General features: G+C 38.2%; 1 protein-coding gene, 2 long non-coding RNA genes and 1 pseudogene across 5 annotated transcripts; 2 read left to right on the plus strand and 2 right to left on the minus strand.

The window, feature by feature from the left end:
- Positions 1-33,822: 33,822 nt before the first annotated feature.
- LOC311091999 lies at positions 33,823-40,149 on the minus strand. Of its 2 annotated transcripts, XR_014608193.1 has the most exons (6): positions 39,312-40,149; positions 38,956-39,065; positions 38,817-38,860; positions 37,649-37,713; positions 35,958-36,059; positions 33,823-34,169 (listed from the first exon to the last, which is right to left on the minus strand). It is a non-coding gene; the product is annotated as an uncharacterized lncRNA (long non-coding RNA). The 2 variants fall into 2 exon arrangements; XR_014608194.1 differs by lacking the exon at positions 35,958-36,059 and having other exon boundaries at positions 39,312-40,071.
- Positions 40,150-49,996: 9,847 nt separating this feature from the next.
- Positions 49,997-50,478, minus strand: LOC311092553. The gene is made up of 3 exons (XR_014608259.1): positions 50,423-50,478; positions 50,123-50,301; positions 49,997-50,018 (listed from the first exon to the last, which is right to left on the minus strand). It is a non-coding gene; the product is annotated as an uncharacterized lncRNA (long non-coding RNA).
- A 7,094-nt stretch (positions 50,479-57,572) lies between these two features.
- LOC311092778 (putative inhibitor of apoptosis) lies at positions 57,573-59,411 on the plus strand (annotated as a pseudogene). The gene has a single exon. The product of its transcript is annotated as a putative inhibitor of apoptosis (transcript).
- A 12,609-nt stretch (positions 59,412-72,020) lies between these two features.
- On the plus strand, positions 72,021-118,820 carry nol11 (nucleolar protein 11). The gene is made up of 18 exons (XM_084129370.1): positions 72,021-72,221; positions 72,392-72,505; positions 72,589-72,645; positions 81,326-81,474; positions 85,915-85,972; positions 86,073-86,214; positions 86,301-86,504; positions 92,611-92,687; positions 92,803-92,923; positions 93,027-93,124; positions 114,852-114,905; positions 116,829-117,013; positions 117,117-117,242; positions 117,409-117,633; positions 117,731-117,809; positions 118,061-118,153; positions 118,247-118,354; positions 118,454-118,820. The coding sequence occupies exons 1-18, from the start codon at positions 72,075-72,077 to the stop codon at positions 118,565-118,567; spliced, it is 2,151 nt and encodes a 716-aa protein (XP_083985496.1). The 5' UTR covers positions 72,021-72,074; the 3' UTR covers positions 118,568-118,820.
- Positions 118,821-144,179: the final 25,359 nt, after the last annotated feature.

Consider the following 144,179-nt stretch of genomic DNA (forward strand, 5'->3'; position numbering starts at 1 on the left):
AGCAGACTTAATATTCTGGTCATAATTTGGAGACAGCATATGTCTAAAAAAAATATAGCAGTTGTGCTATGCTGCTTAGGCCTATAGCCTATTTATCAGGGAAAATCCCCCTTCCCGCGCCTAAAACCAGTTGTCTGTGGATGAGAGTCTGAAACAAGATTGGTGGGCCGTTGTCCTGGTCCACCTCACAGACGCGGAATGAAAGGAGAATTTTAGGATGATGGGACCGGACACTCAATTATATAACACTTTATTCAGCAGGAAGAACAGCTCGTTCAGCGCGTCATATGTCATTACGCTATTCAATGTCATTGCACATGCACAGTCCTTTCAGTTTCGGTTTTCAATCCGATCAAGTGTTTTGTCCTCTCGCTCGGATTAGTAAAGGAATAAACCACCCCTTGTCACGATCCACACACCGGAAACAGGGGTTAGATCCAAAAGCAGTATTATTTATTGGGGAATCCGTACTCACAAACAGTCCATGCAGGGGTCAAAACCAGAGAAGCAATCCAAAACAAGAACAATACAAGACAGGCAAGAAGGCAGTACTCAGAAGTGGTGTGATATAAGACAAGGACTCCGTGACAAACACTGAAACAACCAGGGTATATATATATACACACACAGAACTAACAATGAAACAGGGAACAGCTGGGAACAATGATGACGTGGAACAGCTGAATGCAATGAACAGTGATTGGTACAGACAAGGATTGTGGGGAATGCAGTTCCTAATGTGAATGACACAGTGGGGGAAGAGGACCTCTAGTGGACACCAGCAAACATAAACCAACACTGTGACATAACCCCCCCTCTACGGAGCGGCTACCAGACGCTCCAAGACATAGAAACAAACAAAACAAGAGTCCAGGCGGGAGGTGGAATGGTGGAGGATCAGGGGGCGGGATGGGGGGCCAGGTCCATGGAGGGGAACAGAAACAGGGGGAAACAGCTTAGCCAGCAGCCAGGGCAAAACAGACAGTCCATCGGGCGGCCAAGGCGTAGACCTCCCCTCGGGCGGCCAGGGCGAAGACGACAATCCATCGGGTGGCCAGGGTGGAGCAGGCTGTGTGGGCGGCCAGGGCGGAGACTCTCCCTCGGGCGGCCACGGCGGAGACTCTCCCTCGGGCGGCCACGGCGGAGACTCTCCCTCGGGCGGCCACGGCGGAGACTCTCCCTCGGGCGGCCACGGCGGAGACTTCCACTCAGGTGGCCAGAGCGGAACAGACACCGGCTTGGGGGTGGCCATCTTGTCCGGAGACACAGGATCGGCAGATGTGACGTGAACAGTCACTGGATCGGCAGACGTGACGTGAACAGTCACTGGATCGGCAGACGTGACGTGAACAGTCACTGGATCGGCAGACGTAGCGAGCAGCTCGGGCGGGGCCGGCAGGGCGAGCAGCTCGGGCGGGGCCGGCAGGGCGAGCAGCTCGGGCGGCGCGGGCAGAGCAGGACGCCTGGGCGGCGCCGGCAGGGCGAGCAGCTCAGGCGGGGCCGGCAGGGCGAGCAGCTCGGGCGGCGCGGGCAGAGCAGGACGCCTGGGCGGCGCGAGCAGAGCAAGTCGCCTGAGCGACGCGTCAGGGATGGCAGTCACCTCCGGGATGGTCTCTGGGTTAGGAGCCACCGGACAAGTCGTTGTGGAGGGGTTTCTCCTCCTCCTCCGTCTCCGGACTACCGGACTCGAGACCACCGGCACTGGGACCACCGGAACTGGGACCACCGGACTCGGGACCACCGGCACTGGGACCACCGGGACTCGGGACCACCGGAACTGGGACCACCGGAGGCGGGACTGGAGTATCCCACTGGCTCCGATGCTGAAGGTAGCTGGTAAATCCCCAAAAATCCAGGATCTGGGCGCAGATCAGGATCTGGGCCCCAAAAATCCAGGATCTGGGCCCCTTTATCTCCCACCCAGGCAATGGGTCATCCAGACAGACATTGAAGAATTCCTTTAATGCCGTGTCGTTGTACCCCAACCCTCTAGAGAAGGTCCAAAACATTTGGGCCAGACATCCCACCGGCTGGCCCTGCTGGCGTAGGTCCATTAAGTTTTGGACCCTTCCCCTCATCTCATTCTCCGACTTGGGGGGAAGGATACGAAACCCCATACTGCTGGATCTATACTTTGACGGAGTCCTTCTGTCACGATCCACACACCGGAAACAGGGGTTAGATCCAAAAGCAGTATTATTTATTGGGGAATCCGTACTCACAAACAGTCCATGCAGGGGTCAAAACCAGAGAAGCAATCCAAAACAAGAACAATACAAGACAGGCAAGAAGGCAGTACTCAGAAGTGGTGTGATATAAGACAAGGACTCCGTGACAAACACTGAAACAACCAGGGTATATATACACACACAGAACTAACAATGAAACAGGGAACAGCTGGGAACAATGATGACGTGGAACAGCTGAGTGCAATGAACAGTGATTGGTACAGACAAGGATTGTGGGGAATGCAGTTCCTAATGTGAATGACACAGTGGGGGAAGAGGACCTCTAGTGGACACCAGGAAACATAAACCAACACTGTGACACCCCTTTCAATCCGATCGAAATTTCATTCGGATCGATTAAGGTGTTTACATGAAGGCTTTTCAGTCTGATTGAGCCGTCAATCCGATTATTAACAAATTATTTGGTTGCATTTAAACGTAGCCTGTTGCAATGAGCCTTTTGTGAAGCTCACTTATTGGCTGTGTCGGTGTAACACCAATAACACAGAGAAAGTCTCGCGATCCCCTATAGAATGATCCGGGACCCAACCCACTGGTTGAGAAACACTGCTCTAATATTAGGAGATTTAACTCTTTTCAATTTACATGTAGGCTACCTTAACATTTTTCAAATGAATCAGTAACTTATCAAATCGAGAGATTTATATAAATACTCAGCCCTTTAGTTTGATTCAATCAAATAAAATCATTAAACCATCATACAAATGGATTTTTACTAAACTTAAATTTGAGGCTGGCTGATTTATGGTAAGAGGCTTGGACCCAGATGTAACACTCTCCAACCATTTTGATGATCACTGTAAGATTTTTCCCTGAGATCACAACCACACCATTGAAGTGAACCATTTCCTGGCTGCTATCACCTGTGAATGCAGACCTTAAGCATTTTTGATTGTGACATGTATTAACTCTTCTGGCCTATTTTTATAAACATATTATCACCAAATACTTTATTGAGCTCACTCAGTTTTTCACCTGAAAAACACTCGACGAAAAAGACTCGAAACACTCACTTTGCTCATGTCAACAGTAACAAGAGATTGTTTTACACATTTGGAACAGAATAAGTACAGTTCGATGGAATCCATCATGACATACTGCAAAAAAAAAAAAAAAAAAAAGTGGGGTGGACAGGACAAGCTTGCTTGCTCTCTGCCTTCCCAGGTTATGCGCTGCGCAGGTGGGGCACTGTTTATTTTCTCCACAACAATAACCCAGGCCTGTATAGTTAGCCAAATTCATCCATGAACATTATTTTATTGGGCATATTCTTCCCTGTTGGCTCACTTAATAAATTTAGATACAGCTGTTTTGATTGGAATTATTTATTTGTCTTTGGTGTCTCACCAAATACCATCTCTCATCTATCACACACACTTTCACACCTCTGGCCAGAGCATCATAAATTTTTCCCTTAGCAGCTTGTGAACTGAATGGGGAACATATATTTTTAGAAGTGGAATACCACCAAGTCTGAACGGGTAACAAAGGACTTTGCTGACAACAGAAGCTACTGAACATGGACACACTGTGGCATTCCCCTTGCGCCAGTGTCTAAACATTAAGATATCAATTATCAATTGTTCGATGTCAGTTGCCATGAGATTGAGTTTAACATAAACCTTCCAAAATCGAATAGATTAAATGCGTTAAAATAATCATATAGACATAAGCCTGCAGTTGAGAGAGCCAATTTCAATTTCTCAAATGCAATTTGTCATTCATTGCACAATTACAATTTTCAAACTTGTTGTTGTTGCTCGAGCTACTTAGAAGAATTTTGAAAATCTCTACAAAACCTTGAATCCATGGCCAAAGAACATCCCATACCCCTGGTGATGAAAGCATTTGTGATTTCAAAAGTTTGGAATTTTAGATTTATTTTTGTTGAATCTAGAAAATTACCTTTAAACAAAGTGGAGTAACCAATATTGTTGTTTTTTAGCCATAGTTTTCCTATTTCCCTTTTCTTTGCCAGAGAACACTGCATAGTCAATAATCTTTTTATGTCTTTACCCCTAGTTGGTTAATGTAATAACCCTCACTATGCCAAATCCAGCCCTGGTTTTAACTGATTGGTGAGTCAAGCTCCCACTTCTGTTAAGGAACTTCCTTTTCCTTCATTTAGATGCAAAGTAGGGCTGGACTGGTACCTACTGAAAGCAATGTTAGTTTAACAGAGAATACAAATAACTGCTGTAAGACCAGTGAATAATCAAAAGGAATCAAGTATTAAAAAAAATAAAAAAAATAAATCACTTATTCAATGCAAAGTTGTGCACCGAGTTTATTATACAAAAGCAAGATTGGCAAAGATGTATAAAGTTGTTTCTCCAGCATGTGATAACCCTAGGGAAAAATAAATATACTAAAATGTATTTGAAATACATTTACTTTATGCTAAGTATACTACCAATACATTTACATATTTATGTACTTAATATAAATACCCTGCAATTGTACTTTTGGTATACTAAATTGATATACTTAAATTCTGCTAAATTGGAACAAGTAATTGTATGCTTAATGCACTTTAGTTATCCGTAAATAGTGTTAGTTAGTTAGTTTATTTGTATAGCATGTTTAAAAACAACATGAGTCGGCCAAAGTGCTTTCAATTTAAAACAATATTCCAACAGCATAAATAGCCAAAATACAAAAAAACATTAAACAAACATTAAACATTAAACCAAACCAAATACAATTAAAATTCAAGACAACAGTAAAACAAGATACACTCAACTACTAGCTCAACCATAAGCCTGGGCAAGCAAATGCACCCTCAACCGTGATTTAAAAACACTAATTTTAGTACAACATCTAATATCCAAAGGCAAGTTATTCCAGAGACGGGGTGCAGCAACTGAAAAGGCACGACCCCCTTTGGACTTCAGACGAGATTTAGGGATCTTTAAAAGTGTTGTTTGAGATGACCTCAATAGCCTTGTCGTCTGATAGACTTGAAGAAGATCTGAAATATATTCAGGAGCTAGGCCATGCAAGGCCTTAAAAACAAACAGTAAGACCTTAAACTGGATCCTGAAATTAACTGGGAGCCACTGCAGTGAAGCTAGTACTGGGGAAACACTAACTTGCTTCTTGGTCCCAGTCAATAGCCTAGTTGCCGCATTTTGTAAGAGTTGAAGACGATTCAACAGAACACAAGGAAGCCCCAGATACAATGAATTACAATAATCCAACCTTGAAAATATGAACGCCTGTATAACCTGCTTCAAATCATTAAAAGACAAAAAGGGTTTAATTTTAGCAATGCGCCTTAAATGAAAGAAACCAGTCTTCACTACCGAATTTACTTGCTTATCAAATTTAAACTCTGAATCAAAAATAACTCCCAGATTCCTTGCTTGTTCATGTACATTAGAGGCAAGAGAGCCTAAACAATCAAATATGTGTGTGCGTGACCTAATTGAGCCAAACACTAGGCATTCTGTTTTCGCTTCATTGAGTTGTAAAAAATTCTGGGCCATCCATAGTTTAATTTCTCTCAAGCAATTCATCAAATGATCTAATGCAGTGCCATCATTTGCCTTCAGTGGGAGATAAAGTTGAGTACCATCTGTAGGGATGGGAATTGATAAGAATTTAACGATTCCGATTCCATTATCGATATTGCTTATCGATCCGATTCCTTATCGATTCTCTTATCGATTCTTATTGGGTGAGGGAATAAGTACAAATTTGTTTGTATTAACTCGCTTTAATATCTGATCAGAAGACACAGCACAGAGTATACACAAATTATGTGTAGCAACCTCAGAACAAACCTAAAAGTAGGTGAGCTACTTCTCAAAGTAAAGTCCAGGGACCTATAGCCTAGGGCAGTGTTTCTCAACCAGTATGCCATGGCACACTAGTGTGTGCCTTGAAAGTTTATCAAGAAGAGTGCCTTAGGATTAGGAAATTGACAATTTTCACATTCATTGGTCCGGACAAAAAAATAAAATAAAACTGCCATTTATGTGCCATAAAAACTAAAAACACAGACTGAAAACAGTTTAGGAAGAGCTTGTGTCTTTTGGAATATTAACAGTGCTCATTTGGATTAGGCTATTGAGTTACTAAAACAATCTTTGTCAAATAATACATGGGTTTTCTTCACATTTTGAACGTTTTTGTTTCCATTTATTTAATTTCAAGATCTGATGTGACTTATCCATTGTTGTTTTTACAGCTACAAAGCTGGGAGCACTAAATGATATTCAGTCACTTTATACACGCTTTTAACATTAAATAAAGCACAAAAATAGTACCTGATATTATCATTGCCACACTTTGAGATTGTTGTTCCAGCGCGACGTCGCAGTAAAATAGGATCTGTTTCAAATAGAATCGTCGCGTGTCGCGGCTGGTTAAACTTTGATTAACATGGAAAATTATACTTTTTATCGCGTGTCGCGCCGTCGCGTCGCATGTAGTTAGGACGCGGTCAGAGCGCTTCTGCCTCGATGCCATGTTTGCTCATAGTGTTTGCTACGTTCTGAACCAAAACAACGCAGCACGTGTGTGACGTCGTGTCACATTTGAACGAGCGGAACCGATAAGCGGAATCGTTAAGCAGGCATACTAACGGTTCCAAGGAATCGATTCACTGGGCACCGGTTCTGAAGAAGAACCGGTTCTCGGTTCCCATCCCTAACCATCTGCATAACAATGATATGCAACATTATACTTTTGACAAATAACGCAAAGTGGTAACGTACAAAGTAAACAATATAGGCCTCAAAATTGAACCCTGTGGAACTCCACACATACTGGTTACAGAATCAGAGAAATAACCACCCAATTGTACTGCACAGCTTCTGTCCTTTAAATAAGATGAAAACCATTTGAGGGCAGTTCCCTGGATCCCTACCCACTGACACAAACGCTCTAGCAGAATTTCATGTTCGATAGTGTCAAATGCAGCTGTGAGATCAAGGACGAGAACAGCACACTTTCAACAGCAGTCAACAGCAAGCAATAAATCTTTGTTCACTTTTAAAAGTGCAGACTCTGTACTGTGTTTAGTCCTAAAACCTGACTGAAATTTATCAAAAATAGAATTTCTATTTAAAAATGAGGACAACTGATGATAGACAGAGCCTTCTCCAAAGTTTTTCATAAAAAAGGCAACTTTGCAATTGGGCGATAATTACTTAAAACTAAAGGATCAAGTTTAGGCTTTTTAAGGAGAGAATGTATAATAGCATGATTTAGACTAGATGGAACTATACCATTGGCTAAGCAACTATTTATGATACCCAAAATTCTTGGGCCCACAACATCCAGAACCTGGAGAAGAAGTCGAGAAGGAATTACATCTAATGAACAAGTAGTAGGTCTCACGTGTTGAACTATATATATAAAAGATTGTAAAGGGAGAGAAGTTTAAAATTTAAAAAATATGTAGAACAAGGAGAAAATTCTAGAGAGTAAAGATCAGAATCGATACCAGCTCTTACTGTCTTAATCTTGCCCACAAAATTTTTTTCTTTAGGTGTGGGGTCTGGATAAATATGTGTCAAAGGATTCAGTACAGAATTTATTGTACTAAATAATATTTTCGGATTATGCAAATGTTTATTAATTAAGTCAGAAAAGTATTGCCCTTTTGCTGCCTTGGCTGTTCGCTGATAACTGATCATACTATCTTTAACAATGTCATAGTGTTGTGAATCATCAGAGTCTGAGAGATCCATTTGCAGCAATTTTATTTAGAAAAGGGAAGTCGACAGGCAAAGGTGAAATCACCGGCAAACAATAGCAGTAGAGAGCAGGAGAATTCATGGTCAGTAAACAGGCAAATGGTCGAGGCAGGCGGCAAACAGTCGAAATCCAGTATCCAGGCAGAGGTAAAGCAGGCAGGCAGCAGGCTGGCGTGAAACAAGGAACAAAATAGGGTCAAACCAGGTAGGCAAACACAGGAAGAAATGCTCGGAATTGTTCACAGTAGTAATACAAAACTTCGCACAGGATGCTGTGCGAGTTGCAGCTATAAAGCCCAGAAGATGAGAAACAGCTGAGCGAGGTGATTAGGATGAGAACGGGGTTATGGGAAGTGTAGTGCGTGTAAAAGTCAATATTCGGGCGAGGGCGCCCTCTGATGGCCTGAGAGGGAGGTTGCAGAGTCTGTGATTGTGACACATAGGATACTTGAAGTTTATCTTTTTTCCATTGCCTCTCTGCTCTCCTCCATTTTTGTCTTAAGGCCCGGGTGCTGTAATTAAGCCATGGCTGACTTTTAACTTTAGGTGTTACTATTTTAAAAGGTGCACATACATCTAAGATTTCATTGCATTTTGTATTAAACCAGGAAATAATTTCTTCAGTACCCATATCAACAAAACCTGACACTGCGGAACCTGACAACTCTACAAGATTATAAGCATCTGCAAACTGACTCGCCGTAAAAGGAGTAATATTCTGTACACGGCCTACGTGCCTACTAATACTCTGTGGCCTATAAATCTGCAAAATTCTTGAAACAGAAATATTAAAAATAACAGGATTATGTCTGCCTGTCTGCCTCGTTGCTTCTGCTGCTGTTGTGTTGGTTTGTGTCTTTAAGCTTTGTATATCTTGCTGTTTTGAATGATTATTTACTATCATTCCTTGTTGTTTATACTGCTAAATATAACTTACTCAACATCACACATTAACCTGACATCGCTAGCTTCAATCTAAATCGTCATTGCTAGCACAACTCTCTAGTAATTCGCTAGCCTGTTAATGTGCCATCCGTGCGCTCTTTATTTATTTATAAATTTTTCTCGCGCACACTCGTGCCTTTTACGAGTCCATCAAACAACTTAGGTGAGTAGGATCAGTCAACAAACACGGTAAATCTTTTCCTCTTATTGTTACTTGCACCTCATACAACATGTTTAGCATATCCTTCTCTGTCAGCACAGGATTTACATATGATAAATGCAGGGAGATAGTAAAGCTGACGGGGAAGATTTCAGAACTAGAGACACGCATCCAAGCTTTAAACGAGGTTAATTGTAAGAGTGCAAAGGCTTTAGATACTGCTTTGGATGCGACTAGCTGAACTCTGTACATTGTTCGGTTCCGGCTGTAGTAGAGCCCGTGCAGCAGGGTAATTGGGTGACGGTGAGGCGCTGTAGTCGTGGTAGAAAACACTACTCTTCCGTTCCGATTACAACTTCAAATAGATTCTCCCCTCTCAGTGAAACACCCACTGTGAATCCTGTTGAATGTGCCCTAGTTATTGGCGATTCTATTACACAGAACGTGAAAATAGAGACACCAGCCACCATAGTCACATGTTTGCCGGGAGCCAGAGCGCCTGACATCAAAGCAAATTTAAAAGTGCTGGCTAATGCTAATCGTAAATTCTCTAAGATTATTATTCACATCGGCACTAATGATGTTCGACTTCGCCAGTCGGAGATCACCAAAATTAATGTTAAAGAGGTGTGTGAACTCACAAGTACGATGTCAGGCACTGTAATTTGCTCTGGCCCCCTTCCTGTTCGCAGGAGTGATGAGATACTTAGTAGATTGTCCTCACTCAGTGGCTGGTTGTCTAAGTGGTGTCCGCAAAATAATATAGAATTCATAGACAATTGGAAAAGTTTTTGGGGCAGACCTGACCTGTTGAAAAGAGATGGTATTCATCCCTCCTGGGATGGTGCTGCTCTTCTCTCTAGTAATATGGCACATAGTCTTAAAACTCAAACATGACAATCTGGGGCTCAGGTCAGGAAGCAGACAGACTGGCTAAACCGACCGTCTGCTAGCTGTCTCACGTCACCAAGGTCAGATAAATCCCATCACATTATAACTGTCCCAGCTAATTTAAACCAGGCCTGCTACAGAAGAATGAGGGGGAATCAATTTTGCACTCTATCCTACTGGATTCTGTGTTCAGGATATACATGTATCAACAAAAGACAAGAAAGGAAAATCTTTTCACAGCATATATTGAATTTTTTACATGAACAGTGCACCATAAACACCAAACAAACAAACTCAAACATTAAATAAATCACATAAAAAGTAATGGTGTGAGTGGATGAGTGTGAAATGTCCCAAAAAGATGTTGACGAATAATGGAGTTGATCAAGTGAGCAGTCTTTAGAATGAACAGTCTTATCTGCAAATGGTAGGTATTGATGAAAGGAAGTATTTGTTCTTCTGGTTGTAGTCCGGGAGTCTTTGAATACAATCCTTGGGCAGTTGCTTTGTCCTAAGCACCCAAGCAAACTCTCAATCCAGCACTCAAGGCAATGTAAGTTCCATGTAATACAAAAATCCTCTACAAAACAAAACAACTCATTAACATTTTTACAAATTCTTAGACAAAGCATACACAAGATGAAATAAGAACTACAAACTCACAGCTGAGCAGCAAACAAAACGTTTCTCAAGCCAGGATTAAAGAAGAGAACAGCCATTAACCATGTGGTTACTCAAACTAAAGCTACCTCTTACTCTTCTGCTTCCTCTTTTATACACAAGGTATAGATGCTACTGGTGCCCCCTAGTGGATGGGATGAACATAGCATTGACCATAAGGACAAGTAAATAATGTGACAGACAGTGACTGTTACAACATAGAGCCTCTTTCACCTAGATATCATCATATAAAGACTGCGTCTGTTCCCCGAATTAGGACATACAAAAAACTTCCAAACATTAAAGGGTAAAATTGTTGTTCAACAAATAAAAAACAGATATAATACAAATGAGCAAATGATAAAGCTTGGGTTGCTGAATATTAGATCCCTTACTTCAAAAGCACTTATTGTTAATGATATGATTACAGACTATAATCTAGATGTGCTGTGTTTGACAGAAACCTGGCTAAAACCAAACGATTACATTACTTTAAATGAGACCACCCAGCAAGATTACTGTTATAAACATGAACCTCGTCTGAAAGGCAAAGGGGGAGGTGTTGCTGTCATTTATAGTAATATTTTTAGAATTACTAAGAAGTCTTTTGGTGCTTAATATAGCAATATATACTTCTGCCACTAAAGATTGCTTTATTAATAATCTTCCTGATCAGTTTCATCATCTCAGCATCCCAGATAGCTTAGAAGAACTCGATATTGCGACAGAAACTTTTAACTCTCTCTTTTCCAGCACTTTAAACACAGTTGCTCCGTTGCGCTTAAAGAAGATTAAAGAAATTGGTCCAAAGGCGTGGTACAACGAGCACACTCGGGCCCTTAAGAGAGCAGCCAGAGAAATGGAGCAAAACTGGAAGAAAACAAAACTAGAGGTATTTCGCATTTCATGGAAAGAGAGCTCTTCTTCACTTATAAGATTGATAATATCAGGAAGAAAATTATAACTATGCAACCATCTACTACAGTCTCACATCAGGCAGTGCATTGTAGTCTCCCTAAGGAAAAATTGTATTCATTCATTGCCAGTGTTGGGGAGGTTACTTTGGAAATGTAATAGATTACAGATTACAAATTACCCTATTTAAAATGTAATAAGTAGTGTACCTTTTCAATTACTTTATAAAAGTAAAGTAACTAATTACATCTGATTACTTTTTGATTACTTTTAAGTTTCTAATGGATATTTTCAACTAAATCATTTTCAAGCATTTATACCAAGCAGGTGTGACCTTACAGTAGCTCTGTTTACTGTGAGAATTTCAAAATCTTTCATCACTTGAATTAAGATTATATTAATTTAATTTTAACGTATAACAACCACAAAACCAGATCTTATAACAAAAAAAATTGTTTGCTGCCGTTACAAAATCTAAATTTTGCATAGCTATGACAGAACACACTGGCAAGTAACAATGCCTTGAAAAAAACTTTAATCTTAAAAAATAAAGATATACATAAAACCAGATAGGCAGTTAAAACAGTTATTAAAACAGTTACATAAAAGAAAAAAAACACTGGTGTCTCATAGCCATCAATGCAATTAGGGAAAGAAATTAATTAAATGTGTGTGTGTGCAAATGCTCTTTACCCTCCAAAAATCAAACTGGGCAATAGAGCGACAGATAGAGTGTCCACACCACACATCAGTCATCAAGGGGTAGGTCACTGGGACAGTGCTGTTTGTTGTAACGGAGCAGTAAGACCTGTTCCATGTGGTCATCACTCATTCTGTTTCGAGATGAGGTCAAAAGATTGCCTCCATGACTAAAAAGACGCTCCACTGGAGCACTGGAAGGCAATGTGGTGTTGTACTTGATAAAAAGCCTCTTAACTGTGGGAAATGCCTTAAGAGACGTCAGGTTGTTATGTGAATCTTCTAAGTACTTTCTGACTTCATCATGAGTTGTGCTGTCAGATGATGATTTGGCATTATGAAAGACAAAAAAGTTTTCCTCTGACTCATCAGATTTCTCAGAGTTGTCATCTCTCACTGTAGCTGGACTGTGCAGTGGTTCCTGAGCAATAGCTTTCTGCAGTAAGGTTCTCCTCATGTCGTCTCTCTTCTCAGGGCTAAGCCAGTTTAAGCGGAACTTTGGCAGGGTTGCGGTCGCCATCTTTGCTTCATGGCTGGCTAACACTGATCCAAAGCGTTCTTCTATGGCCTCACCGATAGTGGTAAAGATGTGTGAATTATAAAGCAAATGAGGCATCTTTTCAAATAGCTTAGTCTTAAGGCTAAGCAAAGTAGGGATTAAAAATCCTAGGTAACATTTGCTTTCACCCTGGAGAATGTCAGTGGCAACAGCTAGAGGCTTCAGAACCTCAATGTACTCTTTCAGGAATACAGACTCTTGTGGATGAAGCCTTGGCACATCAAGCTTATCACAGATCTCCCTCAGCTTTTCTTCTGGGAGCCCTGCAAGTTTTGTGATAGCCCTGAACTCTGAGTTCCATCTTGTGACTGATGGGACAGTCAGATGCATATTGGCAATCTCCTGAACAACTTCTGTGGCCAATGAAGACCTATGTGCTTTATTCCAGATAGATGAGCATTTAGCCATGGCACTTCTGTATAGCTTACGTGATGGCCCATTTGATGCTGCTTTGTGAATCTCATTGGTGGCAATTAGATTTAATGTATGAGCAGCACAGCGCTGATGCTGTGGAAGAAAAAACTGCTCTCCATCTCCATCTTCCTGAAGAAGACCACCGACATCCAAAAATCTCACTTCATCACTGTAATCATCTGACTCATCTTCTCTTACACCAAACTCACGGAATGCCTTTACAAAATTACTTCCATTGTCAGTCACAGTTGATTTGACTTTGGTTTGAATCCTGTATTCTGCATGAATTTCGTTTAGTTTTGCTGCAACTGCATCATAGGTGTGTCGACCTTTGAGACGTGTACATGCCAGTGCTGCAGAATGTCTCTCCAGCGTGTCTTTGTCAATCCAATGACATGTGACTCCAAAGAAACTGCGGTTTTGTGCTGACCAAATGTCTGCTGTCGTGCAGACAGTGTCCACATTACTAAGCTTGGAGATGACCGATTCCTTCATTACAGCAAACTCTCTGTCAATGCGCTGCATCAGAGTTTTTCGGCACATCACTTTCTTCCCGCCACTGATTCCCTCAATCAATTTTCGGAAGGATGGCTGCTCCACCAATGAAAAGCACTGTACATCATCAACCAGAAAGTTGAACACCAGTTTGTTCACACGTTGCTGTGACACACTAAGCCCTGAATCTATCCTTGCTTGCTTCAAAGGGGGTTGTGTAACCACATGGGTAGAGGAGCTAGCTGTTGCATCTTCCATCCCATCAGACTGACTCGTGTCTTGCATCAATAAAGTTCTTGAATGTTTCCTCTAAAAAAAAAAAATAAATAAAAAAACAGAGAGAATTATTTTTAGTTATATTTAAGAGAAAACACAATTCTAGATTATAATAATGTAGTAAAAACACGTTTTTTTTTCTTCTTACTGATATAATAAAAAATAGTAAAAATCTGCATATACTATTATTTTTTACCACTATGTGTGAAGGGAAAACATTATACCATACAGGGCTAATAATTATTTCTCACTAACAGAAGCAAGAATATATTCTAGAATAGATACTGCCAAATCCAAACAGACTGCATCATTGTAGCTGTGTCAAAAAAATCCATGTTATTGTTTATTTATTTATTGTTTTAAAGAGTTACATTTCATCTAAACTGCTTAGATTCAATGACCAATTGGGGTGCTTCACTAGATAATAGCTCGATTTTGAAAGACAAATTGGGACAAACTAATTGAGAGATTTGTCCACTAGGTGGCACGTTAGGTCAACATCGATCATTAGAGAAAAGTTTCAAGCCCTCTAATAGATTTATATTTTTCGAAAATAAACTTAACTGCAGCGGATTTTCATCCTTCAAATCATTAGTCACGTTTCAGCTGAAAATCACGCAGTAGTCTAAACACTGATTTTACAAATGACACTCAAAATTAAGGGGTTAATGTGGGTTAATGTGATAAAATCGCTTTGGCCAGAGGAGTCTGCTGGTGCCCTGAATTTCACAAATCGATAACTTTGTGAGTCATAACGTATGCTACAATGCCAAAAAAAAAAACTAAGTTATATTAGATTTGACATTACCAACCTCATTCAAGGAAAAAAAAAGCAAGCTATGTATTTTTTTTTTGTGAAAGGGTTCATAAAAACAAGTGTGTCTGGTAAAGGCAGCTAGCAGGCTAGCTAATTTGTTATGAATGTTTTTAATATTGGTCTCGAATACACAAAGGGGACGATGAACGCGAGGGTGCGTTTTGGTGATTTTTTTTCACATAGCACCTACAGTAAATCGACTTAAAACTACTCCGTCACTTTTTATCATACAGAAACGAGTAATATATCATTCGAAGTGAAAGGGTCTGTTTTTATTTCTGTACACTCACAATAAAATAAAGAAAGGCTAGGTTACATACCTGCAGATGCTTCCTCAGGTTCGACATTGAAGCTTTTGATGTCGAAAGTATTTTAACAGCTGGCAAACAAATTTTGCACTGAACTGTTATATTTGGGCCCCTCTCGGATTTCAGGGTGAAATTATTTTTAAATTTCCAGCAATGAAATGCATTTTTATCATTCGCCATGGTGGCAGCTTTCAGACTGGTTGTAGTAGCCTAGCGGCAAAGAGGATTAACGTAATTGGCAGACGTGGTGCGCCGCAAATTCAAACCGATGAACCAATCAAAAGCATCAAAATAGCACCGCTTTAATAAATGGCTTTAGCAGAAGGCATCGTGCATATCAAAAACAGGCAAAGCAACAGATTAATATTATTCAACATATCCCAGATTTTTAAAGAACATTTTTAGATGTAACCCCATTTGTAATCTTTAACATTTTCATAAGTAACTGTAATTTAATTACATTTTTTTGTCAGTAACTGTAACGAATTACTGTTACATTTATTTTGTAATTAAATTACGTAACGCCGTTACATGTAACTAGTTACTCCCCAACACTGTTCATTGCTATAGAAGAGGAAGAATTCGTTAAACTCGTTAAAACATCTAAATGACAACATGTATGTTAGACCCTATATCGACTAAGCTACTGAATGAGATGCTTCCAGAGGTCATAGATCCTCTTCTTAATATCATTAATTAATCTTTGTCATTAGGATACGTACCAAAAACTTTTAAGCTGGTGTTGGATTACAAATTTATTAAATGTTTAATTTAGTTTGCAACAGTAAAAGTTGAGTACATTGAAGTTAGCATTTTAAGGTTAGGTTAGGATAATAGTAACAACAGTTTCTGCCAGTCCTGTTTTTCTCTATTGTGTTTTAAATGAGTCAGATCACTGAGATTCTCACCTTTCGGAGCCCAGACGTTGAATCATTAGGTTGATTGACTTTCACCTTTTGTCTTTAATGGCTCTCGGATGGCTTTTGGAATTGGAGTTCCTGGCCAGTATCAGCATGTGAATAGTTATGCTGATTCAATTGGACTCAGAGTAGGGTGTGTTCCCACTTCATCTGCATGCTTTATTCAGAGTTCCCGCCTCTATGTAATCCCTCCCCCTTGGAATGTATATAACTACAATGCATACTGCATTAGAGTTAGATCATGTTGGAAGTACTACAGCAACGTACAGCGGAGTTCTCAATAAAGAATAACTTCCGTTGAACGCGATCCTAACTGTCTCCTGGTCTCTGCTTCGATGAAAGAAAACTTTACAACACTGGCTATGATTAAACCGCTTGTTAAAAAACTGCAACTTGATCGTACAGAATTAGTCAATTACAGGCCGATCTCGAATCTACCTTTTCTGTCAAAGATACTAGAAAAGGCGGTATCCTCACCACTATGTTCCTTTTTAGAAAGAAATGATATCTGCGAGGATTTTCAATCAGGATTTAGACCATACCATAGTACTGAGACTGCTCTCATTAGAGTTACAAATGATTTGCTCTTATCATCCAATCGTAGTTGTACTCTCTATTAGTGTTACTCGATCTTAGTGCTGCATTTGATACTATTGACCACAACATTCTTTTAAATACACTCGAAAATTATGTTGGCATTAGTGGAATTGCATTAGCATGGTTTAAATCATACTTATCTGACTGTTATCAGTTTGTAGCAGTAAATAAAGAGATGTCTCATCGATCACAAATTCAGTATGGCGTACCACAAGGCTCAGTACTAGAACCGTTGCTTTTCACTCTGTACATGCTACCCTTGGGCAATATCATTAGGAAGCATGGAATTAGTTTTCACTGTTATGCTGATGATACTCAGCTCTATATTTCTTCACGCCTTGACAAAACTTACCAATTCACAAAATTAACGGAATGCATAGGTGATATAAAAATTTGGATGACTAGTAATTTCCTACTACTTAAAGGGTTAGTTCACCCAAAAATTAAAATGCTGTCAGTAATTACTCACCCTCATGTTGTTCCAACCCCGTAAGACCTTCGTTCATCTTCGGAACACAAATTAAGATATTTTTGATTAAATCTGAGAGCTGGCTCACTTCTCCATAGGCTTCTAAAGACGTTATAACTTGCTGGCCCAGAAAATGCATTAAATACATCGTTAATATAGTCCAAGTGACTACAGTGGCTCAATCTTAAGTTTATAAAGCGACGAGAATACTTTTTGTGCGCAAAAAACCCCCAAAAAAACGACTTTATTCCACTATTCATTTCCTTCTCTCTGGGCCTTTTTTCACGTAGTGTTTTAGCGCAGCGCGTCTGTGTTGCACGTCACCACGTAGGCTCACTATTGGCCGACGCAATAAATGTTGCGCCTGAAAGGGAAACTCCTGCAAATGCATATGCAATAAGGTCAGCCGCAAAAATAACTGCCTCCACGCCTTTTCAGTGCTAATTTTTCATTGCGTGTCTTTAGTAAATCCTGACAGTAGTTTTTTGACGTCAAAAGAATGTTTGCGCTGGTGCAAAGCTGTTAGTATAAATCTGGCCCTAAATGTATAAGACAATTAACTGTACAAATGAGTTCCTTGTTGAGTATAAAGATAGTATAGATAAAGTTTGCAGGAAATGTGTTTTGAATTTTTATTATTATTATTATGACCTTTACCTTTTCAATTATTTAACCACACTTTGAATATCAGGTATTGTTTATTTAATTCAATTAAAAATTCTATATCACTTTTCACAATTGCGCATGGTTGCAAAGCAGCTTTGCATACTATAGAAAGTAGTTACAAAAGTAAAGATGTAATTATGACAACTAAAGAAAACAACATATAGTCAGTTTTGATTGTCACATATCAACCTAGTCACCATCTTCTGCACTACATTTCCCATCACTCTCCTTGGTTCCCAGCTGCACGTCTTTCCCAATCAATCACACCTGCACCTCATCATCACCTCTCATCACTGCCACTATATAAGCATACACTTCACCACAACTCACGGTCCAATCTCGTTTTCAGAAAGTGGACTATTCCCCATCTTTCAGTGTTTTCATTTTCTCTGTGTCTCCATCAGGATCATCCTTTGGAATCCATTTACCTGCTCACTTCTTCACCACCCCATTGTTGTAAATAAACCTCACTGTTCACCTGCCATCTTCCTCTCCTGTGTCTACTTTCCGTAACAGAAGACCGGACCAATGCCGATAAAAATGCCCACACCGCGGCATTCCTCGAGAAAACTTTGAGGATTTCGTGGAGTGGGACTTAGCCAACTGTGAGTCCCAGTTCACCACCGGCCATCCCAGCGATGGTGAACTCGCTGCCATTCCAGAGCCTCATCCCAAGATGGCCGCCACCGCTCCAGGGCCTCGTCCCAAGATGGCCGCCACTGTCCAGAGCCTCGTCCCAAGATGGCCACCGCCACGCCAGAGCCCTCTGCCAAGACGACTGCCGCCACGCCAGAGCCCTCTGCTAAGATGTCCACTGCCGCGCCTGAGCCCTCGTCCAAGATGGCCACTGCCGTGCCTAAGCCCTCGTCCTAAAATTAAATGTAAAATCTTGCTTGAATCTCCAGTCTCCGTCTTCGTCCCGAGTCCAGAAGTGACTCCAGTCTCCGTCCTCAGCCCTAGTCCTGAGGTGACTCCAGTCTCTGCCCTCATCCCGAGTCCTGAAGTGACTCCAATCTTCGTCCTCTTCCAGAGCCCAGAAGTGACTCCAGTCTCCGCCCTCTTCCAGAGCCCAGAAGTGACTCCAGTCACCGCCATTGTCCAGAGCCCTGTGGGGGTTCCAGTCTCCGTCCTCATCCAGAGTCCAGTGGGAGTGCCAGTCTCTGTCCCCGTCCAGAGCTCCCCAATAACATTTTTAGGGGGGGCCATATATGGTACCTGAACTGCCGGCTCTGAACGGGTCTCCCGAGCTGCTGGTTCCGCCCTGGTCCCCTGAACTGCCGGCTCTGCACGAGTCTCCTGAGCTGCCGGCTCCGCCCTAGTCTCCTTGTAAGGGGTTTTACAGTCAAAAACCCAGAACAAGATATGATGAATGAAGACCCAGAGTCAGAATTATAATAAATTAAAGAAAAGATTTACTGAAGATAGTTTGCAGTTTCATCAGCAGAAGTCAGCTTCAAGACTCACACAGGAGTTCGTAGGCCGCCCCGCTTACAGTTACAAAGATCACAGCAGTTACACCCTTCACCAAGGTCTAAGCTACGTCATTGCTTCAGGTTGCAGTATCTGATTGGCTAAGAAATAGATAAACATAGTAATTTTCCACACATATACAGATAGATTGAAGCATATCTCCATCGATTATGCAGCTGACACTCGGAACCTGAAGTTAGGCATGTTGTGACCTTCCAGGTCGCAGGTTTGGGTTGCTGGGTGCCAGCATGTCTAGAACTCAGTCAATCTCCAATAATACCAGTGGTTCCTTAACCTGTAACCAAGAAGACTAACACACACACCGACACACAGCTTTTCCAAGGTTGGATTTGGCCAGGCTCTAACTATAAACAGGAGAGTCCTTTCAAAACATCAAGATGATGAGTTCTTTCTCTCAAGGAGAGCTAGACTTTAGTCCACTGGAAAGTAAGGCTTTGACAAAGAAATGGTCCCTTAAACTATTGGCTTCAATGACACCTATATGTTTTAACACGTTGAAGACCTTTCTCAAACACAAAACAAGTCTCTATTTCATTTCTGGAAGCCAGGCTAAATAAGCAAGCACTGCATTCAGATATCAAATACAGACATTAAAAAATACATGAAAGAACATTTCAGTAATCACACTGGTAACTTCTAATAACAAAGTAAAATCTCCAGAGAAATCATTCAACTCATCTGATATTTAGAAGGAAAAATATTGATTAATACCTTGATTATAATCACTCATAACATATACATTGAAGCAGCAGTGGATTCCTTCATTCTTAACTGCCGGCTCTGCCCTGGTCTCCTGAGCTGCCGTCTCCGCCCTGGCCGCCTGAAGGGCCTGCTCCGCCCTGACCGGCTGAAGGGCCTGCTCTGCCCTGGCCGCCTGAAGGGCCTGCTCCACCCTAGCCACTTGAAGGGCCTGCTCCGCCCTGGGGTGTGTTTCCCAAAAGCATCGTTAGCCAACTAAGGTGGCAAGTTCCGTCGTTATTAGCATAGTTCAACGAGCCGGTGTTTCCCGAAACCGTCGTTCAGCTCTCGACCTGTGGTTAGTCAACTCAAGTCATCTTCATTTATATAGCGCTTTTAACAATGTAGATTGTTCCAAAGCAGCTTTACATTGATAATAGGAAAATAAAGTAACAGAGATTGTTTTGACTTTATAGCAGCTCTAGAATAAAGTTATTGTCCAGCTAAAGTTAGTTTTGATTGATTCACTTCCGTCACAACGATCATTAGTTATTAACTTAGGGGCCGCTAACACGACACCGTTTTAACAGAAAACTCTTAAGTTCTTTCTGCGCAAACTTCAAAAACGCGAACCAGTGAGAACGCCGATGGCGTGCACATGCGTATTACGAGTTCAGTCTATAGGTATGTGCGTTTGAATATATGTGCGCAGGCGTGTAGTCCTTCCCTACAAATCAACCCTCAACATACTACTTGTCTGGCCTTAAAATTAATAATACAGAATATTTATCGCTTCCACGTAGCCAAGCGAACCGGAATTATCCCGACAACGCTTTATCTGTAGAGAGGTAATGGGAGGGGAGGGAGGCCTTCACAGGGAAGAGCCTAGTTGACATTTCAGGACTGCGCTGTCGTTGCGTCCAGGCGCAGGTCATCTTCAGCTTCATCAGATCTGGATACAGCCTGGATCCGGCGGACTGCGGTAAACCTCGGGATAAACAGAGAGACTAATATTAGCGTAGACGCCATTCTTCTTATGATGTAACGAGTACATCAGGATTTATGGGAAGTGTTCCCGGTTCCGGCTGACCTAATCTATGCAGCCTTAACATTGAATTATAGAAGTCTATAATGTTATGTGTATGCTAGGTCAGAGAGATGTGTTTTTAGTCTAGCTTTGAACTGGCAGAGAGTGTCTGCTTCCCGGACAATGTTAGGAAGACTGTTCCAAAGTTTTGGTGCTAAATAGGAAAAGGATCTACCGCCAGCAGTCGATTTTGATATTCTAGGTATTATCCACTGGCCGGAATTTTGAGATAGCAATAGACGTGAAGGACTATAATGCGTTAAGAGCTCGCTCAAGTACTGTGGAGCTAAACCATTGAGTGCTTTGTAAATAATCAGCAATATTTTAAAATGTATATGATGTTTAATAGGGAGCCAATGCAGTGTTGACAGAACGGGGCTAATATGGTCATACTTCCTGGTTCTGGTAAGAACTCGAGCTGCTGAGTTTTGGACCAGCTGTAATTTGTTTATTAAGCGTGCAGGGCAACCACCCATAAGAGCATTACAATAATCTAGCCTTGATGTCAGCATGAACTAATTGTTCCGCATTTGTCAATGAGAGCATATGAAGTAATTTAGATATATTTTCCAGATGGAAAAATGTGGTTTTAAAGATACTAGACACGTGACTTTCAAATGAAAGATTGGTGTCATGGGATGTGGAGGAGATGAACCCAAAAGCAGACGAGGTGCAGACACTCAAGGTTTATTTAAACACAAAAACAGAAAACAAAACCCACGAGGGGGCAAAACAGAACTGAGGACAGGTAACTCTGACTAAGACAAGATAACAAACAATGACTAAACTCTGACTAGACGATGACGGGAAACGAACTCACAAAACTGATTTAACAGGTCACTGACAAAGTACTCACAGTCTTTAACAAGCAACGTCTCACAAGGAATAACAGGCTAAGTTAGATAATGTACCGACACAGGACAGAAAACATGAGGGGATTAAATAGGGAGCAAACTAATCAGGAACACAGGTGATGATGGGTAAAGCAATCAAGACAAAACGAGGATAACAAGGGGGCGGGGCAGAGAACGAGACAACACAAGCACATGGCCCAAACAAATGGCCATGTGCTTGTACACAAAACATGGGTCTGTCATGATCCTGCCTCAAAACAAGAAAGATCTAGGACATGAAGGCAGAATCATGACAGAACCCTCCCCCCAAGGAGCGGCTTCCAGACGCTCCCTAGAGGGAACATGAAACACGGGACAAGACCGACTGAGACATAGACACAAACCAACAATACATGACAAAAACTAATAAAGGCAGACATGAATACACAATGACAGGATTGGGGTGACATAATAAAAATAAAAAACAAGGAAGAGGAGGCGGAGACAACACAGAGTTCATGGGGGAATGTCCAGGGTGGGTGGGTGGGACTGTGGTCTTGGGTGGACAGGACGATGGCTGAGGGCGAGGGGTCCGGGCAGACTTGGATGGGGACACACGAGGAACAGTCTTGGGGGAAACAGTCCGGGGTGAAGTGGTGACAGAGGGAACAGCTACAGCCGGCAGCGGAGCGAAGACAATGGGTGAGGCAGGTGGTAAGGGAGTGGAGAAAGATGTAGACTGTGATGCTGGGACAGGGCTGGACACAAAATTAGGGACAGGGCTGAACACATTAGCTGGGACAGGACTGGACACATTAGCTGGGACAGGGCTGGACACATTAGCTGGGACAGGACTGGACACACCAGCTGGGACAGGACTGGACACACCAGCTGGGACAGGGCTGGACACAATAGCTGGGACAGGGCTGGACACATCAGCTGGGACAGGGCTGGACACATCAGCTGGGACAGGGCTGGATACATCAGCTGGGACAGGGCTGGACACAATAGCTGGGACAGGGCTGGACACATCAGCTGGGACAGGGCTGGACACATCAGCTGGGACAGGACTGGACACACCAGCTGGGACAGGGCTGGACACAATAGCTGGGACAGGACTGGACACATCAGCTGGGACAGGGCTGGACACAATAGCTGGGACAGGACTGGACACATCAGCTGGGACAGGCATCTCCAGAATCTTGGCTAGACTGGACAGATACTCGGACAAGGCTCTTGCAACGGTGACAATCGGCATCTCGTGGCTCGCCGAAACCGACCGCAAAACAGCCTTAGCAGCTGAATCGGCCGCTGCTCGCTCTGCAGCCCTCATGACTGCAGACTCTGGAACAGCGCTTGCAGAAGCTGGCTACATCAGCTGGGACAGGGCTGGACACATTAGCTGGGACAGGGCTGGATACATCAGCTGGGACAGGGCTGGACACAATAGCTGGGACAGGGCTGGACACATCAGCTGGGACAGGGCTGGACACATCAGCTGGGACAGGGCTGGACACACCAGCTGGGACAGGGCTGGACACAATAGCTGGGACAGGACTGGACACATCAGCTGAGACAGGGCTGGACACAACAGCTGGGACAGGACTGGACACATCAGCTGGGACAGGCATCTCCAGAATCTTGGCTAGACTGGACAGATACTCGGACAAGGCTCTTGCAACGGTGACAATCGGCATCTCGTGGCTCGCCGAAACCGACCGCAAAACAGCCTTAGCAGCTGAATCGGCCGCTGCTCGCTCTGCAGCCCTCATGACTGCAGACTCTGGAACAGCGCTTGCAGAAGCTGGCTCTGGAACAGCGCTTGCAGAAGCTGGCTCTGGAACAGCGCTTGCAGAAGCTGGCTCTGGAACAGCGCTTGCAGAAGCTGGCTCTGGAACAGCGCTTGCAGAAGCTGGCTCTGGAACAGCGCTTGCAGAAGCTGGCTCTGGAACAGCGCTTGCCGAAGCTGGCTCTGGAACAGCGCTTGCCGAAGCTGGCTCTGGAACAGCGCTTGCCGAAGCTGGCTCTGGAACAGCGCTTGCCGAAGCTGGCTCTGGAACAGCGCTTGCCGAAGCTGGCTCTGGAACAGCGCTTGCCGAAGCTGGCTCTGGAACAGCGCTTGCCGAAGCTGGCTCTGGAACAGCGCTTGCCGAAGCTGGCTCTGGAACAGCGCTTGCCGAAGCTGGCTCTGGAACAGCGCTTGCCGAAGCTGGCTCTGGAACAGCGCTTGCCGAAGCTGGCTCTGGAACAGCGCTTGCCGAAGCTGGCTCTGGAACAGCGCTTGCCGAAGCTGGCTCTGGAACAGCGCTTGCCGAAGCTGGCTCTGGAACAGCGCTTGCCGAGGCGGGCTCTGGAACAGCGCTTGCCGCGGCGGGCTCTGGAACAGCCAGCGCTTGCCGCCGCGGGCTCTGGAACAGCGCTTGGGACAGCGCTTGCAGTAGCAGGCTCTGGAACAGCGCTAGCAGTAGCGGGCTCTGAGACTGCGCCTGGGACAGCCTGAGATGAAGAGCGAGAGGCTCCCTTTCTCCTCTTCTTTCTCCTTGGTCGCGAAGCCGAATCCGTAGCTGGACTAGCGACCAGTTGGAGATGTTCTGCGGAGACAGTAACTGGTGCTGGTAGGGAAGTCTCAGGCAGCGTTGACTCGGTGGAGGAAGACTCAGACGGGGAATCCCAAGAAACCCGTCTCCCTCGTTTACCACGGAGCTCAAAAGGTGGAGAAGAGACCTCAGGAGAAGTGGAACCAGCCGGATCACCATGGGCAACAACGGCCAGGACGCGATCCTCCGGGACCACTGGCAGCGAGGCGGGTGGAGAGAAGATGGAGCCCCGCAACTCCCTTCGCGACAAACAGTCCACCATGTCCGTAAACGGCCGGTCTACCAACCTCTCTCGTTCAGCAAGAGGGGGAGGAGCGTTGAGACCCGCTAAGAAGTAGCGGTTGAGAAGGATGTCAGGGAGGAAAAAACGCTTCTCATGAGCGACCCGAGCGTACTGCTTTATGGACCTCTCTCCCTGAGGCGGAATCGGCAGCTTGCCGATCCTGATGTCTGAACTTGTCTTCTGCCACCATTCAACAAAAAGGTCCGCTTGGGACTCGACAGGCGAGGACCTACTGTCTGCTGGGTTCTCTTTTGGTCGGTACATTCTGTCATGGGATGTGGAGGAGATGAACCCAAAAGCAGACGAGGTGCAGACACTCAAGGTTTATTTAAACACAAAAACAGAAAACAAAACCCACGAGGGGGCAAAACAGAACTGAGGACAGGTAACTCTGACTAAGACAAGATAACAAACAATGACTAAACTCTGACTAGACGATGACGGGAAACGAACTCACAAAACTGATTTAACAGGTCACTGACAAAGTACTCACAGTCTTTAACAAGCAACGTCTCACAAGGAATAACAGGCTAAGTTAGATAATGTACCGACACAGGACAGAAAACATGAGGGGATTAAATAGGGAGCAAACTAATCAGGAACACAGGTGATGATGGGTAAAGCAATCAAGACAAAACGAGGATAACAAGGGGGCGGGGCAGAGAACGAGACAACACAAGCACATGGCCCAAACAAATGGCCATGTGCTTGTACACAAAACATGGGTCTGTCATGATCCTGCCTCAAAACAAGAAAGATCTAGGACATGAAGGCAGAATCATGACAGATTGGTATCAAAGAGCACACCCAGGTTCCTAACCGACGACGAAGTCTTAACAGAGCAGCCATCAAGTGTTAGACAGTATTCGAGGTTATTACGTGAGGAAGTTTTTTGTCCAATAATTAGAATCTCTGTTTTTTTCAGAAATAAGTAGTAGGAAATTACTAGTCATCCAATTTTTTATATCAGCAATGCATTCCGTTAATTTTGTGAATTGGTAAGTTTTGTCAGGGCGTGAGGAAATATAGAGCTGGGTATCAACTAATTCCATGCTTCCTAATAATATCTCCCAAGGGTAGCATGTACAGAGTGAAAAGCATCGGTCCTAGCACTGAGCCTTGTGGTACGCCATACTGAACTTTTGATCGATAAGACATTAATTTACTTCATTTACTGCTACAAACTGATAACGGTCAGATAAGTATGATTTAAACCATGCTAATGCAATTCCACTAATGCCAACATAATTTTCGAGTCTATTTAAAAGAATGTTGTGGTCAGTAGTATCAAATGCAGCACTAAGATCGAGTAACACTAATAGAGAGATACAACCACGATCGGATGATAAGAGCAAATCATTTGTAACTCTAATGAGAGCAGTCTCAGTGCTATGGTACGGTCTAAATCCTGACTGAAAATCCTTGCAGATATATTTCTTTCTAAAAAGGAACATAGTTGTGAGGATACTGCCTTTTCTAGTATCTTTGACAGAAAAGGTAGGTTTGAGATCGGCCTGTAATTGACTAATTCTGTACGATCAAGTTGCGTTTTTTTAACAAACGGTTTAATCATAGTCAGCTTAAAAGTGTTTGTTACATATCCTAATGACAAAGATGAATTAATGATATTAAGAAGAGGATCTATGACCTCTGGAAGCATCTCTTTCAGTAGCTTAGTCAGTATAGGGTCTAACATACATGTTGTCGATTTAGATGATTTAACGAGTTTAGCGAATTCTTCCTCTTCTATAGCAATGAATTAATAAATTTTTTCCTTTGGGAGACTACAATGCACTGCCTGATGCGATACTGTAGTAGGCGGTTGCATGGTTATAATTTTCTCCCTGATATTATCAATCTTATAAGTGAAAAAGTTCATAAAGTTATTACTGCTGTGCTGCTTGGAAACTTCTGTGCTTGAAGCTTTATTTTTCATTAGTTTAGCCACTGTTTCAAATAAATACCTTGGGTTTTGTTTATTTTCTCCTAATAGGGTTGAAAAATAAGCAGATCTAGCAGCTTTTAACCCTCTGGGGTCTGGGGTGTTTTTGGGGTCCTTGAGATGTTCTGACATGCCCTGACATTTGTGCTTTTTTCAGTTGCTTATAAACATATCAATGGCAAAAAAAAATTACACTCTATTTAGCACAAACAGGACTACCATAATATGTGAGCCACATGTATGTACATGTTTTCATTTTTGAGAGAATAATGTCTATGCATGGTTATTGAAAAAACTAAAAATGAAAGTTTCTGAAATAAGGCCACAAAACACATACATACTAAATATGTGTCAATAAGACTTTTGACTAATGGATGTCGTCGCCTAGAGTTTTTTCTTCAAAATGGTGTGAAAATCATCCTGCCTAATCATTCACATAAAACGATACATTGATTTAAGTTTTGTGAAACACTTTTAGTTTGGAAAGGCAATATGCGGATGGGGCGTAAACGATCATGCATATTTAGTAGTTCACACCTGATGAGACAATGGCCCTGCATACTTAATGAGCCATTCATTCAGGTGTGTCACCTATAGCTAACTTAAATATACAAGCTTCATAAAAATCATTATAGAAGAAAATTTCAGATGGCATTTAGAGGCTTTTGCATCTGAACTCTTCATATATACACACACACACACACACACACATATATATACTGTATATACACACACACTACCAAATTGGTTCACAGTTGGAAGCATCTTGTAAAATATATTGTAAAATATTTTGTAAAATTACATTTATATTTGCATTTGTCAAAACCTAGACACTTTCAACCATCAAAATGACATGTATTAATATGTATTCGTGTCAAAATGACATATCAACATCTTTTCCTATTCAATTTTGCATGGAAATGCTTCCAAGACGCTTGCGTGTCGCGTGAAAAATAGGCGTCGGTTCTATTTCTAGCATGCACGCGTTTTCCGCGCGGCTCGAGCCGCGCCTGAGACGCGCGTCACGCAGGCAGTGTGCAAGCTCTAACCTGTTAACATGGGAGCCGAAATAAAAACGGACACGCCACGCAGCTGAGACGCTTACGCCACGCATCCAGTGTGTCACCGGCCTTATCCAGCTGATGTGGGCGTTTCACAGGTTTGTATGGATCGCCTCACATTTGCGTTTGTATAGCGCGGTCTCCGTGGGCGGAGTCACATTAAAACTTAATTAGCTGAGAGCTAAGGACAACTGACATCTCTCTCTTTACATACATATTACATAAACTGTGAATATCTGTTTTTTATAAAAATTACTTCATTTAAAAGAAGAGAATTCAAGCTTCATGCCTGTGTGTCTGTATGCCTGTTTGACTGAGTATTCGCTGACGCAGACGCGTTTCAGAATTGACTTCACTGACGGAGAGTAGGCAGAACTCGCTTCGTGTTTATTTTTCTTTATTTGGCAAAAAGCACAACACTTTGTTTTTATTGTGAGTATACACAAAATAATACACATTTAACAGAATCAATTGATGTATGAAACTTGTTTGTAAAATCAAAGTCAAAAGAGTATTTCGGGTCTCAATTCAACTGATAAGGAAAAAACCGAGCAGATCACGCCGGCGTGATTGCCGACCTCAGAGGGTTAAGGCCTATCTGTATGCAATCGAGCTCTCTTTCCATGAAATGCGAAATACCTCTAGTTTTGTTTTCTTCCAGTTTTGCTCCATTTCTCTGGCTGCTCTCTTAAGGGCCTGAGTGTGCTCATTGTACCACGGCGTTGGACTATTTTCTTTAATCTTCTTTAAGCGCAACGGAGCAACTGTGTCTAAAGTGCTGGAAAAGAGAGAGTTAAAAGTTTAATAAACTATCGCAATATCGCAATATTGAGTTCATCTAAGCTATCTGGGATGCTGAGATGATGAAACTGATCAAGAAGATTATTAATAAAGCAATCTTTAGTGGCAGAAGTGATAGGTCTAACATATTTGTAACACGGAGTCGGCTTTGCAGCCTAAATTAAGCTAAATGAAGTTTACACAAGACTAGATAATGATCTGAGATGTCATCGCTCTGCTGCAGAATTTCAGCGGCATCAACATTGATTCCGTGTGATAATATTAGATCTAGAGTATGATTACGACAATGAGTAGGTCCTGACACATATTGTCTAACTCCAATAGAGTTAAGAATGTCTTTAAATGCCAATCCCAATGCATATTTTTGGTTATCTACATGTATATTAAAATCACCAACAAATAGGACTTTATCTGCAGCCAGTACTAACTCTGATAGAAAGTCAGCAAATTCTTTGATAAAGTCTGTATGGTGCCCTGGTGCCCTGTATACAGTAGCCAGCACAAATCTTAAACGTGATTTATTATTTACACTATATTGCTACATTAATCATCAAGACTTCAAAAGATTTATATTTGAAACTAGACTTCTTACTAATTCTGAAAATATTACTATAAATTACAGCAACACCTCCCCCTTTGCCTTTCAGACAAGGTTCATGTTTGTAACAGTAATCTTCCGGGGTGGACTCATTTAAAGTAATGTAATCGTTTGGTTTTAGCCAGGTTTCTGTCAAACACAGCACATATAGATTATAGTCTGTAATCATATCATTAACAGTAAGTGCTTTTGAAGTAAGGGTTTGAATATTCAGCAACCCAAGCTTTATCATTTGCTCATTTGTATTATATCTGTTTTTATTTGTTGAACATCAATTAAATTTTTACCCTTAGATGGGTTTGGAAGTTTTTTGTATGTCCTAATTCAGGGAACAGACACAGTCTCTATATGATGATATATAGGTGAAAGAGGCTCTATGTGATGGGATTTATCTGACCTTGGTGCCGTGAGACGGCTGGCAGACGGTCGGTTTAGCCAGTCTCTCTGCTTCCTGACCTGAGCCCCAATTCATGTTTGAGCTCTAAGACTATGTGCCATATTACTAGAGAGAAGAGCGGCACCATCCCAGGAGGGATGAATACCATCTCTTTTCAACAGGTCAGGTCTGCCCCAAAAACTTTCCCAATTGTCTATGAATTCTATATTATTTTGCGGACACAACTTAGACAGCCAGCCATTGATTGAGGACAATCTACTAAGTATCTCATCACTCCTGCGAACAGGAAGGGGGCCAACTTAGAAGTTGACTAACATTTCCCATCACTCTCTTTGGTTCCCAGCTGCACGTCTTTCCCAATCAATCCTAATACACTCCAATGCACCTGCTGTACTAATACATTTTTACCATTAATGGTACTTTAATGGCCCGTTGAACTTTGAAATGTGGACTCCAGCCCTTTGGGCTGTCAAAATATTATGAATTATTAAACAAATTATTAAAATTAGTCCTCAAACATTAACAAAAACTTAAAATGTCAAATAAATTCAGAAACGTTAACTGCATGAAAAGTAACAACGTAAATATATGAAAATAATTTTAATTCATGCGTCACATTTAAATCTGCAGTGTAATGTGAGACAAACCGCCAAATCATTTCATAGTGTTTTACATCAGGAGCAGTTTTGCAGTACATTGAGTTGAAGCACGCAGAGACAATTTGCAGAGAAATGCTATGGATGGTTTTATAATATCCGCACGCACAAGCAGTTCTGCACGTTCACATTCTTCCACCAAGGAACAGTACTGTCTGTGTTTTATAGCGTGCACAAGAATAAAACTAATGTCATACCGGTAATGCAATTGCTTCCTGCAGCCTTAATGAAAGATCATGTCAGGTAAAAGGGAAAAAACATTCTGCAGATGATATTTAATTTAGTGTCTGCTGGCTTTATTTCTTCAACAGCTTCATGTTTAACGCACTTTCATGTTCTATACAGTTTCGCGTAAATTTTCACGCACCGCTTACGCTTACCTTAAATTTTCACGCACCTATATTGAGACTTTTCTTGCAATTCGCAGTCTTTAATATTCCATATAATTTGTGCTGTCATTGATGGAAAAATCTTGTTTGCTTATAGTAATACTTGTAACCATAGACATAATAAATACATAGACGCCCTATTGGCCTCTGGATTGTAGGTCAACGGCGCCGCCATATTGTGGAGGGCAACTTTCCCATACCTCTCATAACGGGAATTGAGAAAAATGCCTGCTTGTTATGGGCTGAAATATGTGCCACCAGAAACTGAATTTGAATCATTTATATTTGAATTTGATTTGCTAAACTTGAATATTTGCATTGGAAAACTGAATCTGAATTGTATAATTTGAAATTGAATTTATTTGTTTGGAACTGAAGTCCAATACAATTTGATCCTCACTGACAATTCAACTCTCTATATATCCTCACATTCAGTTCTCACAATTCAGATTCAGATCACCAAATTCAATTTCAAGTTACTGTGACAGACATCCGGGTAGTTGGAGGATGAAGGAAGAGCAATCGAGCGCAGATCGATATCGATAGATAGAGTTCAGTGTCGCAGGATCATCACTCAGCACTAAATATGGCAGACTGTTGTGCTGCTTATGGATGTTAGAACGAAAGAAGTGGAAAAAAAAATATAAATAAATAAATAAATAAAAGCAAGGGATAACATTTCACAGGTGAGAATGAAACCTGTGGCCTCTCTCTCTATGTGGCCCGCGGCAGCGAACACAGCGTCACCGCGCTGCTGCACTGGTCCCCGCTGATCCAGATGGGACCGGCCAAAGACATAGTGGTGATCGGGAGTACGTATATTTCGGCGGGAAGTTCCACTGCCTTTGCCGGTGGCCGGCGGACGGAGAGAAACTACAGCGGGGCAGCAGAGTTCATCTGCGGCTGCAGGATCTGTAGACTTACTGCCCGCTTCCTGGGAGCCAAAACTGACAAAACGCTGCTGGAGGAAATAGTTGAGTTTTCTTTTGCTGAAGAAAAAAGTCTGTTCCGCGTCCATAGCAACGCTCTGTTTTTCATGGCAACGGTGTGATATACTTATTACATGGCTTGGTTGAATTCCAATGTAGAATGCGGCCGTTATTTCTTGATAACAGACGCTGCAAAGTATATCACACCGTTGCCATGAAAAACAGAGCGTTGCTATGGACGCGGAACGGACTATTTTCTTTAGCGGAAGCAATACAATCGTTTTTAAATCAATAAACTCCTTTTTAAATCAATAATTTGTGTCAAATTATTTATTTATTTTGTAGGTAGCCATGTAATAAGCAGAATAATGTATAGCGAGGCGGTTGTTATAGTGAATAGCAACCCCTTCAGGCTGATTCAAGACCTGTCGGGGTTGTTATTCGCTATAACAACCGCCTCGCTATACATTATCCCTTATATATATATATATCTGCCTGAATCAGCCTGAAGCATATATATATATATATATATATATATATATATATATATATAGTTATAGGCTTCAGGCTGATTATATAATATATATATAAGGAATAACTCTATCTATCAATCTGCGCTCGATTGCTCTTCCTTCATCCTCCAACTACCCGGATGTCTGTCACAGTAACTTGAAATTGAATTTGGTGATCTGAATCTGAATTGTGAGAACTGAATGTGAGGATATAGAGAGTTGAATTTTCAGTGAGGATCAAATTGTATTGGACTTCAGTTCCAAACAAATAAATTCAATTTCAAATTATACAATTCAAATTCAGTTTTTCAATGCAATTATTCAAATTAAACAATACAATTTCAAATTATGTGATTCAAATTCAGTTTTTCAATGCAATTATTCAAGTTTAGCAATTCAAATTCAAATATAATTGATTCAAATTCAGTTTCTGGTGGCACATATTTCAGCCCAAAGCTTGTGTGCTGCTTGGGGCTGTACAAATCGCCGCACACTTGAAAACAGGGCTCGGGGAATTACCGTTCACAAGCAAGCAAGACAACATTTGTTTCTGGTTGTATTAGGTCATTATTAATGATAACCCAGCTAGAAATTTTTTGTTCTAAAAATGTTCTAAGAACATTAGCATGTATTGTTCTATAAATGTTTTCAGCGGCTAGTTTTAGTTTTGTTCCCAGAATGTTCTTTTAAAAGTTTGGAGAACATTCTTTAAAAACATTATTAAAATGTTTAGTAGTAACATTCTTTTAACATTATTCTCTAACGTTCTTAGAAAGTTTTCAGCGGCTAGTTTTAGTTTTGTTCCCAGAATGTTCTTTTAAAAGTTTGGAGAACATTCTTTAAAAACATTATTAAAATGTTTAGTAGTAACATTCTTTTAACATTATTCTCTAATTTTCTCAGAACGTTTTCAGCGGGTAGTTTTATTTGTGTTCCCAGAATGTTTTTTTAAATGTTTAGAGAACATTTTCTAAAAACATTATTAAAATGTTTAGTAGTAACATTTTTATAACATTATTCTCTGACGTTCTTATAATGTTTTTAGCATGTAGTTTTATTTTTGTTCCCAGAATGTTCTTATAAATGTTCGGATAACATTTTTTTAAAAACATTATTAAAATGTTTAGTAATAACGTTCTTATAACATTATTCTCTAATGTTCATAGAACGTTTTCAGCGGGTAGTTTTATTTTTGTTCCCAGAATGTTTTTTTAAATGTTTAGAGAACATTTTCTAAAAACATTATTAAAATGTTTAGTAATAACATTCTTATAACATTATTCTCTAACGTTCTTATAATGTTGTAAGCGGATAGTTTTATTTTTGTTCCCAGAATGTTCTTTTAAATGTTCGGATAACATTATTTAAAATGTTTAGGTGTACCATTCTTACAACATTATTCTCTAACGTTCTTAGAAAGTTTTCAGGGGGTGTTTTTATTTTTGTTCCCAGAATGTTCTTTTAAAAGTTCAGATAACATTTTTTTTTACAACATTATAAAAATGTTTAATAATAATATTGTTAGAACATTATTTCTCCTAAAAGGTAGGATAACATTCTCTAAGAACACTCTAAAAATGTTTTGTGATGATGACCTTCTATAAATGTTTAATCATAACATTTTTAGAACATTATCCCTTTATTCTTATAAAGTTTTTAGCAGGAAGTTTTATTTTTATTCTTAGAACGTTCTTCTAAAAGTTAGGATAACATTCTCTAAAAATACTCTTAAAAATACTACTTAACATTCTTATAAATTTTTTAGTGGGAAGTTTTATTTTTGTTCCCAAAATGTTCTCTTAAACATAAAAAATGCTTAGCTATAACATTGTTAAAACATACAATTTTATTAATCTCTAAAATAAAACAAAAATCTAACAGGTTTATGAATGGCATTCACATAAATTATTAGAAGTTCTGCGTACAGTAGATGCCCAACATTAAATGAAGAACTCAGTAAAGTCCAATGTGCAATCACACGTCTTGACTGCTGTTTGCTCAGAGCGCTCATCATCAGTCTTTGGTTGTCTTGGTTCTTGCAGAAAAAGAATAAAGTCATCTGCATTAATAGGTGTTCTACTGTTCTTCTCTTCTTCTTTTTCAGCTGCTATCCCAGTTAGCAGAATTGAGCTCCATTCTCTGTGTGCATGGTAGAGTTTTTCCTCATAGCCTATAAAAGAAGATCATGCAACAGTGTAAACAAAAATAATACAAATACATATTACATATTAAGATCACAAGCAATATTGACTTTGAAAACTTTCAAAATTAGCCAGCCTAATTATTAATCAGAAATTAATTAGATTAGTTTATTTAAAAGTATAAATATGATACCTTATGAGTATCTATTTTGTTTCTGTAATTTAAAACATATACTTAATCCATTATATACATGTTAAAGGGATACTCCACTTTTTTTGGAAATAGGCTCATTTTATAACTCCCCCAGAGTTAAACAGTTGAGTTTTACCGTTTTCTAATCCATTCAGCCGAGTTTCTGATATTTAGAAGAATGTCAGTAACCAGACAGTTTCTGGTCTCATTGACTTCCATAGTATATATTTTTTCCTACTATGGAAGTCAATGAGACCAGAAACTGTCTGGTTACTGATATTCTTCCAAATATCAGAAACTCGGCTGAATGGATTCGAAAACGGTAAAACTCAACTGTTTAACTCTGGGGGAGTTGTAAAATGAGCCTATTTCCAAAAAAAGTGGAGTATCCCTTTAATAACACAACTAGAGGCTAAATTATTTTAACAAACTACAAACTTGGCTTGAGAAGTGTGAACCTCGAACTCAGGTAGCCTTGAGCACAGCTGCAGCATGTCACAGCACTGCCCACGATGCTTTTGCTCTGATGTAACAGCTCATTTTCATCAGTTATATTGTCTATGGATTGTTACATTTCTTACAGATTTCTGCTTGTTTTAAATCAGATACAGATAAAGTAGTACTGCATTTGAGATAGAACAATTTCTAGTGTGATTTAATCATACCTGTGAATCGTCTCTTTGCTATTAGCTAAGCTGTAAGTTTTAGTTACTTCAAAAGCAGAAAGAAAAATATGCTATAACTTCTGTTTCTTATTGAGAAATCACAGGACAGTGTTGACACTAACTTTTTGTGCTCCAGTAGGTTTCTGTGTGCGCACAATCTGCATGTTAAATGTGAGCTACTGTCTGTGCATATGAAAGCTTGTTTCCGCCATGGAATACAATTTTTAAAAAAGGTAATTGCGAATCACAATTCAAACTTTTTTTTCTCAGAAGTGCGAGATATAAACTCGCAATTGGCCGTTTGAAAGTCAGAATCACAGGATAAATTAGTAAAACCTGAGAAAAAAAAGCAATTCTGGCTTATTTTTTTTTTGCTGTCGTTTCTATATGAGAACATTAATGCACTTCATCAATACAGCTGCTCTGAGAGTCACTTCAGCAGCATTTTAGCTTCATTTGAGAAAAACTATCATCATATCATAAAACACAGAGAAACTCAAAGGTCTACATGGCAATCCGTCAAATAAAAGTTTGGTTTAACCTTTGAAGAACGTTTTGCTTAAATCATTACATTTTAAATAATTGGTTATAGCAATTTAATTAAACCATTCAAATGGAATCAAGAAAACAAAAAAAAATTTACTTTTGGGAGATGCGAGAGCGAAGTAGTCCAGTGATAATTAACAGGCAGCCATGGTTAATGCAATTTGCAAAGACCCGCCCCCTTTAGTTACTGTTGCTATGTCCAACAAGCCATGGCGCTCTCACGCCACACATCATGTTGTCACGCAATGAAAAATACATTGCGGATCACAGAAAAAACGCTGAAACGTTTAAACGCAGAGACAAGACAGAGCAGGTTACTTTTGATATGAAAGTTGAAACAAAGTCTCAACGTTTAATTTGTGTAATTTTTTTAGAAAAAAATATTTTTGGTAAAATAAAAATGTAAAAAATACCTGTCAATCAAACTCCCTCGAAGGGTGAATTCTGAGGGGAGTAAAAAAGACAGCTCACAATTCTGATATTTTCTTGCAATTGTGTGTTCTTGCCTCACAATTCTGAGAGAAAAAAAAAAACTGTAATTTTACTGATGGAAACAGACAGTAAAAAAGTGGACTTCAAAGATTTCTTATTCTGTAGCTCCCTGTGGGATTTTTTTGACAAGTCCATAAAAATGCATCCATCCATGATAAAAGTACTCCACACGGCTCTGGCAGGTTAATAAAGGCGAAAGGTGAAGCGAAGTGATGCGTTTGTGTAAGAAACATATCCATATTTTATATTTTAGGGCTGGGAATCGATTAAAAAAAGTAACTGATTATTTACACAATTTGCTGTAATTAAATGCAATTAATTGCATTTCCCCCAAGCTTGTAATCATCAATATTTAAACTTAGAATAACCTAATTAAACAACAAAAAGGAAAAAAAGGAACAGAAAATAGCCCTGTATTAAAATAATATTAAACATCAATATATCAATATATTATTATTTTCAATAATCAATCAACATAATAAATTTAACAATTTATTATTATAATTTTTTTTTTCTAATTATCAAAATAAAACATAGTCCTACAAAGCTATTATTACAAGAGCATGTGATCAGAGCAGGTAATTTTACCATTGTTGCCAGCATGACTATACCAGCTCAGTAGGGCTATTTCACAGAAGTCTACTACTGAGAAATTTCACGTTATTTGACTTTGCTTTTCCAGTGCATGATCGGTACATGATTGGAGCGTTTGGGCCGTTAACGACAGAGCAGAACGCGCAGCGCAAACACGGAGCAGAACATTGAGCAAAGAGCTCAATGTTTGCTCAGTGTTGTGTGTGTGTGTCAGTGCGCCGACACACACACACACGGAATGGAGAGCGCGGAGCGGAAAAGACCCGGTCATGAAAGCTGCGCGAGAATAAAACCTGATCGCCGAACACGGAGGGGCGGGACGGCATATTTTGCAGCCTTTTCCGCAACAGGAAGTCATTAAAATGAGGCAAAAAAAGTGCTGCGTTAATTGCATTTTTTTTATAAACTCGTTAAGCATCTCAAATTAATCGCGAAGATTAACGTGTTAATTCCCCCAGCCCTACCATATTTATAATTTTATCGACTTAAATAACTAGCTTCCAGCAGACAGCCATATGCAAGTCAAATTACGCCCAAAGAGTTAGTCAACGCATCGATACGCATATGCGCCTGCAAGGCTACGCATCACTACACTTCGGCCGCCATATGCGTCTATGAGTAGAAAAATGTGTCGTCCCAGTTTTTGATACGCGACGCACCGTTGTATGCAATACTATGCGTTGTTGGTGGGGGCAAAACTGCAAGTTGCTTGCGTCCGACGTGTTGACTATAAAAGGCTCTTGTCGGTGCATGACATAGGAGTAGCATAAGCTTTGACGGCTCTCGCGGTTCAAACAAACAGGGCTAGGCAATAAATTCAAGCTCCTCCCACATTTCTCTTTATATGATTCTCTTTAATGATCATTTTTCTAAAAATCTCTGTGGAAAGAAAGTCAGATATAAATCTGGGACAGATATAAATCTGGCACGAGGGAGAAAAAAATAGATCATTTTTATTTTGGAGTGCATTGTGCGTTTAAAATTGACTACGGTTTTATAAAATGCAGTGGATACTTACTAGTGATGGACTTGTTTCTCTGTTGGTGCCTGTTCTGCTCCGTAAACATTGGTCCAATGCTTGATCTTAAGAAAATGTAAAAAGTGTGTTAATGTGTGTTAACAGACTATTGATCTGGGTGACATAGGACCATTTTTTATGTTTTCCTTAAGTGTTAGGCTATATAAATCTGGAGAACCCTTACTAACATTAACCATGGTTTTGCTACACTAACTAAATGGTAATAAATTATTGTAATCAATCCACCATAAAAATATTGTTTCTACACTTTACTATAATAAAAACCATGGTTAATTTAGCAAAGGACCCTGGGAACATGTCCTAAAAAGAACAGCTCATCCAAAAAATAGACTCTCTATCGTTATTTACCGGTACTCCATGTTGTTCCAAAACTGTATGAATTTATTTTGTATAACCTTAATTAAGATATCTTGAGAAATGACTTCACTGTTTTTTTGTTTTTTTTTCATAAAATGGGTTCCAATGTTGTTTAATTCCCAACATTCTTGTGTTTCAGAGAAGTAAGTCATACAGGTTTGAAAATAATTTCATTTTGAAAGGACATTTATGTTATGTATAAAGACACAATGTTCTCAGTTCACTCATTGCAAAGCTCCTATGCTGAGGTTTATTTTATTTTTTCAAAATGTTGCAAGTAAAATGTTCTAATTGTGTTAACTTGTCACATTAGAAGAACGTTTTATGAAGAACATTCAACATCTCATCTCTCAATGATATCCTCAAAACATTTCCCTAACGTGACAGAGAGAATGTTCTTCTTTTGTTATCATGAAACATTGGGACAATGTTATATTGAGATCATTGTACAACTTTAACTTTAGCAACATTCCCAAAATATGCTCAAAATGTTGCAAGTAGAATGTTCTTCTTTTGTTATCATGAAACATTGGGAACATTTGTTTCCATAAAATGGGTTCCAATGTTGTTTTATTCCCAACATTCTTGTGTTTCACAGAAGTAAGTCATACAGGTTTGAAAATAATTTCATTTTGAAAGGACATTTATGTTTGGGTCAGCTAGGCCCATAAAAACTCATATCAAGAAGACAGGTACAATTTTGACTGGAGGGTTTGGACCAGTGTGCCTTTGAGCAGAGTTTACATGTTCTGCCTCTATTTCACGTGTATTTTACTATGACAATACTCACCGCAACTGAAGATCATGTGGCTGGATAATTTATTCCCAAAATTCCTGGATAATGGGAAACACACACATACAGCAATATTATTAGCTATTTGTATTTACTTACTAAAAGAGACATAAAAAGCTTGCAAATTTTTACTCACCAGCTCAAAAACATATTATGATGATGACTCATCATTTTGACGGTAACGTTAGGCCGATATCCCGCGATCATTCAAAAGCCTAGTTTTCATAGTGTGGGTCGAGTTCCTCTCTGTATAAAGACACAATGTTCTCAGTTCACTCATTGTAAAGCTCAGACTATGCTGAGGTTTATTTTTATTTATTTTTATCAAAAACTAACTTAGCTGACAATATTTAGCCTAACGTTACACATGCAGCCTGAAACATTGACATAATATCGATATTGCTCTAGTCGCATTTAAAATTAGCTTCTCAATTTAACACACTATATTTTGATGTAGCAGAATGTATTTTTATATAAAATAAAGTTATTTACCTTCCGCAGATTGCAATATGTCCGTTACACGTAGGCTACGTTGTTAAAATTCGTTGTCCATTTACATCCCGCAACTCGCTCAAAATAAAAATGTAACAGTACGATGCAAAATAATCCATGTTTTAAACAATGTAAAAGCCACAGAACCGAAGGAGGCTAGTACTGAAGATCCTCCCGAGCAGCAGCAGCGCGCACACACACACACTCTCACTCTAACAGACGAATATTCAAACTTCAAACTTGACCAGTAAAAGGCGCGCATAGCTGCCATTGGCCAGATTCCTGGATGACAGTCTGAATAGCCAATCATGCTCAAAACAACTCGAAGAGACAGCCAATAATGTGGTAACATTGCAATTACAGGAAAAGATTACATGTTTTAAAAGAAAGAATATGAAAAAAATGTGCACGGCTATTTATTTAGTTGTATTTGTAAGCTGGCTGTTATATTTAATCAATTGGTTAAATGGTGTCTTCATTGCAGTGCATGATAAAAAATAAATAAACTTACAATAACATATAAATAATAATAATAAATTACACAAATAATATATACCATGTATAACAACATATATTTACCACTGCTCTGCCAAACAGCAGTTTAAAAGAGCAAACATATTATATATTAAACAGAGCAAACATTGCATATGTATAGGCTATTCATATACAATTCTGTATACCTACCTACATGAAAAACTAATGGATTGGTATCATGGTAACATTAGAGATACATTCATGTGACCCATAATGATCCTTTTGCACTTTAACAAAATATTGACCTTTCCTTTAGAAACACTCTTATGCCTAATAATGTCAACTTGCTTTTCACCCTGTGTGGCACAGTTACACAACCTGTTGGTTTAGGGTTAATCCTCTGTCCAACACAACACTTTGGTAACATTGGCATAATTCTATACAAGTTGCAACATATACCCCGGGTTTCACAGGCAAGGTTTAAGCCTGTAGTCCCAGACTAAAATGCACGTTTGAGCTGTTTTACCTGAAAGCAACTTGCACTGACATATCTTAAAATATGTCGGTGCCATTATTTTGTCTCAAGATGCACACCAGTAATGTTTCTTTTTCTTTTTTCTAAGGCACATTTTTAAAAGCTAATTAAATGCACTAAGGCCTAATCCTGGCTTAATCTAAACTCTGTGAAACCGGGTCTGGGTTAGAAATTAAGGATTAAGGTTAACCCTAACCCTAACCCTTGTCTACAGACTTTTATTTAACAGCATGGATACTCCAAGGTGTTGACTGCAGTGGTTAGGCCTTTAGCGTTGATACAGGACGAATAACTTCTTACTGTGACAGTCTGTAATGTATTTTAGCAAAGAGTGTTTGTATGGATTGTCCCTAATTAAGCTAGAGCTATTGGTGCATTCAAGTCATGTCATAAAGATCGTATTTACAAGTTGAACGCCACCACAATGATGAGAATATGAGTAGGAAGCTCAGGATTTTCTTTAACCCCGATCTTGAAGAGTTAGGGGTGTGTCAGTGGGAAACATTGTGGGATACCACTATACTTAGGTATTCAGCAGTGACAATGAAGTAAGCTAATGCCTGCACAAAATATGATAGCATTAATATGTAACAGTATAATATGTGATGATAAAGTTTACAGTGGCTTCATTAATTTAAAACATTAAACAAAATTGTAAAACCTCATGAATACAAACTTCCCAGGAGGACTTAAACGCACCATATGTTCCATCGTGAACCCTGTTGGCCTGCTGTCAGACCAGCAAGCTCAATTTAACAATAATTGTGTAGTTTGATTGCTAAATGTTACATTTAAAATGTTCTAGTTTTGTTAACACGTCACATTACAAGAATTTTTTTTAAAAACACTCATCATCTCAGGTCTCAGTGATATCCTCAAAACGTTTTACGAACGTTGATTTGATAATGTTCCTCCTCTGTTATTATGGAACATTGTGCCAATGTTTTACTGAGAACATTATATAATCTGTTATCTCAACAACATCCTCAAAACATCCTTAAAATGTTGCAATTAAAATGTTCTAATTGTGTTAACACATAACATTACAAGAACGTTTTATAAAGAACATTCAACATCTCATCTCTCAATGATATCCTCAAAACATTTTCCTAATGTGACAGAGAGAATGTTCTTCTTTTGTTATGACAAAACATTGGGACAATGTTATATTGAGATCATTGTACAAACTTTAACTTTAACAACATTCCCAAAATATGCTCAAAATGTTGCAAGTAGAATGTTCTTCTTTTGTTATCATGAAACATTGGGACAATGTTATATTGAGATCATTGTACAAACTTTAACTTTAGCAACATTCCCAAAATATGCTCAAAATGTTGCAAGTAAAATGTTCTAATTGTGTTAACTCGTCACATTAGAAGAACATTTTATAAAGAACAATAAACATCTCATCTCTCAATGATATCCTCAAAACATTCTACAAATGTGACAGAGAGAACGTTCTTCTTTTGTTATGACAAAACATTAAGACAACGTTATTTTGAGATCATTGTACAAACTTTAACTTAAACAACATTCCCAAAATATGCTCAAAATGTTGCAAATAAAATGTTATAATTTTGTTAACTCGTCACATTAAAATAACGTTTTATAAAGAACAATAAACATCTCATCTCTCAATGGTATCCTCAAAACATTTTCCTAACGTGACAGAGAGAACGTTCTTCTTTTGTTTTTATGAAACATTGGGACAATGTTATATTGAGATCATTGTACAAACTTGAACTTTAATAACATTCCCAAAATATCCTCAAAATGTTGCAAGTAGAATGCTCTTCTTTTGTTATCATGAAACATTGGGACAATGTTATTTTAAGATCATTGTCCAAACTTTAACTTTAACAACATTCCCAAAATATGCTCAAAATGTTGCAAATAAAATGTTCTAATTGTGTTAACTCGTCACATTAGAAGAACGTTTTATGAAGAACATTCAACATCTCATCTCTCAATGATATCCTCAAAACATTTTCCTAACGTGACAGAGAGAACGTTCTTCTTTTGTTTTTATGAAACATTGGGACAATGTTATATTGAGATCATTGTACAAACTTTAACTTTAACAACATTCCCAAAATATGCTCAAAATGTTGCAAGTAGAATGTTCTTCTTTTGTTATCATGAAACATTGGGACAATGTTATTTTGAGATCATTGTACAAACTTTAACTTTAACAACATTCCCAAAATATGCTCAAAATGTTGCAGGTAAAATGTTCTAATAGTGTTAACTCGTCACATTAAAATAACGTTTTATAAAGAACATTCAACCTCTCATCTCTCAATGATATCCTCAAAACATTTTCCTAATGTGACAGAGAGAATGTTCCTCTTTTGTTTTTATGAAACATTGGGACAATGTTATATTGAGATCATTGTACAAACTTTGACTTTAACAACATTCCCAAAATATGCTCAAAATGTTGCAAGTAGAATGTTCTTCTTTTGTTATCATGAAACATTGGGACAATGTTATATTGAGATCATTGTACAAACTTTAACTTTAACAACATTCCCAAAATATGCTCAAAATGTTGCAAGTAGAATGTTCTTCTTTTGTTTTCATGAAACATTGGGACAATGTTATATTGAGATCATTGTACAAACTCTAACTTTAGCAACATTCCCAAAATATGCTCAAAATGTTGCAAGTAGAATGTTCTTCTTTTGTTATCATGAAACATTGGGACAATGTTATATTGAGATCATTGTACAAACTTTAACTTTAACAACATTCCCAAAATATGCTCAAAATGTTGCAGGTAAAATGTTCTAATAGTGTTAACTCGTCACATTAAAATAACGTTTTATAAAGAACATTCAACCTCTCATCTCTCAATGATATCCTCAAAACATTTTCCTAATGTGACAGAGAGAATGTTCCTCTTTTGTTTTTATGAAACATTGGGACAATGTTATTTTGAGATCATTGTACAAACTTTAACTTTAACAACATTCCCAAAATATGCTCAAAATGTTGCAAGTGGAATGTTCTTCTTTTGTTATCATGAAACATTGGGACAATGTTATATTGAGATCATTGTACAAACTTTAACTTTAACAACATTCCCAAAATATGCTCAAAATGTTGCAAGTAAAATGTTCTAATTGTGTTAACTCGTCACATTAGAAGAACGTTTTATAAAGAACAATAAACATCTCATCTCTCAATGATATCCTCAAAACATTCTACAAATGTGACAGAGAGAACGTTCTTCTTTTGTTATGACAAAACATTAAGACAACGTTATTTTGAGATCATTGTACAAACTTTAACTTAAACAACATTCCCAAAATATGCTCAAAATGTTGCAAATAAAATGTTATAATTTTGTTAACTCGTCACATTAAAAGAACGTTTTATAAAGAACAATAAACATCTCATCTCTCAATGATATCCTCAAAACATTTTCCTAATGTGACAGAGAGAATGTTCCTCTTTTGTTTTTATGAAACATTGGGACAATGTTATTTTGAGATCATTGTACAAACTTTAACTTTAACAACATTCCCAAAATATGCTCAAAATGTTGCAGGTAAAATGTTCTAATTGTGTTAACTCGTCACATTAGAAGAACGTTTTATGAAGAACATTCAACATCTCATCTCTCAATGATATCCTCAAAACATTTTCCTAACGTGACAGAGAGAACATTCTTCTTTTGTTATGACAAAACATTAAGACAACGTTATTTTGAGATCATTGTACAAACTTTAACTTTAACAACATTCCCAAAATATGCTCAAAATGTTGCAAGTAAAATGTTCTAATTGTGTTAACTCGTCACATTAGAAGAACGTTTTATAAAGAACATTCAACATATCATCTCTCAATGATATCCTCAAAATATTCTACAAATGTGACAGAGAGAATGTTCTTCTTTTGTTTTTATGAAACATTGGGACAATGTTATATTGAGATCATTGTACAAACTTTAACTTTAACAACATTCCCAAAATATTCTCAAAATGTTGCAAATAAAATGTTATAATTGTGTTAACTCGTCACATTAAAATAACGTTTTATAAAGAACATTCAACATCTCATCTCTCAATGATATCCTCAAAACGTTTTCCTAACGTGACAGAGAGAACGTTCTTCTTTCGTTATAATGAAACATAGGGACAATGATATTTTGAGATCATAGTACAACTTGTTATTTCAGAAACATTCCCAAAACATCTTTTGAATGTTGCAGTTAAAATGTTATATCTTAGTTTTCATATAACGTTATAGGAACATTTTTTAAAATGAGAAAACATCCTTAAAATGTTCAGTAAACATTACATTCAAATGTTTTCTTTAGAACATTAACCAAACTTGTAGGGAATGTTAGCGAAAGTTCTGAGAACGTTCCCTGCTAGCTGGGAAGGTCATTATAGGCGTAATTTGCGGGTGGGACGGATGGGACATGTCACCACCACTTTTTGCCAGGGTCGATATAGTCGATATTGTCCCCACCACTTTTTAAAACATCTCGCGGCACAAATATACCAATTCTACAAATAAATAACATCTCCAGTTAACTGGCAGAGCATTAATTTTGTTCGTTTTTTAAATAAGAGACGATCTAGCGCTGAAATGTGTTTTTTAAGTCAAAGTGATCAAAGTGCTCGTTGCCGCTGCGATCAGTGGCGCGGATACAGTGTTTTCTCGTGTGGCTTGCGCACACTTCACTCGGATGCGCGCATAAGTAGTGTAACTATGGAGTTATTCTTGTGCCAATAATAATGAACGTAGCTTTTCAAGAAACTAATGAAAATATAAATTGAAACTGAATAAAATATCTTTGAAACTGAAAAAGAATAAATTGCAGGCAATTTTTTTTACTTCGTTTTTAATACACTGCATGTTTTGCTAACTATTTCTCATATTTCAATCGCTGATCTGAATTTACAAATGCGCTTCCAGAGTTTTCATTTACGCTTCTGAAGTTTTCGTTTACGCTGCCTGAGTTTTCATTTGCCATTCTGACACATTTCTCTCGTGGGGGCGGGGCTAGTAGCAGTGTGTTCTCATTGGCTACTGAGTTTTTGAGTGACGGCTTCTTGACCTGGAAGTGAAGACGTCAGTAGTGTGTTTATGTGTGGATGTGATGTGAGCGTCTGTAATCGCAGCTTTCTATTTAATTTGAGTGATATTAAGTTTATATCTGTATTTATTTGCTGCTACACTATTGTTGAGATGATTTCTTATAGAAGGTATAACTTAGTACAGACGAATGATATCATTATCATTATTCATCGTCGCTATCAGGATACTGGATAACGTTAGCTTACTGTGGTAAGTCTGTTTTTTTTTTTTTTCATTAATACTATACTAATAGGCTACTATTTATAATACAGTACTGGCTTTTTTCAGGTGGTGAGGCATTTTAGAGCTCAGTGAGAGCCCATAACATTATACAGCTGTGTTGTCTTGATTTAACTGTTAGCCCAATCATTAGGCTAATGTTACATGACTTGTTTATCTACATTCGGTTACAGTCTTCGATTAGATCATATTTGCTTCGATTAGATCACATTTCCCCCAGCCACCCCAAACAACATTGGGCTAGAGTACTGTACAGTATCTGTAATGTAGCCTACAGTACAAAAAGTACTGTATCAGTCAATGACCGATGCCATTTGACCAGAGCGCTGTCAATCACTGCCTGATTCAACTTTGGCAATGTAAAGCCTTTTTTACCATGCCAATACAGCAATTTAAACATGAATTTCTCAATTGCTGATTAATTTGCGATGCAGAGTTTTTGAAAGAGGAGAGACACGACTTGACGACAGACCACGTCTCTGTTCATAATATGTAAACAGTAGTTGCTACCAGGGACCACCTGTCAAAAAATGATTGATTGACAGGTGCCACGCCCCTTCCGGTGACAGGTACCCGCCCCTTTTGGCATAGGATCAGAGGGATCAAAGAAGACCAGATGAGATCAAAGAGATCAAAGGGGTTTTGAAGTCCTTTTGACAGCTAGTTTTGACCTATTGACCCGGTTAGCCCTTGATCATGTAGTTATTGACAGCTAGTTTGGGGTTTTGAAGTCTTTTGATGCCTTTTGATATTGACAGAAAGTGTTTTTAATAATTACGTCATGGCTATGACAGCTAGTTTGATGCCTTTTGATATTGACAGAAAGTGTTTTTAATAATTACGTCATGGCTATGACAGCTAGTTTGATGCCTTTTGATATTGACAGAAGGTTTTGAAGACACTGTGATTAAATAATTATGTCATCTAGTTTTAATTGTTTGAAGCCTTTTGAACATGACAGTTAGTGTGTGTGTTTTTGAAGACACAGTTATAATAATTATGTCATGACAGCTAGTTTTGGGTTTTGATGCCTTTTGAAGCCTTTTGAACATGACAGTTAGTGTGTGTTTTGGAAGTTGGTATCACAGGATCCTCCTCCCTACATATTCCTTAGCTTATCCGGGCTGTACTGTGAAAACTGATAAGGGAAAAACTGTGGAAGTTTATCTCACACAAATGTTGAAAAGCCATTCAGTTCTTTTAAAATAATATAAATAAATAATATAAAATAAAGATCTTACTAAAACCTCACACCAAAAGTTTAAATAAAATGGAGTCACAAAAAAAAAAAAAAAATTGCAATGAGTCTCTCAAAGCGTGTGTGTGTATGTGCGTGGAGATCAGACATTAGAGGAGATGTGACCATCTGTGTGTGTGTGTCACGGGATTCCCCTCTGACATCTGAAACGTGCTGTTCAGACACTGTGATTAAACAATGTCACAAAATTACAATCAGTTAAATGTTTAGGGGTATTAAACAAGTTTATGAATGGGTTCACAAAAATGTGTTAAATTTAAAATCACATATTGGTTCTCTCTCTCAGCTCCGGCTGATCTGAGTCAAGAGCGTGCATCTGTGTGTGTGTGTGTGTGTGTGTGTGTGTGTGTGTGTGTGTGTGAGAGAGAGAGTCACACAAATTCAGTGATCAGGATATCAGGTGCTGAGTTTATTTATAAGAAGTATAATAAAGCTTAAATTATATATTTTAAAAACAAAAGACTGTTTAAATAAAATCTTTAAAGTTTGAATACATACGCATCTTCTATTTACCTTTTAGAAGATTACTGTAATGATTTTGTTTAAATTGAACCTAAGGTATAATTGTTATTAAACAATGTCTGTTCAAAAACTTTAGATGGTTGAAAAACTGTACTTAGTCGTCTTAAATCTCATTTATGTGAAAAGATTCAATCAGCATTGTTTTTGTCCATGCTGGGGTTTCAATTTTGATGGCTTTTCATAGCCATAATGATTTTTGTACCCTAACTGCATATTCTATCCCGTACACCTAAACACGACCATCACAGAAACCTACATTTTCAAAAATGAAATAAATAAATAAATAATTAAATAAAATGTAAACAAAGTTTTAGCTAAATAAATATATATAAATAAAAACACCATACATTTTTAGAGAGTCACAAAAGTCATCTCACACCTGTGAAATGTTCAATAATTCCTTAAGTTGTATCTGTGAGAAAATGACCACATAGGCCTATCTTCAGAGAGAGAGCAACAATGAAAACATTTAGAAACTGTGAACCTGTAACCTGTAACTGTAATGTTAGTCTGCTAACACCTTTCCAGAGCCAAAGTTTTGTTCGTACTAAATTTATTTCAAAGCATAATCGTAAATGTGATCTTTTAAAATGAAAGATTGTTTTAGTCTGAAGTGTAAAGTTCTTAACTTTCTTTCTTTAAAAAATCTTTAAAGTTTGAATACATTCATATCTTCTATTTATCTTCTTAGAAGACTTATGTATGATATAAATGATTTTGTCTAACAGTGACCTAAATTATAATTGCTACTACAGCGTCTGTTCAAAAACTTTAGATGGTTGAAAAACTGTATTTAGTCGTCTTAACCCTCTATGGCATGATGTTGCCCTCAGGCAACAAACCACATTTTTGGACCTCACACCACCCCTTTAATTTTTTTATATATATTTTTTTAATATATAATATCACCTGACATGTCTGTTCAATGAAATGAGGGGCTGAAGTGGGTGTGACCTTTTTTGGGGGGGTGAAAAGATTTATATTGAATATATGAAATTTATATGAAAAGATTCAATCAGCATTTTTTGTCCATGCGGGGTTTCAATTTTTATGGCTTTCCATAGCCATGATGATTTTTGTACCGTAACTGCATATTCGATCATGTACACCTAAACACGACCATCACAGAAAACTATAAAATAAATAAATAAATAAATAAATAATTTAATATCATTTCTAAGCTGTTTTGCGCGCGCACACATTATTTTACACACTCTATTTAAAATGAAATTATTATTAATAAAATATATAACTAATGAATAATAACATATGTTACTAAAATGTAAACAAAGTTTTAGCTAAATAAATATATAAATAAAAACACCTTACATTTCCAGAGAGGTGAAGTAGTTCTTTATGCAACGATAAAAAAACAATCCAAAAAGCAAATAGTTTAGGTTGTCAAACAAAACAGCCCCAGATCCTTCAGAGATACAGTGTGAAATAAATGTTCCAGACCCTCACAGAGACGAGAGGACTTACAGACCAGATGAGTCTCGGGGGGACAATGTCACAGTAAATCTAGTCTGCGTTCCAGAGCATACTTGTGAGGAAATAACAGGAGGATGCAAGATGCAAGTAAAACTCAGTTTATTGTTAGTGGTCAGATGTAAAGACACAGGTCGGGGACAAACACTCAGGTGGCAGTTGAAGCAGGGACGAGATGGCGATCCGGTGGTGGTGCAGTGGTCAGCGTGCACGAGTGAAACCCAGGAACCGTGGAACATCCAGACGACACGAAGAACTGACGAAATCCAGACGAGAAATCTTGTAGACGAGGCACGAGCACAGGACACACACCGGGAAACAACCACAACGATCTGACAACATGAGAGGGAAGTTACTGGGCATATAAAGGAACCTGGGATTGATGACAGCTGGTGACACTAATCAACACAACGAGTAACCACACCCACACAATTACACTCACGCAGACACATCAGAGAGAGACAGCCGATTCATGAACCGTGACAATACTACATCCAGAGTTTATGCTAAATTCATTTAAAAGCATAACCTTAAAAGTTTAAAATTAAAAGACTGTTTAAATCAAATCTTTAAAGTTTGAATACATTCATATCTTCTATTTATCTTTTAGATCTTTTGTCCATACAACATGGTGTCACAATGTTTTTAAGAAATCCGAGGACTCTACGTTGCTCTTATTTAGACTAAGTTGTATCATTTGGAAAATCACCACACAATTATATTTTCATCTGTGGGTGGCTGAAGGATTTCCTTCAGGATTTTATGAGTCTCTGAGATGATGTGTTTAAATTATGTGTCGTCTCGATCTGCCAGGTCTCATGTTCTCTATTGATCGGGTCAGTCTCATCATTGATGATAAACAGTTCAGTGTAGATCTTGTTTAGAGAGACCGTCTGTGGTGCACTTCCCTCCAAAGTCCTCTCAGCGTCACGCAGCATTCTTAATTTCATCTCATTCCTTACATTCGGAAGAATTTCTAAAAATCAGGACAAAGTTGGATAGTCATATTATTAACAGGAGCATCACACTTGAGAATGCACAGTGTTCTACAACAAGAGATCTTACCATGTTCTTTTACCAAGGTAGAGTGAGACACCTGAAAAAACTAAAAAAATAAAATACTCATACATAAATATATATATAACATACATAAATCATTTCTTAACTACGCAACTGTTTCTTAAATTATCAGACACTCACCGCACTGATGCTAACATCACCATATATTGTCTTTTCTACCATGATTGGAGCAAATATTGACCCACCATTCTTCTGGTCAATTGTGAAGTTAAGCTGATTAGGGATCTGAATTAATGGCTGTCCGAACGATGTAGTATTATTATGCTGTTGATTTGTCATGTTTCCAGAATGTGCACCATCTGTTAAAAAAATTAACAATTAAATACACAACCAAAACCATGTAAACATTATAGTAAAGTTTATTGAAGATTGAGAAACATATTGAACTACTAACAAAGTAAATTATAAATCTTTTCCTACGTTTGATATTCTTTTTTCTGATTTTTTTCACTATGGACTTGATCCTTTTTAATGCTTTTTTTCTCTCCATATTTATTCTGTAGTTCCTCTACTGTGTCTTCCAACCTCCCTGTTGTTCTTCTCCAGCTGTGTTAACCAAAGACAAACAGTTAGAAGAATAAAATGTATGTACAATAGCAAAAATAAAGTTGGTCATTAGTTGTTAGGGTTAGATACACCTGCAAACGCATTCATAGACCTGTTCACCTGTTTTCATTTAGCATACGCCAGAGTTCAAAGGCCGAATGATTACGTGGTCAAAATTTCTCTAACATAAGAGTTAAAAAATGTACACAAGTCACGACGCATTGCATTATGCACCTGACCTGCCGGCTGATGAAGTATTTATTACATCAAGAAAACATGAATACAAAACACTGCACTTGGATGAATACATTTATTAGATTTATTTAATAATATTACCAGTTCCATATGATCTTTATTAAAAAATAAGACAATAAATGATTTTATTTTTTAAATTTGACTGCATTCTTGTCCATTTCTAAATGTTTACCTTTTGATTTATGAATTATAACAGACTGATGGGAAAAAAACATTATTTTGCTGTTACTTTTTTAAAATTTGTTTTATTATTATTATTCAACAATTTCTTTCTTTTTTGTTATTTTTTATTAGTTGTGATTTTATATAAACATTTAACTTTTAAAATAAAGGATTTACAACAATCTATCACCATCTTCTGTTATATTTGGGCTCCATGCTCATCTATTTACAGTATATATGATATTGGTGAAGGGATTCTCTATCTCTAGCTACGGCCCTGTTCACAGGAGTCGCTGAGAGCAAGTTCCAGCTGATAACGGTCATAAAGTGTGAGATAAGGTGCAAGTAGCTAAACTAAACATTTCATGTTTGACAGCTGTTTTGAGAAATGTTAAACAACAACAAAAATAATCAGGCAAACTAATCAACTTTTTTCTAATTTCACCATTTTGAACTTAAAATAGGCCTATATAATACATGTGATTTAATGTGAGAGGAGAAGAAACAAATAACAGCCATTTTCATCATATTAGGCATAAGATTAATAATGAATGTGTACATATTGTGAATTAACTTAATAAACATATTTACCTAACATCCATAGCCTTCAGTAAATTAAGGCTAGACAAGAACAACAAAGTTCCTTTTTAACTCTGCCCCTGCTCTAGTTAGAACTTTGGAGCGCTTAAAAGTGTGGGGCTCAAAAATAAGTGTCATTTGGAACTCTTTTATAGTTATTTTTATCAAAAAATATGTTGATAATAATTAAAAACTTCAGTGCCCTTCGAAGGCACCATTTTAGATAGTTTGGCATGCATGGGATTGTGTGTCCATATGCTAGTGAGAGAGCGTCTGGTGCTCAGAAATACATTCTACATGATATAAAATATATCTTCATTAAATGACGATTTTGTCTGTTCTACTAATGTCTATTCTTTAATCCACACATAAATCGTAACGCGCATAATATCACCTGCTCAAGTACTTTTTGATGAGTTTCTTCTGTATTAAACAGCGAATCTTCTCAGTCAGATCGTCACAAGATCTCAGGAATCCTCTCACACTGCTCGTGTTCACGCGCTCCATCGCTGCACTTGTGTGTATGACTCGAACGATTCAAACTTCCATAAAGCCAGGGTTGCCAGGTCCCAGAAATATTTCCAGCCCAATGACAACTCAAAACCCGCCCAAATGGAATGGAAACTAGCCCAATTTTCCCATGTCCAATCAGATTAGACAACGGCTGGATTATTAACTTACGTCTTCAGCATCTGATGATTATAGATATTATAGTTAATTTATTCCTTTATGGTTCAGCATTTAATATCAAATTAGAGGTTATGGTTTTATTGTTTTACACTTCTCAAGCGATTTCTGTTTGCTTTAAACAAGCGACTTTTTATTTTAATTTTTAGACTTGATAGAGTATTTTATATTTTGGAGGCTTTTTTGTTAAAGACCCTATCCTTAAAGGTACGCTTGTGTAGGAATTTCTCCCATCTAGCGGTGAAATTCTATTTTGCATTTAAACGAATAGTGCTCTCTAGCGCCTCGCTTTTTCAAATGCGTGTTGCAACTGCGGTAGCCGTTATGTGTCAAGAATCTATGACAACATGTCTTTCAATAGCACTTCATCGAGTTTAACTGTACATGTTCTACTGTTATGCTGCCTATATAATGATTTACACAACCAAGCAATGAAAAAAAGCTTGCAATTTAGACCGTAACTTTGACTTACCTGTCGAGAAGAAAGCAGGCACCTTCAGCGTCCTTTTCAAAGTCTTTCTCCTTCATTAGCTCTTTCCACCTGGGAAAAGCTATCCCGATATTTATTTACATCCCGATAAATACAATTTGTGCATTTTGGCCACGAGGATTCCTTCTCCTGCATAAGTATGATCCAGCATTATATTGTCTGGTGCAGTGCAGCCTTTTCAATTTTGCCCGGGGCAGTATCAATGCTTCCCATATGGTCTAGCGGTTAGGATTCCTGGTTTTCACCCAGGCTGCCCGGGTTCGACTATATCGACGGTATGGGAAGACAATTTTTTTTTTTATATTGCTAACAAAATTCAAGTTATTCAAGTTCATCAATAATCATTTTTAGTTATTCATAGTCTTAGAGGCCTACACGAACTGCAGAAAATATGTAAAAACTCATGAATGAGTATAAAAATATTTTCACAAATACAATTATATTGAATTCAGAAAATTTCACTATGGAATATTTACTTTATCTATCATAATTTCAATTTAGTATGTCATCATTTACACTTTTCATCTCATAATTATGACGCATAGTCATCATTTTAATTTCAACTTTTTACGACTTTTTGTCATAATTATTACAATTTTTGTCAATTACGCCTTTTTAATGTAATACTTAAAACGTTTTTAAGTCATTATTTGGTAACACTATTTTGATGGTTCTTTTGAACGTGCTGTTGACTATAGTAGTGTCGCACCTGCATGTCCACTAACTCGCTTGTGAGAGTCAGAGTGTGTAAAGTAAACTCTCATTAGTGTTAGTAGAGTATTAGTGGACTGGTAGGGTTAGAATAAGTTGAGATATAGTTGAGTTACTTATAGTCAGTAGAATATCTGTTGGGGAGCATCACAATAAAGAGTCAGCAGATATTACGCACAGTATATTTTTTCAGATGTTTAAATGACAAAATACAATTTTTTCAACCGAGTGAATCTAGACCTTCAGAAGTCATAACTTCAGGGGTCAACGGTTTAGGTCAGTTGGCGAAAACCCTACATGTGTAAGGAAGTTTTCCAGATTTTCACCCAAAATCAAATACTGTATTACACTTTTCAAAGGATAATCTAGCTTTAAAGTTAGAATAAAAAGTTAAAAACCAAACATATCTTCATACCTGTTGTGTTCTGACACAAGGTTATTTTTGTTTTATAAATGTATTTTGCTTATTTCTACAAGTATCAACCTGATAAATATGGACTACCCAATACGTCTGACACAACATTTTTAAGAAAAAACAGTGCTTTAAAATACAACTAAACCATGATAACAGATGATTTTTTGACAGTCCTACAGTTTTTGACAGTCCTAGATAAATGCATGTTGATTACTAAGTTTCAGGCATAGTGCAATGTTCAAGAAATCTAATATTGGTGTAATCTTTGCAAGGTCTCACTCACAATGTACAACTTTGTGTTGGGTGATCCAGGCATACCTTTACTAAAATATTATGGAAGTCGTTCTACTGTAATTATACCATATTTTATTTATTAATATTATGGCTTCATGTTGATTTAAAGTTTTTGTTTGTTTGTTATTAACTAATACCTTTATCTTTTAACTAACATCCAGCACAAAATTAAAGAGATGTTTGAGCTGAGGATGTTCTCTGACCCCAAATAAACAGATAATGGAATGTTCACAATCTACAATATACAGTTAGATATTCTCCTACTTAGTATGTGTGTAAATATTTGTGCTTAAATCTATTTTTACACACCATAGTGATGCAAAGTTCCACATCCTATGGACTAACTTTCAAACATAATCTTATTCTTTATCTTTAAGATTCAAAAAACAAATCACTAAGAATTTGTGATACACAAAAGTTTCCAAATTATGTTTTTATTACTCCACTAGATTAAGTCATCTTGTTCAGACGACACTGGTTCACATTTTGTATGTTGGAGACGTACAGGTGAAGACGTTTCTTTGAGAGCTGTCAACATTCAGTGTTTATTGAAATAAATGACCATTAAGAATTTAAGTGATAGTCTTTCTGTTTGACTAAATTGATCACACAAAGTGCATGCTGTTTTACACTTAAACTATCGAATCACATCTGACTATTGCACCGAGAGAGCCATATTCACCAAAGCTTGAGGCTGTTAAACAAAGTTCCACACTTTGGTAAAACCTGCTGATAAAATTGTACAAAAGTAAATTCTAGAGGTTAGCTGGGTTAAAAGTAAATGCATCATCATGAGCCATTTAAAACAAATACAGAAAAGCCACTATAGTGATCAGTTTTGGCTTTGTCAATTATGCTGTTTACATCTGGTTTTTGTACAGTTTGCAAAAAGTATATAGTCTCCGAGCGTAGTCAAACATGTTCATATAGTATTTTATGAAAAACATGACAAATATTGCATAAAGATAATTAAATGACGGTCCTTCTAGTATGAGAGTGTTTAAGACACTTTTAGAGCATCTTTCTGCTATGTCTATACGAAACATTGATGTGAAAGATGAGTATTACACTTCAAACTCGTCTAACTATTACACTTATTTTGTTATTATTACACAGTTATTTTGTTTGTGTGTGTCGCTAAACATGTGGTATAAAAATATGTGGTATTTTTACATGAAAGGAGGGTTGATTCATTTTTTATTCTGTCCACACCAATACTTTGAGTTTTAGGCGTCTGTCTTTTAGGCTCGATCCAGAAAATAGACGTTGTGTTTTATGTCTTAATAATTGTTCTTCTTTTTATGATCTTCTTTTTATTCGGCATAATGCCGAAATGTTTTAACATATCATCTAACTATTATATCTAACAATCAAAAGTTATATGTGAAACAAGCTCAGTCGCATTAGAGTTGGTTTCTTGTTTATATTGAACATTGTTATTGAACCGCATGTTTAACAGCGCTATTGTTCTCAGCCTCATCAAAGTTTTCACCGGAGCATACCGACTCTGAAACAAGACCAAATATTAGCGCGTAACATTTGTTTGCATTTCTTCTGAAACACCCTGTTTTGAAATTGTTTAACAATTTTTTAACATCACTAGCGTAACACTTATCGTATTGCCGGGTGTGATTGTATGGCGTTTTCTTTACACCTTCCCCCGGATATCTGTTTCCTACAGTTAGCTGTAATGTTAGTGAACTCTAGGTCTTCTCTTTGTTCATCTCTTTGTTCATCTCTTTGACAGTATTCACATGAATTGGCTTGATTTGATAAAATTATGGTTTAAACCATCATCTTCACGTGAGACATTTACATTGTATTATTATACCATCCTAGTTTTTTAAATAGCGCTAAAATGTATATTTAATATTTTAACCCTTTATGCGGATATAGAATACCACACAAGGTTCTCTGTTCTCTGGTTCTATGTTTTTAAAAATACCGCGAAACAAAGACAAGGACCCTCAAAATCTGTGCATACAACAAAACACATGTAGGTGTACGATGATTTATCAGAAAATTACTTTTGTTTGAAGAAAAACTTCAATCTGCTGATAACTATTGAAGTTATTAAACACGGTAATGATGTGTTTAATACGATATTGATTTTAATTTTAACTCAATGCACTAAAGGTCTATGAACTTTAACATCTTAATAGTTAACTTAAAGCATGCGCAAAATGAAATAGATCCTAACTACTTTCTAAATGTTTGTTACAGAACTTATGGCGAACAATTCACCCATGCATATGTTTAATCAGATTTTGTAACTGGATTGAGTAAAAATAATAAACTTCTCTCTGGTGGCATATGCATAACTTCTCCATGATGCTACTTCTGTTGCATCGTGACTATAATTTGCATAGGCTTTCCTGATGACGACACCCTATTCAACCCCTCCAGTGGGGCGAGGTGGCAGACCCCAATTGCTGCTCTGATAAATATTTCAGGACATCGCACGCTCTAGCTCTACTAGCCGCGGACTGCTGTGCTACTGCATCATCTCATTGATCAAAAGGACTGTCAAAGCCCGCTTCAACATTTGCCTGAACCTGATGCAGACTACGCTTCTGACCCAAAAACACAAACTTCCGAGCATTAACGCACAAACCCTGGACGACTGTACCGCAAGGACTCACTCAGGAGATTCCAGGAACATTCCAGGAACGAAAAGCATCTTTCATTATCGAATAGTGGACTATTCGAAAAGTTGAAAAAATGGCGACGCAAAACCTGATGGAGAACAAGTATCATCCAGCATGTGAGTGCGCCACGGGCAAAGAGTGTCCTTTAAGAGCTACGCTAGACTCTATGTTTAAAGATCATTTTAGAGGCCAGATGGTTGGCTTGATGCACAGGATCATCGATGCTGCGTGTGGTATGAAAAACGATTGTGCACAGGATACCAAACGTGTGACAAATCTCAAAAATGAAATGGATGTCGTAAGAGGCCTGACAAAGTCATGGACTGATGTAACGCCCATGTTTTTTAACGGCAAAGAGCCGAACGGCGTAATCCTCAGAAAAGTTCTGGATGTGCTGCGTGCATGTTGTGATGAATTTGAAATCACCGAGATACTCGCTATTTGTACTTTTGTAACGGATCTCTGTGTGTCACTGGTGTCAAAAAATGCAGGTCAACTACATCCTAGAGCAAGACATGATAGCCTGCAGAGATTTTCTATTCTGGTTAGACCATCTGTAAATGTCATTATTGTTTTACTTTATGTACTGCCGATCTATCATTTTCTTCACTACTTCAATGTATGAAAGTATAATGTTAAAATAAAAATTTCTGAATGAAAAATGTCTGAGCTCATAATAATAGTATTATAATAGTATACATAATAATATTTAGAATAATAATATTTAGAATAATTAAAAATACTATATGATTTAAAAGATTAAATATTTCAATATTTCAATATTTGATTTCTGCATTTAAATGACTGTATTCCTGAGGTGGCAACCATTTCCAAGATGTGAATACCTGAAATTGTGTGGTGATTTTTCAATTTTTGAAATTGTGGTGTTGAACAAAATTTGATTTTGTTCTTAGCATCGGTTCCTGCATCATAGAGGGTATTTAATAAGATTAATAAGATTATGTGTTCTGTCATGGACGACTAGACACTAGTCATGGGATGTCCAGCAGAGAGAAGGGCTTGAGTGGACACGCCCTGTGGTCACATTTTTACCCGCCACCGCAAACCTCCTGTCGTCCTCTCACTCTGCCTTTTCCCCCGCTTCGCAACGTAGCCATCCTACAGCTTTTTGCCTGTGCGACAACCATAACATCGACCACCACGGCATCCATTTCAGGCCAAATGGAGCAGCAGGTGGGTTACTTAAACACGGCATTCAGCAACCTGGCCCTCTCCAGTCCCATTTCCACCCGTGGAGTTGAGGATATGTCTCACCAGCAACCTTCGGCTTGTCACAATCCTGGCATGCGTCGGGAACAGGAACGCCTTGACACCTTTCAGAATTGGACTCTTGCTACAGTAACTCCAGCCGAGCTTGCCAAAAGTGGTTTCTACTACCTTGGCCAGGGCGACAGAGTGGCTTGCTTCAGTTGTGGAGGCCAGCTTAGCAACTTGGAACCGGGAGATAGGGCAGTATCAGAGCACCAGAGGCATTACCCCAACTGCCGCTTCGTTCGAGGTGACTGTGCAGATAATGTACCTTTATCTGGTGGCAGCCTTTCCAATGGATCTAACTCGGCAATGCAACAGTGTGAAGAAAGATTGCTCACATTTGTCAACTGGTCCTCAAGAATAACTGTTCGACCAGACCAATTGGCTAAGGCTGGTTTTTACTATGTTGGTCATAATGATCGACGTGAAGTGCTTTTGTTGTGATGGCGGACTCAGATGTTGGGAGTCTGGTGATGATCCATGGGTAGAACATGCTAAGTGGTTTCCAAGATGTGATTACCTGTTGCAAGAAAAGGGCCAAGAGTTTGTTCATCAGATTCAAGCAAGATTTCCAAGACTATTTGAACAGCTATTGACTAATGGAGACAGCGACTCAAGAGAATTTGTTGATCCACCTGTTGTACACCTGGGTCCTGGAGAAGAAGATGCAGTGATGATGAACAATCCTGTGGTGAAGCAAACCGTTCAAAGCAAAATTCTCGCAAGTGGAGAAAATGACAAAACCGTTCAAGAGTTGGTGTCTGATTTACTAAGTCCAGAAGATGAGAAGAGAGAGGAGGAGCGAGAAAGTAAGTTTCTTACTTTTCTTAAGAAACATCATCTTGCCATGTCACAGCACCTAAAAAGTGTGCAGAGCTTAATGGACCATCTTCTAGAGGAGAACGTTATCTCACAGAAAGAGTATGGCATTATTCGTAACTGCACTACAGTCAAGCAGCAGACAGGGCAGCTCATTGAGTTAGTCCTGTCGAAAGGAAATGCAGCAGCAGAGGTCTTCCGCAGCTGGATCAAGAAGAATGATGTCTACCTGCTAAGAAAACTGATGGCCCAGACAAATGAAGCTGCATCACCGAGTCAAGATCTTTCAGACTTGTCTATGGAGGAACAGTTAAGAAAACTTCAAGAGGAGTGCACATGCAAAGTTTGCATGGATAAGGAAGTGAACATTGTCTTCATCCCCTGTGGTCACCTAGTTGTGTGCAAAGAATGTGCGCCTTCTCTGCGCAAGTGCCCCATATGTAGAGGCTTGGTCAAAGGCGCTGTCCGTACTTTCCTATCATAAAGTTTTCCTATCATTTGGATTTGCAAATTTACATTTAACTTGATGAATAAAAACAATGTAACCAAAAAAAAAGAAAAAAAAAAGATACAACTTATTCTAAATAAGAGCAACGTAGAGTCCTCGGATTTCTTAAAAACATTGTGACACCATGTTGTATGGACAAAAGATCTAAGATCTAAGACGCCTAAGTACAGTTTTTCAACCATCTAAAGTTTTTGAACAGACATTATTTAGTAACAATTATAATTTATATCATACATAAGTCTTCTAAAAGATAAATAGAAGATATGAATGTATTCAAACTTTAAAGATTTGATTTAAACAGTCTTTTAATTTTAAACTTTTAAGGTTATGCTTTTAAATGAATTTAGCATAAACTCTGGATGTAGTATGCTCTGGAACGCAGACTAGATTTACTGTGACATTGTCCCCCCTAGACTCGTCTGGTCTGTAAGTCCTCTCATCTCTGTGAGGGTCTGGAACATTTATTTCACACTGTAGTGTATCTCTGAAGGATCTGGAGCTGTTTTGATTATGACAACTTAAACTATTTTCTTTTTGGATTGTTTTTGTTGTTGCATAAAGAACTACTTCACCTCTCTGGAAATGTAAGGTGTTTTTATTTATATATTTATTTAGCTAAAACTTTGTTTACATTTTATTAAATTATTTATTTATTTATTTCATTTTTGAAAATGTACAAATGTAGTTTTCTGTGATGGTCGTGTTTAGGTGTACGGGATAGAATATGCAGTTACGGTACAAAAATCATCATGGCTATGGAAAGCCATAAAAATTGAAACTCCAGCATGGACAAAAAAAAAAAAATGCTGATTTAAGAGGACTAAATACAGTTTTTCAACCATCTAAAGTTTTTGAACAGATGCTGTTTAGTAGCAATTATAATTTAGGTCACTGTTAGACAAAATCATTTATATCATACATAAGTCTTCTAAGAAGATAAATAGAAGATATGAATGTATTCAAACTTTAAAGATTTTTTAAAGAAAGAAAGTTAAGAACTTTACACTTCAGACTAAAACAATCTTTCATTTTAAAAGATCACATTTACGATTATGCTTTGAAATAAATTTAGTACGAACAAAACTTTGGCTCTGGAAAGGTGTTAGCAGACTAGCATTACAGTTACAGGTTACAGGTTCACAGTTTCTAAATGTTTTCATTGTTGCTCTCTCTCTGAAGATAGGCCTATGTGGTCATTTTCTCACAGAGACAACTTAAGGAATTATTGAACATTTCACAGGTGTGAGATGACTTTTGTGACTCTCTAAAAATGTATGGTGTTTTTATTTATATATATTTATTTAGCTAAAACTTTGTTTACATTTTATTTAATTCTTTATTTATTTATTTCATTTTTGAAAATGTAGGTTTCTGTGATGGTCGTGTTTAGGTGTACGGGATAGAATATGCAGTTAGGGTACAAAAATCATTATGGCTATGAAAAGCCATCAAAATTGAAACCCCAGCATGGACAAAAACAATGCTGATTGAATCTTTTCACATAAATGAGATTTAAGACGACTAAGTACAGTTTTTCAACCATCTAAAGTTTTTGAACAGACATTGTTTAATAACAATTATACCTTAGGTTCAATTTAAACAAAATCATTACAGTAATCTTCTAAAAGGTAAATAGAAGATGCATATGTATTCAAACTTTAAAGATTTTATTTAAACAGTCTTTTGTTTTTAAAATATATCATTTAAGCTTTATTATACTTCTTATAAATAAACTCAGCACCTGATATCCTGATCACTGAATTTGTGTGACTCTCTGACACACACACACACACACACACACACACACACACGCTTTGGCTGGTGCTTTTTGAAAGCTCCGCAGGTCAAACGCTGATGTAAAGAGAGGCCAGAGGGCCCTGATTTCTAAACATGTAAGATGATTTTTTATTTTCGTGAACCCGTTTCATACATTGCGTTGTTTCATGAGCTGTATGTTTTTTTCTTCAACTCTCTAAACATTTAACTGATTGTTTCATAACATGTAGGCCTATGTTTTTTCTTCAACTCTATAAACATTTAACTCATTGCATTTTTTTGTGTGAATCCATTTTATTTAAACTGGATAGTTCTACATTTATTTCAACTTTTTGTGTGAGGTTTTAGTAAGATCTTTATTTTATATTATTTATTTATAATCATTTATATTCTTTTAAAGAACAGAATGTTTATGTAAGATGATTTTTATTATTTTGTTTATCTTAAACTGAAGGAATTGATTTCAGTAAGATGTTATTTTATATTATTGTATATTATATTATTTGTGTGAAATATACATTATTTTATAAAATCTCTGTTTCTCACTATCACTGTGCTCTGGAATGTGGAGGAGCAGATGGAGGGGGATGGAGAACCAATATGTGATTTTATATTTAACGCATTTTTGTGAACCCATTCATAAACTTGTTTAATACCCCTAAACATTTAACTGATTGTAATTTTGTGACATTGTTTAATCACAGTGTCTGAACAGCACGTTTCAGATGTCAGAGGGGAATCCCGTGACACACACACACAGATGGTCACATCTCCTCTAATGTCTGATCTCCACGCACATACACACACACGCTTTGAGAGACTCATTGCAATTTTTTGTGACTCCATTTTATTTAAACTTTTGGTGTGAGGTTTTAGTAAGATCTTTATTTTATATTATTTATTTATATTATTTTAAAAGAACTGAATGGCTTTTCAACATTTGTGTGAGATAAACTTCCACAGTTTTTCCCTTATCAGTTTTCACAGTACAGCCCGGATAAGCTAAGGAATATGTAGGGAGGAGGATCCTGTGATACCAACTTCCAAAACACACACTAACTGTCATGTTCAAAAGACTTCAAAAGGCATCAAAACCCAAAACTAGCTGTCATGACATAATTATTATAACTGTGTCTTCAAAAACACACACACTAACTGTCATGTTCAAAAGGCTTCAAACAATTAAAACTAGATGACATAATTATTTAATCACAGTGTCTTCAAAACCTTCTGTCAATATCAAAAGGCATCAATCTAGCTGTCATAGCCATGACGTAATTATTAAAAACACTTTCTGTCAATATCAAAAGGCATCAAAAGACTTCAAAACCCCAAACTAGCTGTCAATAACTACATGATCAAGGGCTAACCGGGTCAATAGGTCAAAACTAGCTGTCAAAAGGACTTCAAAACCCCTTTGATCTCTTTGATCTCATCTGGTCTTCTTTGATCCCTTTGATCCTATGCCAAAAGGGGCGGGTACCTGTCACCGGAAGGGGCGTGGCATCTGTCAATCAATCATTTTTGACAGGCGGTCCCTGGTAGCAACTACTGTAAACACTCAATTATTTTGAAGTATCTCCCTGGTCGCAATATTTATTCTGATTACTTTGTGATAAAGATGACTGATAAAGCTGTTATATGTAGCTAGTATGAGTAACAAAATGCTTTTTCTGTGTCAATATTTGACTAATAATAATGAAAAAAAGTGCACTTCAAATGAAAATTTCTGAGAAAAATGTTTAATCTTTAATAGTCTTTAATAATAAATATATGTCCAAATTAAAAACTTAATACATGCAAGTAATTATGACTGAAAACATCCAGCAACTAGGGAATACACAGCCATGGATATATGTTTATATATAGGGCTATACAGCCATCTACTGGTTACACAACCGTATTACAGATGATAAATGCTGCATGACTCCGAGGCAAATATTTAGTACTGTAAAATCCCTTAAATATATATATATATATATATATATAAAATAAATATTTTAAGTCTGCAACTTGTTACTGTATGTGGGAGTTCAAAGCAGTTTGTATTGTTAGATTATAATACATTTCCTCTCTCATTTTCCAGGAAGTGGAGCAGCTTTTCCATAAACAAAATTCTGATGCTGACACAGGATGGAGTGATACTACCAGAGATCCACTGTCCCTATCAGACAATAATCTTACTTTGTTCAGACACATCACCTTTGAATGACTGGGATCTTGATCTTCAGACACCTGATTTATTTTATTTTAATATAAACTAGCAAATATTTCAATTTCCTCTAGATTAAAACAAACATAGTTCACAAGTACACAAGAGGTTTCACTTTATTCTTATTAATCTATGCTGATCTTGGATTAGCATACCAACAGCATATGAATGTTGAGGGGATAGTTCACCCAAAAATACAATTCTCTCTTATTTTACTCACCCTCATGCTGTCCCAGATGCATTTTACTTTCTTTCTACAGATAAACACGAATTAAGATTGTAAGGAAAGTAATCCATCTCTGCGAGTCCTAAAGACGCTTTAAAAACCACACACAGTGAGCGTGACGGTAATCCTTGCGACCTCAGTGGATGAATCAATGCCTTCTGAAGTCAAACAATAGGCTAGATAAGAAAAATACTAATAATATGACTGTTTTAACTATTAAAAATCACTTCCGACCAACTGTCTTACGTACATGGGTTACAATCCACTTGTATTATATGGACTCACAGAGATGGATTATTTCCTTAAAAATCTTTGTCTATGTTTATGTCAAAAAGAAAGTCATATACATCTGGGATGGCATGAAGGAGAGTAAATGATGAGAGAATGCTCATGTTTTGGGTGGACTATCCTTGTACTGCTTGTGTCCAGTCACTGCTTTGTTACTTGAACTGCAACAGGAACTGCTCAAAGAATCATTGCAACATTTAAAATGTATATGAATTTTTAAAATGTATTCTGTATTTGTAATTGTGCATTTTGTATAGTAATGTATATCATGAGAATACTGTGCATTACATGTATATTATGCAGTTAATGTTTTGTGGATTCTGGTCTTTCCGGTCACAACATAATTGCATCCAAGACCTTCACTCTGATACTTGTGTATATGCTTTAGTGACAATAAAGAATGTACATTTATTTGAATTCATATTTTCAATTACATTCATTTAACTGGTTGTATAATTCACAATTGAAACGGTTGATGATTGTTAAAATATATTTAAAATGTTAAATGTTAGAAGATAGTGTTAATTAAATGAAATAACTAAATACAATTATCAATTTTAAAAAAATGGCAACAAGAACATTCTTTGTGTGACATATGTAATGAAATGCCCTTTGAGGTCTGTATCTGACAGCAGGCCACGATTGTAATTTTCATATTGTTTAAATTCCTATTATTTAAGTGATCATTAATTTTGATGGTGTAAATGTATAACATGCTAACAATGAGTAGTGTGATGGCCATGGTGCCAACCTTGATTACCTGGTTGAAGTGAAACTTTCTTGACGGCTGAATATATCACACACGTTTGCTAGTATTCTCTTTAAACTGTAACAGCTCAACCTAATCAGAGCCTAACATGCAAAGGAATCATCATGAATAAACAAATATTCTCCGAAAACATTGGACACTACAATATTTTAAGTATTATATACAGTACTTTAATGTAGGCCTACAACTACACCTGAATAGACTGAATAGATCTCTTGTGCTCCTAAAAGCTTCTGTCGACTAAGTAGTAGCAGCAAGTAAATAAAGATCAAAAAAAAAAAAAAAACATAACTTAATATCACTAAAAAGAACTGGAAACCTGCGCTTACAGACGCTCAAATCCACACATAAACACACCACTGACGTCTTCACTTTCAGGTCAAGAAGCTGTCACTCAAAAACTCAGTAGCCAATGAGAACACACTGCTACTAGCCCCGACCCCACGAGAGAAATGTGTCAGAACGGCGAACGAAAACTCAGCCAGCGTAAACGAAAACTCCAGAAGCGTAAATGAAAACTCTGGAAGCGCATTTGTAAGTTCAGATCAGCGATTGAAATATGAGAAATAGTTAGCAAAACATGCAGTGTATTAAAAACGAAGTCAAAAAATTTGCCTGCGATGTATTCTTTTTCAGTTTCAAAGATATTTTATTTAGTTTCAATTTATATTTTCATTAGTTTCTTGAAAGCATACGTTCATTATTATTGGCACAAGAATAATTCCATATGTAACGACTAATTATTATTTTTTACGAAGTGTTAACAACTTAGGGTTAACTAATAATTGTTGCAAACTTGTACTACCAACAAAATATTAGTGCATTCCTGGAACTGGGCGTCGTTACACTACATCCTTATGCATCGCTCTCTGCCAGGATTTTTACGTGCTTTTCCCAAACCACTGAAGTGACGTCGACGTCTGGGTTAGCAGTAGCATGAGCCGTCAGGCAAGTGTTATTTAAATAAAATCCTGATGTACTTACAAACTTTCCAATGCCTCGTTTTATGAGTACAGAACCTATTTGTACTACTGTAGAAGTTTGGTACCATTCTGGGCATTATTAGTGGGGTAATTTACGAGATACATCCATGGATCTTTTAGCGCCCATAAGCCATCTGGCTGATTTCTCTAAATAGAGAGCCTAAGTCCCTCCCCTTCCGGTTGACCACCATGGGACCTTACTTCGGAAAAATATTGTATGGTAGTCAATGGCGCGAGACAACAAATATTTTGATCTCGTTTGAATTGTGCCCTGAATTACACATATGATGTTTGTCAATTTAAAAGATACATTTTAAAGTCAAGAAAGTCGCAGTTTGATGTAAAACTGTTGAGGTATAAGACTGAAAATACGTAATTACAGAGACTACAAACCCAAAAGGCGCACGTGTGACGTCATACCTTTTCTCTCAATGAATGAAGCTAACTTTACTGAAGCTAACGTCTGTCATTTTTCCTATAGTCTTACGTTATAATCGTAACGTTACGCCGTCATGCCTGAGTGTTTTGTACCAGACTGCACACATACGAGCAACGGATCTTGTGACGTGCATAGTGCGAGACGAGAGATGTAGTTCATTGAGCGATTTTCACATAAAACTAAATGTTACTCTTCTGTTTTATGACAAACTGCGACTTTCTTGACTTTCATAATTATCTTTTAAATTGACAAACATCATATGTGTAATTCAGGGCACAGTTCAGATGGAATAAAAAGATAAGTTGTCTCTCGCCATTGACTACCATACATATTTTTCCGAAGTAAGGTCCCATGAGCCGGAAGCGGAGGGGAGGGACTTAGGCTCTCTATGGCGCGAGACAACAAATATTTTGATCTCGTTTGAATTGTGCCCTTAATTACACATGATGTTTGTCAATTTAAAATATACATTTTAAAGTCAAGAAAGTCGCAGTTTGATGTAAAACTGTTGAGGTTAGACTGTGAAAAAAATACGTAATTACAGAGACTATAGTTTGTATACAAACCCAAAAGGCGCACGTGTGACGTCATACCTTTTCTCTCAATGAATGAAGCTAACTTTACTGAAGCTAACGTCTGTCTGTTTCTATAGTCTTACGTTATAATCGTAACGTTACGCCGTCATGCCTGAGTGTTTTGTACCAGACTGCACACATACGAGCAACGGATCTTATGACGTACATAGTGCGAGACGAGAGATGTAGTTCATTGAGCGATTTTCACATAAAACTAAATGTTACTCTTCTGTTTTATGACAAACTGCGACTCTCTTGACTTTCATAATTATCTTTTAAATTGACAAACATCATATGTGTAATTCAGGGCACAGTTCAGACGGAATAAAAAGATAAGTTGTCTCTCGCCATTGACTACCATACATATTTTTTCCGAAGTAAGGTCCCATGAGCCGGAAGCGGAGGGGAGGGACTTAGGCTCTCTATAAGCTCTAACTTTAATAATGTTCAACCAAGGGAAAAAAGGCTTCTAGGGTGGTGTTTGGCTCGAGGTCATGGTGCAAAGGGTTGATTTTACTCCGAACCATCCCTTTAAATAAAGCCATGCCTTTTCATCATATGACTGAGGTCTGAGGATGCCCTAAAATGTACACAGTAAAAGTGACAAGAAATGTGGGACAGGAAAACAAAGGGCAGACGCCTTTACAATATCCAAAAACAATTTGCAAAAAGAGAATGATGTTCTGACTTAAATCATTCATTGTTCAAAATAGGGAAACATAAAACAGGATTATGTTTATCCTGTGATGAAGCAGAGACTGTTGAGCATACATTATGTGAAATTTACTAGGGAAAGAGATAAAGAGTTATTAGATAAATTAAGATTGATTTAATACATTTCACCAAATCTATTGAATTGTGCTTTAGATATAATAATTAATTGAGATAATAATTATCTCAGAATAACAGGATTGGAAAATAGAATTTAAATAAAACATTAAATAAGTATTATTATGCTATTATTATATTTTCTCACCTTCATATTACAGTTTTTCTCAGTTGCTTTGGTACAATCATTGAATCATCCTTATGATTTGCAAACCAGTAAGTGCATTTCTCAAAACAATATGTACAAACAGCACCACACAATGGAATACCTGCAAAAGCCTGTAACTTGCTCAAAATTATGCAAGCTTGTTTCTGCCAAAGAATAACATGGAAGCCCATTTCCAACACATAATTAAAAAAGAAAATCATGCATAGAAACTCAAAATTATGCCTTTAAAAGCTCATTGATCTGAGGCGACATGACACAGGATGAATTGTATGGGCTTACGGGTTTCCATATATATCTCACAATTCAGACTTTATATCACGCAATTTTGACTTTTCTTGCAGTTGCGAGATTATATGTCTCAATTCTGAGATAAAAAGTCAGAATTCTGAGATTTAAAGTCTCAATTGCTAGAAAAAAAGTCAGAAGTGTGAGATAAAAAGTCGCAATTACCTTTTTACTTTTTTTTATTCTGTGGCGGAAACAAGCTTCCATACAAAATCCTTAGTTCATCTCTCAAAAATAAGTATTTATGTCAATGAAGATATCAGTGCCATCAGAATGACAAGTCCTTGTGTCATTGTTCACAAACAAAGATAGTCAAAATGCATAGTTGTTTTGCCAATATAACAGTGTACTCTTTCAGTATTTTTAGATGTTAATTATGGCTACGATTTTGAAGACAATGATTGGAAATTCCCAAGACTGCACTTTATCAGCAGTACACATTTTTTATTTTTTTATTTACACATTACTCTGTGGGATACCGATTGCAAGAGACTGGACAGGATTCACGGTTACTGTTAGTCTGTCAACAAATTACAGGACATATAAAGATATAAAGAAAAATACAAGACTATATATGTGTATATACAGTCAAGTCAAGTCAAGTCATCTTCATTTATATAGCGCTTTTAACAATGTAGATTGTTTCAAAGCAGCTTTACAGAGATAAACGTATAATTTAAGGTAACAGAGATTGTTTTGGCTTTATAGCGGTTCTTTAATAAAGTTATTTTCCAGCTAAAGTTAGTTTTGATTGATTCGCTTCCGATCATTTGTTATTAAATTAGGGGCCGCTAAGACGACACCATTCTCTCTACACAGACTTTAAACGCGAATATAGTTATGTGCGTTTGAATGTGCGCAGGTTTGTAATTCCCTACAAACCAAGCCTAAACAAAGTACTGGTCTTTCCTTTTAAATTTTGATACAGAATTTTATTTTATTTTGTCACTTCGGGGTAGGTACGCGAATCGAATTTTGCGAAACGAGTGGTAAAGGGATCCTCCATAGGGAGAGACTAGTTGGCACTTCAGCACTGCGTTGTCATCGGGTCCAGGCGAAGGTCCTTCGGCAGATCTGGATACGGCCTGGATCCGGCAGGCTGCGGGAAAACCTTGGGATAAACAAAGACACTAAAATTAGCGTAGATGCCATTCTTCTTATGATGTAACGAGTACATCAGGATTTATGGGAAGTGTTCCCGGTTCCGGCTGACCTAATCTATGCAGCCTAACATTGAATTATATAATGTATTATGTGAATACTAGGTCAAAGAGATGTGTTTTTAATCTAGCTTTGAACTGAAGACTGAACTGAACTGAGAGTGTGTCTGCTTCCCGGACAATGTTAGGAAGACTGTTCAAAAGTTTTGGTGCTAAATAGGAAAAGGATCTACCGCCAGCAGTCGATTTTGATATTCTAGGTATTATTAACTGGCCGGAATTTTGAGATCGCAATAGACGTGAAGGACTATAATGCGTTAAGAGAGCTTATTAAGCTCGCTCAAGTACTGCGGCGCTAAACCATTTAGTGCTTTGTAAGTAATCAGCAATATTTTAAAATGTATGCGACGTTTAATAGGCAGCCAATGCAGTGTTGACAGAACCGGGCTAATATAGTCATACTTCCTGGTTCTGGTAAGAAATCAAGCTGCTGCGTTTTGAACTAGCTGTAGTTTGTTTATTAAGCGTGCAGGGCAACCACCCAGTAAAGCATTACAATAATCTAGCCTTGAGGTCATAAACGCATGAACTAATTGTTCCGCATTTGTCAATGAGAGCATATGGCGTAATTTAGATATATTTTTAAGATGGAAAAATGCAGTTTTACAGATACTAGACACGTGACTTTCAAATGAAAGATTGGTATCAAAGAGCATATATATATATATATATATATACACAAGCACTCGTGCACGCACACACATACTGTACATATGTACATGTATGTGTTACATTATGTATTTACTGTATTTACAGTATTTACTATAATGTAAAATGCAACTGTAATATAGCATTACAGTACATAGTGAACATTGTCTGATTACATAGCCTACCTGTTCTGTCTACAAATGATTAAGGACACAGTTGTTTTTCCAACATTCAACAATACTTGTCGACCTGCCTCGGCCGTCATGATTCACAATAGTAGCCCTTATTTAATCAGAAACATGTCTACAGTCTTAGCCTCTTCTTCCACTGTTTTGCCTATGTACCCTTCCACCACATCCTTACTCCTCTTTTTCCCTTACTCTTATTTTGTTACCTTGCTTGTTGTTCATTGTCATAATTTGTAACACTGCGTTGTGCTCTGTCGATATGCTTGCCAAATAAAGTTTGATGAGATGCACGTCTAAGCTATTTTAGGGAACTGGTTGGTCTAATGCTTTACATTCCCCTTCATTAGTGAAATTCAAAATTCACCTCCACAATTCATAAATTCAAGACACATTTACAAAAAAAAAAAAAGTATAGGCCTAATAGAAATATAGCCTATAGCAGGGACGTCACTAGGATTGGAAGACAGGGGGGGGCTTAGCCCCCAGGGTATTTGTAACTTGCGTTTATAGAAAATCTTACAGTGAGTTTGAAAAAACAACTATGTATATGTTTAGCTGTATTTGTCTCTTCAACCCCGTTACCATCTTCAACCCTGTTACCCTAGTATCAACCCCGTCACACCTACATTTTTATTAATTATTTTTTTAAGTTTATAAATAAGTCATTTAATGTTTGTTGAACTTAGTCAGAAATGTTCAGAACAATCATAAGAATACTAATATTAGTTCAAATTCTGAAGTTAAGCCACATCTTTGATCAAAAATGATAGGGTTTCTGTCACAAAAAGTGCCCATTTCAGGCTTTAGTATAGCATAAGTGTAAAATTATATGTAAATTTTATGGTGCATGTACAACTAGTAAGCTACGCTTTTTTATTATTTCAATTCAATTCAATTATTGTGATTTGACTTAATATTGACTCATTTGGATAAATATTAGGTACTCAAAATAGGCATTCATTTTTCTCAAGAAAAAAACAACTCACCTAATGCTGTAAACATACAGACAGATAGTATTATTTAAGGTTAAAAATAACTCAAATTAAATATAATGCGTTTTGTTTTATTATTATAATAACAACTTTATTTAATGATTTAAGTAAAAATATAATAAATATGTAATATAGAACACATATTTAGCAAAATACTCTCTATAGCTCTTGTTTTCTCGCCAACTAACGTATGGCTTTCCTGAGGTAAATGTGACATGTTCTCCAGCTGTGTTATTGACCTCTTCACGCTGATGAAAAACACTGATTGATCGATATTATGTATGAGTAATATACATTTAGGTAAGTTGTAGCCTACTAACGTTACTGTATCTTTCAACAGTGTTCGTGTTTTTTTACTATTAGCTAGTAGATGATTGGTTCACGTGCGCTATGGGATCGCTATGGGGTCACGTAAAATTTACAAACGCCAAAAAGGTATTTATTGTTTGAATTTCGTAATAAAATTGACAGAATCTGAGAGTTGAGATTCTTTTATATCATAAAGTAACCTGCTCTGTCTAGTCTGTCGGTCTCCGTGTCCTCTTTGCTTTGCGATTTTTCTGTGCGTGAGAAAATCGATGGGTGGCGTGAGAGCGTGTGAAAAGTGTGAATTGCGTGAGAGTTGGCAGCTCTCTGTCCAACTTCCGACTTTTAAGCTATTTTTTGTAGCTGGATATATATCATTTGTTGCGTCTAAATATGAATGAGGATACGGTTATTGATAAATCGAACTGTTATTGTTGTTCTTATTATCATTTAGGGGGGCTTAGGAACATTTTGGGGTAGCTTCAGCCCCCCTAAAATAGGCCTAACGACGTCCCTGGCCTATAGTATGAAGCAATTTGCTTCAAAAGAATAAGCAAATTGCTTTTACAATGTGCACAAGTGACTAGTGCTTTATAAGGAGGCTGAACAAGTAGTTTTGAGAATTGTTGTGAGAATTGTTGTGACCAAAGCGACTGAGAAAAACTGTAACGCTTTCACACTCCAGTCCAGATGGTGGCGATAATACAACACAAGTTGGTTTTATCAACGCCTTTAAGCAGTACTAAGAAAAGAAGAATCACTTGGCCCTCGTGGAAAGAAACATGGCTACGTTGTTTGAAGGATACACGCTGTGTGGAATTGGACCAGCGCAAAATTCTTCGAATTCAGGAATTTTGGGGATTGAACTGGGCAGAGATATCGACCATGTCCTCGTGACTGACGCTTCGAGATCTGTTACTGTTTATAAGGTGAAATGAGTTGGATGTAAATACTGTTTGTCTCATAAAAACGGATTGCATGCAGTGTTGTGTTAAATTCTAGCATGTAAACATGATATTTTATTTATTTTGTAAATGTTATTCAGAAAGTGATTTGGTAGCTGTTTGTGTTGCTGTTTAACCGATATCTTGATTAATAGGTGTCTGATCAGAAGCCTACGGGCAGTTGGACAGTGAAACATGGGCAGATAATCACCTGCCCCGCAGTGTTTAATACGCAGTCCCAGGAATATGTGGTCGTAACTGATGACAGGGTAAGGATCGAGACATTATGTTTCCCATAAGAATAATTCAGTTTCACATGCTGAGTATTTACGAATGTTTTTTTGTGTTTTAGGTTGTCAGAGTTTGGAAAGAAGATGATGTCTACATGGAAAAGGCTTTCAAAGCTACAGTAAGTGAAGTTAAAATCCTTAAGGATTTAATTGAGTGAGTGGTACCTGCCAGGAGCAGATAAACGTATCGGGCAGGCTAACCTGGACTGTATCCTAGAGGCCCACGTGATCACCCAGCAAAAACTCGTCGAAAAGACGACTTTGCCAGATGGCTGAACAACGTTGAGATTTGGGTGTTAGGTGAAAAGCTGTCGTCTTCAACTTGATTTTAACCTAATTTCAACCATGAATTCTTGATTGTTTTATGTTCATTATATTATCATATTCATACTTACTTCATTTTGTCAACTGTTTTTTGACAGTAATAGAAATAAAACATCAACAGGTCAAATACATCTTTGGGGTGGAGCTAGGGGTGGCCACCATTGACTGAAGCTTGGCCACCCTGCACACAATTGTTGTTTCTGTCTTTTAAAAAAAAGAAATCTTGACCTGAATTGAGTTTTAGACGTAGAATTGTCTCGACCACAACACACAGGAGAGTTTTCAGGTGCACACGCAAACTTTGCCTTAAGCCGGGGACACAAAAGGGTCATGAAACCCCAAAATACATATTTAGAGATGTGAACAGACATGTACAGGTTGCACGTCACTGAAAACACTAAAAGCACTCATAAATGTTATTAATACGTGTTTTTTCCGAGCAATTTCGTTCTTCCGGGTTGAAAAGCAGTGTCGAAGCAACGTCACGGAATGTGAGGTAGAAGCGCCCCCTTGGTTGGTGTGACTGGCTGGAGACACGATTCTTCGCCAGCTGGCCCTGAGCGACTCTTTGCATTTATTCATGAGAAAGAGCTCGTTCAATCTAATCACTGCGCTGGATTACGCATGAGTTCACATTACAGTGGAGAATTCAAAAAACATACACGGAAGCGCCGCGATGAGTTCAACAACGCTCGCAGCATGGATCATATCGTTCACATATGGACCAGAGCAAGCGCGTTTCAAGTTTTTTTGGACATTTCGTATACCTTTAATGCTCTAAACATTAACCAGCACTGTGTGCGCACATATTTAATCACGTCGTCTTCAAATGAAATATGTGCAAATGACACTGATGCAGCCGTACGTCTAGGATAAATTATTCTGATACACAGAAGACAATGATGTAGACCGACAATTCAAAGAACAATGGATAAAAAGTAACTATGCCTTTATTCTTTCTGTTAAACTGACACGTCATTTGTTCAGAGATTGTAGTGCTCGTAAATGTAATAAATATATTATTATTATTAGACCTTTTAAATGTTCTTCCACGTTTCTCCCTTGTTTTGGCAGTTTATCTAGGGTTATTTTTTTAACCCTCAACTATTTTTTTTTTGTCTCCAAGGTCATATTTTAATATTCATTAAAATGAATAATGAATTCATATAATGAATAATGAATCCCCCCCCCACACTCCCACTTTTCCACAGCTTCACATGCCCATTTTTTGAGGCCTTGTCCACATAGAGACGTGTTTAGCTGTATACGTGTACATTTTGTATCACATTGCCGTTTCGTCTAGACCAGTGGTTCTCAACTTTCTTTGGGCCAATGCCCCCTATCCATTATCCAGGTACCTTACCCCCCCCCCCCCCCCCCCCCCCCTTTAAAATGTCTTTATTGAATGTATGCTTATTATCATTGTTTTAATATAACGCATTTGCACGCTCATAAAACGCGATATGTGAACGGCCCCTGACTGGTTCAGTTTTGTTTTTATGATAGTGTATTTGCCCGCGCAAAAGTGGACATACTTTTTTTTTTAAATGCACTGTTTGTGGACTGTGATTTTAAACTGATAAGTGACTAAATGTCACAGAGGCTATTATGTATGGAAGACTAGAAATGCAGCATTTTTTGCAATACCTTATAAACCGAAATAAGGAATAGAATAAATCAGTTTAAAAAATAAAAATGTAAATGAATAAATCATTTTAAAATGGACAAATGAGTAGATTTTAAAATTGTGCAATTCTTGTTTTGTTAATTGTTTATTCATGTTAAATGTAAAAATGTTAAATAAAATAGAACAATAAATCAATAAATAGTAGGCCTAGATTAAAAATAAATAGACATGAGACTGTTTATTCACATGTTTAAGCCAGTTTAATAAAGCCAACATTTAAAAACATTTTGGCAGTTTTTTTTTTCTTTATCCATTTGAAAATCTTGTTAAAATATGCTATTATAAACTCTTAGGGGCAACAAATGAACTTCCGACTCTCTCCCATGCCACTCAATGTACATATAAGATGGGCTGTCATTGGACAGTAAAAACGACGTAGGCTATACGGTCATTGAAGCGGTGATGTTTGCTTAGGTTTTATTACGCATTTAGGAGAGTATTGCAAGAAGCTGCTTACATTAACCTTACTTTCGAAAACAAAAACAAATAAACAATTAGAGATGCACCGATTACAATTTTTCATTGAGTTTGACCTGCCGATACCGATATTAGCCGATTCCGATTTCATTTTTTCTAACCACTTTACAGCACAATTTTTTTTCTATCTGTTCTTTAATAGAACATTTGACATTTTTGCATAGAACATTTTTTTAACAGATAATTGTTATAAAATAGAACTATATAAATTACTCCTGGTGTGGGAAATTCACACACATCTAAAGTGCAGTGTTATAGAAGAACCATTTCCTTCTTTTCACATCCAATATCCAACAATTTTTTTTATATATTTAGCAAACTAAACTTCTGTATGAAAACAGGGAAAACGGGTAACGGCAATAAAATGTTAACAAATAAAAATAAAATAAATGTTGCCTTGCAGTATAAAGATATTTCTCAAAACGCACACACAGGCCTATTGCAATCACTTACAATACAGTACATCAATGGCAAGTTTTTCTGATTTCTGAAACCCAGATTTTCAACCTCAGAAAACGTCTGGTCATCCAGCGCAATGAATTCCATTATCTTTCCGGTTAAGCCTTTGCTCCTTTCCTTGCTTAAAAAAAGACTTGTGGATGGCTCAGTGCTAGTTTGAGCTTGGTGTTTACCTTTAGCCCCTGAGTGTTGGCCTTTGCTAGCTTCGTCAAACTTCACAAATTGGGTGATGTTGTCTCAAGTGTCTGATTAGATTCATTGTGCCAAAGGCTTTTGGTGTCGTCCCTCCACGCTCTACTTTTTCCTTGCAGGTGTTGCATATTGCAAACTTGTTATCTTACACACACTGAAGAATTTCCAAACAGCTGACATGTTGCAGGTTAATTCACAAGGTTTCCTACTTGTGCGTTCCGTGTGCACGTGTGATGCTGATGTTGCGCAATGTTGATCATGCGGTGCCCGAGTGCATTTGACCGCCATAAAATTGGCATATGTCAGACTGACTGACCGGTCATGGCCGATCACGTGAAAATCGGCCAATTCTGGTCACCAGCCGATCAATCACGCATCTCTAAATACAATCATGATTTTTCATGAAAAATTATGTTAGAATTGTAGGCCTAAAATACCTTGGTATCAGCTTGTTTTCATTAATGGTATAATTAATACAATTACAATTAATTTGGTTTGTCATGATTCATTTGTGTTCTTAATCAGTAAAAAATGAAATCATCTAACAAGAATAAGCACATATGAACAGTTAAATTATTATTGTATTAATTATTTTTAACTACAGTGGGGAGAACAAGTATTTGATACACTGCCGATTTTGCAGGTTTTCACACTTACAAAGCATGTAGAAGTCTGTAACTTTTATCATAGGTACTCTGTGAGTGACGGAATCTAAAACAAAAATCCAGAAAATCACATTGTATGATTTAAGTAATTAATTTGGCTTTTATTGCATGACATAAGTATTTGATACATCAGAAAAGCAGAACTTTATATTTGGTACAGAAACCTTTGTTTGCAATTACAGAGATCATACGTTTCCTGTAGTTCTTGACCAGGTTTGCACACACTGCAGCAGGGATTTTGGCCCATTCCTCCATACAGACCTTCTCCAGATCCTTTAGGTTTCGGGGCTGTCGCTGGGAAATACGGACTTTCAGCTCCCTCCATAGATTTTCTATTGGGTTCAGGTCTGGAGACTGGCTAGGCCACTCCAGGACCTTGAGATGCTTCTTACGGAGCCACTCCTTAGTTGCCCTGGCTGTGTGTTTCGGGTCATTGTCATGCTGGAAGACCCAGCCACGACCCATCTTCAATGCTCTTACTGAGGGAAGGAGGTTGTTGGCCAAGATCTCGCGATACATGGCCCCATCCATCCTCCCCTCAATACGGTGCAGTCGTCCTGTTCCCTTTGCAGAAAAGCATCCCCAAAGAATGATGTTTCCACCTCCATTCTTCACGGTTGGGATGGTGTTCTTGGGGTTGTACTCATCCTTCTTCCTCCAAACACGGCGAGTGGAGTTTAAACCAAAAAGCTCTATTTTTGTCTCATCAGACCACATGACCTTCTCCCATTCCTCCTCTGGATCATCCAGATGGTCATTGGCAAACTTCAGACGGGCCTGGACATGCGCTGGCTTGAGCAGGGGGACCTTGCGTGCGCTGCAGGATTTTAATCCATGACGACGTAGTGTGTTACTAATGGTTTTCTTTGAGACTGTGGTCCCAGCTCTCTTCAGGTCATTGACCAGGTCCTGCCGTGTAGTTCTGGGCTGATCCCTCACCTTCCTCATGATCATTGATGCCCCACGAGGTGAGATCTTGCGTGGTGCCCCAGACCGAGGGAGATTGACCGTCATCTTGAACTACTTCCATTTTCTAATAATTGCGCCAACAGTTGTTGCCTTCTCACCAAGCTGCTTGCCTATTGTCCTGTAGCCCATCCCAGCCTTGTGCAGGTCTACAATTTTATCCCTGATGTCCTTACACAGCTCTCTGGTCTTGGCCATTGTGGAGAGGTTGGAGTCTGTTTGATTGAGTGTGTGGACCGGTGTCTTTTATACAGGTAACGAGTTCAAACAGGTGCAGTTAATACAGGTAATGAGTGGAGGGCTTCTTAAAGAAAAACTAACAGGTCTGTGAGAGCCGGAATTCTTACTGGTTGGTCAAATACTTATGTCATGCAATAAAATGCAAATTAATTATTTAAAAATCATACAATGTGATTTTTCTGGATTTTTGTTTTAGATTCCGTCTCTCACAGTTGAAGTGTACCTATGATAACAATTACAGACCTCTACATGCTTTGTAAGTAGGAAAACCTGCAAAATCGGCAGTGTATCAAATACTTGTTCTCCCCACTGTATCTTGAACTATCCAAGCAGCGTTTCCTGCTCAGATGTGACGGCGGAATTAATACATTACCAAAATGTGATTACAGAATATATTTAAGTTATCCATCAAATTGTCATTTTCCCCTTACGTTCTTGCAAGTTAACAATAATGCCTGACCAGTAAATTACTTGGTAAACAAAGAAAACATTTTGGCATTGGCATTTAGTTGATGCCTAAAAATGGAGTGAATGAGAACATGATTTATTGAAAATATTTGAAAATATATAAGTGGTTCTTAAGTCAATACTTTTAATGGCTTGTCAACTTTCCATTCCTCCACTGCGTGTAGATTAAAAAGTTTGTTCGTGCTGCGGAAGCTACTGAGACTCTTTATTTCTTTATTTTACTTATTTATTAATTCATATTTTCTTTCTTATGCTATGATGCTTTACTGTTGTCTAAGACATTTCATATTTTGTACCAGGCCATTTATGGTTGTTTATATTGTTCAAAGTTCTTGGTAAAAAAAAAATAAAAAGCTACTGAGCCTGTTATTATTGTATACAGCGTGCAAGGTTTATGCGCATGCTCCAAGTCTAATCTTTAGTGCATTTTTAGTGCATCTTTGTGGCAGAATTACAGCGCCACATACTGGTCTGGCATGTATACTACATCGTTTTGAGTCGGTTTCATGTGTATGCAGATATTTCTTGAGACGACGCAGTGTTTACAGAATTTTTTTTTTTTTTAAAGGAAAAGCTCTGGTTTCGTGTGGATGTGGCCTAAAACTTTTTCCAACTCTGAGGTGTGAACGACCAGGCTAAAACGGGGCAGGGCTGGACTGGGACAAAAAATCGGCCCTGGCATTTTGGCCCAGACCAGCCCACTACATATGATCATAAACACAACTGATCTTTGCACGCCCTTGAATTCCTTGTTTACCAACTCCTATTCCTTAAAACCACTAATGCCATGTAATGAGTAAGAGTTAACAGATGAAATTACTACTAATTGTAAAATAGTTCAACTATACTCCACGGTGATAAATCCTAAAACAAGCTATAAGCTGCAGTGGCATAGCAATACCAGTGTTTCCCACAGGATTTTGTGGAGGCGCATTTCAGACAGCTCTCGAACACTGAATTGATTCCTCTTTCGCGTTTACTTGCGCTTAACGGACACATACACAAAATTGGTAAAATACCCGTCTTTGCAAGTATTCTCTTGCTTAAAGGAATAGTTCACTTTAAAATGAAAATTCTGTCATCATATACTCACCCTCATGTTGTTTCAAACCTGTATAAATTTCTTTCTTCTGCTGAACAGAAAGGAAGATATTTAGAAGAATGTCAGTAACCAGGCAGTTTCTGGGTCCCATTGACTTCCATAGTAGGAAAAAAATATACTATGGAAGTCAATGGGACCCAGAAACTGTCTGGTTACTGACATTCTTCTAAATATCTTCCTTTGTGTTCAGCAGAAGAAAGAAATTCATACAGGTTTGAAACAACATGAGGGTGAGTATATGATGACAGAATTTTCATTTTAAAGTGGAGTATTCCTTTAAGTGAACAGTTGAGAAACCGGATTTGTGTCAGTATATTTGGTCCGTGCAAGTAAGTGACAACAGCCTAATATTCCTGCTGTTGTCTGTCTCATTAATGTTAATAAAATAAAATAAAAAATACAGCTTTTACAGAGATGAACCTATGTTTAGTTTCTATAGTGAACAGTGTGTTATTTTACATTTAGGCAGCTTGTAGGATAAGTGTGCCACGCAAAGTGTGAGTACCAAGCAGCATCTCTAGTTATCTCTAGTGTATGTTAGCATACACACATACTGCTGGATCTGTAATCTTGTGGGCCTGGACTTATTGTTCAGACACATGGCATCATAGAAAAAATCTAAACCTGACTACATCTGCTACAAATCTTATAATGAGACTTGTGTGACTCTTCCATCAGGACAATGATCCAAAACAAACATAATCAACAAAAAAAAGGGTAACTGAGCACAGAATTAAGGTTCTGCCATGGCCATCCCAGTCCCCTGACCTGAACCCTATTGACAACTGAAGAGGAAAGTGTATCGACATGGACCTGGGAAGCTGAAGGATCTGGAGACATGGAAGAATGATCTCTGATCTCCAAACATTATAGGCATTATTAAAAAAGACTCAGTTATCTTGGCGAAAGGAGGTTGCAAAAAGTATTGAACAAAAGGGTGGAATTACACCAATTGTACACCAATACACCAATGTGTATTAAAGGAAAACATTTCATAGTGAGACTTCTCCCACATTTTCAGTTGTTTTACTTCAATGAAAGGATAGGGTTTTGTAAATTTTGTTATTTGCCAAGGGTGCCAATAATTTTGACGATGACTGTAGCCTATCCAAGTAATACATGTCTTTTTTGAGAAACAGGTTTAATTTAAGACTCAATTTAGTCCAGGAGTAGCTCTAGTATTCCTCCTAATCTGGTTTAAATGGCCTTTTAGTCTAGGACTAGGCTTAATCTCTGTCTGGGAAACTGCCCCCTTACGTTTTCATGGCTAAAGTCTAATACACTGTATTCAGCACAAACTCTGCTTCAGTAATATAAGCAGCATGTATGTAAAAGTTTGTAGTTTTGATCCTATCCACTCATTCACATGAAACACTGATTTAAAATTTGTAAGACATGTTTTGTTTCAGAAAGGTTGTATGCGAGGAGGCGTGAATGATCATGAATATTGATGTTTTTCACACCTGGGTAGACAAAAGCACTCCCCTAAAGTAGTGACCTGCACTTCCCAACGCAACAGTGCGGCGCGAGACTAGATTTGATGGCCGCGGTAAGGTACTCATGTGTGCAGGTTGCGGGAGATTAAAATGATTTGCGGTGCTCCCTCAAAATAGAAATATCTAAATATAAGACATCTAAAAACAAATAATTATTCATCTGTTGCACAAAAGCAAGAAGAACAACTAAAACTAAATAAAAACAATTTACAGGCAGAGTTTCTATTTATAATATGTTTTTGCAGCATTGTGCAAGCCAATCACAGACATGTTGATTTCTTGAACGTAATGGCCAATCAGATGCATTATAAAAATATTCATTGTGTGATTCAAGGCACCTAACCCCCAATCGCTCCCCGGGCTCCGCAGCAAAAAATGGCTGCCAGCTGCTCCGGGTGTGTGTTCACTGTGTGTGTGCGCATTGGATGGGTGAAATGCAGAGCACAAATTCCGAGTATGGGACATCAACAAAATATAACTGCTTCTATTCGCTAATCTCATTGCTGTTTCTCTGACAAGTTTAATAAAGACAGTATTATTTGACTATCAATGTGCCTTGAAAACTATTGTTGGATTTCTCTAGCGGAGATCTTTCGATCAGACAGATAATTGACACATGCACTAAAAATTCAGTGTGGTTTCAAATGGATTGTCTGATTCTGATGTTAATACCATGTGTAGCTTTTGAATGTTACTGAGATATAATTTTTCTGCCTTTTTCAGGTTTCTGCTGATGTTCTTAGAGTGCTGTCAGCTGCTAACTCTGAGGCTGTGGTGCTGTTTTGTTGTGGTGCTGTCAGGTTCCTGGACTCATTGCTCGCTTCCCCACAACAGCCTATAGAAGATGTTTTGGCAGAGGATGAAATTATCAGGTCTGAGATTGCAAACTCTTCACTATATCCTTTTTTAGTATGGCTTTATATTAAATGTAGTACTGAGAATTTACTGGCTGGGGTGAATTAGCCTATAGGTTTGTTCTGATGGGGCTTATCAACTTTTAAAAAGGAAGAAGAAAACACTTCCTATATATTGTGGTTGACAAAGGCAGTGCATCCTAACAAACCCAATGATATTGCACCTTATCCAAAAACAATGCAAGGTAAATGGAAATAGGATCCAGACTTCATTATACAAATCCGATATTGTGCGTATACTATTCTGTTATTGTTAAGCCCCACAAAAGGCACAAAAACATTATAAAGCACCATAAAGTTTTACTGCACAGATGTTATGGGAAGTGTTCCCGGTTCCGGCTGACCTAGTTTATGCAGCCTGACATTGAATTATAGAAGTTGATAGTGTGTATGTGTGTGTGTGTGTGCTAGGTTAAAGAGATGCGTTTTTAGTCTAGATTTAAACTGACAGTGTGTCTGCTTCCCGGACAATGTTATAAAGACCGTTCCAAAGTTTAGGTGCTAAATATGATCTACCGCCAGCAGTCGATTTTAATATTCTATTTCTAGGTATTATCAACTGGCCAGAATTTTGAGATCACATTAGCCGCAAAGGACTATAATGTGTTGGGAGCTCGCTCAAGTACTGGGGAGCTAAACCATTTAGTGCTTTGTAAGTAATCAGCAATATTTTCAAATTTATATATATATATATCCAAAATATATTTTAGGGGTGTGAACCTACACTGGTCTCACGGTTCGGTTCGATTACGATTATGTCATCGATTCAGTTCAATTCGATATCACGATGCGTCGCGATGCACCGCATCCTCAATTTTAAATTTTACTTCAAAAGTGATATGTGCACGCGTGCTCGCCTGTTCGGGAAGTCGCAGTGACAGAAACAGTGACATTCCAGTTCAAGTTTCAAGGGAGTAAAGCTTGTTTATGCCATTAAGAAAAGGAAAATCTGTCAAATACATTTTGTTTTAAAGAAATGTTCATTTAAAAGCAGCGCTCATTAATCAGTGTATTATGTTACCATTAAAGATGCGCGCATCAACCGTCGCCGAATCCGCTGTTGAAGGTGACGATCATCCATTTATAATCACGCGTAACAACACAGAATAATTGTAATTTGACCATCGGGTGCGGATACTTAAATCAGAGAAAATTATTGGGGTGGGTGGATTTATTTTTGGCTGCGGATTCGGGTGACGTTGGAGCTCATTGTGTATTCACCATGGTAACTGTCGTTTCCATATTAACCCCAAAATGCCACTTTATTTTTCTGTGTTATTTTTTATATTTTTAAATGACTGTAGTGGCTCATACCAACATTGTATTAACAAAAACTAGTTTGGGACTGCTATTTAATAGCTTTAGCATAGGCCTAATGTTTATTTATTAGTGCTAGTCTTTACTATTAGTCATATTCTTACAATTTAAGTTAAGTAAAGGGAAAAAGTACTTGTGTGTGTAACAAATTTTGTGTAAACATGTTATAATTTATATAACATACATATACATACACACATATATATAAGAAGTTAACTTCAGGCCCTGTGTGTGTGTGTGTGTATATATATATATATATATATATATATATATATATATATATATATATATGGCAAATTATAACACGTTTACACAAAATTTGTTACACACACAAGTACTTTTTCCCTTTACTTAACTTAAATTGTAAGAATATGACTAATAGTAGACTAATAGACTAATTAAATAGCAGTCCCAAACTAGTTTTTGTTAATACAATGTTGGTATGAGCCACTACAGTCATTTAAAAATATAAAAAATAACACACAGAAAAATAAAGTGGCATTTTGGGGTTAATATGGAAACGACAGTTACCATGGTGAATACACAATACTAACAAGAACTGAAACATGGAAACTGCTCCTGGTGAATAGAATGACAATCATCCCTGCATTACTTTTATTTGGTGTAATTTACAACGTAACGGCGTTGCATGCTCGTAGTTTCTTTTGCACTTTATATACAGTGAGGCGATACATCGCGCGCTGCTGCATTTGCGCGTGCAATTGAGTGTGTCGCGCTACGAGCACAGTATAACGGCTGACAGGACAAGAAAGTCCGTTTTTCTGAGGTGAAAGACTTTATTTCAGGGTACACTTATGTCACTGCCTGGTAGTTCCTATTGTGCGGGGTTTTCTGAATTAGTCATGATTCGCCTCTAACATAACATGCTCTAAACACGCACGCAGAGTGGAAAAGGAGGAGCGGGGGCGCGGGGAGGAAGGATCACAAGGAAAATTTGAACTATATCGATATATGCGATATGGTCTAATTCCATATCGCATTTCAAAAATATATCGATATATTTTTTTATATCGCCCAGCCCTAAGTTGGAGCATTTTTTAATTTCCCCGCACTCGCGTCTCACCTCCCTCTGCCATTGTATACTACCGTGACAAAGCACATATGCGACAAATGACGTCAGAAAAGCGTCAGTACATTATAATCGGTTATGGTCTATTACTGAACCGATACCGAATCGTCCTCGTCTGCATCGCGATGCATCGTAGAAACGATAAATTGACACCCCTAATATATACAGTGGTGGTCAGAATTAATGGCACCCCTGGTAAATATGATAAAAAATGGCTGTAAAAAATAAATCTGCATTGTTTATCCTTTTGATCTTTCATTAAAAAAAATTGCAAAAATTGAAAGTGGGGGTAAATCACATTATGAAATAATTTTTTTTTCTCAAAAACACGCTGGCCATAATTATTGGCTCCCTGTTATTAAATACTTTTTGCAATCTCCTTTTGCCAAGATAACTGATCTGAGTTTTCTTCTATAATGCCTGATGAGAATAACTGACAAGAGATCAGAGACCATTCCTTCATACAGAATCTCTCCAGATCCTTCAGATTCACAATTTCATGTTGGTGCTTCTCTTCAGTTCACCCCACTCATTTTCTATAGGGTTCAGTTTAGGGGACTGGATGGTCATGGCAGAAGCTTCATTTTGTGCTCAGTTACCCATTTTTGTGTTGATTTTGATGTTTGTTTTGGACTGTTGTCCTGATGGAACATCCAACCACGGCCCAGTATAAGATTTCTAGCAGAGACAGTCAGGTTTTGATTTTTTTTTTATCTTTTGGTATTTGCTAGAATCCATAATACCATGTATCTGAACAAGATGTCCAGGACCTCCAGCAAAAAAATAGGCCCACAACATATAAGATCCAGCAGTATATTTAACCGTAGGCATGGGGTACTTTTTATCCCTGTTTGCACCAAACACATCTGGTGGGTTTGCTGCCAAAAAGTCTTTTTTTGTTTCACCTGGCCACAGAATCCGGTCCCTTTTGAAGTTCCAGTCGTGTCTGACAACTGAATATGCTGGAGTTTCTTTTTGGAGGAGCATTTTTCTTGAAACCCTCCCAAACAACATGTGGGGATGTAGCGGTTTGATCATATTTTTTTTAGGCTTTCTGACCCCCAAGACTCAAGTAATCTCTGCAATTCTCCATCTGTGATCCTTGGAGAGTCTTTGGCCACTGAAACTGTCCTCCTCACCGTGCATTAAGACAATATAGACATTGATATAGATATTGATTCGTAACATCTTTAGTTGATTGGAACTTCTTAATTATGGCCCTGATGGTCAAAATGGGGATTTTCAATTCTTTAGCTATTTTCTTACAGCCACTTTCTATTTTGTGATGCTCAACAATCTTTTGATGCACATCAGAACTATATTCTTTGGTTTTACTCATTGTGAAGGATGATTAAAGAAATTTGGCCTTTGTGTATCCTCATATTTAAACTCCAGTGAAACAAGAAGTCATAGCTAGACAATTTAATGTTCCTAGTCACCCTGGTGTGCTAAATAAAGGTAAATATTAATGGGAATGTACTTCAGAGATATTTTACTCGTAAAAAATTCTAGGGGTGCCAATAATTGTGACAGACGTGTTTTGTAACGCCCTTTCAGGGCTTGGGCCCTAATAATAATAATCCTTACGAAAACAATAGGGCCTTCGCCCTTTCAGGGCTTGGGCCCTAATAAATAATCCTTCCGGAAACAATAGGGCCTTCGCCCTTTCAGGGCTTGGGCCCTAATAATCCTTACGAAAACAATAGGGCCTTTGCCCTTTCAGGGCTTGGGCCCTAATAATCCTTAGAAGAACAATAGGACTTTCGTCCTTTCAGGACTTGGGCCATAAATATGGGTTCACTTGCAACAGCGGCATGGTTTTTGCAATTACTTTGCAATTATTTTGAAGCTAAGAGATTACTGCATTAGCTCACTACTTGATGTCCAATGCTATTTTCTTATATATTTCTTATATTTCTATATATATTCTTTATAAAGACTTATATAAATTAAGTATAAGTTTCCTTGTTAAATTTCTTTCTCTTTCACAGATGGAGTACTGTTGTTAAGGCAGAGCACCAGCTTGTTGTTTTGTTCAACACAGAACAGGTTCTCTCTGAAGTCTTTTTGAATCATTGTTGATCTTTTGTTCTATCAGTGCATAATGAGGGGAACCTGGAAATCAACTCAAAGGTTTTGTTCGTTTCAGAGAGGAGAGCACTGGCTGTATGCTCAAAGATTTAACCCCAACAGCCTTGTGAAACACAGAATTGAGACTGAACCTGGTCTCTCTGCACCTATCAGTTTCTCTGCCACATGCAGGGGTCGTAACATACACCTGTTGTACTTGTGTAAGTCTCTTTTAATTTATTCTATCATCTTTCCAGAGAGACATATTTTGTACTACTAGCAACCCAATTACTCTGCATTATTTCAGATTTGAATGGCAGCTTGTATGAGAGCGTGTTGCCACTCAGAAGTTCAGCAACAAGAGCTGAAGGTGTCCAGGCTCTACCTCGCTCCCTGCGTCTCAATTTGCCTCTGGGGGAGGAAGAACTGATATCTGGTGCTGCTGTTGTGCTTGATGAGGCTCATGTAGCTGTGGTTGGATTCCCCCACCCCTCTGCTGGAACTTGCAAAGGTGACGCTCCATCCTTAATCCTGATATTCCATCTTTTTCACTAGGGGTGGTGTAATATTATTGTTGATATATATCTTGATTGTGCAAGCTGATTATTGACCATGCACTTTGAAAAAAAATCATACCTTGAGAGTCTGCATCACTGCGTGATGTGGCCCAGTATGTTAAACTAGGGTGCATGTGGATTGAGTTTATGAAACTTACTCACCAGTTGGATAGTAACTTTATTTATTTATATTATTTCTAACAATGTTTTGAGAGAATGTGATATGTCTTAATGCGATGCAAAAGCGTGGCACTGTTTTTGTTTTGTGAGCAATATTGATAATTATCAAGATAAATGTCAAATCTTATTTCTTTCAAGTTTGAAGGTGAAAGTTGTAGAAACCAGATTGTGGTTTTGAACTATTCTTTATTGTTGGAACATGACAAACACTTACCAAACGTGAACATTTCACAAATCTGAGATCAGAATATTTACAAAATATTTTTTTACAACCAAATAATCATGAGTAAACTTCATTTAACTTCAGTAAAATGCTTTTCAGTCTTTTTTTTCTTAATATTAATAGAATATCTTAATAGAAAAATAAATATTTTGAAAAAAGGAAAATATACATTACACATAGTTACAAAAGTTATTCAATCAAGAACAGTGAGTACATTTTCTGTCTTTTGTTGTTTAAGGTTATTATAGAGACTGCACATTAGGAATATTCCTGCTGTAACTTTAAGAGCTGCACGGATCCAATATAATGACACGTCCGATTCGCGAACTAATGACTCATTTGAACCGATTCACTTTAATGAATGGTTAAAACAACTGATCTGTCCAACACTGAACTCACGAGACGTCTGAATCGGTGTATAACAAATCGGTAACACTTTACAATAATGTTCCATTTATTAAATTCTAGTTAACTACATGAGTTAACATGTACTATTAATAAACTGCACTTTCATTTAACCATTGTTAATTTCAACATTTAGGCTACTAATAGCCTACATTATTGAATAGGGGTGTGACGAGACGCTTACTCCACGAGACGAGACACGAGATTGGGTTCACGAGAACGAGACAAGACGAGATTTTTACACAATTTTTAAGAAATCCTCAATGATGAAATATATGAATGGAAAATAGTCTTTTATTCAACTGAAAATCACAAAATGCAAAACAATTTAGGTGCATTTTGAAATCAACTTGTAATGAATGTTATTTTACTTCTATTTTAATGAATTCTATGCAGTAAAGGACATGCAAACACTGCAAAATGTTTTGCTATAAACTCTACCGTCTGGCTTCTCCCCTGTACGATTTCACATGAGAAATCTAACTCCTTTCCACAAAGCGAACATAAAAAAAAATAAAACAGTATAAATAAAATAAATATAAATAACTGAAATAACACTTTAAATGCAAACAGTGTGTATCCATAATCAAAGTACTGCTCTCTCAAAACTACAAGTTCAAACAGAAACAAATTTTTTCTTCAAGCATGAAAAAGAGATAAATTAACTACACAGAACAGACTAAGATTATGGTCATGTTCTTTTTCAAGAATATAAGCATGTCGACAATTTCTGGCAGCAGTTGAGACCTTTGGGCAGTAACTAGGGCTGCACGATATGAGGAAAAGCTGCGATGTGCGATAACATTGTTTAATATTGCGATGTCGTTATGACTTGTGATATGTGAATGTTAGCTATACTGTTCCCATGTCTTAGTGCTTTAATAGGTTCTTTGCGCGATAGGTCAAATGTTTATTACCTGCCTGTTTCAGATTTAAAATGTTTATTACACTACACTATTTTAGCGCGATTTTGGCACGATCCGTTTCGTGGAGATTCGTAAAGGACAACGGGCGTCGGGACGCAAGATTCGATCGTTTCATTTCGTATAGTGTGTCATAGTGGGCGACAACCTACGCGTCTGCGATGCTTCAGGACATCACGACAGAAAGACTAGCATGTTTAATTTTAACGGTCCTCCACGACGGGTTGAGTGTGAGCGAGAGTGAGTGTGCGCGAGTGAGAGTGCGAGCAACAGTGAGTGTGCGTGTGTGCGCGCGCGAGTGAGCGTGTGTGTGCGTGTGTGTGTGTGTGTGCGTGTGTGTGCGTGTGCGTGCGTGTGCGTGTGTGTGTGCGAGCGAGGGACAGTTGAGTGTGTGTGTGTGCGAGCGAGGGACAGTTGAGTGTGTGTGTGTGCGCGGAGTGTGTGTGTGATTGGCCCGGCACACAAATGATTTAAAAGTGGCAGGGGCATCTTCAATACTAATTTCACCCTCACGCTCCATCACGCTGACATCACAACAACTCACGAGACAAAGTTTCACCTCGACGAGAAATCTCGTCGCGTTTTAATCTCGCGAGATCTCGTAACACGAGATCTCGTCACACCCCTATTATTGAATTTTTATTTTTTTTGTTAACATAGTTAATGCACTGTGAAGTAACATGAACAAACAATGAACAGCTGTATTTTTATTAACTAAGATTAACAAAGATTAATACAGCATATTAATAGCAATAGAGTGCAAAGTGCCAAGCAAAAAATGCAGGGACAGGTGTGTGGCAAACAAATCAGGTTTATCAGGTTCGGTTATTAAGGCTTTTAATCGGCAGGATGCTGCTGATGCAGCTAATTATACGTCAAATATAACACTGCATACACCATCACCAAATTTCAAATCTTGGCCACAGGATGTGTAAAGCCCCAGTGAAATGAAATCTGTTAATTTGTAATTTGTAGTTGTGGTGCTCCTTAATTTTTGGTGGGTGCTCCTAAATTTTTGCTAGTGCTCCTAACTTTTTGAAGTTGGGAGCACCAGTGCTACCAAGTAAAAAAGTTAATTTCGAGCCCTGCAACTGTTTACGTTCATTTTAAGACATAACTGACTGTGTTTAAGAATATTTTGACATTTGTGTGTGCCCCCGTTCAAGTGCAAAAAGATGCTTGTTTAGTGGTCACGTGATCAAAACGCTCAGCGAGTAAACTCTTTTGCTATCGTAAGATCGCACTGTGCTGCCGTTTGAGCCAGGCTGATAAATGGTATGTGTAACGCGGATCAAACAAGTAAAGCCGTTTCATTCCATGTTTGGCATGCAAACATAATATTGAACATTTATTAAACTTGTTATAATTTTGAGGAAAATTAATTTCAATAAATTGTTTATCGCCTAGCCCAGGGGTCGGCAACCCAAAATGTTGAAAGAGCCATACTGGACCAAAAAAAAAAAAAAAAACATCTGTCTGGAGCCGCAAAAAATTAAAAGCCTTATATAAGCCTTATAATTAAGGAAACACGTGCTGCAAGTGTCTATATTAGCTTCAATAGCCCCCTAGTATCAAAATGATAAGTAGGCAACAAATACATAATGAGCATTCATGATTAAATGTTTATTTTCCCTACAGCGCATCCTGGAGAGAATGACGCACCACGTGACTACTCTGCTGTACGATCATGCTTTAAGTTTAACTTCCATTTATAATTTTAATGTATTATGTTTAGTTTTATTTATTCGTGTATTATTTTTACAACGTTGAAAAACTTTAACCCTTTCACACGTAAGTTTAAAATATTCTGACTGACCCCAATGTGTCACTTTATGGCAGGGGTCGGCAAGTAACTTTGGCCGCGGGCCAATATTTTTTTTAGCCAGTAGATGGCGGGCCAGCTACACAGAGTAGGCCTATGGATACAAATTAAATACTCTTATATAGGCCTATAATCGCAGAATATGATGGGTCCGTCACCGTCCGTGGATCATTCGTTCAATCGTTTTTTTTTTAATTAAAACCAAAAATAAAAAGATGAAAAACGACTTGTTTTTCCATTATTTATTTCCTGAACTAAAATGAAAAAAACGAATAACGACGGGTTTTCTGATGTTCTGATTGTGCTCAGATCAAAAATAGAAAAAATGAATTACTGGATTAGACAGATTTTTATTTTTATTTTGAATTTAACACCTTAGGCATATATCAAGGAAATCATTTTAAACAGATCAAGTACTATTGTGGTAACAGAACAGATTACAGCCATTTTAATAAAGGTGAGAATCATGCCTCATTCGCTTACAGTCCGACTTTTGAACTTTATTCCTTTTTTTATTATTATTATTATTATTATTATTTATTCGGGGGGCACACATGCACACCTAAGGTTTAAGGAGGTCTGTCAATATAAATATTAGGCTATTTTAACATTGTAGGCCTACTGTCAGCAGAGAAAAAAATGCCACAGAAAAAAAATTGGAAATATAAATAACATAAATTAAATAGGACAAAGCCTATCACTCAAATTTCTAAGCAACATAAACGAAAATCATATTGCCCTACTGACAAATGAAGTAGGCTATTTTAACTATTTCAAACATCCTTGCAAAAAAAAGAATCTTGTTGCTCCTCAGAGCTAGGTGTAGCCTACAGGTGGTCAGAATTAAGTGTGGATGCGCTGTCCAAAGGTGTATGGATGGGCTATTGTCAGTCAGACCGCCCGCTCCGTCCAAAGTACACCAGAGTTGTGACCGCTACCATCTTTTGACGCGCGAATGGACACAAAGTGGTCAAGCGTATAACTAGACGCGGCAGGCGCGAATTTGACGTGCTATTCGCGTCCGGTGTGAACGCACAGTTATACTTTAAAATGTAATCCCGCGCCGCATGATTCCCTATATGTGCGTTGCACACGGCGGTGAAATCGCCGCACGACTACGGCTTTTCTCAAGTATTGGAAGAGTTTTGTGCAGCATTTAGGACTTCCAAAATAATCCGGCGGGCCAGAAAATATTGCTGGCGGGCCAGTTTTGGCCCGCGGGCCGCCAGTTGCCGTTCCCTGCTTTATGGTTTCCATGGTCATGGTCAAGGTCATTGCTTGTCACGTGACACACCGCAGCAACAACAGAGCTGAATGAATGATGATCTGCTTTTATGTCATTTTTCCTTTTGTATTCAAAATATTCACAAATTTGTTAGATATGGCATGAAATATCTGATATTCCGATTGTCAAATATATGCAAGTGGAAGTGTTTTGTTGTTTAAACACCTTTATAACGATTGCGTTAGTTGAGCTGTATGCGCGATGGGCGCCGCCATCTTAGTTTGTGCCGCAGACGCAGTTCAGAGAATCGGATCTGTTGGATTTACAACACGTGAATTCATCCACTTCTCCCGAAATACATAAAAGCAAGTGGCTGGTGAACTGGGAGAAGAATAGAGTAAACTTTAAAGTTACTTACACAATGTTTATCTGATATGAATAAAACGTGTCTAATTATAATGGAAAGGATTATTATTGCCTCTTCCTTTAACATCAGTGTGTATTTTACAAACTCTAAACGTATTGTTTTTTTAGTACTTGTATGTCTGAAACCTAAAATAAACATTATGTGGTTGAAAATACTGAAAAGTTGTGCTATATGACAGCTCTGAGCGCGCCTGTCTCTGGCTCAGCGCCAGCCAACGTGCGAGAGCACATTTGAATTTAGCAGTTGATCACGTCATGCACTGACCGTTCTAATCACACCAATGTGATCGTACGTGCGAAAGGGTTAGAATGTTTGTCATGTTTTTCCTCCTACAGAAATTATATTAAAACATTTTTTCCATTTTCATATTTTTGAAAAAGCTCCAGGGAGCCACTAGGGGCGGCGCTTAAGAGCCGCATGCAGCTCTAGAGCCGCGGGTTGCCGACCCCCGGCCTAGCCCTATACTCCTTGCAGTTTTCCTCCAAAAAAGCAGTTCTGATTTCAGAGTTTTTGTATTGTATTTACTTGTAGTTTTTCCATTTAATTGAGTTAGTACAATATAAGACTTTTATAAACACAATATCTTCTACTTAACGTTATCAATAAAATCCCAGAAATTGTCAGTCAAATTCTAGAGCTGCTATAAAGCGAAAAACACTTTACTTTAATTTCCTATTATCAATGTAAAGCTTCTTTGGAACAATCTACATTGTTAAAAGCGCTATATAAAATGAAGATGACACCCATACTCTTCACATTCTTATCAATGACATTTAGTGCTAGATATTTTTTTTTATTCCTCTATCACTTGATATCTGATTGGTGCAATGATCACTGGAATGTTGTCATTCGTAGATTACCTTTGCATCTGGAACACGCATTTCCAAACTCTTCAGGCTAGTAAAGAAATGTCAGGAAGGATCTGTAGTCAGGTGTGATTTTTATTATTATTATTATTATTATTATTATTATTATTATTATTGTTATTATTCACAAAGTTAATACATGCGTTTAATACTGTAGTGAAACACTTTCTCCTGAATACAGTTGTGGTGTTATTCTGGGAAGCTGTACGTCCCTCATGGGAAGATGCTGTCAGTAATTCCTTTTGAGTGCCAGAAGTCATCTCTCGCGGCTACCATGGGAAAACTGAAGCAGAGTCGGAGTGGTAAAGACTTTTGTTGAAATATGAAACGTCTGCCATATTCTTTTCTAGAGTAACGAATATGAAATGTGGCAAAACATGTCAAGACATTTTTTCTCTTCGTCAGAATCCAAGTCATGCAGCCTTTTGTCTTCCTGGACTGCCCAGCCTCATGGTGACATCACACAGACACCAGGAATCAAGAGCAGGATGTCAACAAGACATGTAAGAGACACTCAACTAAACCAGTTTTTCCTACAGATTTCTGTTTTTGCAGTGGGGCAGTATATGCAGAGTATTATGAGGAAGGGCTCTTCTCTTGCTTTAATACCTATTCACAATACAAGTTTAGTTTTTCATGCTGCCAAGTATACTGCAAATTACAGGTTATGTGCAAAAAAAGTCCATATTCTGAATGACAGGTCACATCACTTCCGGTTCAAGTCTTTTGTACGTTCTATGTTAAATATTGAGCTCTTTTACTCAAGATGCCTTCAAAGGAGCTACCAAGGATGAGCATAACCCATGTCCACTGCATATGCAGGTTCATATAAGTTTATTTGGTCGCACTTTAGATTGGGGTCCAATTCTCACTATTAACTACGACTTTTACCTCAAACTCCTAATTACTGCTTATTAATAGTTAGTAAGGTAGATGTTAAGTTAAGGTATTTGGTGTGAATTTGGTAGGATTAAGGGATGTTTAATACGGTCATGCAGAATAAGGCATTAATATGTGGTTTATAAGTATTAATAAACAGCCAATATCCTAGTAATTAATAGTGAGAATTGACCATTTATTTTTCTTGTCGCTAACATTCGGATAGCTCCTGGACCATTTTTGGGGATTTCCGCCTGGATTTGCCTACCCAAATTGAAAAGCCTCCCATTTCCACATATTTTTTTCAAAATAGACAATTTTGGTGTCATTTTACAGGAAATCCTTTGCAGTTTCATAAAACAGTGCTAAAAGTGATAAACGTTTAAATATATGTTGTCTGAGCTGTAATAAACCCCCCAAAAAAGAGGCGCTTTTTGATTTTTATTTTATTATTTTAAATTCATTTTTGAAAGTGTATAACTCAGGCCCTGTGGGCTCTAGCACCATGCAGACAATTATGGCTGTTTCCTCTAGATGCCAGCAAACACTGGAATTTTTTTTTTTCTCTATAATAAAAAATGAAAAAGATGTTCATATTAATCTGAAGGGAGGAATATTAGCTTTTTTTAATGTAATTTCCACCTACCCAAATCTAAACTCTGCTCATACCCATATCCAGTGGTATATATGCAATATTCCAGTGGAATTTTACAGAAAACACTTTGAAATTATATAAAACACTGCTGAATGAGATATATATTATAGTATGTTGTCTGTGCTATAATAAACAAAAACAAAAAAATAGGCGCTTTATGATTTTGATCATTTTATTCTTTCAGAAGATACAAGACTTATCATTTTACAAATTATATGCCTAAAATCTGTGGTCTATTACAATCTAGAACAGGATCCTCATCCTCCAGATTTATATAATTCATTATATGTGAATCAGTTTTGTCACCTGTGTTGTGCATCACCTCAACATCACCGGCCAGCCTCCTGGAGATCTGATGCCAGCTGTGCCAACAGTGCCCACAGTGCCAACCTGAAACAAAGAAATAACTGTTTATACATAGTTTCTGCACTGTAATAATATCCATTTCACAATATCAAAATGTAGATTTACTGAAATGACCATTTTATTCAACTTATGCAAAGTTGGAAACTATTGCGCAATCATACTTTCCATATCCAAAACTTTTGACATTTATTTTCAAATAATAGTTTATCAGATTGGTTGCTGTGCTTTCACATTTCAAACTAACAATAACTTTATCAAAAAATGTGTATAAACATTGTAAATGCTGAAAAACCATAAGGTTATACATACCAAAATGCTAGGGCTGCCCCCAAATAGTCGACTAAACGTTAGTCGATATGAAGAGGGCTTGGTCGAATACATTTTCATTAGTCGGTTGGTCGCAAAAACAATCACGTGAAAAAATTACGCAATCAGGGGCTGCGCACTGCGCAGTCAGTGTATGACATGACATCAAAGCAACGAGAGATCAACGAGATCTGATGAAGGATGAACTAAAAATGTACTTGGCAGATTAAACAAAGGTTGATTCGGGACCATTGGCATGGTGGCAAAAAAATGAACATCGATATCCAAAGCTCGCTTAGGGGCCGATCACACCTGACGCGTTTTTCAGGTTCGAAAACGCGAGGTGCAGAGGGCGGTAAAACGCGAGGCGCAGCAGGCGCATAAACAGCGCGCAGAACGCTCACGGCCATAGGAAACCAATTGAAAATAGGCGCCTCTCACTGCAAAAAACGCGTCAGGTGTGATCGGCCCCTAAGCGAGCTTTGGATATCGATGTTCATTTATAAGCAGCTAAACGCCTCCACTGTATCCCTTCCACATCCACTCCATTAGAGCGCATCTTTTCAAAGGCCGGCTTCATTGTGAACAAGTCGAGAAGCTCCCTTCTTCAACAATGTGGACAAGCTGGTGTTCCTCTCACATAATATGAAAAAAATAAAATCGAATTGAAAGCTTAGGTAAGAATGCTTAATTTTCCTTTTTGTAGTGTTTCTGTTTGCTATCCGTTAGGCTATATAAAAAAACGGGTATTTTTATAACGGGTAGGCTATACAAATAAATAAATACATATTATTTTTATTTATTTGTTTTTATATAATGCAGAAGTTGTTTTTTTATTCTGTAAGAAAAATTAGTCTGATGTTTGCAATTTGTTGTTTTAGGTCAAGACTCATCCGTCGTCTTAATGGCAGTTTGCGGCTTTGCTCTGATATTTTTGATTTGTATTAGTGTTCTTTAAATTATTCGTTCCACATTTTGTCTTAAATATAGTTGTTCTAAACAATTTAATTAAATACTTAGGCTGTTGATTTGTTTGCCGCCTTCTTTTTTATTCTAAGTTTTGGCGTTGTGCGATGTGCCATGCGCATTTATTAAATTGTTCGTTTTTGTTAATTTTCCTTTTGAACAATATAAAAATTATATTAAATTTCCACTGTATTTTTATACCAAACAGCGTTTTTGCTACAGTATTTATTTGGGGTTTTTTGCCTTGTTTTGTACTAGGCCTAAGTTACTAATAGTTTATTTAATTTATTTTAAAGGGGCTATATGCAACTGTTTCCCCAAAATAAACGTAACAATAGCCTTTTTATTTGACCATGTATGACTCAAACATCTCCTGATGAGCATACTGACACCTTGTCAGCTCACAGTGGGTGCACCTATAAGCCTGTATCCTATTTTTCCTATTTTCTGTCGGGTCGGATTTTTCGCGCGCTGTCTGCGGATGTGACGTCAAGCGCGTTCATGTTAAACGTTTCAGATCACTCTGCCACCACCGCTAGTCAGCAAACAAACTTAGTTTCTCAAACAATATATGTATTTGACTGTTCTTACCTCTGTAAACATAATGTTGACTTCTTTGCAGCGGATGACTTGTGAAGTGTGCACGTACGAGAGCGAGCAGAAAGGAAGAGCAGTTCCGTTTTTTGGCCACAGGTGTCAGTCGCGAGTTTAAATTTCAGAAAAAAGCATATAGCCCCTTTAAAGAACGAATCTTATTTTATTTTATTCAAAACTGTTTTTTTTTTTTTTTTTTTGACATGTTACTGTTACAGTTTTATTCTTGATAATAAATTATTAAAATGCACAGGCAGTCGGATTGCTGTTTTTATGTTAGGCTATAATTAGCCTATAACGTTCCGGCCACTGATTTTTGTGTCTGTAAGCGCTGTAGCCTATACTTTAAACGCTTTACTATTCTGTTTTAAGCGCTTAATTTTCATTTTGAACGCGCTAATATCATGCTTTAGCATTTTCTGTCATATGGAAGTGTTAAACTTCAACTTGGACTATACCTTTCCTTGTATATACGCAAGTTTTTATATTAATATCATAAATGAACGATTATTCGACTAATCGCTAAAATGCAGGTGTGTTAGTCGACTAGGAATATCTTTAGTCGGGGGCAGCCCTACAAAATGCACAGTGCGTCTCCAAAAGGCGCACCCATAATGCCTTTATCTTTGATGCATTTATCTTTCTAGATGCAATTATAGAAATCAAATCAGTTGCTAAACTATAATAACACGCAAACTCGCGGAGATTTCAGTCAACAGAGAGCTTGCGCTCTCACCCGGAAGTGATCAGGGAGAGCGTCCATCTCTTGAACTCGCCTCGGTCAGAATCTCCTCTTGTGAAAGGTCCGCCTGATGTGTGACGCAAGCTTCTATCCGGTTAGATATGTATACTAAATACTTGTCTTAGCAGTAGCACAAGTAAGGCTAGCACCCTGTTTAAAGATGGCTTGGAGATTTGGTGTCCTGCGCTCAGAGCGCATCTCCTCTCAGTTCATTCGAAAAGGTTTTTCTTACCAACGAAAGCTCACAGAAACGTGAAAATAGTCTCATTTGAAAGATAACATCGTAAGCTAAAAGGACTGATATAGATTATGTGGCTGTTTGCGGCTGACTGAAGCCGTCATCGGAGCTGGAATGTGATAGTTTTCTCTGTCATCTCTGTTTGATTCTATTTCACTGTGCGATTCTTTTGAAGATAATTCGATCTATGATTTTCTCACAATGAAATAAACTACATTGCCAAATTCCAGCTTTCTTGTGATATATGACTTGACTGTTTTGTGAAATAATATATAAAAAATAAATATTTGTAGAAATATTTCTTCGCAATCATAAAGCGGAAATCTTTGTCTGGGACCAATGCATATTTAAGCTAATATTTAATTTGATATGTATCATAAAAACAAAAGTGATGGTATTCTTTGTAAAGTTTAGATTCTAAGCTTTCAAATGATACCATGAATTGGGTGATACCTTATAGGGAAGCCTATAAAAAGAACGTACGAACATTATAACGAAGATTTTCGGACCCGGTACCGGGTCCGTGGAGTTAAAGGGGCTAAAAACAAATAAAACGCTAACAATAAAAACTATTTAGTTTAGCTGATTACTTGGAAAAAAAATCAATAGCTATTGCTGTCAGTTCATACTGCTGTTAAAGGGATAGTTCACCCCAAAATGAAAATTAGCCCATGATTTACTCACTCTCAAGCCATCCTAAGTGTATATGACTTTCTTTCAGACGAATACAATCGGAGATATATTTAAAAAAAAATAGGGGTGGGAATCTCTAGGCACCTCACGATTCGGAGGGCTGCGATGCTAAAACAATTATTTATGCATCTTTTTTTTTGTCTGACTACTTGGTACTTTTAAAGCAAAGTATTTATAATGACCCATAAAGAATTTACTTCCAATACTTCCTATATTCATTTTATTAATAAAACAAATGGAAGTTATTTGGCAAGTCATCTGTAGGTTACATTTGCCAGCATATGCCCCAACATTGCAAAGAATCAACAGGAAGATAAATGTGTGCCTGTACTAGCAGCATACTTGTAGTAAATGAATAAAAACTTCAACATATTCTGAATCTCTAACATTTAATAGACTTCTAACCAACATCCTCCTGTTATGTGCAATGACCAATATGATCCTTCAGACAAAAACAAACAAATAAACATTTTGCCGTAGCAAAATCACAAACAGCTTTCATTCAAAAATATAGAATTATGTACCAGCAGCTTTCGTTTTTTGTACTACAAAGCCTCTCTTATACACAACTAAATAATAGAGTTATGAATTGAATTTTTTGCTGTATACCACAATCAAAAACAGCTTATACAAAAAAGTAAATGAACATCTGCAGGGAGCACAGTAAAAATTTTACTTTTTAAAAAATAGGTCACAATGAAATTGGCAATTTTCCATACGTTAACTTTTAATGAAGAGGGTGCCGTTTGAATTTCGCGCTCAGCCATCATGCGTCTCTGTTATGCGCACACCACAGACTGTCCGGGCACTGCATGTCCGTGCTTCAGAGTTATGCCTTTGCTCACTTCAGAAGGCCTTTATTAACCCCCCAGAGCCGTGTGGATTACTTTTATCATGGATGTATGCACTTTAATGGATTTCAAATAATATACGGCCATTCACTGCCATTTATAAAGCTTGGAAGAGCCAGGACATTTTTTAATGCAATTTCAATTGTATTCGTCTGAAATAAGAATGTCATATACACCTAGGATGACTTGAGGGTGAGTAAATCATGGGCTTATTTTCATTTTTGGGTGAACTATCCCTTTAACACTTGCCCTGACACCCGGATTTGATAAAACTAGTTTTTCTGTCTCTTCTTGTGACGTTTGGCATAATACTGGCTGTTTTCAAGTAATCCTGAACTTAAAGGCCATGTTGCAGGTTTTTTTTTTTTTTTTTTTTATATATAACCTTGTATGAAAATACCATATGAAAAGTAAATGCAGGATTAAAAATTGTTTTGCAAGACATAAGGGCACAAATTTAATAGAAAACGTGACCGTTTCCTTGACCGTGTTGAAAAAACGCTTTTTTTCCACCAACGCGTCATTTGACGTCACATGAGGTAGTCGTTTGGCTCTGCGTTCGCGCTCAGTGCAGAGATAGGTTGGTATTCAGTTGGAGCGCAGGAGCGGTCATGATTCAGTGTGTTTTCTGTGCTTATTGTATTTCAATAAATCATCGTCGTGGTAAATGATTGTTGAATTATGGCCTGTCAGGACATCGAGTCCACAGGTTTCCGAATAAGAAAAAGGACGGTGCGATCTTCCGTGCCAGTGTGCGTTTTGTGCCGGGTAAGAGACGGGACTTCACTTCTGCTTCTGCTTTGGAAAACGCGGTAGTGTGTAGCGTTCACTATAGATCGAATGATTATAATCCCGGCGATATGTGCACACTGTCCCGGCTCCTTCATCGGGTCGCCCGGTCCGCCATCAGCATGTGGTTCGGCCGCCAGCGGGAAACATGACGCTCACGGATCCGTCAGAGATCACTTATTGTACATATTTTTTACAAAATGTGCCATGTCTTAATTTAATTCATTAACATATCCTACATAAACTTGTAATGTAATGCATTTATGTGTTTGTTATTAGTCTGCAGCTGACACTATTATTATTATTATTATTATTATTATTATTATTATTATTATTATTATTATAATATAATATATTATGTTCTATAATTCATTTTCAATCTGTACAAACCGACTTTAATGTTTGTGTTGGCTGTTTCTACATATAAAGTTTTTGTACAGTAAGACAGTTGTGATTGTGATCATTTTTTTTATTTATCGTCACCAAATGGGTCAATTCAAAGCCTTTATAAAGTCCCTCTTCCTCTGGAAACTGTCTTCTAATGGCTGACACACACAACACATGCAGGTATGGGTCTAAGTACTAGCTTTGCTATTGCCTGATACATGATGATAATAATCTGTACAGTACTGTGATCTGAGCATAGTGTTGTACACAGGGCAGGACTTAGGGTGGTGGGGGCCCCTGGGCTTGAGTCACTTTCGGGCCCTACCTTTTATACATTACTTTAAATCAGGGTTTCTCAAACTCGGTCCTGGAGGGCCACTGTCTTGCACAGTTTAGCTCCAACCCTGATCAAACACACCTGAGCAAGCTGATCAATGTCTTCAGGATCACTAGAAACTCACAGCTAGGTGTGTTTGATCAGGGTTGGAGCTAAACCGTGCAGGACAGTGGCCCTCCAGGACCGAGTTTGAGAAACCCTGCTTTAAATAGAACAAAATGATACATACACAAGCTATGTATTAGAGCTACACAATTCTGGATAAACTGAGAATAAAAATAGAGATCACGATTCTGAACAAACAACTAAACAAAATAACATAATTTATGTTAATTACTGAAGTCTATTAAAAATGTTTAATTAATCTGAATTATAAAAAAATAAAAAAAACTTGGGTTTGAATGAATGATTCAATTCCTCAATCAAATGCACTTGTTTCAATAGATGAATCAGCATTTTTGAACGAATCTCCTGAATGAACGATTCAATGACAAATGTTTTTTAAAAGTCATTTGTCGTCATCTGGTGGCATAACAATATAATCGATCCAATCGTTATTTGAAGTGCAAAGCTACTTTCAAAAGGTGACTGGTACCATAGACAGTGTTACATGTTAAAAAAACGTAATAATTTATTTATATGACCACCGATTGAAGCTTGAAAAAGTTTTTTTCCAATAAATAAATAATGATTAAAAAAGTTCAAAGTGATCATAAGTTTATTGCAATGCACAAATGTCTTGGTCAGAATGAGAATAAAACACTTATTTACCTGGAAAACATATGTTTTGATCGTGGCATTTCTTTGAGATTTAGAATCCAGTATTCCTATAGGCTAATTATTGTTTCTTTTATGAATTTAATAAAGAACTCTGTCTCGTATTCTGTCCAAACGATAGGCTACTTTTGTGTCCATTCGTTTTTCCTTTTTTAACCCGTAATTGAAAAACGAAAAATGAACGGTTGTTGTCTTTTTAAAACGCAAAGTTGAACACCAACATTTTAATTTGAACTGGCTACACCAACTGCTGCGCAAAAAAGTAAATATCGACGAATTTTCAGATTTTTGTTTGACTTTTTGCCCCTTTATTAAACATTTAAAATATTCACAAATTAATATGGAAAACATGTCGATTTTACTGGTTTTCAAAGGCCAAATTAGAACCTGGAATTGATGTTTTTCCCGCAGTGCTGAATGAGAAGAGCCATTAATATTATTAATAAACTATTGCTTTGGCTAAAATCGCAACTCCATCTCCGCTAAGCAGATGCGCTTTTAGAGAGAAATGCACATTTCATACGGATTAATCAGAAGGTATTAGCTTTCGATTCGAATTTGTTCGTTTTAAAGTGGACATTTCAAGCTTTAGCCTACATAGGCTATATTTTGTTTCAGTTCTCGCGCTCCAGTTTACGGAGATCATGAAAGTGCGTCTGATTGTTTTATTTTATTTTACAAAAGCACAACGTTTTCTTGTTATTGTGAGTTTACACAAATAAAAGTAGTTGGGAATAATGTATTATTATTTTCTGTATGACCAGAAATGATAGAGTATTTTAAGTTGTTTCCACTGTTGATAGGAAAATGCAAGTGTTCGCGGCCGCGCCTCCGTGCCATGCAGTGCGCGCTCCACACTCAGTTCCTTTCTTGCATAAAAGCGTCTTCTAAATATAGCCTATTAAATGTTATAATTAAATAATATAAAATTATTATTTGCGTAGCTATACATGGACCTCAAACACACCGCGTCTTCTAACTCTGGTGACTGTAAATGCGCAAAAACTGTTTCCATTGCAGTTTTGCGAAATATTCCTTTTTCGAATTGCCTGAAAAACCACCTCATGTGAGCGTAAAACCTCAAGATGACTGACATTTAATTTAGCTAATTAAATTACATTTTTCATTGCAGGGCAGGGCCAGGTAACAATGCTAGACCAATCAACAAACTTTAAATGAAAAATTAAATGACTGACATATTATTGAAAAAATCAAACGTAAACGGGCGGGGCCCCCTATTGGGCGGGGCCCATGGGCTTGAGCCCAGTCAAGCCCAATGGTAAGTCCGGCCTTGGTTGTACATATCGTCGGCTAACGTGAATACATCTATAAGCTAACACTGTTCTCTCGCCCTGTTCTCCTCACACCACAACTCACCGTTGTTCTGTCTAACCCTGGCCTGTCCTGCTCACTTGGCTTCATATCAGGCTCATAATTATATGATATCATCATATATCAATTATATATGAATTATATATATATCATACGAGTAAACATTTAGGCTACAATTCCCCCAGCTTTCCGATCTGTCATTGCGATCCATTGCTTTCCTATTGTTTACTTTGACCGCTCTACCTCATGTTACGTCACTTCAGGTTCGGCGGTTTAAGCGATTTTCAAATGCGGAAGTAAAAATTTCTCACAAAAACGACTCCAGAAGCCTAATTAGCGTTTTATAAGTATATGTTTATATTTAAATCTAGTTCCTACATTATTTTTCTATACATTGGCTTACTGTGTACTCTAACCTGCAACATGGGCTTTAAACTAGTTGAAAACATTTAACCTTAATTAGGTGGTTATGTCTGATTATTGTTGGAGTTAAGCTCTGCAGGATGGTAGCCCTCCAGGAGCAGTGTTCAGTACTGATCTAGATCAATGCAGCAGAAGCATGCTGGAATAAGACCTCAGTCTTACTAAGACTGGTGAGGCCAAACAGATGGGCATCTTCCACATATCTGTCCACTTTGACTTGGAGAGCCAACTATGAATGTGCCATAAGGGCACAGTCATCAATCAGCAAACAGTGCATCAGCCGTTCGATTGTCTTAGATTTGGTATTCAGTCTCCGGAGATCAAAGGAGGAACCATCAATTCTGTATCACAGGTACACTCCTCTCTCGAGTCATTGTAGAGCATGTGCCAGGACACAGTTGAAGAACAGGTTGAAAAGGATTAGGAGCAAGCACACATCCTTGCTTAACCCCATTTAAAATAGCAAATGGGAATGAAGAAGCTCCATTGGAGAGGACAAGGCCCGTCATCTGGTCATGAAAGAGGCAGATCAGATTTGTGCACATTCTTGGGCATTCAAACTCTGCTAGAATGGTCCACAGTGCTTCTGGTTGTGGCGTCAAAAGATTTAAGGTAAATGAAAACCGCTTAGAAATCTATTTTTCTTGGATCTGTCTGACTGTGAAGACCATATTGACGATATGCAGATACACAGAAGTCGTACAGAAGTTGAACTGTTAATTGTGCTGTTACTTGCCGGGGATATAGAACTCAATCCTGGACCACAGCTACCAGCTTCGAGTACCACATTATCGGCTTCTTCTCCAAACAGCCCCCAGCGTCCCGGTTTCGACAGTCCCATTAGTCAAACTCACTCACCATCATTGGGGCTTCTGTTTCCGCTGGCTGTCAACGGCCTGCGCTCACCTTGGGCCGGCGGTTGGTGGTGCGCTGTCTCCTGGTTTGGTGCCCCTGCTGTCTGGGCTTCCCCTGTCCAATCCTGGGCGGGTCTGCAGTGGCGGCGAGGGTGGTTGCCGGCGGCCTTGGGCCGGCTCTCTGCCCTGGCTGTGCACGCGGCGAGGGGTTGGGAATTGTTGGCGTCTCCGTGGCTAGCGGTGGCTGCTTGTCGGCTTGTTGCACGGCCGTGGGAGCGACGCGTGCTCCTGGCTCGATTTCTGATGGGCGGTTTTCATCGATGGCGGCCCTGGTGGTTGCTGGGTGTGGCACGGAGGATCGCACGGATGTGTTCAAGCCAGGAATTCCAACTGCCGATTTGACTATTGGAAATGGCGTCGCGCTGCCTTCACATGATTCAACAACTTTCATTGAGGTGAGAGGAGGTGCTCTTACATCTACAAACACAGATACGCCTCAACAAACTGTGAAAGCGAAAGACAAAAACGCTTCGGTTAACCCTTTAATACTGTATAACAAAATCATCCCAAACATTGATTGATCTTATATTCACAAATAGAGAAGAACGAATTGCAAAATCCTATAACCTGATAACTGGTCTATCTGACCACAACCTTACTTTGATAGTCAGGAGGTTATCAAAAGCGAGATATAAAACTTCTAATAGAATTGATATCAATACAGGGACTTCATATATCTCAAAAAGAGACTTGGAATTTTTTTATAATGAAATGGAACAAATTCAATGGAATCAGATAACTTGTGGCAAAAATTGCCAATCAGCAAGTAATGACTTTATGATAACCTTTAGTGATCTCCTATCGAAATATTCCAAAAGAATCATCTCGGAAGATCAAAAGTAAAACACCTCTTCCCTGGATGAATGAGACTGTGTGGAATTTAATGAAACTAAGAGATGCAGCACTGTTACGAAGAACTAAAGCAAATTTGTTTATGAATTTAATTGAACAATCAAAAGGAAACACTAAAAGACTTTGGCAAACCATTGATAAAGTAACTGGTCGGAAGAGTTGTAAAGGTCATAAAATAGAAATTAATATTAATGGAAATCTGGAAACTGATGCTCAAATAGTGGCGAATCATTTTAATTACTTCATAGAATCAGTCAAAGAACTGGGAATTCAAAACAGAGACTCAAATAATTATGTACGAGCATCTGATTGTATTGATTTGTACGAAGTCTGATTGTATTTCACATGAACAAAACATGCTAAATTTTAAATTGGCAAACGAATTTGAAATAAAAAAATGTTGCAATCATTGACATTCTAAAAGTAAAGATATTTGGGGAATGGACAATGCTCTTCTTAAACAAAGAAATTTTTGTAACTCCCATCACATACCTGATAAACAAATCAATAGAAGAGAGCTTTTTTCCCACTGCTTTTAAAACCGCAGTAATCACGCCAGTATTCAAATCGGGGGACAAACATGAGGTCTGCAATTACAGGCCGATTAGCATACTTCCTGTTGTCTCAAAGATTGCAGAGAAAGTAATTGCAGAGCAATTAAAAGAACATTTAAACAAAAATAATATGCTACATCCCATGCAATTTGGATATAGAAAACACCATTCCACCGAAACTGCATGTTGTTACTTTATTGAGGTGGTGAAGGCAAAGCTGGAAAGAGGGGGGGGGGGGGTCGTGGGCGCCGTGTTTTTGGATCTAAGCAAGGCGTTTGACACGGTCAACCACTCTGTGCTACTGAGGAAGCTGAGCAACTATAATTTGTCTCTAAGTGCACTACAGTGGGTAGAATCATATCTCAGTGACCGTGTCCAGTGCGTAAGAGTCAAAAGTAAGAAACCAATGTTATGGGAAACATCTTAAATTGGCTTTCCTCTGCCTCGCTCACACTGAATGTAAATAAAACAGTAGCAATGTATTTTACCAAAACTCAACGACTGAAGTCCTCCTTTCCATGCATTTATGCAAACCAGAGTCAAATAAAAGTAGTGAAGGAATTTAAATATCTAGGCCTTGTTTTGGATTCAACCTTTACTTTCAAAAAACATGTTAAGAAAATTTGCAGCATGCTAAAATACAGTTTGTCTGTTTTTAGAAAATTTACTTGGAGGCAATGATAATTCCTCATATTAATTACTGTATTTCTTGTTGGTCACGGATGAGTGAAACGGCAATAAAACCTTTAAAATCTTTATATAATCAAGCTGTTAAAGTATTAGACAAAAAGCCACTGAGATATCATCACTGTCTGATTCTTGGAAAATATAGCATGTTAAACTTTGATAATATAATTGTGTATGCCAATGTGTGATTAGTTTTTAAAAATTTTAATAATATTGCGCCTCCTCCCCTGAAAACATTTGTCCAGCTCTGTTCTGAACAGATGACTAGGAGCTCCAGGTCCACGAGTTGCAATGATTGTAGACTGCCTAAACATGGCTCGGCCTTTGCACAGACAGCCTTCTCATTTAAAGGCATCAAAGAATGGAACAAACTCCCACAATGTCTGAAACTTTCCTTAGACCTGAAGGATTTTTCTCGCAATACAAGGAAAGTGCTATTGGAAAACCAGTCGTGTCAGCATAGATAACTGTGTATGTAAATATGACTTTTAGTGATGTTTTATTGTAGTAATTTTGGTATGATTTACTTGGACTGATGGTTGTAATGGGGAATGGTTGAATGAATGGATTAATAGTTGTATTTGAGTGACTAATTATATTTTATATTGTATATTTTGTATTGAAATTCACCTGCTCGGGGACTGCAGATGGAAACTAGCTCAAGCTAAATCTGGTGCAAAGCATCTTTAATTAATGTTTTTTGCACATTGTCCCTGTTGAAATAAATAAACGAAACGAAACAATCACACGAAACGTGGCACAGTTCGAGTGCTGCCAATCTCATACCACCTCCTTCAGGTTGTCTCTGGTTTTTGGTACCCCTGTGCGCGCCCTGGTCTGCATGACCGCTTTCACATTACCATGCGAACCGTGCCCCGTTCTGAACAAACTGCCAGTGTGAAAACGCCCTTAAAGATAGTTTACCACCTCCAGGGTTGGGGGCAGGTTAAGGTCATTCAGAGTAGGCTTCTGTGTGGGATGGAATCCAATGCTGAGTGAGGAGTCGCACATCCCTCATAATGCAACAAGGACATTAAGATGGCACTGTTTGGATCTAACGTTTGATTATTCTATTTAACTCTTTATTGAAATTACACTCGTTCATCTGGATTCCTATAACACTTTGAGTCTCGCACCGGCCGGGTATACGATCTCATAATCATAAGCTCGCCAGTCTTGGTCATTAACCCTCTGGAGTCTGGGGTGTTTTTGGGGTGCTTGAGATGTTCTGACATGCCCTGACATTTATGCTTTTTTCAGTTGCTTAAAAACATATCAATGGCAAAAAAAAATTACACTCTATAGCACAAACAGGACTACCATAATATGTGAGCCACATGTATGTACATGTTTTCATTTTTGAGAGAATAATGTTTATGCATGGTTATTGAAAAAACTAAAAATGAAAGTTTCTGAAATAAGGCCACAAAACACATACTAAATATGTGTCAATAAGACTTTTGGATGTCTAATGGATGTCCTCGCCTAGAGTTTTTTCTTCAAAATGATGTGAAAATCATCCTGCCTAATCATTCACATAAAACGATACATTGATTTAAGTTTTGCAAAACACTTTTAGTTTGGAAAGCCAATATGCGGATGGGGCGTAAACGATCATGCATATTTAGTAGTTCACACCTGATTAGACAATGCCCCTGCATACTTAATGAGCCATTCATTCAGGTGTGTCACCTATAGCTAACTTAAATATACAAGCTATATTAAAAATGATCATTCTAGAAGAAAATTTCAGATGGCATTTAGAGGCTTTTGCATCTGAACTCATATATATACATACACACACACACACACACACACACACACACACACACACACACATATATATATATATATATATACACTACCAAATTGGTTCACAGTTGGAGGCATTGCATTTTTTTTTTTTTTTTTCACAAATTGTGCTTGCAAATTGTATAATATCCAAGGTAAACATGTCTAGTAATTGTGCAGTTAATTCTCATACTGTATTTTCAGTTTTGGAATATTTATCCTCTCCACAAATTTGTCACTAATAAAACAATACAAATTATTTAAAGAAAAAAATTATATTTACTTGTTTACATCTACCTTATAAATATATATTTTTTATTAAAAAGGTTACAATTACAACAATTCAAGTTTAATCTTTCTTTTTAAAAACTAAAGTATACAAAACGTATTATTTGATGACTTTATTTTTGATTATTTTTGATATTTTTCCTCATCTCAGTATAGCAATAGAGTTTGCTAAAAGCTGTTCATTCAATACAGCAGTATTTGAAAATCGATAATATTTTGTAAAATTACATTTATATTTGCATTTGTCAAAACCTAGACACTTTATTTCAACATATTTCAGTCGATTTTACTCATCTCAGTATAGCAATACAGTTTGCTAAAACATCATCTTTCATTCACACACGCGATTTAATTTTTTTCTTTTTTTCTTACAGATTACATGAACTGAGAATATTTGTTTTTTATATAAATTACTTCATTTAAAAGAAGATAATTCAAGCTTCATGCCTGTGTGTCTGTATGTCTGTTTGACTGAGTATTCGCTGAGTTACAGTTCATTTTCGGACGCGTTTCAGAATGGACTACACGGACAGAGAGAAGGCAGAACTCGCTTCGTGTTTATTTTTCTTTATTTGGCAAAAAGCACAACACTTTGTTTTTATTGTGAGTATACACACAAATAATACACATTTAACAGAATCGATTGATGTATGAAACTCCTATGGAAAATCAAAGTCAACAGAGTATTTATGAGTTTCTTTTACACTGATTAAAAAAAAGCGAGCTGGTATCGCCGGCGATACCGTCGACCTCAGGGGGTTAACAGAGGCGATTGACTACTACTTTTTAGGTAACTGCACCATGCTTGTTAATTTCTGAAAGTATATTATGTAGTCCCCATAGATCTGTACTCACTTAAAAGTATATTATGTAGTCCCCATTGTTAGGGGATTTACAGTTAAAGACCCAAGGACCAGATATGATTAATTAAGACCCGGAGTCAGAAGTGCAGTCAATTTAAGACGAGTCAGAATTATAATAAATTAAAGAGAATTTTACTGAAGATGGTTTCCAGTTTCATCAGGCAAAAGTCAACTTCAAGACTCACAAGGAGTTCGTAGGACGCCCCTCTTACAGTTACAAAGATCACAGCAATTATATCCTACTCTAAGGTCTAAGCTACGTCATTACTTCAGGTTGAATGATTCTGATTGGCTAAGAAATAAACACACATTTTCCTCACATAAACAGACAGACTAAAGCATATCTCCATTGATTATGCGGCTGACACACGGACCCTGAATTTTGGCACGTCGTTACCTTCCAGGTCACAGATCTGGGTTGCTGGGCGCCAGAATGTCAATCAATCTCCAATAATGCCACTTGTTCCTTAACCTGTAATCAAGAATACTAACACACACACAGCAGCTTCAAGGTTGGATTTGGCTAGGCTCTAACTATAAACAGGAGAGTCTTCTCACAACATCAAGATAACATGTTCTTTCTCTCAAGGAGAGGACACTTTAATATAAATCAGTAAAGTAAATGCCAAGAAATGGTCACTTAAACTATTGGTTCCAATGACCCTTATATGTTTTAACACGTTGAAGACCTTTCTCAAACAAAACAAGTCCATTTTTCATTTCTGGAATCCGGGCTAAATGAGCAAATACTGTTTACTGCATTCAGATATCAAATACAGACATTAGAAAATACATGAATAGAACGTTTTCGATAATCATGCTTGTGACTTCAATAACAAAGTAAAATCTCATAAGCCTAGAGAAGTCTCAACTCATGTGATTTTTAGAAGGAAAAATATTGATTAATACCTTGATTATAATCACTCATTAGATGCACTGAAGCCGCAGTGGATTCCAGAACCCCCCCCTTCACCATAGATCTGTACTCACTTGGTAGAACTATGGTAACTATAGTAAAACTATATCTAACCAGAGGTCACGACCATAACATTAGAAATGAGCTGACCAACTTAAAGGACAAATCAAGTGAAAAATGAACCTGGGCTTAATTAACACATGGTTACCGAGTCGATCGTTCCCTGCGATGCGTTTTCATGAAAATCGAATGTATAGAGTTTTATCTTTAAAAACATTTTAGCTCATAACACTAGTATATGGGGCACAGAGTAAGTAAAAATAAATCGCTAGTTAATACCACTAACAAGGCTCAAAATAGCCTCACACTAACACGGTAACATAATGAGGGTCCTTACATACAAACCGAAGCATTGAGAACTTTGTAAGTGTACAGACAGTTTAATAAGAAGATACTTTATAAAGACAGTACATTACGCGTTGACATGCAGGATCCATCTTGGAAAACAGTCTCGACTAATCGAGCCACGAACGCCGTCGATAGGATAGCTGGTCGATAGGAATTACGTTTGTGAAATGTAACGTAGCACGGCGTTCGTGGCTCGATTAGTCGAGACTGTTTTCCAAGATGGATCCTGCATGTCAACGCGTAATGTACTGTCTTTATCTTTAAGTATCTTCTTATTAAACTGTCTGTACACTTACAAAGTTCTCAATGCTTCGGTTTGTATGTAAGGACCCTCATTATGTTACCGTGTTAGTGTGAGGCTATTTTGAGCCTTGTTAGTGGTATTAACTAGCGATTTATTTTTACTTACTCTGTGCCCCATATACTAGTGTTATGAGCTAAAATGTTTTTAAAGATAAAACTCTATACATTCGATTTTCATGAAAACGCATCGCAGGGAACGATCGACTCGGTAACCATGTGTTAATTAAGCCCAGGTTCATTTTTCACTTGATTTGTCCTTTAACTTCTAATGGTAACTTTCGTATAATCATGCCAAGGTTTCCTACACTTAGAATATTACAATAATCAGAGGTTGAGGCTCACCCTATTTAGATTGGTCTAATAACAACACTGTTGTTCTGAACAGAAAACCCATTATTAGCCTCTACAGTCTAAGTATACATTGATGAATTCCAATATGTTAGGCGGAACTAACATATTGGATAGTAGTCGAATATGTAGTCGTTCCTCAACCAGATGGCCCGGCATTTTCTATTTTCTACAGTCTTGCATCTGTGATGTGATTCTTTGTTCTCGTTTATTACTTTATTATTGATTGCATGTTTTGAAGCTACATTTAGTGAATTTCAGGGGGGGGGGGGGATTTCTGTTAATCAAATAATCATGTGGTGACCCATGCTCTCCCAGCATAACATGGGCAGTGAGGATTCAACTACAATTTAACTTAAGTTAAACTTAAGAACTTTATTTTACAGAAGTTAACTACAATGTATTTTTGTATATATGAGCACTACAGTATATTGTATTTGGGCTAGCTCAGTTTTTAACCCCCTGGGGTCGACAATCGCGCCGGCGTGATTTGCTCACTTTGTTTCTTATCAGTTCAAACGGGACTCAAAATACTGTTGACTTTGATATTACAAACAAGTTTCATACATCAATCGATCCTGTTAAGTGTGTATTATTTTTGTGTATACTCACAATAAAAACAAAGTGTTGTGCTTTTTGCCAAATAAAGAAAAATAAACATGATGCGAGTTCTGCCTACTCTCTGTCAGTGAAGTCAATTCTGAAACGCGTCCAAAAATGAAAAAACTCAGCGAATACTCAGTCAAACAGGCACACAGGCATGAAGCTTGAATTCTCTTCTTTTGAATGAAGTAATTTATATAAAAAAAACAAATATTCTCAGTTATGTAATATGTATGAAAAGAGAGAGATGTCAGTCGTTCTCATCTCAGCTCATTATTTTTAATGTGATCCCGCCCACGGAGAGCGCGCGCTATTCAAACGCAAATGACTGAGGCAATCCATGCAAACTGTGAACGCCCCCATATCAGCTTGAGAAAACACATCGTTTAATCAGATCATTTTACTTGTTTACACCGTCTCGCAGCGCTGTGAGGAATAATACTATCGTAATAATAATAATGGAAAATGTACCTCAGAATTGCGGGTATTTCGAGGAGCAAGGGATCGCTATGGAATACTGTAGTAAGTTTTTTTTTCATTCTCAAGTGAATCGCGTTTCTGTGTGTGAATGAATGAACGGCAGAGATGCGCGCTGTTTACCACAACTCCAAAAAGACGGTTTAAATTTGAATCGCATTTCTGTGTGTGAATGATCCGCTTTTAGCAAACTGTATTGCTATACTGAGATGAGTAAAAATCGACTGAAATGTTGAAATAAAATGTATTTGTATAAGCAACGTATTAAGCTGCACATTAACATTTATATTCCTTATAATAAAAATGAAAGACCTATGTTACAGACATATGAAAGACAACATTTCGTTGACTAGTTTTGGATAGATTATACATTTTTACTGTAAAATATCTGCCACCTCTAAGCTTTTGTTTGCCAATTTTTGCTCATATGTTAAAGGGGACCTATTATGCAAAATTCACTTTTGTATGGTGTTTGGACATAAATGTGTGTTGGCAGTGTGTGTACACAACCACCCTACAGTGATAAAAATCCACTCACTCCTTTTTTTTTAAATCTCCGTAAATCAAAAGCAGTCTCTCCAAACGACCCGTTTTCAGAATGTGGCTTTAGTGACATCACTAAAGCCACAGGCCCCGCCCACGAGTGTTGACTGACACCGCCGTTATAACTTAGACCCGCCCTGATCGAGTTCACTGCGAGTTTACACATCAGCCATTGCTGCAGCAATCACTCACGAAAAGCGTCGAAGCATCTCCCAAGCGTTGAAGGTGTTGTAGCTGGATGTATTCATTCACATAGCTCTCTTTATTTACTCTTGAAATCTGCCAGCCACTGAAGACGAGGTGGATTCATTTTGTTTTAAAAAAAAATGCTCCCTCAACTCTACAGAAATTTATGTAAGTTACTTATGCACTTCTTATACTGTTTACTCAGCTCTAACAGTGATTTTCTGAAGAAAAACTGATGCTTCATCTTTTGTGTGACATACAGTAAACTTTATTAAACTCATCAGTATATTTTGTGTCATCATTCAGACAATTAGATCGTCAGACGGAGTCCTACAGCAGGCTTGCATTAATAGTGTATACAAGCAATGCCAAATAGGTTATAATCGTAATTAAACTAAACTATACCTTTTCCAACTCCATACAGCATATATTCTCTGACTCTGCAGGCATTTTTATGGTCGAAATGAACACCATTACTGTGACTGTCTGTTTTATTATTATCATCTTCCCTGTTCTAACTCTGATCGCGGCTGCTTAGGCTCCACCCCCTGTGACGTGAACCAGCAGCTCATTAGCATTTAAAGGAGAAGGACTAAAACAGTGCGTTTTTCACAGACCCAAAAAATGATGATTTAAACGTGCTGTAAATAAAATTCTGTTGGGTATTTTGAGCTAAAACTTCACATACACACTCTGGGGACATCAGAGAATTATTTTACATCTTGTGAAAAGGGGCATAATAGGTCCCCTTTAAATATAGTATGTTTTGTCAAAAATAAAGTCATCAAATAATGTTATAGTGTTTGTACCAATGTAGCCTAGGCTATATTCAAAGTAATGAATCCTTAACTTTGAAATATGTAAGGTAAAATGTATACTTTAGTTTTTACAAAGAAAGATTACACACGAATTGCTGTTGTAATTGTAACCTTTTTAATAAAAAAAATATTTACAATGTAGATGTAAACTAACTATTAAAAGGTAAATATAAGCCTTTTCTTTAAATAATTTTTATTTTTATATATATTATTCATTCTACCAAATATATATATAGCTCTTGCATTCTTTCTTGTGGCTCAGTGACACACCTGAATGAATGGCTCATTATGTATGCGGGCCCCATTGTCGTCTCAGGTGCAAACCACTCAATATGCATGATGGTGTTGGATCGTTGACGCCCGTTGATGATTTTCAGATCATTTTGAAGCAAAAACTCTAGGCGACAACATCCATTAGTCAAAAGTCTTGTGGACACATTTAGTATGTGTTTTGTGGCCTTATTTCAGAAACTTTAGTTTTTAATTTTTTCAATAACCATGCATAAACATTATTCTCTCAAAATTACGAACATGTACATACATGTTGCTCACATATTATGGTAGCCCTGTTTGTGCTAAATAGTGTAATTACACCTTTGCCATTAATGTTTATAAGCAACTGAAAAAAGCACAAATGTCAGGGCATGTCAGAACATCTCAAGGACCCCAAAAACACCTTAGACCCCAGAGGGTTAAATGTAAAATAAATGGAAATGTTGATCGTTATTTGTGCAGACTTCCCACAAGTAGGGTATAAGTTAACCTTGTGGAATCTTTTAAATGTGAAAGTAAGAAATTGATCGATGGAAAGAACATAACAATTATAGTGACATGTTTGCTTACGAAATAAACCAATTAAAAGCCATTTGTGTGGTGTGGCTTTTGTGTTCATGGTTAAGTGCTAGTCTAATTTGCATTCCCACTGAAAAACAAGCGTTCTAGCGAAAATGTTGCCTATAAATAGTGTTGCACGCCTTACCTCTCCTTTTTGCTTGGGAACTAATGTGGTCGGAACCAAAGTTTACAGGACTGCGTTCTCTGGAATCCTCTCAAGTGGAGGACTTCTACATTCCGATTGGTTGCTGCCGAACCTATAACTTACAACCTATAACCAAACCTATAACCTATAACTTAGGTTGCTGTAGAATTTTACCAAAAATTGGTCTTAAATATCTTTAATTTTGTAATTTTGTATTTTAATGATTTGATTGATTTTCACCATTAAAATAGCCTAATAATTGTTTGTACATATAAATATGCACTCAAATATAATTTAATGTTTCAAATGTATTGATTCTGACTATTTTTGTCACTTAATATATTCTGCTTTACTTTTTCTTGCAGACTTCTGTTGTCAAGTCTGGACTAACAGTGGATCAACTTATAGAACACATCAAGGTATAAGGCTGTCGGTCATATACAAAAAAGACGTTTCTGCCATTTTTAGTAGTCACTTGATATATTCAAGATAAGTTAGATCTTTTAATCACACAAATTCCTACATGGCTAATTCGATAATTAAAATACATGTCCACAGTTGTGTAGTTGTTTAACTGTTAGCTTATTTGCCATTATGTATTTGTACTAAAATATATACACACAGATCCATGGGCGTCGGAAGAAAAAAAAAAGTGGGTGGGTCCTCCCCCAGAAAAATGTTACTGGAGTAAATACCATTTCATGTAGGCTATTCTGGTGCCTTTTAATTAAAACAAGTAAACTACACTCCACTTCACATCGGGCGGTTCTTTGCCTCCAAGTCGTGCATTAAATGCACAGCTATCCGTGGATTATCCCACTAATACCATGGTCATCTGCCAGCAATGACAATTTAAAGCGGTTATTGATGTTTGCAACGCAATATTTGACTGGAAAGGTACAACGGGCGGTTACTTTCGTCAGTTGCGGCTCGTTGAGAAATATAATGTAGCGATTCAGCGGAGTTTAATTTATTAGGGAATTCCCTAATAATTGGATTTGACTGACAGCGCTATGAAAAGACAAATGCGCTGAATCAGAGACGGTAAAAGTAAGTGGGTCCAATATCATTGGTCTTAAAAAGTGGGTGGGTCTTGTCCCACCCATATACAATGGTTCCGACGCCCATGCACAGATCTACTCAAGTTTGCATACCCCTTAAAGAGTCTGCAAGATGTTTATCAAAAAAAAAATCATGATATTTTATTTATTTATTTATTAGTACAGCACTACACATAAACATATTCACATACTACATATACATACAATTTCTCAACAAAATAACTGAATTAACACTCATTAGCTGGTTCAATGTCTTGGTTCTTATGGTTTGTGTAGATTTCTTAATATTTTTTGCTAACACTTTACAATAAGGTTTCATTTGTTAACATTACTTAACTACATTAGTTAACATTAACTAACAGTGAACAATACTTCTAAATCATTTATTAGTCTTAATGTTTTAGGAAAGGTTGAAATGAACATTTACTAAGATTAAAAGTTGTATCTGTTAACATTAGTTAATGCACTGTGAACTAATTTGAACATTTTTATTAACTAACATTAACAAAGGGTAAGAAATGCTGTAAGAATATATTGTTCTTGTTAGTTCATGTTAGTTATTGCATTAACTAATGTTAACAAATGATAATTGTGCATTACACCAGACGTGACAAAAGCAAATAGAACCCGTTATAATCAGTGATGCTGTCTACACTGGATGTGTGACGTGACAACAAATTCTTGACAGTAAACTGCTGCCCCGTTCTAGTTTTGATGTACTTCAAGCACTCACGCTGGTACTGTCACGGAAGAAAAAATTGATTTGCAATGGTCGCTTTGTTGCGTCCAGTGTAGACCAGCCTCAAGCTGTGGCGACACGACAAAAGACAACAAATCTGTCTGGTGTAGACACTGTGTCTGGTGTAGACACTGTGAGTTCCTGCTTTGTCATGAAACTGCCCACTATTTAAGAAACTCCTCCTGGTACTTTTTTCCTTGGCATACTCTTTGGTTTTCCAGCATCTTCCTCACTTTTGAGCTCTTCACAGCAGTTACAATATGATCCAGGTTTTAACTCTGAGGACAATTGAGGGATGCAAACACAACTATTACCAAATGTGCTAAAACCCATAGATGCTCCAGAAGGCAACAGTACATTAAGATCCAAGGGGTTATTTACACAGACATGTTTATTTGGGTGTTATGTAGTTAAAAAAAAAAAAAATTAGGGTCAAATATATTCTCACGTGTATGTATGTATATACAACAGCCTTTGCAATTTGGATAGTTCAATGGTTTGTAATGTTTGTAATTTGTAATGCACTGTGTGGTTTTTGCTAGACTGGTGCAGTAGAGGATGTACAAGCAGAGGTGGGGGAGTTTATTCGTCTGACGACTCAGACTGACCTCCAGCTGGCAACGGGCAGGATGGCATTAGAGCTTGTGTCAAGATCCCAGACAGATGCCAACTTCTACCCTCAGGCTGTATTTCTACAGCTGTTGGAAACTCGGTACCTCTGCTACAGGTTAAGACCGCACGTGATCAGCTCTGTGGAAACAGTTGTCTTCCAGCTACTAGTGTTTTTTGTGCATCTATGTTCATTGTCTTGTTTTTGTGGGGAAATGCAGTGTGTGCCCTGATCTGCTGTCCCTGGCCATGGTGAAGAAAGATTTCCATCTCTGTCAGATTGCTTTCCAAATGTTTCCTGACATTCCTGAAGCGGTCACCTGTGCTTGTCTTAAAACAATTCTCAGGTGAGTCCTGCGCTTACCTGCTGCTGAATGACATTCAGACCATTACACTCTTAATAACTGAGCCACTGTAACCCAATAACACTAAGCTTTTGATAATTTGCACAAATGTCTTATTAAAGAGAACTGATGTGAAACTAACTTTTATAAAATTCTTGTGTGACTGTAGTACTCCAGACTCTGAGATTGAGACTGTGAATCTTGACACAGAGAGTGTCATCTTCATGAAAGTGCTGACTCAAAATGGATTGGAGGAGGAGGGTGGGCAGCAGAATGGCTTCTGCCCCCCAGCAATAGAGACTGATGTATCTGATGCCCCCAGCAGTATGCTTCAAAGAGATCCTTTAGCCCTGGTTATGAGCTGTCCTGTGGGGTTACACAAGGGTGCTCTTCTGTATCCTTTATCAAAACGGTGTTTTACTAAAAAACATGCTTTTTGTTTTTTTCCTTTTTTTGTTCTGGTTGCATGTTTTCTTTAACCTATCGGATAGAAATGAGGTTCTGCAGACAGCGTACAGTAACAAGCCCCTGCTGCCACATCTAAAAGATCTCACGGTTCCGCAGGTCATTGTGAGTATCTGACACAAACACATCTAGCCTAGGTTGGTATAGAGTTTACCATTATTTAGTATCCCAATTTGTGGAACTGAGGTAAATGTTCAGGACCTTTATCTCCAGTGTGAAAAAATTAGGCAGGATGTGGAATGTTTTATTTTAAAGCATATTGCTTATTTGTTGATTAATTATCAGTAGTTTGTTACAGGCTTAATGGGAAGAATAAAATCTTTAATGACCTTTGCCTTCACAATTTTTTTTTTTAGGTCTTTTTACAGTATCTACTTTTCCTTTATCTCAAATATTCTCATGATGCTCACAAACAAATCCCAGCTCTACGGACACCAAGTTTTTCTCAGGTCTGTCATCAAACAGTTTTGAACAATTATATTTAGTTTGCATCGGTCTAACCTTTTTTAACCTTTAACCTTTTTTTCTTTTTAAAAAAAAAGATAATAGACTGGATTTGCTTATTACTAGATGCTCATTTCACAATCTTGGCTGTGGCACCAGAAGCCAAAAGATTGGTGTCTGATCTTCACAAGTTTGTGAGATCACAGGTACAGCACAGGTCCTTTACTGCTGATAGGAAATTACATTTCTTGTATTGTGTGAAGCAGAAATAACAATGAAATGTGTCCCTTTTCAACCCTTTTCAGGTGAAACTGTATGCTGAACTGGGAAAAATTGAGGGAAGTCTTCAAGTGCTCAAAAAGTCCAAACAATCTGAAGACACTGGCATGTACTCCATAGAAGTTATTGAGCTCTTTTAGATGACTTGCACAGATCATTTTTAATAAAATGCTGACAATGGCTTACGTTTTCTGCCAGTTTTTGGCAGTTTTCTTGGTTTGTTTTTAGAAAAAAATGGATTGAAATTCTTTTTAAAAAATCGTCCAAAATAATTATGAAATAAAGACTGAAGTAATGCTTTCCAGATTGTTCTCTGATATCTCTTGCAAAATGTTGTCAATGTTTTCAATACATTTGCAGAATTTTTTCAATTAATAAAATATGGTACAGACATGTTTAACACTCTTCATGTTCTATAAATTAACTGAACATTAATTTTGAGGGGGTGGTGATGGCGCAGTGGATAAGACACATGCCTTTGGTGTGAGAGACCCGGGTTCGAATCCACTGTGAGACACCAATGTGTCCCTGAGCAAGACACTTAACCCCTAGTTGCTCCAGAGGCGTGCGACCTCTGACATATATAGCAATTGTAAGTCGCTTTGGATAAAAGCGTCAGCTAAATGAATAAATGTAATGTAAATGTAACATTAGAAATGGCCTCTACTGCACTACTTGTATAATTTGTGAAATCTATATATTAAGTCAACTGAAGCCTAATGTTTAAACATAATTCAACTAAACAAATAATATAATTTGAAAAAAGGTCTTTAATCAAAGGAGATGTGGTAGATTTTTCCCCTATTTCGCACCTCTGCCTGGGCCTCGTCTACAATCGATGTTCCCGAACGTCTACAGTCGACGTTAGTTTTCTGGGTCTCATCTACAGTCGACATCCCCGTTCAATAATATTTATACTCTAGCGTGTCTACAGTCGATGTTGGCCAAGTTAGTAATCCCTAACTTGTTTCCTTAACTAACTTGCTGCGCAGCAATAATAAACAGACAGACTTCAGCAAATGTCCTTTAAATGCTTTAATCACGGCCGGGAGAGTTCTCCAGCGAATCTCACCCAAAAAGATTTAATCATGGCCGGAGGATCTCTGACAAATTTCATAGAGAATCCCACCAGCAAACAGGAATACAACAGTTTTTATAGAATAGGAGCATGGCGAAAATGACATGATACATTACATAATTTCCCTACAATTTGATTGGTTCTTCATAGACAAACTCTTCTGTTACTAGGTAGAAGCAAACTGTTTTAATGATTACTTCATAATCAAAAGGTTTCAAACCTAAACATCTATCTAGTTTCATTTCCCATATGTTATTTTCAACACTATCTCACGACCAATTCGTACGAATGATAAAAAGTTGGCGAATTCGTACGACCTCACTCGTACGAATTTGTACGATTTGTCTAAACCCACGTGATGGGTAGGTTTAGGGGCGGGGTCAGGGGTAGGTCATTCGTATGAATTCCTACGAATTGGGCAATTCGTAAAATATGTACGATTTTGCAAAAATACTAATTCGTACGAGTGAGGTCGTATGAATTCGTACGAATTAGCCACCTCGTAGAATTTGTACGTTTTCCCGTGAGATCGGGTTGGTTATTTTTACACTCGGTCACGAGTTTTCGCCAAAGAATTTTGAAACATTTAAGATTCAAAAGCATACAGAAGAAAAATATATCAAGAAAAATAAATGTTAGTTATGATTAATTAAAAAATCCATCACAGAGAACAGGCTCTGTTGGTCACAGTAGTTTCAAACTGCTTTAGCACCACCTTCAAAGTTTAGCTTCAACCCTAAATTAAACTCAGAGCTGCAGAGCAGGTTTAGAGTCGACAAAACCACACAAATTCAACAGCGTTTAAATCAGGAAGACATTAAGTTTTATAAATGTATGCTATAAACACTTGCTTTAAGTTTTCTGTCATTATATGAAGTTTTTGATAAAAACTGACACCTGCAGTCAGTGAACAGTCAAATGAAATATGAAGACAGTTGGTGTGATTCCCCTCTTACAAGAATCAGTTCAGTTCATGTGTCTGCTGAAGGTTAAGGTTAAATTTCATAATTTATTTTTTCACTTTCACAAGTGTCACCCCCGCCCCGCCCTGCCCCGCCCCTTTTTGCATAGACATGCACATTCCGAACTTAAATGGTTTTAATTCAAGAATGCTTTGGAATATAGATGCAAGATTGGTCTCGTTTTAAAGAATACGTTTGGCAGATTTTTGTTTATGAAAATGTACTTGTAAAACAAGTTTTAACAAAGAGCTTTCAGTAAGATTTTGTTTGGGCGCGGTACCAAACTTTTTCACTAGATGACAGCCAAGCTCCATTGCTAACCATATAAGGGCGCCTCCTTTCCATATGAGCTGTGTCCCAATGTGAAGACTGCATCCTTCGAAGGCTGCGGACTTCAAACGATGCAGCCTATGCGTCCTCCGAACGGCACACCATGTAGCCTTCGTAGGATTTCCTAATTGTGCAGCCAGGTGTTCCCGATTACCGCTCCAGGCGCCAAGCAACGGTGCGAGTGTATGCTGCCATGCTGATAATTCATTTGATATAATTGAGTAAACAGCTATGGAGCCAGAATTGGCTATTGTCATTTTTATGTTTTATATTTTACTGGAGGACATGGTATTAAGGATGTTTCAGGTCATGTACTTTCAGCTTAGCTGAAGATTCAAATGTTCATTTATAGGCCTATCTTACCTTGATGCGATTTTGTAGGCTAGTGTATTCTTTTTTATTATGCACATAAATGGACCTTGGTAAATATATTTACACAGGTTTTCAACCCTATTTGAATATAAAACTCAGTTGAATATAAAAAGTCCAGTGCGAATGTTACTCCCTCTCGTCATCGGCAGCTGTCAGTCACTGTTGCTAGGCGACAAGAACAATCGTCCGTAGGCTAGACCGGTCCGAGCGCTTCTGATGCGCCCTTTGAAATGGGACGCAGCTGTAGTTAGCAACAATTTGTTAATATTGTGACAATAGGCCTACATTTACTTTAATTATCAAAATAACCAGTGGTGGTATGTAAGGAACTACATCGTTAATACTCGAAGTGATTTTCCCACACAGGACAGCAACACTACAAAATTATGTTATTTTACAATATGATGCATTGTTTTACAATAAACTACACAAAAGTATATAGTTTAAATGTATCAACCTTGAAAATATTCAGAAGTAAAATGCAACATATGCAGTAATATAAAAGCAGAACCATCATAAAAACCCTGACAAGGTTTTTTTCCTCCAGAATTCCTTTACTTTTACTCTTGATACCTTAAGTACATTAGAGTATGCAAGATAATTTTGCTTAACTAAGGTTTGAAATATATGACTAGTAGTTTTTCCCCAATGCGGTATTAGTGGTTATTAAAAGTACTTTAGTGTAATAAAGTATCTCAATATTTATTCCATGAGTCAGCCCTGCAAACCTGTTGGTAGACAACTTAGTGGATAGTGAAAATATGCAGTCAAACACTCTGAAGAACGTCCTAGATGATGTCCCACCAGCAGGAGGCCTTACCAGGGTCTCTATTGTGGAGCCCATCCCGGTCCAGCAGCACACTGGGGTCTCTCACTCAGCTGAATAAAAGTCTACATCATTTTTTCTTATTTTATGTACTGTAAATTTAAATGTTTATGTTGATTTTGAGATGTTTAACGTATGTTGTAAATAGTTGGGGGAAAAACGTTATAGAAGAATTTGTTTCATGTAGAAATTATGACTGTCATTACAAAAATAAACAATGTCCAGAGCAATGAATTCTCTTTTATTTACACATTTAAAGTTGCATAATTTTTTTTTCCTTTTAAAAAATATAAGTGAAAAAAGTTAAAGAATATATATATATATATATACATACATACATATTTCTTAATCATTCTTTCAAGAAGAGAAAACAGCCTGTCCATTCTTTCCTGTGCTCTCCTCGCCTCTGCAGTCCCATGTCTTCTCTAATCAAGTCCAAAAACTCGACCTCTCTGTCTCGCCTTCATCGTGCTGCTGGTGCTGCTGCTGCTGCCCCTGGCTCCTCCTCTTCTTGGTCACACACTGATGAACTCGGCCCTGGTGTGTCCTCAGGGATTGAGGCAATGAGGGTGCAATGCCTCTGTCCCAACATCTCATCCATGAGGACAAACCAGGGCCAAGTTTCAGCAGTGGGTTTCCCACTCACACCCTCACCTGTCCCAGGACACGTGCAATCCTAAGGCAGAGCAAATTAACCATGGCTTGTTAACAACAACAGCACATACATTTCAGCAAAGATGTGATCTCAACTTTCTTACTTTGTATTTTTAAAATCATATTCATGTTCAGAAATCATATTCATGAATACTCAAATTTGGTTAAAACCTTTGTAGACATAGCTTGCATGACAGCACTACAAAAACACATACAAGTGAAACCCCATTGCCTTATCTACTGCTTTTCCTATTGTTGTGGGCTTTATAGGGTGAGTGATATTTCTTATTTACACAAGTTAGACAGACTAGTGCAAATATTACAATAAAATTTAATTTATTTAGTTTATTTATTTATTTTAAATTGCAGTTTAATAAATTGAGCTGTCTGCTCCTTGCTCCCTGAAACAATTATTAAACTATTAGCTCAAGTTTTGCCTCAGACCACCTGACAAATGAAGCCACGCAATGGTGAAGAAGGAGTTATGGTGAAGTTTATAAGAAAGAAAAACTTGTGGCTTTTAACTCAGGTTTCACTAGCTATTTGAGTAAATGAAAACATAATACTTACATTTAAATGTGAATTTGCCGTCCACCAGCAAACTCTCGGCCGTCATTTATTTATTTATTTATTAATAAAAATGCTGTCGTCACCGCCGCGCGATGAATTATGGGGTAGGATAGTCCGCAAAGTGTCCATTTATGTATCCTTCCTTTCACGGGGAAACGAAGGGTGCATTTGGCGTCGCTTTAGCCTTCGTCGCGCCTCGATGACGCAACCGGCCTTCGAATACGGCCTTCGGAGGATGCAGAATTGAATTGGGACAGCCTTCATAGCGCCGCGGTGACGCAATCGGCCTTCAAATGCGACCTCCGAAGTGTGCAGCCTTTGAATTGGGACATCCTTCGTCGCTCCGCTGTGACGTTTCGTCGCGATGCTGTGACGCAATCGGCCTTCAAATACGGCCTTCGGAGGATGCAGACTTCACATTGGGACACAGCTAACGTTTGAGTGATCTGAACCATATATTTACATAATTTCATACAATTTATGAAGTAGACATCCTATTCAAGTAGTGTGGGAAGTTTGCCAAAATAAAAATAAAAAATTTCAAAATAAAGGTCTGAACGCCTTAGGAGTATGAAAATATTTTTGTTGCAAATTGATAAATTACTGCTGCTCTAATTTATTTTGAGAAACATGAGATATGAATCATATGAAAACTAGAGATTGTAAGCTTTCAAATGATATATATATAGTTTGTCAAGACTAGTTTAGGTTTAGTATAGGATATTATTGTTTTTAATATGTAATGGCTGTGAGCCCACCAGTGGGCCGTTGACACTTAAGGGGTTAAAATGGATCTAAAATATGTAATAATTCTAATTTTGTATTTGGTTACCATTAACTTCTATTATAATAAACAAACGGAACCATAGTAACAACATAAAATTAAAAATTGAAATTTGGTTCCACACAGTGCTTCATATAAGAGTTCCTCAGGAAACCTGTGTGGTTCCTCAGAGAACCACCCCTTTTTAAAGGGTACCTAGAGGATCTACAGACGTTTCCGCCAGTGTGGCAAAGTGAAGAACCCCAAAAGGTTCCTCCAGGCACCTTTTATTTTTACAGTGTATTTTACAGTAATATGTACCATATTACTAGAGAGAAGAGCAGCACCATCCCAGGAGGGATGAATACCATCTCTTTTCAACAGGTCAGGTCTGCCCCAAAAACCTTTCCAATTGTCTATGAATTCTATATTATTTTGCGGACACCATTTAGACAGCCAGCCATTGAGTGAGGACAATCTACTAAGTATATCATCACTCCTGCGAACAGGAAGGGGGCCAGAGCAAATTACAGTGCCTGACATCGTACTTGCGAGTTCACACACCTCTTTAACATTAATTTTAGTGATCTCCGACTGGCGGAGTCGAACATCATTAGTGTCGATGTGAATAATAATCTTGTGCAATTGGTAAAAAGTGCAATTGGTTAATAATCATTCAAGCAGCTCTCCTTTTGTTGTTTGGGGATGGGCTCAATTGTTGTAGTGAAGACACTTAGGAACAACAGCACAGGCCAAGGAAAGGTTAAAGATGCTTGTAAACACCTCTGATTGCTGTTCTGCGCATTCCTGAAGTACACGCCTAGGAATACCATCAGGATCAGCCGCTTTCCTCACATTTGGCAAAACTTCTCTGACATTGTCTGTATCACGTATTTAAGATTGATGTTGGTCAAGTGACAGTGCAGCCAATACTGTTCCATTACTGTTGTTCTCTGTCAAAACGGGTAAAGAACATAAGTTCCTCTGCCAAACAGAGGTTGCCATAATATGGATGTATTGTCATTCCTTTGTCGGGAATTACCATTATTGAAGCTGTTCTCAGTACCTCCATTTACAGTATCACTTGTGTAAAATGCTGTATTAAGTGCCATTTGTATTCCTTCTGATGCATCTCTGATCAATTTTATGTTTATGTTTTATCAATTTTACTCTGTTCACAAATTACAAATCTCTCTGGCTCACACACATGTACACTTTGAGCATATTTGGTTATCATTTAAGATAAATTGATTATGTAAAACGAATTGATTACATTTGGTTATCTGTATCAGTAATTTCAAACAAGTTATATAGAAACCATCTATATAATCTTTTTATAGAAATCTGTAGGCTACATGTACCAAATGATTAATTGATTAAGATCAAGTTGGATTAAATAATAGACAGCTTTATGGATGGCAGTTACTGTGAATTAAACATTTATATAGATGAAAAACATTTTGTGCAGTGAAAAGGACACTTTGATTTTGTGTTGTGATGATAGTGCTGAAGAGTATTGAAAACCACTTGCTTGTGAAAATTGTCCCAAAGCAATACACAAAAATAAAAAAATAATAATAAAAAATAAAAAAAACGAATTCACTGCAGTTTGTTACATGGTCCATGTTTACATTACAGTACATAATTCCAATGTCCCTTTTCTATAGATGGTAATGAAATTGAAAGACTTTCACCTGCAGATGGGGCATGTGCCCCCTCATATTTTTGAACTAAATGGATTTTAATGCAGCTTCCAAAGGACAAAAAAAATAAAAAATACATTTGATAATTAACCATTTGAAGTGTATATGTATATGAGCACACTGGTGTGATTAGAACATTCAGTACGTCACATCATCAACTGCTAAATTCAAATCTTGCTTTGTTCACGCCATGGCGTAGATGACAATGTTCAAAGCTGTTCACGTCCTTGGATTGGGAATTATGCATTTCTATGGCAACACTATCAACGCCAGCTGAGGTCACGTGGTACAAGTAGGAGCTCTCAGAAAATTCCCACCTTACAAGCTGTAATTACGAGCTTTACAAAAACGTGACTGCTTTTTTAACGGTAATTACAACATGGCACAAACTGCATTCACGCTTTGGCTGAGCCAGAGACGGACACGCTGAGCACTGTTCAGTGTTTTCCACCATATAATATTTATTTTGTTTCTAACATTTAAATACAGTTTAGAAGGCTACTATCAAAAAACATTCATAGTTTCTAAAATATACAGTGATATCTATGGCTATTTTCACACTGTCAGTCCAAATCCAATTATTGACTGTCCACATTGGACTCCAGAGATATACAGTTAAGACCAAAATAATTCCCAGGACAAATTTTTAATTATGGTGCATTTAATTTGACAAATAGGCATCATCTGGCTGGAAATGACACAAAAAGGTGACAAAAGAAAGTAAGACATTGAACGGAGGTCTATCCCTCCCAAATTTTATGATGTATTATTGGGCGTGCGCTTTTAAGTATAAAGTATAAACTCCTTCAACATCACTTCTAACACACTTCCCACTTGGTTAGCTATTGAAATGGAAGACTGATCCATATTTACCTGCAGCCCTAGTACTTTCACCAACCCTGCTTGACAAATCAAAGGACGTTCAAAACCCAATCATACATAATTTATCTTGTATATGGAAGCAAATCAAATCGCACTTTACCCACAAAACATTACCCCTTTCTTTACCAATTGCAAAAAATCCATCCTTTGCCCCTTCTAATTTAGATCTGACGTTTTCTGACTGGAGGAAATTAGGATTATGTTGTATCCGTGACCTGTATACTGAGGGTAAATTTGCTTCCTTTGCACAACTACAGACAAAGTTCAAACTACATAGCAATAATTTCTTTAGATACCTACAGGTCAGAGACTACATCCGAAAATTCATGCCAGGTTTCGAGAAACAACCACAATCTATGCTAGATGAATGTTTCACTATACCCCCATATAAAGATAAATGTATCTCTAATATATATAACAAACTACAAACAATGTCTTCCCCCTCGTCCAATAAATATAAAGATAGTTGGGAGAAGGACATGGTTATCCATATTCCTGATGACATCTGGGAAGAATCTCTGGAATACATACACTCCTGCTCCAATAATACGAGACATTGTCTTATACAGTTCAAAATTATACATAGGCTTCATTTTTTCAAAAGTAAAGATCCACAGCATTTTCCCGAACGCTTTATCAAGCTGTGATAAATGTCAGTCCCTCAATGCAACACTTTTTCATGCTTTTTTTTCTTGCCCTAAAGTTGCCACTTATAATGTATTTAATGTATTGATGTATTTAATGTACTGCCAAGAATTTTTAAGACTACATTGTCACCGGAACCATTGTTGATTATCCTAGGCACATCACAGTTATTTAGAAAATTGACTTCAGCCCAGCAGCGGTTCATTTCCTACTCTCTCATTACTGCAAAAAAGTTACTTCTGATGTCATGGAAAGGGCCAGCGATACCCACTGACAAAATGTGGCTTCGGGATCTGTCCAATACTTTACATTTGGAAAAAATTTGATATTTGTTGAAGGATAATCTCTCAGGTTTTTATAATATTTGGCAACCCTTCATAGACTTCTTACAATCAGTATCTGTATAAACACTTATTTTCTTTCATTTTATTTGTATAAACTCTTATTTTACTTCTTGCTACAAAATTGTATTCTACTTCCGCTCTGTTTGTTTTTGTTTTTGTTTTTGTTTTGCTTTTTTTTTCTGTTTTGTTTTGGTTTATATGTACACTTATACAAAAATATTTGAGCCTTTCTTATATTGTTGATTGAAAACTGTATAATATACATATGCTCAATAAAAAAATTTACAAAAAAAAAGAAAAGAAAGTAAGACATTGTGTTAGAGATATTAACAAAGAATATTATGGAATGCCAAAGCTGACATAATAAATACATAAATAAAAATAAGAAATGTAAAATAAACCAAAATTACATAAATAAATATACAAAGACATGTTAAAAAAAAAAAAAAGTATTTATACTTTTTCCCCTTTATTTATGTAAAGTTCATTTATTTATTTATTTTCACATTTATTTATGTATATATTTATTTATATATTTATTTAATTCTACATTTCTTCCTCTGTTTGCTAATGAGGGGGGCGTGTTTTACCTCAGACATAGCAATTGAGCAAGTGACAGTGCTGAAGCTTTGAGGCCACAACAACACCTTGTGGTGTGACCAAATGAAACGCAACAGGTGTATGGACATGCCTTTGCAATAAGTCGCACAGGGAATGAATGACTTAGAGATGGACAATATATCCAAAATCTTATATCACGGTTTAAGTCACCTTGGGTACCAAAATATGGGAGACTTGTGTGTGTGTGTGTGTGTGTGTCTGTGTGTATGGGGGGTGCTGGATGGCAGAGGCAGGCTAAATACACATTAATTGCGCAGATATTAACATAAATAAATCCATAATATTCAATAAAAATAAACATGAATAAGACTTATTCATGTTTCTTTTTTATTTATTTTTGATCGATTGCAAAAATTAACTAGATTAATCACAATTTTTTTTCTGACTAATCACAATTAATCGCCATTAAAACAACTTGCGTTTTTAATATATTTTATAATGTAACAATTTCACAGTTAATCTCCAAATGAATGTAGAAACAACATAAATACAGTATATTTTAAATATTTGTCTAACAGGTAGGAAATATACAGAAATTTAATAAAGTTATCAAACAGTTTGTATATGTTTTATATTTTACTGGAGGACATGGTAAGGATGTTTCAGGTCATGTACTTTCGGCTTAGCCGAAGATTCAAATGTTCATTTATACCTTACCTTGATGCGATTTTGTAGGCTAGTGTATTCTTTTTATTATGCACATAAATGGAGCATGGTAAATATATTTACACAGGTTTTCAACCCTATTTGAATATAAAACCCAGTTGAATATAAAAAGTCCAGTGCGCATGTTACTCCCGTCCTCATCGGCAGCTGTCAGTCACTGTTGCTAGGCGACAAGAACAATCGTCCGTAGGCTAGACCGGTCCGAGCGCTTCAGATGCACCCTTTGAAATGGGACGGAGCTGTAGTTAGCAACAATTTGTTAATATTGTGACAATAGGCCTACATTTTGTTACTTTAATTTTCAAAATAACCAGTGGTGGTATGTAAGGAACTACATACTTCGTTAATACTCAAAGTAATTTTCCCACAGGACAGCAACACTACAAAATTATGTTATTTTACAATATGATGCATTGTTTTACATTAAACTACACAAAAGTATATAGTTTAAATGTATCAACCTTGAAAATATTCAGAAGTAAAATGCAACATATGCAGTAATATAAATGCAAAACTATCATAAAAACCCTGACAAGGTTTTTTTCCTGCAGAATTCCTTTACTCTTGATACCTTAAGTACATTAGAGTATGCAAGATAATTTTGCTTAACTAAGGTTTGAAATATATGACTAGTAGTTTTTCCCTAATGCGGTATTAGTGGTTATTAAAAGTACAGTACTTTAGTGTAATAAAGTATCTCAATATTTATTTCATGAGTCAGCCCTGCAAACCTGTTGGTAGACAACTTAGTGGATAATGAAAATATGCAGTCAAACATTCTGAAGACCATCCCAGATGATGTCCCACCAGCAGAGAGGCCTTACCAGGGTCTCTATTGTGGAGCCCATCCCGGTCCAGCAGCACACCAGGGTCTCCCACTCAGCTGAATAAAAGTCTACATCATTTTTTCTTATTTTATGTACTGTAAATTTAAATGTTTATGTTGATTTTGAGATGTTTAACGTATGTTGTAAATAGTTGGGGGAAAAAAGGTATAGAAGAATTTGTTTCATGTAGAAATTATGACTGTCATTACAAAATTAAACAATGTCCAGAGCAATGAATTCTCTTTTATTTACACATTTAAAGTTGCATAAAAATAAATAAATGTACAGAATTTTTTTTTCCTTTTAAAAAATATAAGTGAAAAAAGTTAAACAAGAATATATATATATATATATACAGTACAAGTCAAAAGTTTGGAAATATTACTATTTTTAATGTTTTTGAAAGAAGTTTCTTCTGCTTATCAAGCCTGCATTTATTTGATCAAAAATACAGAAAAAAATGTAATATTATGATATATTATTACAATTTAAAATAATTGGTTCTCTTACGAGAGTACTCTCGTGTTGCGTAAGTTTAGCTTACACTACGGGAAAACTGGAATTATACGGGAATTATCCTTAATTTTCCAAAATGTAAAACGCATTTTTTGCAGCAGGCAGACATAGGCGAGACAGCTCGTGCGCCTATTGGCTGCTCTGCAGCAACTGCTGCAACCTATCAGTGCGTCTTGGCACGACTCCAGCGCCAATGGGAAGCCTTCCCGCACTACGTCATGACCCGCCAAAATGGGTGTGGCCTTGAGCCTATAAATATCCCACGCGCGGGTTGCACAATGATTTCGTCTCCTTCAGCGAGTGACTTCACTTCGCTGGATTTCTGGGAAGAAGCCGCGCCGTAGAAAAGCCTTCAGTGGGACGAGCTCGAGATTCGAGAACACCGGCCGGATTGCCGCCTTCGCTCGCCGTACCTGCTGCGCTATCCGGTGCCCATATCCTTTTTCTACTGCTCCGCGTTTCCTAAAAGAGCAAAGGCATTTTTAAATGCCAACCATGTCCTGCGGCTCATGCAGAGCCGTTCTCAGCGATGGAGACCGCCATGGGGACCGTCATCGCTGATGGCGGCTGCCAGGAATGCGAATCCCTGCCTCTCTTGACCCTGCAGGCTCGACAGGCCTTGTTTCGCGTTAAGTCCGCTTCCCCCATGCCTTCTGTTGGGCTGCGCCGTAAAAAGCACCGCTCTCAAAGGCCACCAGAACCTTCGTTGAAGGAGAACTCGCCGGCGGCGTCCCCTCGAGCCTCCTTCTCGGAGTCCTCGTCTCTTTCCTCGACGGCCAGCGCCCCGCTGCGGTCGAGACAACAGAACGGGATGTTATGGAGGAGGACAGCTACTCTATCCTGGCGTCCGGGAGCGAGGAATGGTCGGGCTCTATCCCTGACCCCACCCCGTCGACACAGGAGTCCAGCGTGAGGGCCTCGGTTGACGCTGAGCTTCTCCGCCTTCTCTCGAAGGCCGTCGAAGACCTCGGCCTTGACTGGACCACGCCCCAGGAGCCTGCGCCCAACAGGTTGGACGGTTGCTTCCTGACAGGACGCCGCTCTGCACCTGTTTCTAGGCCCGCTCCCTTCCTCCCCGAGCTTCACGACCAGCTTTCCAAATCGTGGGGAGCCCTGTACTCGGCCAGGCTGAGATCCTCTGTCTCTTCCACGCTCTCTGCGGTCGACAGCGCGAGAGACAAGAGATATCTCTCTGTTCCTCCGGTTGAGGAAGCAGTAGCAGCGCATTTGTGTCCGCCCACCGCTGGATGGCGTGCCAAGTCAACTCTGCCCACCAAAGCCTGCAGGACCACGTCAGCCTTGATCGGTCGCGCCTACGCTGCCGCCGGTCAGGCCGCATCTGCACTGCACGCCATGGCGGTTTTGCAGATCCACCAGGCCAACCTCCTCCGCTCTCTGGACGAGGCTGGACCAACTAAGGAGTGTGTGACGGATTTGAGGAGTGCGACGGACTTGGTACTCAGAGCTACTAAAGCCGCCGCCCAGGCCATCGGCCGCAACATGGCTTCCTTAACCGTCACTTGTGGCTTACCCTGTCCGACATGTCAGAGTCCGACCGTGCCACCTTCCTCGGCGCTCCTATCTCTCCGACTGGTCTCTTCGGTCCCTCAGTTAAAGGCTTCGCAGAGCGTTATTCGGAGGTGCAGAAAACATCTCAGGCCATGAGACATTTTCTGCTGCGGCCTGAATTATCTGGACGACTGGCTAATTTTAGCCCAGTCAAAGGAGGAACTGGTGTTACACAAGACATTACTGCTGGCCCATCTGGATCAGCTGGGTCTCAGAGTCAACTGGGCCAAGAACTTTCTATCCCCCAGACAGGAAATATCCTTTCTGGGGATAGAGTTGGACTCCAGGTCTATGACGGAGCGCCTGACGCGGGAACGCGCGGTGGCAATTCAGCGTTTTGCAGCAACATTCGCCGTAGGGAAAAATCTTCCCCTCAGAATGTTTCAGAGGATGATGGGTCTCATGGCCTCAGCCTCGACGGTGCTGCGGCTGGGTCTGCTACACATGCGCCCTTTTCAGCTGTGGCTGAGACGGCGCGTACCAGCAAAAGTGTGGAAGACAGGTTCGCTTTGTCTCACGACAAATCAGACATGCGTTGCAGCTCTGAAACCGTGGATGAAAGCCGACTGGTACCAGACCGGTGTGAACTTAGGCGCCGCCTCAAAAATCAAAGTCATCTCGACAGACGCCTCCAACACGGGTTGGGGCGCCCTGTACGAAGGGAGACCTTCCATGGGCCATGGGCCATTCTAATATGATGATTCATTATCAAAGTTGGAAACAGTTCTGCTGCTTAATATTTTTTCATAACCTGTGATACTTTTTTTAGGATACTTTGATGAATAAAATAAAAAGAAGCAAACTTTTTAAAAATAGAAATCTTTTGTAACAACAATATACACTACTGGTCAGTAATTTGGAGTCAGTCATTTTTTTCTTTCTTTTTTTCAAATAAATCAATACTTTTATTCAGCAAGGATGTGTTAAATTGATAAAAAGTGATAGTAAAGAAGATTTATATTATTAGAAATTTTTATTTTGAATAAATGCAGTTCTTTTTAACCTTTTATTCATCAAATATATTAGGCAGCAGAACTGTTTCCAACACTCATAATAAATCAGAATATTAGAATGATTTCTAAAGGATCATGTGATAAACTGGATGTCACATGTGACACTGAAGACTGGAGTAATGATGCTGAAAATTCAGCTTTGCATCACAGGAATAAATTATTTTTAAAAGTATATTCAAATAGAAAACTATTATTTTAAGTTGTAATAATATTTCACAATATTACTGTTTTTTCTGTATTTTTTATCAAATAAATGCAGGCTTGATGAGCAGAAGAAACTTCTTTCAAAAACATTAAAAATAGTAATGTTTCCAAACTTTTGACCTGTACTGTATATATACATATTGTGGTGGCCAGAAGGAAACAGTCCGTCACAATGCAGCACAGTCACCTGCAGCACCATGGAGAGCACCATCAAGAGGGCACAAGGTCTGGGTGAAACAGTGGTGTTCAGGACCAAGGACAGCTCTAACACAGGTGTGCAGCATTCCCCTCTGACAGGCAGCCTCAGCTGCAGGCTGTTGGGCCCAATTAGTAATCACATAAAAGTGAACAAAGAAGCCACAGTAGGGAGAGAAGCAGGGGAAGAGGACAGACACAGTGTTGGATGAAATATATATATTTCTCAATCATTCTTTCAAGAAGAGAAAACAGCCTGTCCATCCTCTCCCTACTCTCCTGTGCTCTCCTCGCCTCTGCAGTCCCATGTCTTCTCTAATCAAGTCCAAAATCTCGTCCTCTCTGTCTCGCCTTCTTCGTGGTGCTGGTGCTGGTGCGGGTGCGGGTGCTGCCCCTGGCTCCTCCTCTTCTTGGTCACACACTGCTGAACTCGGCCCTGGTCTGTCCTCAGGGATTGAGGCAATGACGACATGGGGGTTGGTGCGATGCCTCTGTCCCAACACCTCATCCATGAGGACAAACCAGGGCCAAGTTTCAGCAGTGGGTTCCCACTCACACCCTCACATGTCCCAGGACACATGCAATCCTAAGGCAGAGCAAATTAACCATGGCTTGTTAACAACAATAGCACAATACATTTCAGCAAAGATGTGATCTCAACTTTCTTACTTTGTATTTTTAAAATCATATTCATATTCAGAAATCATATTTATGAATACTCAAATTTGGTTAAAACCTTTGTAGACATAGCTTGTATGACAGCACTACAAAAACACATAAAAGTGAAACCCCATTGCCTCTAGCCTACTGCTTTTCTTATTGTTGTGGGCTTTATAGGGTGAGTGATATTTCTTATTTACACAAGTTAGACAGACTAGTGCAAATATTACAATAAAATTTAATTTAATTTATTTAGTTTATTTATTTTTTTAATTGCAATTTAATAAATTGAGCTGTCTGCTCCTTGCTCCCTGAAACAATTATTAAACTAATATTAGCACAAGTTTTGCCTCAGACCACCTGACAAATGAAGCCACGCAATGGTGACGAAGGAGTTAAAATGAAATTTATAAGAAAGAAAAACTTGTGGCTTTTAACTCAGGTTCCCTTTCGAGGCGGTAACTTCGACATTACGTCGTGTGACGTATATGGGAACCCCTCCCCTTCTCCACTTTTGCTGAAATCTTATAGGCTAACGCCAGCTGGAGACAGCTGGCCAATTGACGCGAATATGCAAATACTGGCAGGACCGCGGGAAGTATAAATTGCATGGGCGCGATACGTGTGCATGCCCCCCGTTGAGGAGACCACCGCCGCGCACCTGTGCCCATCGTCGTCTGCGCTGGGTTCGGACCGCAGCTTGCCGTCCAAGCCATGCAGATTTATGGCCCACCAGGCCGTAAGGCCTACGGAGCGGCAGGGGAGGCAGCCTCAGCTCTCCATGCCATGGCTATACTCCAGGTATTCCAGGCAAAGCTGCTCCAGTCCCTAGATGGCGTCGCCTCTGTGGACGCTGACGTCATCCGGGATCTCCGCTCAGCAACTGACCTCGCGCTGATGGGCACTGGCCGCTCGATGGGGTTCCTGGTCATCCTCAATAGGCACCTATGGCTCACATTAACTGACCTGAAGGACGCGGACCGGAAGACGCTCTTGAACGCTCCGATTACTCCCTCTGGCCTCTTTGGTGATGCCGTGGAGTCGGTCACGGAGCGTTATTCGGAGACGCACAAGCGCGCCAAGGCCTGGGACTGCGTGTAAACATGCAGAAAAGCGTGTTCACACCGAGTCAGACCATAACATATCTAGGTGTATGTTTGAACTCGGTGACGATGCGAGCCTGTCTCTCCCGAGAGCGCATGGAGTCAATATCATCGTCCCTGTGCCGTTTCAGACCGGGCAGGTCTGTGTCACTGAGGGAATTTCAGAGGCTACTGGACTGATGGCAGCAGCTTCTTCAGTGTGCCATCTGGGTCTACTGCATATGCGGCCGCTGCAGTTTTGGCTGAAAACCCGAGTCCCTCCGAAGGCGTGGTCTTCTGGCCACAAGCGCATTACGGTTACTCACAGTTGCGTCCGCACTCTGAGACCATGGAGCAACCCAGAGATGTTCAGCTCAGGAGTCCCTCTGGGTATCGTGACACAACGCACCGTGGTCTTGACGGACGCGTCAACCTCAGGCTGGGGAGCAGTGTGCTTGGGCATGCCGGCCTCAGGTCTGTGGTCAGAGTCGCAGAAAAAGTGGCACATAAACCGTCTGGAGTTGAAGGCGGTATCTTTGGCCCTCGAAGCCTTTCGGTCGCAGTTGGAGCAGCAACATGTACTGATTCGAACCGACAACACGTCTGTGGTTTCGTACATAAATCGCCAGGGCGGCGTGCACTCCAGAGCTCTGTTCAAACAGGCAGCGAGTCTCCTGCTATGGGCAGACCGACACTTTCTCTCCATAAGAGCGGCGCACATCCCCGGTCTCCTGAACCGCGGAGCGGACATGCTTTCGAGGAATGGGATCCCTCAAGGAGAGTGGAGACTTCACCCCGGATCGGTTCAAATGATTTGGGATCGGTTCGGGAGGGCAGAAGTCGATCTGTTCGCCACGAGCGAGAACACGCACTGTCAGACGTTCTTCTCGCTATCTCGCTCCCCTCTGGCGGGGGATGCCCTGACATCGCACCTGGCTGGAAACCAGGCTTTACGCGTTCCCTCCGGTGAAGATTCTGCCTACGGTATTATGCAAAATCAGAGAGGAGAAAGCATCTGTGATCCTCGTGGCCCCGAACTGGGCGAATCAGCCCTGGTTCGCGGACATGAGGGAGTTATTGGTGGCCCCCCCATGGGAGATCCCCCTCAGGAGAGACTTGCCATCTCAAGCGAACGGCACGATATAGCACCCCAGCCCCGAGCTGTGGAACCTTCATGTGTGGCCGCTGCGGGGACTTTTAACGAGCGAGACACCCTGCATTCACGAGTGCTGAGTACTCTCTCTGAGGCGCGCGCCTTCTACCAGGCGTCTCTATGCTTTGAAATGGGGAGTTTTCTCAAAATGGTGCCAGGACATCGGTGTCGATCCGGGTAACTGTTCCGTGTCGGATGTTCTGCGCTTCCTTCAGCACAGAATGGATAAGGGGAGTTTGCCGTCCACGCTGAAGGTTTATGTGGCCTATATTGCTGCCTTTCATTCCCCGGTTGACGGGCAGTCGATCGGTAAGCACTCACTGGTGATCAGTTTTCTCAGGCGAGCTAGGAGATTATGCCCTTCACGGCTGCCTTCAGTACTGCCGTGGGACTTAGCCCTGGTTTTGAGGGCCCTGTCTCTACCACCGTTCGAGCCGCTAGGCTCTATCGCGATTAAGTATGTCTATACAGGACTTATGTCTTGCTGCTGGCTGGTCTTCTCAGAACACATTCACCAGGTTTTATAAGTTGGATGTACCCTCTGTGCCGTCTCAAGTGCTTTCGGTGAGTTGAGGCTTTCTCATGTGTTAAAGGAGAACTCCGGTCAATTTTAACATTGAGCTCATTTTTTTGTACATTTGGAGTGCTGTCAGTACAGAGAACGACAAAAATTGGTGTTGCCTACACCGTGTTATCCTCTTTTTAAAATTTAGTCGATTGTCGAGTTCACGCGCATAGGTTTAGTTACCTATGATCACGCGCGTGAACTCGACAATCGACTACTGTGGACTTCGACCGAAAACAGAATGTAAATACAGGTATGTGCGCTGGCTGAATTAACATCACTTTTATTCATATCTTTCACATCTACTGCAGTCAGATTCTCCCGTGTTCACTCTGAAGGAATCACTCACATGGCTGGGCACTTGTAATGACACATAAAGGATGTTAAGAGGCTAAAAGCAGGTTTAAAACTTGCCCCATTGAAGTCAACAGGGTGCAAATTTTAAAAAGAGGATAACACGGTGTAGGCAACACCGATTTTTGTCGTTGTTCTCTGTACTGACAGCACTCCAAATTTACAAAAAAATGAAAATTGACCGGAGTTCTCCTTTAAGCTTGCAGTAGTTAACTTATTGCTAACTCTGTGATTATGACTTATGAGCATATGTCTCTATGGCAGTAGTGTCATTGTTGCTAACTCTGTGTTATAATTATGCAGCTGTCACCACAATGCTGTCTACACTGTGTTAACTCATGCTATTGTGTTGTGTCTGCCCTGAACATTCAGCGCAGCCTTCCTATTTCATTGCGTTGGGATATGCAAATTTTGACAAGGTGTAAGCATGCGCGCTATTGGCCTATGGCTGTAGGAACTGTCTGTCTCGAGTGGTGTAGCTTGACTATGTTGGGTTACCTCACTGCTCTCGCGGCGGGATTTTATACAGTTCCCATATACGTCACACAACGTAATGTCAAAGTTACCGCCTCGATAGGGAACATCTCCGGTTACTATCGTAACCTCGGTTCCCTGAGAGGCGGGAACGAGACATTACGTTAGCCGCCGTACTCGCTTGTTCGGCTGTATTGGGTTAGCTATGCGCACTGTGATTGGCTCATTGTGTTTGGGGGCATGGCTTAGCCATAGGTCAATTGAATTGGGACAGCCTTCATCGCGCCGCGGTGACGCAATCGGCCTTCAAATACGGCCTTCGGAGGATGCAGCCTTCACATTGGGACACAGCTTTTATTTCACTAATTTAAGACTGCACAGTCTGCTCTTATGAGGATACTCGACAAAATGGACATTTTGGCATAATTGCTTGTGTTAGTGTTCGTTCAACTTCAAGCCAAAAGAGAACTCGATCAATTTGTCTTGGCTTGAATGGTTTAAAATCATTTGTATGAATAAAAGCGCATCATATAATGTAACGCCAGCCAAAGGATGACAGAAAAAACGGATTCTGCGTTAATTGCCTTAAATATTTACCACTTAGTCTTCTCCTCCCATTTCTACCAGTGATGCTTGTTCATCTTCCCGCGGCCGCGTGTACTTCCTGGGCAGATGTCAACAGCGCAACTGGGTTGTAGGTTGCCAGGTTGAGCTCACAAATGGGTTGAAATTTGTAAGATGTGTTGATTGTGTGAGTAGGGTGCGTTTCATACAAGATCTGGAAACTGACAACCTTGGAATAATATATTGATGATGTGATTATTCATATAACGAGGTTTGGGCCATACAAACTGTACTGGGACATACTGACTGTCATCGCCAGTGGCCCATGCATATCGACTGTCACTAAAAATCAGTGGTAAAACGTGAGGAAATGCTAGATTTTTTTTTTATAGCTGACAAATTTAAAGTCTAATGAAATACACTGACACCTTATTTTTGTCCTTTCAAAAGTAACTGAATGCACTGCTACGTATATTAGCCTACAGTAATCATAACTGTATTTAAAACATATAAATGTACATGCATATGTATAATTATGTCATTATAAAATATATATTTGTTTATATACACACTATAAATGCATATATGTGACCCTGGACGACAAAACCAGTCACATGGGTCAATTTTTTTTTTAATTGAGATTTATACATCATCTGAAAGCTGAATAAATAAGCTTTCCATTGATGTATGGTTTGTTAGGATAGGACAATATTTGGCAGAGATACAACTATTTGAAAATCTGGAATCTGAGGGTGCAAAAAAATCTAAACATTGAGAAAATCGCCTTTAAAGTTCTACATTTATGTTCGCGATTGTGCTGCATTCATTCACTAAAATAAATGTTTTACATATTTACAGTTGGAAATTTACAAAATATCTTAGTGGAACATGATCTTTAGCCTACTTAATATCCTAATGATTGGCATTGGATTTTTTGCATAAAAGATACAATACAATACAATACAATGTATTGTTGGCTATTGTCACAAATATACCCGTGCGACTTGTGACTGGTTTTGAGATCCAGGGTTTTATTTGAAAATAATTAATTTTTAATTTTTAAAAAACAAAAAAACGTTCCGTACATATCCTTGATCTACACGCCCCCTAAAACCACATAATAAAGATGGACAGTGACATATAAATTTGCACAAATTAAGCATACAGTACGTTCCATACAATTTGAGGTATTATCGAAATATCTAAATTTTAATAACGAGTGATTATTTAACAAAAGGCAAGTAAAACGGTCAGGGTTACATTTTAGACACACACACACACACCTCTGAAGCGATAGTCCACCATTCTCCAGTTGAATGGTTGCTACACACACATAGTTTAGATGTGTCCGTGGTTGATGGCCAACCGCCCACAGCCAGAGTCCAGCCCGGGCAGCATCGCGGGGAAAGATGCACTGGAACTTTTGCACAACAAACGCGCGTCCCATCATTGCCTCTCTCATCTACTACACATCATAGTTTGACATGTCTGTCATTGGAAAGTTCCACGTGGTGTCATGAATAATTAAGAGCAAGTGTCTTCTCATTGTATAAGAAAACTCAGTCTCATGAATAATTATGAGACACCGATGAGTCATCAAAGTACTATAGTGCTCTGTGGACACGGTGAAGATTTTAAACCCGGAAGATGAAAATAGCGGGAAAAAACTACTATTAAATCTAACAGATGCTAACATTGTCTTCAATGGTGTTCAACACACATACCTCTGTTAAAATCTCAGAAAATTTGGTTTAGGGTTTCATGACCCTTTAAGTCATTTAATATCACCTGAACTGTATAGGGTTACCATCTTTATTCCAGACATGGAACAAACTGTTCCAAATCCGGTCGGGATTTCTAAAATGTCTTGGCACACAATAAAAGTGGGATCAGTAGTTTTTGAAAAACACTTTTGGCCAATGTTTATTTGAAATCACCAAAACAAACATGCCCCTGCCCTACCCCAAAATGATCTCGCCCCTAATTTCTTACGTACGCGACCGTAACCCAGGCAACGACTATGGCGGAATCTGCTGTACCTGCAGGCCAAGGGTAAGTGAAAGCAATGTGTTACTATAGTAATCCATTAGTCCAATCATTTTAAGCCAAAATGGGGGTCAACCTAGGGGGGGTTACAAATGGGGGTCAATTGCAACAGAAGCAAACTCAACTGATTTTGTATCCTCAATATGTCCTGAGTAAGGAAAAAAAAAGCCCCAAAGAATCCCATTAGGGGAAAGTTTCGAAAAAGACTTAAATAGCCTATTCATGCGCCTATTCTTTTCTCATGTGAATAGGCTAAAATGTTTAACCTTTAGATTTCACTATTAAAATTACTGAGTTGATTACTTACATTAAGACAAACAAAAAATGTATTACAAGTTTTTTTTAAATTGTTTGGTAACATGAGCAAACCGTGTATAATAATGTATGTGCTAATTTGCATAAATAACACAATATATCTAAATATTGGATATAACTAGGTGAAAATGTCTTGTAGAAACTTGTTGACATCTTACTATAAAAGACTATAAGAGGCAAACAAATGTCACCATAAGGGGCAGAGATTCAATCATTCATTCAAGGTCCACTCAACTGTCAATCAACTGTCATTAAGCTGTCACTCAGACAAAGAAGACTGCCCTCGCTGATGCCATCTGGAAACTTGTTGGGCCAGATGTTCCAGCAGAAAATGTGGTCGATGGCAGCCAGTACGTCTTGGATGGTGGAGCACTTCTTAAACGCATCCCATGGTCCCAGGAATCTACTTACAAAGACATATGCCACCAATACACAGAGTATGTAGGGAAGAAGTATGGCAAGGCTGTAGTGGTGTTTGATGGTTATCAAAGTAACAACACGAAGGATATGACACACCAGTGATATGATACAGTGACATTTACAGCCGACATGACGCTCAAAATGAAGAAGGAAGAGTTCTTGGCAAACAGGCAGAACAAACAGCAATTCCTTTCCATGCTAAGTGGAGAGACAGAAGACAAACTGAGACCTACCATGCCTCAGGAGATGCTGATCTGTCGATGTTGTGGCAAATTCATAGTTCTTTTCGGTTCAGGTCTCAAAGAAGTTTCTCAGAGTCGAGGTTCCAGGTCAGAAGAATTAACTTTATTGACAAGCAACAAAGTGAGAAGCCGGCTGGCCATCCGGACATCTAAAGTTATAATGGCCAGTGTTCATGTCTTATACTTTTTCTTATCGCTAGGTGCCCAATGGGCACCCTCAAATCTATCTCTTCCCCTCTGTCACGCCTGGTGACCTTGGCACAGTTAGACATGTCTCCTCTATTGGTCAAACCTCACATAATGGTGCTGTGTTTCATACAGTATTTCGACACTCTGCATGTCTGGGTATTTTTCCATTCTCTCATCTTTTTCAGACCTATTTTTTCATGCTTGTCATTTTCATTGCATCATACTTAGACATGAATCAAGGAAAATTCTCCAACATCGATTGTGCAGAAAGCTGTGCAGTGTGCTACTATCAAGAAAACTGTGCTAATAGGGGATGACACAGATCTCTTAGTCCTTCTCTGCTACCATGCAAGCATGGATTCCCATGATCTGTTCCTGAGTCAAGGAAGAACACAAAGAAGCCTCACATGTGGAACATCAAGGCTACAAAAGAATGGCTCGGCCCAGACATATGTAAGCATATCTTGTTCTTACACGCAGTTCTGGGATGTGACACTACATCTCGCCTTCATGGGATCGGGAAGGGAGCATCGCTCAAGAAATTCAAAGAAAGTGACATGTTTCGAGAGTAACCCAAGGTGTTCTATGTAGCAACACTGGGTTGTACATTAATATTAATATTAGCTCAAATGATCTATAGGGAATTTTAATCATTAATCATGAATATGATTAATATTTTGCATTTTACAGTTACATTAATTTATTCGAAGTTGAAAATAGATCGATTTGTATATATGAATAATCAATCACAACGAATTATAATTCATCATTCATATATCAAAAATCCTATTTCAGATCGATTATGAGATAACCCTTAATGGAAAATTAATGTAATTATCGAACAGTTGTCTGTCCCGCAAACGACCATAAGATTAACTTACTAACCTTCTCAATAAAGTTATCACTTCTTATAATTTCAGAAAGGAATAGCTTCTGGCCATGAAACCATTCCTTTTGTCCTTATAAAATTTAGGTTACTAAACCATAATCAAATTGTAAAGCCTGTAGCTAGATCAAACATTTCAGGGACTCGTAATGTGAGAATTATAGACAGGATCAATCAAGTATATATGGAATTTTAATAATTGGACTAATACATTGAACTAAGGAATACAAAATACTACAATTTACACAAGTAAATATGTATGTACAGGACACGTAAACAAAATACAAGACTAAACGAATAACGAAAATGAAGGAGAGAGAGAGGATGGGAGAGTGAGCGAGAGAAAGTGAAAGCAAAAGACCATCTGAAATGATCACAGTAAACTAAATCACAGACAGTAACCTTTTGAAAGACAACAAGGAATCAAATCACATTAAAGTTCAATAAACTTATCTTGCAAGATGGTTCTCTTTGTTGCTGAAGACGCAAAGTCGTGCGTGCGTCGTTAGGAGCAATGTGCGTGTGTTTCCTTAAGAAAACAGGGCTCGCGCTCTCGTGTCTTCCGGTGAGCGCGGTCGCGGGATTTTCAAAAGAGTCTTTCTCTTTGAGTTGAAGTTGCCTGCTGCGTTTGCTTCGTTGAGTCCGAAGACGAAAATAAAGAAAAGACGTAAAGAAAAAGAAAAACGGAGAACGCTCCCAAAAGGGAGCCATATGGATCTTCTCGCTGACGAAGAGCGTTCGTGAAAGTGCTCCGAGTTTCCGAAGGGGAGAGAGAGAGAAACAGGCAAGTTCCGTCTTTTGAGGGAATCCCGTCCCCGCCCCATTTTACGGGAAGGGCAAACCATCTGTCGAGATTTTTCGAGCGGGAAGATTCCTGTGTTTGTTGGGAACAGCCTCTTGGCTTGAATTACAGTGAAGTTTGACTTGAGCCTTTCGGCTCCAGAAATACGAAATGTGTCAAACAATGTACATTACTGCATTCTGCTATCGAAATTCGACTCTGTTAGATTGCGAGGATTACAGAGATATGAAACTTGTCATAGGAAGATTGTAGGAACACCAAGTTACATAAGATATGCATAATTACACACATTTAAGGTTTGTTCACACGACTATCAAGCCCTGATATCGGCTACTATGACACGGGAAAATCAAATCCATGTTTATACATTTCTTAAGTGGTTATAGAAATAGAAAATGTAGGATTTAAGTAGGAGTAAAGATTAACACTTTAATTCTGCTCCACTGCCAGAATCTCAGTGAGATTCCTGGCTTGCTGACATTCCATTAAGGTCATAAAACAGCAAAGTGGGGGGGGAAGGCAATTGCCAGAGAGTTCTTAAACTAAACACTTTTGATTCAAGATTACACATTAGAAAACTACACCTCTATTATAAAGCAAAACTAATCACACATGCATAGTGTAATTGTACATATATCAAAAAGAATATCTCTAAGTTCTAAGTTAAACACAAAGGATGTTTGTGTGTGTGTGGGGGTGTGATGTCACGTAGCAGAAGAAAGTTTTGTTATCTCTTTGGTGCAGAGAGGAATGTTAGTTTCAGGTTCTGGAGTGTCTCTGAGGTGCAATTGGTGTCGTAAAAGTCCATTTGCTCCAGTCTCTCTGGAGCCTGGCGTATGATTTGCAATTTTGAAGTCAGGAGGTTACAAGCTCTGGTAAGCTTAGCAAAGAACGTTTTGGACAGGAATGTGCTTAGAAAACACAGAGTCCGAATTGGTTAATTCAGAATCAAACGAACGAATGATTCAAATAGCCCAGTCGCTACAGTCCCCCTTTCCGTAGGATGAAGTCCCTGCGTGGACATCATCGGACGGCAATCATCACGATGGGCAGATGACAGGTGAATCATGATGGTCGTGTAGCAGGTGGATCATGATGGGGGAAGGCAGGTGGTTCTTGGAGCTGAGGCTTCAGCTCGATGAGGTTTGGCGTGGTCTCTGACTTGACACCCCCTTTCCGGGGATTCCGTCTGAAACCTTTGGACACTGCTTTCGTGAGCTTGGCTGTATCGCATCTCGTTGAGTCTTCTGGACAGGATGG

This window comes from Abramis brama, assembly GCF_963993115.1.
Source record: "Abramis brama genome assembly, chromosome: 11".
Taxonomy (NCBI): Eukaryota; Metazoa; Chordata; class Actinopteri; order Cypriniformes; family Leuciscidae; genus Abramis; species Abramis brama.

Excerpts from the sequence above, each read along its gene's own strand:
- nol11 (XM_084129370.1), top strand. The coding sequence starts at position 72,075 with ATGGCTACGTTGTTTGAAGGATACACGCTGTGTGGAATTGGACCAGCG. Across the intron at positions 72,506-72,588 it reads TGGTCGTAACTGATGACAGG|GTTGTCAGAGTTTGGAAAGA; the intron begins GTAAGGATCGAG and ends TTTGTGTTTTAG. Across the intron at positions 92,924-93,026 it reads ACTGAAGCAGAGTCGGAGTG|AATCCAAGTCATGCAGCCTT; the intron begins GTAAAGACTTTT and ends TCTCTTCGTCAG.